The 144,179-nt window shown below is 46.0% G+C and overlaps 1 long non-coding RNA gene across 1 annotated transcript; it reads right to left on the bottom strand.

The window, feature by feature from the left end:
- Nucleotides 1-49,012: 49,012 nt before the first annotated feature.
- Nucleotides 49,013-123,840, bottom strand: LOC144807705 (uncharacterized). Its single transcript, XR_013606388.1, has 6 exons — nt 123,754-123,840; nt 115,837-115,887; nt 88,287-88,337; nt 87,023-87,141; nt 66,365-66,521; nt 49,013-50,115 (listed from the first exon to the last, which is right to left on the bottom strand). It is a non-coding gene; the product is annotated as an uncharacterized LOC144807705 (long non-coding RNA).
- Between the last annotated feature and the right edge of the window lie 20,339 nt (nt 123,841-144,179).

Here is a 144,179-nt window from a genome sequence, read left to right as displayed (position 1 = left end):
GCACTGTCTCTTCTAGAATTACTGGCCCCCCATGTAAGAGCTAAGGAGGACTTTCTTCTCCTTGGAGATTTTAATATACATATGGATAATCCTGAAGATCATGAATCCATACAGTTAACAGCAGACTTGTCTAATCTTGGATTAGAGATAAAAAATAGGGGAGCAACGCATACAGCTGGTCATACCCTTGACTGTATTTTTTCCAATTGCACCAAAATAAGGTGCCTCCCTGCTACAGAAATTTTCTGGACCGATCACTCCTTGATTGAGTTTTACTTGGCAAGACCCAGTAAACAACAATCTAGAATACCACCTCCCCCTATTCTACGACGCCAATGGTATAAAATATCAGCTGAAAATCTGCGCCAACATTGGCAACAACCCCAATTTTCCGAAGGTGATTCTGCTGAAGAAGCACTAGGAAAATATAATGAATCCCTTAAGTCTGCTATTGACTCTCTTGCCCCGCTAAAACTTCATAGACAGTTTCCTCCCACTAAACAAGAAAAGTGGTATACTCTTGACCTCAGGAAGGAAAAACAAAAATGTAGGAGGCTAGAAAAAACTTGGAGGAAATCAAAAAATGAGCAGGAAAGGAAAATGTTTTTAGTGGCCCAGGCAAATTATTATAAAAATATAAAGCTTGCAAGAAAAAATAATCTATCCTTACAGTTGGAAGAGGCAGGTAATTGCCCTAGGGAATTATTTAAAATCTTGCTAAGCTTTGTAAAGCCATCAGCTAGTGAGAGCCCTTATGAAGCCTCACAGACATTGTGTGAGGAGATCTCCAAGTTCTTTGAGGACAAAATAAACCTGATTTATGATAAAATCTTGGCCTCACAAGGTGCAGTAACAGTGTCCCCCCCCCCATGTACATCTCCGGCACTGTCCAAAAACACCTTTCTTGCTATTCCACCAGTTAGTGATTTGGATCTTCCCCTCCTCATTAACCATATGAAAACTGGCTCCCCAAGCGATCACCTTCCTGCTAAAATGGTGGCCCCTCTTATTTCCATCTTGGGGCCTTCCATTCAGTCAGTTATGAACACCTCGCTGACGAAAGGACAAGTTCCGAGAGAATGGAAGATAGCGGTGGTAAACCCTATCAGGAAGAAGGCCGCCTCCCCCTGGACAGATCTGTCCAACCTTCGGCCTATTTCCCTCCTACCCTACATCGGAAAGATGACGGAGAAGCACGTAAACACCCACCTATCGAGCCATCTTGAAGCAGTAGAAGGCCTGGACCCCTCCCAATCTGGGTTCAGGCCAAATCACAGCACCGAATCAGCCCTACTGGAGGTCACCAATAACATCAGGTTGACACTAGATAGTGGGGGCTCTATGATTCTGGTGCTGTTGGATTTGTCTGCTGCTTTCGATACGGTGTCCCATGAAGTGCTTCTCGGTCGTCTGAGGGGTGTAGGGTTGGGAGGGACGGCCCTGTCTTTCCTGCCGATCTCAAGAAGTCAGGCTGGGCTCCCACAAATCCATCTCCAGGGAGCTCACCAGGGGTGTGCCACAGGGCTCATGTCTTAGCCCCACATTATTTAATGTGTATGTGGCCCCCCTGGCCGACTTAGTGAGGCCATATGGGTTTACCCCGATATCCTACGCTGATGACACCCAGCTGATGTTCCCCTTCAAAATCTTCTCACCTGCCCTGCAAAAATCCTTCGCGGAGGGCATGAGGGCTGTGTCATGCTGGATGGCTGAGAATTGCCTGCAATGCAATGTGGGCAAAACAGAGGTGTTACTGTTTGGGGAGGCAGCAACACTCTGGTCTGGGGATTGGTGGCCCACAGAATTGGGCCCTGTTCCGGTCCCAAAGCAGACTGTCAAAAACTTGGGGGTGTTATTCGATCAAGCCTTGACTTTTAAACATCATGTCGACCAAGTTGCTGGCACCTGCTTTAGAGCCATTGGACTTCTGAAAAGGGTGTTTCCTCTTATACCGGATGGTCACAGGAAAACCCTTGTGCAGGCACTGGTGATCAGTAGATTGGACTACTGTAATGGCCTTCTTTTGTCAACCAATGAAGGCCAATTAAAAAAACTACAAGTAGTCCAAAATACGGCGGCGAGGCTTGTTCTCAGCCTTCCATCTAGAACTCCCTCCCGCCCTTTACTAGCTAAACTTCACTGGCTACCAGTGCGGCAACGCACAAGGTTCAAAATTCTGTACACCATTCATAGGTCTTTGATAGGAAAGGGTCCTAAATACTTGACAAAAGCTTTTTTACCTTACGTCCCAGCCCGATCACTTCGATCGAGTAATTTGTACCTTTTACAGGTCCCTAAAATAAAAAAATCCCGTCAGGGAGGCCGTGCTCTGGCATACGCAGGTCCCACCCTTTGGAATTCCCTTCCCCTCCAACTCAAACTCATCACTAACCATCTATCATTTCGTAAAAACCTCAAAACCCATCTTTTCACCACCATTTAATCAGTTTGTGTCTTACCTTTCTGTTTATGATTGGCCCGGGGTTAAGCACGCTCGTTCCATCTTAAGCGCAGAGATATCCCTTCGGGGATCTATTCAGGCGCTATAGAAGCACATAAATAAATAAATAAATAAAGGAGAATCTGATGCAAACACTGCAATAACACAGGCCAGGCACGAGGAGAATCTGATGTAAACAATGCATTAACACAAGCCAGGCACTAGGAGAATCTGATGCAAACAATGCAATAACAGAGGCACTAGGAGAATCTGATGTAAACAATGCAATAACACAGGCCAGGCATGAGGAGAATCTGGCGCAAACAATGCAATAACACAGGCCAGGCATGAGGAGAATCTGATGCAAACAATTCAAAAACACAGGCCAGGCACTAGGAGATTCTGATGCAAACAATGCATTAACACAAGCCAGGCACTAGGAGAATCTGATGCAAACAATGCAATAACGGAGGCACTAGGAGAATCTGATGTAAACAATGCAATAACACAGGCCAGGCACGAGGAGAATCAAGGGCAAACAATGCAATAACACAGGCCAGGCATGAGGAGAATCTGATGCAAACAATGAAATAACATAGGCCAGGCATGAGGAGAATCTGATGCAAACAATGCAATAACACAGGCCAGGCACTAGTAGGATCTTATGCAAACAATGCAATGCAGCAATGCAATACAATAGAGAGAGGAGTTGGCGTAATGGCTAGCGCGGTCGACCTCAACTCTGGGGAACCAGATTCGAGTCTCGGCAAGGACGCACAACATCCTGTGGTTCTGGGCAAATAACGTCATCTCCCAGTGCCTAACAAAAATGAATGTGTCCTCATGTAAAGCAATTGGTGGTCGTGTAAAGCACTCTGATACCTGATACCTTTGTGTTAAGTTTGCGCTATATAAAACTCTGTTAAAAACAAAAATACAATAACATTGGCCAGGCACTCGGAGAATCTGACGCAAACAATGCAATAAAACGGGCCAAGCACTAGAATAAACTGATGCTAACAATGCAATAACACACGCCAGGCACAAGGATTGGCGCAAACAATGCAATAAATCAGGCCAGGCACTAGGAGAATCTTATGCAAACAATACAATAACAAAGGCCAGGCACGAGGAGAATCTGATGCAAACAATGCAATATACCAGGCCAGGCACCAGGGTTGGTGGAAACAATGCAATAACACAGGCCAGACACTAGTATTGATGCAAACAATGCAGAAATACAGCCAGGCACTAGGAAATTGTGATACAAACAATGCAATAACACAGGCCAGGCACTAGGAGAATCTGATGCAAACAATGCAATATCACAGGCCAGGCACTAGGGTTGATGCAAACAATGCAATAACACAGGCCGGGCACTAGGCAAACGTGATGCAAACAATGCAATAACACAGGCCAGGCACTAGGAAAACGTGACGCAAACAATGAAATAACACAGGCCAGGCACTAGGGTTGATGCAAACAATGCAATAACAAATTCCAGGCACTAGGATTGATGCAAACAATGCAATAACAGAGGCAAGGCACTAGGAAAATGTGACGCAAACAATGCAATAACACAGGCCAGGCACTAGGAGAATCTGATGCAAACAATGCAATAATACCGGCCAGGTACTAGAAAAACGTGATGCAAACAATGCAATATTACAGGCGAGGTACTAGAAAAACGTGATGCAAACAATGCAATAACACTGGCCAGGTACAAGGAAAATCTGAGGCAAACAATGCAATAACACAAGCCATGCAAAAGGAGAATCTGATGCAAACACTGCAATAACACAGGCCAGGCACGAGGAGAATCTGATGTAAACAATGCAATAACACAGGCCAGGCACTAGGAGAATCTGATGCAAACAATGCAATAACACAGGCACTAGGAGAATCTGAGGTAAACAATGCAATAACACAGGCCAGGCACAAGGAGAATCATATGCAAACAATGCAATAACACAAGCCATGCAAAAGGAGAATCTGATGCAAACACTGCAATAACAGAGGCCAGGCACAAGGAGAATCTGACGCAAACAATGCAATAACACAGGCCAGGCATGAGGAGAATCTGGCGCAAACAATGCAATAACACAGGCCAGGCATGAGGAGAATCTGATGCAAACAATGCAATAACAGAGGCACTAGGAGAATCTGATGTAAACAATGCATTAACACGAGCCAGGCACTTGGAGAATCTCATGCAAACAATGCAATAACAGAGGCCAGGCACAAGGAGAATCTGACGCAAACAATGCAATAACACAGGCCAGGCATGAGGAGAATCTGGCGCAAACAATGCAATAACACAGGCCAGGCATGAGGAGAATCTGATGCAAACAATGCAATAACAGAGGCACTAGGAGAATCTGATGTAAACAATGCAATAACACAGGCCAGGCATGAGGAGAATCTGATGCAAACAATGCAATAACACAGACCAGTCACTAGTAGGATCTTATGCAAACAATGCAATGCAGCAATGCAATACAATAGAGAGAGGAGTTGGCGTAATGTCTAGCGCGGTCGACCTCAACTCTGGGGAACCAGGTTCGAGTCTCGGCAAGGACGCCCAACATCCTGTGGTTCTGGGCAAATAACGTCATCTCAAAGTGCCTAACAAAAATGAATGTGTCCTCATGTAAAGCAATTGGTGCTCGTGTAAAGCACTCTGAAACCTGATACCTTTGTGTCAAGTTTGCGCTATATAAAACTCTGTTAAAAACAAAAATACAATAACATTGGCCAGGCACTCGGAGAATCTGACGCAAACAATGTAATAAAACGGGCCAAGCACTAGAATAAACTGATGCAAACAATGCAATAACACACGCCAGGCACAAGGATTGGCGCAAACAATGCAATAACACAGGCCAGGCACTAGGAGAATCTTATGCAAACAATACAATAACAAAGGCCAGGCACGAGGAGAATCTGATGCAAACAATGCAATAACACAGGCCAGGCACCAGGGTTGGTGGAAACAATGCAATTACACAGGCCAGACACTAGGATTGATGCAAACAATGCAAAAATACAGCCAGGCACTAGGAAAATGTGATACAAACAATGCAATAACACAGGCAAGGCACTAGGAGAATCTGATGCAACCAATGCAATATCACAGGCCAGGCACTAGGGTTGAAGCAAACAATGCAATAACACAGGCCGGGCACTAGGCAAACGTGATGCAAACAATGCAATAACACAGGCCAGGCACTAGGAAAACGTGACGCAAACAATGAAATAACACAGGCCAGGCACTAGGGTTGATGCAAACAATGCAATAACAAATGTCAGGCACTAGGATTGATGCAAACAATGCAATACCAGAGGCAAGGCACTAGGAAAATGTGACGCAAACAATGCAATAACACAGGCCAGGCACTAGGAGAATCTGATGCAAACAATGCAATAATACCGGCCAGGTACTAGAAAAACGTGATGCAAACAATGCAATATTACAGGCGAGGTACTAGAAAAACGTAATGCAAACAATGCAATAACACTGGTCAGGTACAAGGAGAATCTGAGGCAAACAATGCAATAACACAAGCCATGCAAAAGGAGAATCTGATGCAAACAGTGCAATAACACAGGCCAGGCACGAGGAGAATCTGATGTAAACAATGCAATAACACAGGCCAGGCACTAGGAGAATCTGATGCAAACAATGCAATAACACAGGCACTAGGGGAATCTGATGTAAACAATGCAATAACACAGGCCAGGCACAAGGAGAATCTGAAGCAAACAATGCAATAACACAAGCCATGCAAAAGGAGAATCTGATGCAAACACTGCAATAACACAGGCCAGGCACGAGGAGAATCTGATGTAAACAATGCATTAACACAAGCCAGGCACTAGGAGAATCTGATGCAAACAATGCAATAACGGAGGCACTAGGAGAATCTGATGTAAACAATGCAATAACACAGGCCAGGCACGAGGAGAATCAGGGGCAAACAATGCAATAACACAGGCCAGGCATGAGGAGAATCTGATGCAAACAATGCAATAACACAGGCCAGGCACTAGAAGGATCGTATGCAAACAATGCAATAACACAGGCCAGGCACCAGAAGGATCTTATGCAAATAATGCAATGCAACAATGCAATACAATAGAGAGAGGAGTTGGCGTAATGGCTAGTGCGGTCGACATCAACTCTGAGGAACCAGGTTCGAGTCTCGGCGAGGACGCGCAACATCCTGTGGTTCTGGGCAAATAACGTCATCTCCCAGTGCCTAACAAAAATGAATGTGTCCTCATGTAAAGCAATTGGTGGTCGTGTAAAGCACTCTGATACCTGATACCTTTGTGTCAAGTTTGCGCTATATAAAACTCTGTTAAAAACAAAAAGACAATAACATTGGCCAGGCACTCGGAGAATCTGACGCAAACAATGCAATAAAACGGGCCAAGCACTAGAATAAACTGATGCCAACAATGCAATAACACACGCCAGGCACAAGGATTGGCACAAACAATGCAATAACACAGGCCAGGCACTAGGAGAATCTTATGCAAACAATACAATAACAAAGGCCAGGCACGAGGAGAATCTGATGCAAACAATGCAATAACACAGGCCAGGCACTAAGGAATCTGATGCAAACAATTCAATGACACAGCAGGCACTAGTAAGATCTGATGCAAACAATGCAATAGCAAAGCCAAGGCACGAGGAGAATCTGATGCAAACAATGCAATAACACAGGCCAGGCACTAAGGAATCTGATGCAAACAATTCAATGACACAGCAGGCACTAGGAGAATCCGATGCAAACAATGCAATAACGCAGGCCAGGCACTAGGAGTATCTGATGCAAACAATGCAATAACACAGGCCAGGCACTAGGAGAATCTTATGCAAACAATACAATAACAAAGGCCAGGCACGAGGAGAATCTGATGCAAACAATGCAATAACACAGGCCAGGCACTAGGGTTGATGCAAACAATGCAATAACACAGGCCAGGCACTAGGTGAATTTTATGCAAACAATGAAATAACACAGGCCAAGCACTAGGATTGATGTAAACAATGCAATAACACGGGCCAGGCACTAGAAGAATCTGATGCAAACAATGCAATAACACAGGCCAGGCACTAGGAGAATCTTATGCAAACAATGCAATAACACAGGCTAGGCACTAGGGTTGATGCATACAATGCAATAACACAGGTCAGGTACTTGGGTTGATGCAAACAATGCAATAACACAGGCCAGGCACTATGAGAATCTTATGCAAACAATACAATAACAAAGGCCAGGCACGAGGAGAATCTGATGCAAACAATGCAATAACACAGGCCAGGCACTAGGAGAATCTGATGCAAACAATGCAATAACACAGGCCTGGCACTAGGAGAATGTGATGCAAACAATGCAATAACACAGGTCGGGCACAAGGAGAATCATATGCAAACAATGCAATAACACAGGTCAGGCACTAGGGTTGATGCAAACAATGCAATAACACAGGCCAAGAACTAGGTGAATCTTATGCAAACAATGAAATAACACAGGCCAAGCACTAGGATTGATGTAAACAATGCAATAACACGGGCCAGCCACTAGAAGAATCTGATGCAAAAAAAGCAAAAACACAGGCCAGGCACTAGTCGAATCTTATGCAAACAATGCAATAACACAGGTCAGGCACTAGGGTTGATGCATATACTTGAAATAACACAGACCAGGCAGTAGGATTGATGCAAACAATGCAATAACACAGGTCAGGTACTAGGAAAACGTGACGCAAACAATGCAATAACACAGGCCAGACACTAGGATTGATGCAAACAATGCAATAACACAGGCCAGGCACTAGGATTGATACAAATAATGCAATAACACAGGCCAGGCACTGGGATTGATGCAAACTGTTGGACCCGGCCTCGTGGCGTGGTCCCGCTCCTCCCCGCATGGCGGGCCCGGGACAGCAGTGACCCCTGTCCTCCCCGACGAAGCTACCTCTCCAACCCTCAATGAGAGCCGCCACTCCTGACGACCCTCGGCTCTCCCCCTCAGGAACACGGCGACCCCTGTTCGCCCCACTCTACTGGTCCAGGCCCTACCCGGGCCACCATCTCAGACCCCAACTCCATCTTGGACCCTCCGCGTCCTGACCACGTGGCCTCGGCCCGTCCTCGGCCGCAACCCCAGCGAAGCCCCGACATCGAGGCACCAAGATCCGACCAGGTGGTAAAACGGCCACTTGACGGATCAAGGAGAAGGGGAGTTTCGATGGCCCTCCAGCCGTCCCCGGATGCCTGGTTTCGATCGCCCTCTGGCCTCCCTGGGTGCTGGCTCCACCCCCCTGCTGGGTGTCTGGACACTCTCATCCCGGCCCCTCTGACCCCCAGGCGCGAGGGCCTGGACATCAAAGGACTCCAGACCGATATCTGGGGCAGCTCTGGAATGGGTCGGCAGTTGTATCCTGGAGTCGAGAGCCCTGCTGACGTTGTCGCGGCTGACCCAGAGAAGAACTCACTACCTTGAACCCTGAAACCATCTTCGGAGCCTGCTGGCGCTGCTGCGGCCCAACCTCGCTGAAACCATCTTCGGAGCCTGCTGGCGCTGCCGCGGCCCAACCTCGCTGAAACCATCTTCGGAGCCTGCTGGTGCTGCCGCGGCCCAACCTCGCTGAAACCATCTTCGGAGCCTGCTGGCGCTGCCGCGACCCAACCTCGCTGAAACCATCTTCGAAGCCTGCTGGCACTGCCGCGGCCCAACCTCGCTGAAACCATCTTTGAAGCCTGCTTGCGCTGCCGCGGCCCAACCTCGCTGAAACCATCTTTGAAGCCTGCTGGCGCTGCCGCGGCCCAACCTCGTTGAAACCATCTTCGGAGCCTGCTGGCGCTGCCGCGACCCAATCTCGCTGAAACCATCTTCGAAGCCTGCTGGCTCTGCCGCAGCCCGACCTTGTTGGTCCTAAGACTGTCCCGCTACCCCTTACCCTCAGTTACCGAGACTTTAAGGATCCCTCGATCCATTTGTACATATTGCCGAGAGAACCAATCGTTATTACTGATAAAGATTCTAAGAAGTCATCCTCTTGTAAGGTGTCCCTTTGTAGTGGTGTGATTGCTCTGCTGTTACGATTCTAGGAGAGGAGCCTCACCCAGGAGGCCTCTCGACGGCGCTCGGCCAACTCCATACGGAGAGGTAGGTCTCGGGTGGTCAGTCAGACATCTTCTGCCTCCCCAGGGACCGCCTTTCTAACACAAACAATGCAATAACAAAGGCCAGGCACTAGGAGAATCTGTTGCAAACTATGCAATAACACAGGCCAGGCACGAGGAGAATCTGATGCAAACAATGCAATAACACAGGACAGACACTAAGGAATCAGATGCAAACAATTCAATGACACAGCAGGCACTAGGAGAATCTGATGCAAACAATGCAATAACAAAGGCCAGGCACTAGGAGAATCTGTTGCAAACAATGCAATAACACAGGCCAGGAACTAAGGAATCTGATGCAAACAATTCAATGACACAGCAGGCACTAGGAGAATCTGATGCAAATAATGCAATAACACAGGTCGGGCACAAGGAGAATCTTATGCAAACAATGCAGTAACACAGGTCAGGTACTAGGCTTGATGCAAACAATGCAATAACACAAGCCAGGCACTAGGTGAATCTTATGCAAACAATGCAATAACACAGGCCAAGCACTAGGATTGATGTAAACAATGCAATAACACGGGCCAGGCACTAGAAGAATCTGATGCAAAAAAAGCAAAAACACAGGGCAGGCACTAGGTGAATCGTATGCAAACAATGCAATAACACAGGCAAGGCACTAAGGAATCTGAAACAAACAATTCAATGACAAGGCAGGCACTAGGAGAATCTGATGCAAACATTGGAATAACACAGGCCAGGCACTAGGAGAATCTGATGCAAACAATGCAATAACACAATCCAGGCAGTAGGAGAATCTGATGCAAACAATGCAATAATACAGGCCAGGCACTAGGAGAATCTAATGGAAACGAAGCGATAACACAGGTCGGGCACAAGGAGAATCTTATGCAAACAATGCAATAACACAGGTCAGGCACTAGGGTTGAAGCATACAATGAAATAACACAGGCCAGGCAGTAGGATTGATGCAAACAATGCAATAACACAGGTCCGGTACTTGGGTTGATGCAAACAATGCAATAACACAGGCCAGGCACTAGGAGAATCTGATGCAAACAATGCAATAACACAGGTCAGGCACTAGGAGAATCTTATGCAAACAATGCAATAACACAGGCCAGGCACTAGGGTTGATGCATACAATGCAATAACACAGGTCAGGTACTTGGGTTGATGCAAACAATGCAACAACACAGGCCAGGCACTATGAGAATCTTATGCAAACAATACAATAACAAAGGCCAGGCACGAGGAGAATCGGATGCAAACAATGCAATAACACAGGCCAGGCACTAAGGACTCTGATGCAAACAATTCAATGACACAGCAGGCACTAGGAGAATCTGATGCAAACAATGCAATAACACAGGCCAGGCACTAGGAGAATCTGATGCAAACAATGCAATATCACAGGCCAGGCACTAGGGTTGAAACAATGCTATAACATAGCCGGGCACTAGGCAAACGTGATGCAAACAATGCAATAACACAGGCCAGGCACTAGGAAAACGTGACGCAAACAATGAAAAAACACAGACCAGGCACTAGGGTTGATGCAAAAAATGCAATAACACATGCCAGGCACTAGGATTGATGCAAACAATGCAATAACAGAGGCCAGGCACTTGGAAAATGTGACGCAAACAATGCAATAACACAGGCAAGGCACTAGGAGAATCTTATGCAAACAATACAATAACAAAGGCCAGGCACTTGGATTGATGCAAACAATGCAATAACAGAGGCCAGGCACTAGGATTGATGCAAACAATACAATAACACAGGCCAGGCACTAGGATTGATACAAATAATGCAATAACACAGGCCAGGCACTGGGATTGATGCAAACAATGCAATAACAGAGGCCAGGCACTAGAGGGGCGTGGCCAGGAGGGCAACATGGTGGACGCAACTCACTAGAGCTCCGCCAGTGAGGCTCTAACTTATCCTGCATTTCCCCGGATAGTGTGAAGTGAACTTACCAACACAGGGTGGAGTGGTTGCGGGATCGCCTGGGGACCTCGCCGGTGTATCCAGAGTCGTGAGGCAAGGCCACGGCGCCGAGAATAAGCCGCTGTGAGGGAGTCCCTGGCGGAAGCGGTAAAGGCGTGAAGCCTGGCCGGGTCTCAGAGAGGAGGGGGGCCCTGACCCCGACAACGCGGAAGTAGCGGAGGAAGCCTGATCGTGACTGCGGGCTACGGAGAGTGCCAGGGAGGTGCAGTGGAGGCTCCAGAGTGGGCGGCCGGATAGCCCGCAAAGGCGCCGGCAGGTTGGGACGAGGAGTCCTGAGGCGCCCGTACGAGGGACCGGAAGGTGAGCCGCCATTTGGCAACTTTGCGGCAGGCCAAATCGAGTAGCGGGAGTGAGGACTCTGCCACTGACGGGTCCCGGAGACAGACGCCGGGAAGAGAGAAACCCGCTCCTCTGCTGGTTGTGAGGAGCGGGGACAGTCCAAAGCGAACGGCAGCCGGAGGTCACCGAAGCCCCTGGGGTGAGCTGCGGAGCCCCGGAGGCGGGAGACCTAGAGGAGGTCCAGCCCTGGCGAGAGGAAGTGGCCTGCAGAAGCTGCGAGGCACCTAGAACTGCGGGAACGACAGAGGGGCACGGCAGAGTGGAGGAAGGCAGAGACAGGCGGCACGAGGGTGAGGCTGGCAATAGACTGAGCTACCGAGGTGACATTTTCATTCAGGCGCCATTTTTGAGCGTTCGTGCAGCGAGAAGCCCCAGACCCCCCTAAAACTCAGCGCTAGGCCCTCTGACTCCAAGCGCCGCCAGCCACAGACACTGCGCAATTACTGCAAAAGCGGAGGGGCCCGCCTGAACTGCTGACTCAGGGCCCTTCTGGCGGGACGTTGCTGATTGCGGCCGCAATCGGTCAGAATACAGGGACAAATGCCGAGAGCTTGGAGCCGGACAGTGCACAGCCCCTGATTGCCCCACCACAGCTGCCCACAAGCGGAGGCCTTCTGCGGCTCGCACGCAGTTGCCAGCACATGGCCCTACCTGCTGGGATGTAGACCGCACGCCTGCCACTAGTCTGGCCGTGAAATACCTGAAAGTGGATTGCTGTCAGCACCTGCTTGTCCTGCCTAATTGAGCAAGAATGAAAACCCCACTTGAAGTAGCAGTCAGAGGCCGAGCTATTCGGGAAACGCTTGGGGGAAGGTTTGCTGTCAGCACACACGGACCCTGACAGGAGGGTGCACATACAGGAGTCCGGGAGCAAGGTTGCAGGGTGGACTGCCCTTGGACGCACGGGAGATGACTCCTGCTGATAGATTGGCTGGTAGGAGTGAGGGCCCTATTCCCTGGGGAACGAACCCGTTGCGCAGCAAATTGCTATGGGCAGGCTCAGGGACAAAGCGCAGTTGAGGAAGCAGGAGGCGAGCGGACCCGACACGCTGCAGGAACAGAGGCGGATAGCCATGGACCCCGCAGCTGCTCTAGCGGCCAAAATGGACACGGTTCTGGCGGCGGTGGAGCGTATCGGATCGACCCTAGAGCAAACCAAGTCGTCATTAGAGGGGCGGATTGATAAAGTAACGTCTGACTTCACATTGCTGCATGCAGACCACCGCAAACTGGCGGAGACCGTCACAGAACAGCGTCAGGCGGTTCAGGAACTACAACCTGTGGTGCGCAGTCACTCTGCGGCCCTGCAAGACCTGATTGATAAAGTCCACAAGCTAGAAGACCATGCTGAGGACGCAGAAGGACGCTCTTGGCGCAACAACGTCCGAGTAGTAGGCCTGCCAGAAGGAGAAGAAGGGACAGCACCTGAACGGTAAACTGAGACGTGGCTGAGGACAATCCTGCCGACTGGAGTGCTATCCCCGCAGTTCATGGTGGAAAGGGCGCACAGGGTGCTGGCGCAAGCCCAGAAGCCGGGAGCTAGACCCCGCCCGTTTCTCTTCAAGCTCCTCAACTACAGAGACCGGGACACGGTGCCCCGGGAAACCCAGAAGATCAGGACCTGCAGGTGGGCAACAGTTGTGTAATGCTTTTCCCGGACCACACAGCAGCAACACAAAAGAGGCGGGGCTCCTACATAGCAGTAAAGAAACAGCTCAGGGACCTAGAACTACCCTACTCGCTGCTCTTCCCCTCACGGCTGAGCGTGGTCACAAAAGAGGGCACACGCTTCTTCGAAACCCCATCGGAAGTCTGGGATTGGCTGGAGGAGACCGGGCAGTGGACGGGGACGCGACCGGTGGGTCCGGAGGGCGGCGGATAGCAAGATCCGCGCTCCAGGAAGAAGAGGAGGAAGAGAGGGGCCAGACGAGGGACAGGCCTGGGGCAGACGGCACCCAGCCTGGAGAAGATACGGCAGGAGCGGCAAGAGGCACTGGAGGCGGTCGCATCGCTGGGAGCGGTGGCAGGGCATGGAGGCCCGGAACATAGACAGCAGCGAGGAGCCGGGGCTAGCGGATCTTCCTTGCCATTCACTGTAATGTCAGACGACATTATACCGCTGGTAGTAACACCCCAGACAGCGGACTATATCGTGTGACAGTTGGCGAACCTACGATGGACCACTACATGACTTGTGTTTTGTGCAAAGATCCATTGTATCCTTTGTATGACTGATGTAACACACTGGTAGGCAACATTGCTGGCCTGGAGTCACGCAACCGTGCAGGCATAGTAATAGGACTTGCCAAAATAACGCAGATGCACAGTCACGCTTTCCACTAGGGCACGAGTTCATGCACTAACACGCGGGGTGACATTTGTAGGTGGCTCGCTCCAGCCGGTACGCTCTACTGTCAGCGGCAAGCCAAACACACCTCAACAGAGCTGAGGGCCTTGTCGAGGGAGTACCCTGATAACACCACTGACTGCGCGTTCCCCAAACGCACAAACATTGCGATCACGATACACTAAGCAGTAGCTTGGTTGCCCAGTCTGGACGCATTCCCCGTTGGAAGTATGCCCATAAAGTTACACAGTTAGTTTTAGTTCACATATTTCAGATGCAGCAATTAGTGATTCCCGTCCGAGGGCCCACCCCTAGGCCTCACAAGCTACGCCCCCTGATCCCCCGGGCGGCCACACCACAGCACCACCCATGGCATGCACTAACATCATGACCTGGAACATCCGAGGCATGCACACCCCGTCGCGCCGGTACTCTGTTTTCGCGTATATGCAGCGCCACTAAACGGGGATCGCGCTCCTCCAAGAAACGCACATGTTCCGAGTGGAATTAGAGAGACTCCTCAGGCGCTGGAGGGGACAACTTCATGGCACGACCTACGCAGCGCACGCGCGAGGCACACTGATATGGGTGAGGGCAGGTGTTCCCTTCGCATGCACTGACACTCAGGTAGACCCGGAGGGGCGGTACACTTTCGCGAGGGGGAGGCTTAATGGGCAGGAGATATTGTTGGGTTCTATTTACGCCCCCAATACAGAGCAACCTGCCTTCCTGGCATCTTTAAACCACATCCTTCAGCAGTATGCGGGCCTACCCTGGCTGCTAGGCAGCAATTACAATATGGTGCTGGACACACAGTTAGACCGCTCCTACTCGGCCCTGCGTGCAGTGGCAGCGACCTCAGCGGCGCAAGCCCTTAGAAGACTGGCTAACACACTGGGGCATTCAAGATCTCTGGCGTACACAACACCCCACAGACAAAATATACTCCTATTACTCGCCGGTGCAGGGCCTTCATATTAGGCTAGACAGAATAGTAGGCTCCCAGGCCCTGCTCCCGCTCTTGACCAAGTCGGAATACCTAGGCAGGACGCACTCGGATCATAACCCCCTGTGGTTCCAGATTAGCTGGACGGCGGATAGACCTCCGGTGCCCACTTGGCGACTGTAGCCGGCCGCGCTGGAGGACGCTGAGTTCAGGTCATCGCTGGGTACCGCCATCCTCTCCTACTTTGAGGAGAATGAGGACACAGCGAGCAATCCTATGGTGGAGTGGGACGCCCATAAGGCAACTCTCCGGGGGCATTGCATAGGGACAACGTGGAACATCCGGCGCAGGTATCCACATCCCTGACCCGCATAGAATCCGAGCTACAGCAATATGAGCGAGAGGGGGAGGGAGCGGGTAGGCATGCGCTTAAGTTGGGGGAGCTACGAGGTGAGCATGCGGTCCTAATTGAGAGACTTCGGTGTCACAACTATGCAGCGCACACGGCCAAGGTGCATGCGAAGGCGGACAGAGCAGGTCGCTTGTTAGCCTGGCTGATACAGGCCACGGAGCGCAAGGCACCGATCAGTGCCATTCTCTTAGGAGAAGAAACAGTGGTGTATACGCAGCGCGAAATATACCAGGCGTTCACCGAGCACTATCGGGACCTGTACAAAGCTCGAGGCACTGGCTGGGAACGCGCGTTGGCTGACTTCCTAGCATTGGTTACGCTGCCCACAGTCACTGACGTGCAGAAGGCAGAACTGGGTGCCCCGCTCGCACTAGAGGAAGTGGGCCAACGATCCAGGCGCTGGTGACGGGGAAAACACCGGGGCCGGACGGCCTGCCAGTCGAATACTACAAAGCGAATAGAGACATCCTGGCGCCACAGCTGCTTCAGATGTATAAGGCATCGATAGATGAGGGCCGTCTTCCATCCTCCCTGCGAGAAGCGTTTTTGGTGTCCTTACCTAAACCTGACAGAGACCCAATGTCCCTGAGCTCGTATCGCCCGTTGGCGATGCTCAATACGGACTATAAGATACTAGCCAAGATGCTCGCTGAGGGTCTGGCGCCAATAGTCCCGCTTCTGGTCCACCCCGACCAGAATGGTTTTGTGCCGGCGAGGTCCACATCACTGAACCTCAGGAGGTATTTCCGAGTGGCGGCAGAAGCAGCGACGGTCTGGCCCAGAGCGGGGTGCCTGATACTGGATCTAGAAAGGGCCTTCGATAGCCTTGAGTGGGGCTATCTTCTGGCGCTGTTGGAGGCGTATGAGCTGGAAGGGGAATTCCTAGAGATGGTGGGGCTTCTGTATAGGAAGTCCGTGGTCTGCGTCCGGCTGGGGCCATACATCTCGGAGGAGGTAGAGGTGGGCAGAGGCACCAGGCAGGGGTGCCCTCTGTCGCCGCTGCTCTTTGCGCTCGCCATCGAACCTTTGGCGGCAGCCATGAGGCAACTACTAGCTGACGGAATTCAACTAGGGGATGGTATTCATCAAGTGTCCCTATATGCTGATGATCTATTGGTCTTTGTCAGGGATGTAAATAGTATGCCGGAACAGCTTGCCCCACTGCTAAGCCGCTTTGCCGGTCTCTCGGGGCTCCGAGTTAATGCGGGTAAGTTCTGCCTCTATGCCTTTAATAGTGAGGTCAATGATCCGGAGTATAGCCTACAGGGGACGAGAGTACAGGGGCGAGCGGACACATTTAAATACCTGGGGATCTAGATCTACCGACAGCCGGCTGACCTGATGGACGGGAACCTAGGTAGAGCAGTTGCAGCGCTCAAGTCACAGATAAGCTTCTGGTCCATGCTCCCCCTGACGCCCACCTCGCCTTCTATACTATTTCGCGGATCTGCCTCTGTTCGTGCCTGCATCTTTCTTCTCCAAGCTCAACGGGACCCTGCGCCACTTTATCTGGGGCGCATCTAAGCACCACCTGGCCCTTGGGAAGCTGTTTCTTCCCACAGACAAAAGTGGCCTAGCCGCCCCCTGCTTTGAGCACTACTATCTGGCAGCGCAGCTCCAATGGATTGCCCGCTGGATGGCGGACAGGGGGAAAGAGGACACCGCCACAAGTGAGCCGCCCTACACCATGGAAAGGATCGCCGTGCTGTTTCACCCGCTGGCAGCCAGGGCCCGTCCTGCCCCGCTTCTGCTAGGGGTGGCGTACAAATGCTTACGTAGGGCACTATACCTCACAAGGAAAGTGCTCCCATACGTGCCTGCGGTACCGTTGGAGGGCACGCCGGGGGGTGAGAGTGTTCTCACACGCCACATGCTAGAGCAGTGGCAGGGGGCGGATGTGCAGACGCTAGGCGATCTATACCAGGATCGAGTCCTGATCCCCTTCAAAACGCTGGTCACAAAGGGTGGGCTCCCCCCTGGGGGATTCCTCATGCACAGGTCCCTCACGGCCCGAAGGCGATGAGGTGGGGCGACATCGCGGAGGAGCAGGCGCAGCACTTGACGATGCAGTACCTACATGTCATGGACAGGGCCAGGCATCTCATTAAATGGTTTGCAGTGTCCCTACGAATGCACACGGAGCTGGACTTGACCCCCCTCTGTGGAAAGTGGGAACAAGATATCGGACGACCGCTGGCGGACAAAGAATTGGAAAGGATGCTCAAAAGCCCGGTGTGCATCCCCAGAAACATGCGCCTACCTCACCCCCGCCTCAATAAATAAATATTTCAACAGGGCGGATGCATCTTGCCCCCGATGTGACGAGCTAGATGCAGACCTCCTTCACCTTTTGTGGCGCTGTCCAGGACTTGGCACTTATTGGAGGGAAATCAATGCCCGGCTCGCGCAATGCACTGGTCGCACAATCCCTTGTAATTGGCCTGAATACCTCCTGCACCACTTCAAACGGTCGCCTGCTACTAAGGCGTCGTCCTGATTTCTAGACCTGGGAATGGTCACGGCGGTGAGGCTCCTCACAAAGCGATGGAAGGCAAGAGACCCGCCCAGTGTGCAGGTGTGGACCTTGTCTCTCCTGTCGTGGGCCCAAGCGGAGTGGACCGCCATTAGGAGAGAGGAAACAGTGGGGCTCCGCAGAGAGCCCATGGCGGAAAGCTGGGAGGGCATGCTCAACGCGCTGCAGGCGACAGGGACTGGCACAGCTGAGGGGGCGGAGGGGGACACGGAGGGCGGAATGGATAACAGAGGGGAGGGGTGCGTGGCGAACAACAACAACAATACCGACACTAGCACACAGGCTGGGGCCCGCCACCGGAAGGTTGTGAGGGTGCAATAGACATGGGGATGCATGTACGCAATGAGGGGAGAGTGCGGGGCCGGTAAGACAGAATAAGGGAACAAATACACATTCTTTGGAAGAAGGAGGGGGAGGTGGGCCTCGGGGAGGGGAATGAGGGAACGTTTTGTATTGAACCCTGGCGATAATGCCGTATCTCGTTGTTATTGTTTTCTTGCAAATGTTATGGTTTCAACTGAGTTACATATATATGATTTGTCTCACCAAGCAGAAAAGGGACGCAACGACTCTCACAAGCTATGGACATGTATGAATGCCCGAGACTCCGTCGCCTGACACATAGGTGAAACTACATTAGCGCTTTAATAGCATAATGCATTGTCGGAGCGCTGATAGCAGAAAACTGGTGATAATGTATTTGATGTACATGGTGCACGAACTGAGATGTTGAGAATGAAATAGAAATGATAATAAAAAAGAGTTGACAAAAAAAAAACAGAGGCCAGGCACTAGGAATATGTGACGCAAACAATGCAATAACACAGGCCAGGCACTAGGAGAATCTTATCCAAACAATGCAATAACACAGGCCAGGCACTAGGGTTGATGATTACAATGCAATAACACAGGCCAGGCAGTAGGATTGATGCAAACAATGCAATAACACAGGTCAGGTACTAGGAAAACGTGACACAAACAATGCAATAACACAGGCTAGACACTAGGAGAGTCTGATGCAAACAATGCAACATCACAGGCCAGGCACTAGGGTTGATGCAAACAATGCAATAACACAGGCCGGGCACGAGGAAAACGTGATGCAAACAATGAAACAACACAGGCCAGGCACGAGGGCTTATGCAAACAAAGCAATTACACAGGCCAGTCACTAGGAAAATGTGACACAAGCAATGCAATGACACAGGCCAGGCACTAGGGTTGATGTAAACAATGCAATAAAACATGCCAAGCACTAGGAAAATGTGATGCAAACAATGAAATAACACAGGCCAGGCACTAGGAAAATGTGACGCAAACAATGAAATAACACAGGCCAGGCACTAGGGTTGATGCAAATAATGCAATAACACAATGCAGGCACTAGGGTTGATGCAAACAATGCAATAACGCATGCCAAGCACTAGGAAAATGTGATGCAAACAATGCAATAACACATGCCAGGCACTAGGGTTGATATAAACAATGCAATAACGCATGCCAAGCACTAGGAAAATGTGATGCAAACAATGCAATAACACAGGCCAGGCACTAGGGTTGATGCAAACAATGCAACAATGCAATAACACAGGCCAGGCACGAGGAGAATCTGATGCAAACAATGCAATAACACTGGCCAGGCATTAGGAGAATCTGATGCAAACAATGCAATAACACTGGCCAGGCACTAGGAAAACGTGACGCAAACAATGCAATAACACTGGCCAGGCACTAGGAGTGATGCAGACAATACAATAACACAGGCCAGGCACTAGGATTGAGGCAAACAATGCAATAACACAGGTCAGGCACTAGGGTTGATGCAAACAATGCAATAACACAGGTCAGGTACTAGGAAAACATGACGCAAACAATGCAATAAAACATGCCAGGCCCTTGGATTGAAGGAAATAATGCAATAACACAGGCCAGACACTAGGAGATTCTGATGCAAACAATGCAATATCACAGGTCAGGCACTAGGGTTGATGCAAACAATGCAATAACACAGGCCAGGCACGAGGAGAATCTGATGCAAACAATGCAATAACACAGGCCAGGCACTAGGATTGAGGCAAACAATGCACTAACACAGGTCAGGCACTAGGGTTGATGCAAACAATGCAATAACACAGGCCAGGCACGAGAAGATTCTGATGCAAACAATGCAATAACACAGGCCAGGCACGAGGAGAATCTGATGCAAACAATGCAATAACACAGGCCAGGCACTAGGATTGAGGCAAACAATGCACTAACACAGGCCAGCACTAGGGTTGATGTATACAATGCAATAACACAGGCCAGGCACTAGGATTGATACAAACAATGCAATAACACAGGCCAGGCACTAGGAAAACGTGACACAAACAATGCAATAAAACAGGCCAGACACTAGGAGATTCTGATGCAAACAATGCAATATCACAGGCCAGGCACTAGGATTGGTGCAAACAATGCAATAACACATGCCGGGCACTAGGAAAACGTGACGCAAACAATGAAATAACACAGGCCAGGTACGAGGGTTTATGCAAACAATGCAATTACACAGGCCAGGCACTAGAAAAATGTGACGCAAGCAATGCAATAACACAAGCCAGGCACTAGGGTTGATGCAAACAATGCAATAACACAGGTCAGGCACTAGGGTTGATGCAAACAATGCAATAACACAGGCCAGGCACTAAGGAATCTGATGCAAACAATTCAATGACAAAGGCCAGGCACGAGGAGAATCTGATACAGACAATGCAATAACACAGGTCGGGCACAAGGAGAATCGTATGCAAACAATCCACTAACACAGGTTAGGCACTAGGATTGATGCAAACAATGCAATAACATGGGCCAGGCACTAGGATTGATGTAAACAATGCAATAACACGGGCCAGGCACTAGAAGAATCTGATGCAAACAATGCAATAACACAGGCCAGGCACTAGAAAAACGTGACGCAAACAATGCAATAACACAGGCCAGACACGAGGAGAATCTGAGGCAAATAATGCAATAACACAGGCCAGGTTCTATAGTATATGGACACAATGTAATTACACAGGCCAGGCACTAGGAAAATGTGACGCAAGCAATGTAATAACACAAGCCGGGCACTAGGGTTGATGCAAACAATGCAATAACACATGCCAGGCACTAGGAAAACGTGACACAAACAAAGCAATAACACAGGCCAGGCACTAGGATTGACGCAAACAATGCAACAACACAGGCCAGGCACAAGGAGAATCTTTCACAAACAATGTGATACCATGTGCGAGGCACTAGGAGAATCTATTGCAAACAATGCAATAACACAGTCCAGGCACTAGGAGGATCTGATGCAAACTTTGCAATAACACAGGCCATGCACAAGGAGAATCTGATGGAAACAATGCAATAACAAAGGCCAGGCACTAGGAGAATCTGATGCAAATGTCGAGAATCTGATGCAAACAATGCAGTAACCCAGGTCGGGCACAAGAAGAATCTTATGCAAACAATGCACTAACACAGGTTAGGCACTAGGGTTGATGCAAGAAATGCAATAACATGGGCCAGGCACTAGGATTGATGTAAACAATGCAATAACACGGGCCAGGCACTAGAAGTATCTGATGCAAACAATGCAATAACACAGGCCAGACACTAGGAGAATCTAATGCAAACAATGTAATAACAAAGGCCAGGCACTAGGAGAATCTGATGCATGTGTCGCAATAACACAGGCCAGGCACAAGGAAAATCTGATGCAAACAATGCAATAACACAGGCCAGGCACGAGGAGAATCTGATGCAAACAATGCAATAACACTGGCACCAATGGGGTTTCACCCAGTGGAGTTACTAACAGAAAGTGTTTAGTGTCCACCAGCAGGAAAACTTCTATTCTGTTGGCAAGTTCTCTTGACAGGTGAGCATGTAATAGCTGGTGGGATCCAGGGAACTTTGAGGTCAAGAGGGTGGGAGGACAAAGACTAGTTTCATATGGACTGAAGCCTGGGCAAAATGAGCAATATTTCAAGGAAGTATTTACCATATAGTAAATCATGCAGAGTCAATTTTTTAGGTATGGGATATTACGTACCAAGTGGTGTCAGGGAGATTATAATCTTCCCTACAAGGGTAATCTGCTTTACAAAGAATTTCAATACAAGGAGTGACTCTAAAAAGCAGCGATGGGACATGCAGTGAGAAGAGAGAATGCAAATTGTCACTAACGTTATGGAACAGCACACAACTTTAGAGGCTACGTAGATACAAGGGAGACACCTGAAATGGGCTCTGCACCTCACATAAATCCAGTACACGAAAGCGCCTTATCACACAGACCCAACATCCTTGGTGGGTCCGAGGGGAGAAGGAGGGGCTCAGAACACAAACATTTAAACTCGAGGTGTGGTATTATTTCTAGGGTGTTAGCGTTTCTTGGTGGAGTTCACACATGGATATTAGGTAAAGAAAGATCCCTATTTGGGACGGTGCTGCAAGGTATAGAGAACACTAAACTCTATAAACCTGAGCCTGTGCTCAAAGCTACAAATTAATACACTCCCCAGCACACGTGAAATTCGCATCAAGGTTTGCCTATTATGGTTTGTAGACAGTTCACATGTCAATGTTCAAGCAAGTAAATTAAACTTTGATGAAAACAAAAGGTTGTTCGTTGTTTATTCCATCATATCTCATCTTTAATGTATTCACCACATCCAACACGTGTTTCGTCACATTGGGGGGCTCTCCCGCGACTTCCTCAAGGCTAATGCTTCTCATCCGCGATCTTTGATATGTGGTGATAATTCCGACCCACATAGGGGTTCAAGTTTTTTGCGACGCGCCCACTCTTATATCAAGTAAGTATCTCCCTCGTGTCTATCGGTTGCAGGTATCTCTACACAGTCTCTCCTGGTATCCGGCGCGTCACTCACGTTTCTCTCGTGTGCGATAAGCAACTGGAGTTGCTGTGTTTTTATAAAGGAGATATTTAGATATGCCTTCGTATTAAGAGATGCAGAAATTCATTCTTGATAGAATCAGGACTAGAATCAGGTTTTTCCTAGATGAAGCTGGAATTTCAGCATTTGGGAGCTTGTAGAACAGTTGATTTTCAGCTCCTTTGCAACCCGACCTCGAAAAGGACAGGCCTCACCTCGTCTGCACCCCTCCACCCCAGGACAGGCCTCACCTACTCCGCACTCCTGGAAAGGCCTCACCTCCTCTGAATCCCTGGACAGGGCTCACCTCCTCTGCACTAACCCTGGGCGTAGTGGGGCGTAGTGGGGCTCCGCGGAGCTACGCGGAGAGGGCGAGAAGCTACGCCCACTCCCGCACTCCGCGTAGCCCCACTACGCACCTCCCTCCCGCTCTCCCCTACATACATTATTTAAGGAATTACAGTGATTAAAACAATATTAAAGCACTTACATTGTCCGGGGCTCGTCCGGGGCTCCCTCTTTGAATAGCGTCCTTTCCTGGATACCAATGCGCATGCGCGGGCGGCCGCGCATGCGCATTTCTCCCGAGAAATGCGCATGCGCGGGCTGCCGCGCATGCGCATTTGTTTCCAGGAAAAGGACGCTATTCAAAGAGGGAGCCCCGGACGAGCCCCGGACAAGGTAAGTGCTTTAATATTGTTTTAATCACTGTAATAGCTTAAATAATGTATCTAGGGGAGGGCGGGAGGGAGGCGGGTGGCGGCCGACTCGGCTACGCCCACGGAGTGGGCGTAGTGTTGCCGGCTACGCTGTCTACGCAAAATGCGTAGAAGGCAACACTACGCCTACTCCGTGGGCGTAGCCGAATCGGGCGCCCACCCTTACTCTGCACCCCTAGACAGGCCTCACCTCCTCTGCACCACTGGACAGGCCTCACCACCTCTGCACCCCTGGACAGGCCTCACCTCCTCTGTACCCCTGGACAGGCCTCATCTCCTCTTCCCGCTAAACAGGCCTCTCCTCCTCTGTCCACTGGACATGCCTCACCACCTCTGCCCCACTGGACAGGCCTCGCCTCCTCTATACCTCTGGACAGGCCTCACCTCCTCTACACTCCTGGACAGGCCCCTCTTCCTCTGCACCCCTGGACAGGCCTCACCTCCTCTGCACCCCTGGAAAGCCTCACCTTCTCTGCACCCCTGGACATGCCTCTCCTCCTCTGCACCCACGGACAGGCCTCTCCTCCTCTGCACCCCTGGACAGGCTTCACCTCCTCTGCACCCCTGGACAGGCCTCCCCTCCTCTGCACCCCAGGACAGGCCTCACCTCCTCTGCCCCTCCCCTGGACAGGCCTCTCTTCCTCTGCCCCTCCCCTGGACAGGCCTCTCCTCCTCTGCACCCCTGGACAGGCCTCACCTCCTCTGCCCCTCCCCTGGACAGGCCTCTCCTCCTCTGCACCCCTGGACAGGCCTCGCCTCCTCTGCATCCCTGGACAGGCCTCTCCTCCTCTGCACCCCTGGACAGCCCTTTCCTCCTCTGCACCTCTGGACAGGCCTCATCTCCTCTGCCCCTCCCCTGGACAGGCCTCTCCTCCTCTGCACCCCTGGACAGGCCTCACCTCCTCTGCCCCTCCCCTGGACAGGCCTCTCCTCCTCTGCACCACTGGACAGACCTCTCCTCCTCTGCACCTCTGGACAGGCCCCACCTCCTCTGCACCTCTGCACAGGCCTCACCTCATCTGCACTCCTGGACAGGCCTCTCCTCCTCTGCACCACTGGACAGACCTCTCCTCCTCTGCACCTCTGGATAGGCCTCACCTCTACTGCACCCCTGGACAGGCCTCATCTCCTCTGGACCCCTGGACAGGCCTCTCCTCCTCTGCCCCTCCTCTGGACAGGCCTCACCTCCTCCGCACCCCTGGACAGGCCTCACCTCCTCCGCACCCCTGGACAGACCTCACCTCCTTTGCACCCCTTGGACAGACCTCTCCTCCTCTGCACCTCTGGACAGGTCTCTCCTCCTCTGTCCCTGGACAGGTGTCTCCTCCTCTGCCCCCCTGGACAGGCCTCTCCTCCTCTGCCCCCCCTGGACAGGCCTCACCTCCCTGGACAGGCCTCTCCTCCTCTGCACCCCTGGACAGGCCTCAGCTCCTCTGCACCCCTGGACAGGCCTCCCCTCCTCTGCATCCCTGGACAGGCCTACCCTTCTCTGCACCCCTGGACAGACCTCTCCTGCTCTGCACCTCTGGACAGGCCCCACCTCCTCTGCACCCCTGCACAGGCCTTACCTCATCTGCACCCCTGGACAGGCCTCTCCTCCTCTGCACCACTGGACAGACCTCTCCTCCTCTACACCTCTGGACAGGCCTCACCTCTACTGCACCCCTGGACAGGCCTCACCTCCTCTGCACCCCTGGACAGGCCTCTCCTCCTCTGCCCCTCCTCTGGACAGGCCTCACCTCCTCCGCACCCCTGGACAGACCTCTCCTCCTCCGCACCCCTCGACAGGCCTCACCGCCTCTGCACCCCATGGACAGGCCTCTCCTTCTCTGCACCTCTGGACAGGCCTCTCCTACTCTGCACCCCTGGACAGGCCTCACCTCCTCTGTCCCCCTGGACAGGCCTCTCCTCCTCCGCACCCCTGGACAGGCCTCTCCTCCTCCGCTCCCATGGACAGGCCTCACCCCCCTGGACAGGCCTCCCCTCCTCTGCACCCCTGGACAGGCCTCACCTCCTCTGCACCCCTGGACATGCCTCATCACCTCCACTCCCCACTCAGGCTCCTGACCTCACCATGAATGCCAGGCGGGGGGGGGGGGCATCTGATCCATGGATTAATAGATTGCAGCCAAGTGAGTTGGCAGCTCTCCTACCTGAGCAGAAACCTGTCTGGGCTCTCTCCTCCTCCTGGGGCTGGGGGGGAGCAGATCTGGGGTCTGTGAGGGTCTGAAGATGGAGGTATCTGCCCACCGGACAGGGCTCCTTCCTCCTCTGCAGCAGGCTGGACACACCAGGAGAAGGAGGAAGTGATGTCACCACCGCTGCTAGTGCTGTCTCTGCCACCTCTGACCCGGAAGAGGAAACTCTTCTTTCATCCAATGTGCAGCTCTGTGGGTTTCATCAGCAGGCGAGGAGCGCCCTCTGATGGCTGCTGACGGAACCACCGCCTCCAGGCTCACACAAACAAGCATTGGTGCCTGTAAAGACCTGGGATTCCAGATGTCACAGATGTGAATGTTTTAAGGGTCAGACAGTTCAAGTACAGGGCCTCACACTTTGCTGCTGTAAAAAAGTATTTATAGCTACACTTCAGATGAGCATCTTCCAAACACTAATGTAAAGGACTTAAGAGTATTTACAGAAAGGCGACAACTGGAAGCAGGCGCGCAACACCCATTGGAATGAAAGGGCTTCAGTCCCACCCCCCGTTGTGTGTGGCAGCCCGGGCTCAGACAGCTCCCAGGCACACACGCACCCGAGCACTTCACAGGTCTTTAAAAGACCATGTGCATGTTAAAGAGGCTTTGTTGATGTTTCACCCCTTTTAAGAGCCCCTGCAGTGCCACTCTACCTACTGCTTAATGTTTCAGCCCCCCATGAAATTTTTTCTTAGCCCCCCCCCCGAAATGTGGCTCTAGTTGCGCCTCTGACTGGAAGTGGCAGTCTGTATTTCAAAGAATATATCTGTATTTCAAAGAATATATCTGTATTTCAATGAATATATCAGAATATCAGTCAGTTTTCCCATTAAACTGGGCAGCTTATTTATTCTTTAAAAAAATTTATTTGCAGTTGTTCAAATCCACAACGTCCTAGATAGCAAAGTAAACAGAGGTAAATATCATGGAGTTTTAAACACCAGATCAGTGACAATGCGGCATAGGTCATGTGTCAAAGCGACAATTGAAGGAACAGCGTATTTATAATTTTCCTATGTCTGTGGCTTATTCCTTATATTTACTTCGGTTTTATATCCTCGAACAAGACTGAATTGTAGGTTCTAATTAGGTTTTGAGTTTCTGATTTAAGAGCACAACTGCCTCCTAAAATATTAAGATAGCGCCCTCTTCCAGGCTTTGTTTTTTTGTTTACAGTAACCACCATCCTCTCTCAAGATTCACTGACAAAAATAAAGCAATATATCTTTGAAACAATTAATTCCTATGATAGGGCAACCAAGTATGAACCAGAAATTTCTTACACAGTTTACATTGTATCATAAAAATGAGTGAGTGTTACTGGTCTGAAGAAAAGGGGAGGGGCATTTCTTTACTCTAAAATATTCTACTCCTTCACATAGGCTCCTATATAAAAGTACGTCGTCATCAATACACCGCTGATTAGTGAGCACGTCAACTCTTTGTAGCATTGTCATGCAAGCAACCTTGAGTGCCTCGACAGCGACATTAATTTGGACGTGCATTTATCAGAGCCTTCAAACCTCACTCATCACGAGTGACACTAACACATTTGGAGGTCGTGCTGAGGTTTCACACAAACCTGGCCCATTCTTCCAAAACTATGGGGATTAACTAGAACTTCACACATGACTATTCATCAGAGAGCAGACCCTCTGTCCCACATTTTGGTGCAAAACTTTTCTCATATTTCACCATGAGTACTGCACACAGTGCAGTCGAATGTTACATTGAATGTCTATTTTAGTGATACTTGGTTGTCAATCTTATCACTTTACATGTGTGCTGATCATGTCTATAAATTCAGTAATAACTATGAGTGATTTTGTTTTTTCATTTATCACTCTCTGAGTGATTTTGTTTTTTCATTAAGAAACCTGACCTATAAATTCAGTAATGTCTCTTCCTTTGGTATTGTCAAAGTCAAATGTTAAGTGACACCACTCCCTGTGTCTTTTTTAAATACCTCAATTCTCTATTGATTTTTCATATACAATGAGCATATTACAGGGATGGAAGTTTATCGATCCAGCAGAGTCCAAGATACTGTGTAAACTAGAACTTGTGTGAAGACATTGAAAACAGGAAAAACAATAAATGAAATAACCCCTCTAGATAGAGGTGATGTGGCCCAGAAAATCCCGCAGATGATCCGGGAAGGAGGATGAGGGAGAACACGAGGGGAAGGGACATGGGAACAGGAAAAGAAAATGTCAGGGTGCCAAGCCCCATGGTCGCCCACAAAAAGCCAACTCCCACTATGAAGGCCATAGCCAGCTAACTCTTACAGTGGTGGGTTAAATCCTGGAATGCTGACATTTTGTGAAGCAAGGTCAGACGGGCCATCAATTGCGGTGCCACCTCTAGGTTGGTCATCAAGATATCCCAAACATGACAGGCACCGCGCGGTGCCTGCCATGTTGTAACCCCCAACCCCCCACGCCCTTTTACCCTGGGGGCCCACAACGGGCCACCAAAGCAAGAACCGTATGCCTTTTTGTGGTGGCATTTCCGCCATGGAAAGGCATTACCCTCAGCCCATCCTAATATGGCTGGCGGTGTCTGATAGACACCGCCACCATATTATACCTTTTCAGCCGCGGTCGCAAGGTGACCGCAGCAGTAAAGAGGCGTACGGTCTTCCCGTCTGCCACAGTCCCCCCCGCCATTGTAATATGGCGGGGGGAAATAGGTGGCAGATGGGCAAGGATGGCGGACGGATCGCCACCGCCTGCATGGCGGTGGCAATCCGTCCGCCATCCTAATCGTCCCCTAAGTTAGCGGCCTCTGTCAGGCATTGATACTTGGGATTGTCTCTTTGTTTGTTGCTTTGTTGACCACCTCCCTCTCTCTATCAATTCAATACTTTATTTTGCATAAAAGTGTCTAAAACATTTACAATAATTTAATTAAAAAAACATTAAATATGAAATAGCGCCAGTATAGGGATAAAAATATCTTACAACACTACCAAGCTTGTTTTAGATCAGTTAGTTATCCCAAAACAAATCGACTTAAAAAAATTCATAAAAGGCAATGCATCATAAGTAAACTGAATAATCTATTGTGTTTCTCTCCAGATGGTCAATAACCCTCTATTTCCACCATAACCACTCCATCTATCACTGGACACTCATCAACACCAATAATAGTCGACCAAAATAAAAAACTCCCTCTCTCAAGTATGATTCAATTACAAAAAATAATCAAGCAATGGCGTAGCCAATAGGTCTCGCCGACGGGACCTAATACGTGTTTAGCCATGCAGGAGAATAGGGTTTGGGCGCAGGGGTGGGTTTGCTTAGAATAGCACTAATCTTTGAAGCTACTGTTTGTGGGGTCATGCCGCTGCAACACAAATCAACCACCAACAGAACCAAGCAGATCCAGGCACACGTACAAGCATACACACTCGTGCAAGCAGGCAATGAAGAGGGAGCATGCGGGCACCTGATCTGCCAGCCAGAGTCTGTGCCCAGCTCCTCGTGCTGCCCAAGCAGAGCCCCCCGCACACTGCGCCAGATGCCTTAGGCACGTCTCTTTTATTAACCGGATTGACTAAATCGATATCATGGATAATGAGACAGCAAGCACTGAGGCACTGTTAATTGTTAATTGGCAGCTCGCCTTTTTTATTTTTTTTTTAAATGAATGTCGCCATTGCTAAACTGGCAGCAAGTGCCCATGCCGGGGAGAGGTCGCCATGCCAGGCACACCATGGGAAGTCTTTTACAGCAAAGGTGACAAATCTCCCTTAAGGGAAGAAAGAGAGAGATGGGTCCTGCAGAAGAGGCAGCGATTTCAGACATCCCTTTTCCCAGTCCTTCTCCTCCCCCTCCTTCTCCTCACCGGATCCGTTACCCCAACACTGATGCACCTCGTGTACCGGCTTGGCAGACAAGCATTGGCAAAGCCAATAGGTCACACCTTTTGGCTTTGCCATTGGTTTTTGCTGACTCTGTTCAACCTTTTAATAAACAGTGTTGTGCCGCGGGCGGGCAAGGGCGGGGGAGCACCTCATGGGCCGCCGCAGGTGAAGAGGCGGAAACAAAAAAGAAATGCAGACAACGGGAGGAGGGCGGGAGCATGTTCAACACGGACAAAGGTGGGGGGCGGGAGCAAAGGGTATGCGGACAGCGGGGGACGATAGCCTGGTGAACACGGACAAAGGGTGGGGGGTGGGAGCAAAGTAACAGGAAATTTAACAAGCGCGCCGCTAACGTGAAAGTGACTACACTGTGTTTAATTAGTAACCTAATCCAAAATGAGGAATGCAGCTGCCACCCTGCACGCTGCTACTCGCTCCCGAGATCAAAACAAGGTGGGAGTGAACCTTTGAGAAGAGGTGGGGCATGCACCCGCCTTTGGCCGTTTGCGCGCTTCCATTATTGAAAGACACATGCAAAGGCCAATCCAATGTGTGGGAGGAGTCAGACCCATACAGAGAAGTTTAGAGTGCTCACAAGAAGCCTCCCATAGAGCTAGGCTCGACCTAAAAAAGATATTGTTGAAACAAGAATCCCTAAGAGAGAGCAAAAGTAAGAGACACCGCTTGCCTTCCGCACCGCGTTTTTAAGCTCTTTAAAACACTTTACATTTTCCCTTTCTCATTTTAAAAATACCTTACTCATTTGTACATTGCTTATTTGTACTTACATGTCACGGGGCGATGTTGTCATACAAGTTTGGGGTAGCTTTTAGTTTTTAACTTTACTGGGGGGTATACAATTCAAATTTGCTTGAATACGATTTGGATTTGCTTGAATTTGAATCTGCTTGAATCACTTTTACCTGCATTCAAATGGCGGCGGTGTAACTCCACTGCAAAGCCTTCGCTTCCCCACTCCAGTGTTTGGCAGTGGGCGGGGCAGCTTACTCTTTTCTCTTCTAACGCTTCTTAAGATGTTCACAGTGCAGATGTGCCACTGGTGTACTGAAGGCGAGCCTAAGGCAAGCTCATCTGCTCCCGTCATGATCCCGGAAGTAACCAGATTCTAGCACATCAGAAAACGTCAATGGGAATAGCAATTGCTCCTGCTGCAGATAATGTCTTACCAATGCCCAGTGCTTCAGGGGCAAAGAAATGCATGTGACAAGAGAGATCCCTTAAGAAAGGTCTGCAGGTTAAACCTTTCAGCACAATCTAAAGCACCTGAAAGAGAAAGGAATCTCGACTCTTCATGAAATACACATCAACGACAAGCGAAATAACGACTGAGAAGAGTTCCTCCACCAGACCCCATGCATGGTCAGGGCCGCATATTTTCTATTCACTACAGATTTGTTACTAAAGATGACTGCATCAAAGAGCTGGTACTGGACGTCATTACTGATACAATTGTTTTTCTAGGTTGATACAGTCCCCATGTTTTGTCTGCATCCCACCTTGGTCCAGTTTGATATCGCTGTTTGCCGATTACCTGGTCTTCTGAAGTACTTCCTTTGCCCGTTGTAGCTGCCGCCTAGAGCCTTCTGAGATTTGCGGGCTCAATCCTTACATCAAACCATCCACGCGCTTTCCTCGCAGACCGCGGACTGCCGGGGAACTACATCCCCCAGAAGGCAGTGCGGTCTCGCGGGAAGAGGCGCAAGAGGACCCGTGTCACCACCACATAAATCTGCCAGGGAGACCCCGCGGCGCGGGACGCTGTTTGCCGATTACCTGGTCTTCTCAAGTACTTCCTTTGCCCGTTGTTGCTGCCGCCTAGAGCCTCCTGAGATTTGCGGGCTCAATCCTTACATCAAGCCATCCACGCGCTATCCTCGCAGACTGCGGACTGCCGGGGAACTACATACCCCCTAAGGCAGTGCGGTCTCGCGGGAAGAGCCCGAGAGGACCCGCGTCACCACCACATAAATCTGCCAGGGAGACCCCGCGGGACGCTGTTTGCCGATTACCTGGTCTTCTGAAGTACTTCCTTTGCCCGTTATTGCTGCCGCCTAGAGCCTCTTAAGATTTGCAGGCTCAATCCTTACATCAAGCCATCCACGCGCTTTCCTCGTGTACCACGGACTGCCGGGGAACTACATCCCCCAGAAGGCAGTGCGGTCTCGCGGGAAGAGGCGCGAGAGGACCCGCGTCACCACCACATAAATCTGCCAGGGAGACCCCGCGGCGCGGGACGCTGTTTGCAGATTACCTGGTCTTCTGAAGTACTTCCTTTGCCCGTTATTGCTGCCGCCTAGAGCCTCTTGAGATTTGCGGGCTCAATCCTTACATCAAGCCATCCACGCGCTTTCCTCGCGGACCGCTGACTGCCAGGGAACTACATCCCCCAGAAGGCAGTGCGGTCTCGCGGGAAGAGGCACGAGAGGACCCGCGTCACCACCACATAAATCTGCCAGGGAGACCCCGCGGTGCGGGACGTGAGTGGGCTCGCCCAGGCCAAGGGCGGGCCTGTCTGTGCCCGTCCGGGATCGTTCGAGGCCGGGCAGGGCCACCCCCCCTGATATTGCCATTCCAAGGACAGCTGGACCCTGCAGCAGTGAGTGGGGTGTATTTTTTTAAAGTACCTATTGAATGTCTGGGGTAAAACACACCATGGGCAAAAAAATCCAACCGCCACAGATCGTAATGCTACATCTACAGATACTATGTTGGAAAGGGCAATGGACATAGTCAGTACCGAGATCGAACTGACAGAGAGACGTTTATCCCTGGGTCTCACAAAACCCCAACCTGCAGTACAAGTTGAGAACACTGATATAAGTGACCCTCAAATAATGGTATACAATGAGGCTGACCACTGTCCACACCCATTAATTGGAGATAACTTACTGAACGTGGAAGGTTCTGACCATATAGGTGCAATAGTGGACTCTTTATCTAGGAGCTGCCCAATTGACATTACAGTTTTGGTTAATTCGGACATATCCCCTAAAAGGAAGAGGAAGGCGGCGAAACCAGTTTGCTCCAAACGGAAACAACCTCCACGCTTGAACTCAAAATGCACAAATTGAATACATGGATTAAAGGCCTGAAGGCCATAGTAGACCCAATCCCTAGTAGTGACTCAATTGATTTAGTTTCATTGGATGTTTTAAGTAACTCTGTATACACACAGACGGAGTCCACACAGACTGGTTTTTCTAATTTTACACTTGGGGACACTGCCATAGATATTATTATAGACACACTGTATGAACGTGTTAAAGGGATTGTGGATAAAAGCTTTGCAAAACTATGGAAGCGTCTAGATTCCGGGAGGCAAGATGGCGGACTGAAGCCGCCACAGTGAGGACGCTTCTACGGGACCTCCCGACCTTCGTGTTTAGCCGCGCTGAACTGCACGGTACTTGGAGAATGGAGTAGACATCTGATGAGCCGGAGCTCTAATTTGCGCTAAGACTGCTTTAAAACTGCTTTCAGAGACGCGGCAAACCTGTTAAAGAAGAGAAAATTCCCTAACCTGCTTACCCGCTGTGTTTGCTCGAGAAAGGAGGAGAGGAACGCCGTATGATTACTATGCGGAGCCGGTAGCTGTGGAATCCTTGAGGCAGTAGCTGCAGCTGCAGAGAGAGGCGGAGGAGGCGGAACGAGCGGATTGAGCAAGGGCAACCCGGCAAGTGAGACTACGGGGAATCGGAGCCTCGGCAGAGCAGCGTGGTGCAGAGGGGAAAAAAAACGCCAGGTAGGAGCAAAAAACCAGCAGCCTCCCAGCTAAGAGGTCAAGCGGCAGAGAGGGGTTAAACAAAAGCCCCGCTGTGCCGAGGACTAGGAGTAAGAAGAGACAGAAGAACGGTGCAGTGATGGCCCCTAAAAACGCGCCCAAAAACCCTCCTCGCCTGAATAAATTACAGAAGGAGATTAATGAGGGTAAAGAGACTGTGGTGCCGGCGGCGGTGGTGGTTAAGCATGTAACAACAGTGCCAGCAACAGCAACACCATTAACACCAAAACCTGTTACCAAACCTGCCACTACCCTGAACGCTCTTTCCCCCAGCATGCAAGGTAACCAAATTAGTAAACAAATAATAATCCGTCCATCGGTATTACTGGCCTCAGGGGTCAAAGATACAGCATTAACTGTTGGAAAGTATGTAACTGTTACTGCTAGCAATAAGGGACTAGCTAACTCTCTGGCTTCTTCTACTAGCCCCACGGCCAATAATCAATCAGACGCTGGCACTACTCCCACTAATGACATGCCTACAATGCCAGATGACACCAATGCCGTTTCTGCTAATACATGTCAGTCAGAGGCGGATACGGTACAGCGCCCTGTTGAAGACTGTCAAGGTCTTGAGGGGGCAAACAAGGGGGTACAGACCCCAGGATCTGATACGGGGAGTGTGAGGATGATCACCGATGATGTACTAATGAGGTATCTAATCAACCTGACTCACCGGCCAACTCAGTCATCAATACCGAGATTACTAATCATATAAATACAAACATAACAAGCGTCTCTAATGAAACTACAACCGATTTTTTAGCAGTAGAATCCAACGAGGATGAGTATGAGGACCTAGGGGCTGGAGAGGGTCCCGAGGGTGAAGAGACTGAAGAGACTGAAGATGATGCCGTGATAACGATCAACGGTAAAAACACTGGTCTTTTAAAAAGGAAAGGGAAAGCTAAGATTAAGGTCAAGAAGGGCAGAGGCATGAATTTAAACATTTTGCCATCGACTTTGACATCTGCCAGCGCCAGCACCCGGGAAAAACTTTTGAAGGATCAGAGCCCACTGCGTAAGTGGATACAGGCAAAAGGAGGAGTAAAATCCATAGCCAAACGCCTCTCTGACAATAATAGCATAAATAACTTTAAGAATACACCCGGCAGTAAAAATATATCTCCAGATCCTCTGCAGATAGCTTCTCAGAAGGTAATAGGTAATGGCTCCAGCTCCAGCTCCACTATTATATTGGGTGAAAATGCTGACTCCTCGTCTTCTTTCTACGCTTGCAGTGAAATCACTCAGGTTCCTTTGACTGCATTAGACCCAGCATTGATACCAACCTCACCCCAACAACAACCGCCTCAAACACCTGCAGTTTCCCCCATGGGAACTTCATTGGATTTAATTCTGAAGACGCTATTAGAACATCGCCAAGAAGTTCAGCATAGCTTTTCTCAATTAAGAGAAGACAACTGTAAAATGCAGAGTTGTTTGCAGGAGGTTAGAAGTAATCTGCACAATGTTACTGAGGAGATTGTTGAAATCCAGCAAAGGATTGTTACTGTTGAAGAAACGCTTGCTACTACCGTTATAACTTCAGATTGTCAGGATAGAGATATTTTGACACTCAAGAACAAGGTTGAGGATTTGGAAAATCGCCAAAGGCGCCAGAATCTGCGATTTTTTGGAATACCCGAGGGGTCAGAAGGGGCAGACACCCGGGCATATATGGTCAAGTTTCTACATAAGGCCTTCCCAGATCTATCCGATTGGGATTGGGATTCCCAAATACAAAGAGCTCACAGACTACCTATGTTTACGAAGAAAAAAGATGGCCGATTCCCTAGACCCATACTGATTTATCTGGGAAACTTTTTATTAAGACAGGCAATATCCATCAAAGCCAGGCCCAATACTCCGGTGACGGTGGATGATGTTACATTTTTCACGAAGTCTGATCTCAGCAAAACTACAATGGATAAACGATGGGAGCTGCGAAAGTTGATAGTCCCTTTAAAATCTAAGGGGGCAGTGGTCTATCTTCAGGAGCCTGCCAGGCTTAAAGTTATAAAAGCAGGCCACACCCACATATTTGATGACTTTAAAGAGGCTGAGCAATTTCTTGCTTCATTGGTTAATGATCATTAGCCTCCAAAATTTAAAAGAAAAACACTGATTTCAGACAGATCATAGAGGGTTGGCTCTCTTTTTTTTATTTCTCATTTTCTCTTTTTCTTTTTGGGTGCTTTTCATACCTTATTATTTTTTTCTACTCTTTTCCCTACTCTTCTAATAGGGTAATAGGATACTCACGTATGATTTAATACGGAGGGAGGGAGGTCCTTGGGGAGCTCCCACTGTCTGGCTGCCCATCCAACGGCAGCAGAAGATAGGGGTAGGCTTCCGGGTAGGTACAGGGTGTGGGGAGGGACGCAGGTTGAGACTAGGGGGAGTCTGGGGGAGGGGTGGGGGGGACTTAGGGGAAACTGAAAAAGGTGACACAAGCAGATACAATATGAGGTACAAATTTACCATTTTAGAAGGGTTTTTTTTCCTTGAAGCAGTTGTCTAAGGAAGAACTAAAAACAGCTATCTTCTCTCTTCCCTCTGGGAAGGCTGCAGGGGATGACACTTTGCCGATTGAAATTTATAAAATATGTTGCGAGGAATTACTTCCAATATTCTGCTCAGTTGTTAATCAGATAAGTACAACAGATAGGGCCCGACCTCTTGGAATACTGCTAAAATTATATTTTTTTTAAAAAAGAACAAACCACCTACGGAATGCGGGTCTTACCGCCCTATCTCCTTGATTAATGCTGATGCCAAGGGTTTTTTTTCCTTGAAGCAGTTGTCCAAGATATATCTGAATTAAGACATGAGCCAAGTTAGTTGCCTTGCTTGGAATGTTTCAGGGCTTAATAATAAAAACAAAAGACAACTTGTCTTTGAAGAATTAAAAATGTACAACCCTCATTTTGCATTATTAAATGAAAAACATATACGATACCAGGATAGGAAAATGTTGGAGCAGGGGGGTTATGAGCTTATTATATGCACACCATTGAATGCCTCTATCCGCGGGGTGGCTATACTCAAGAGAAAGCTATTTAAGGTTGAAGTTAATAGGGTTGCATCAGACAAAGCCGGAAGATGGGTAATTGCTCAAATTACGCTGTCTAATCTCAAATATACCCTCTGTGCAGTTTATGGGTCTAACCATGATGATGCAGCAATTTTTGACCGATTAAATATTGAACTACTTGGTTGGGAAGGGGAGTTATTACTTATGGGGGATTTTAATTGTGTTATTAATTATGCAAAAGATACGACTAAGGGCATTTCTTCACAAAGAATGCGTAAGACTAGGGCATCTATTCTAGAACTAGCCCGCATACATAAACTGAAAGGTGTTTGGCGGCACCTTTACCCTATGCTTGCAGGATATACTTACCATTCAATACCACATAAAATGTACTCGCGTATAGATATGGCTTGGGCAACGAATCATATTTTGGAAGGCTGTAAAATGGAGATTTGCCCAAAGGTAACATCTGATCATAACCCTATAGTGGTAATCTTCAAGATCGTATCTAAAAAGACAGAACCTAGGTTATTCTCCTTTCCCAGACATCTGATATCTAATCCTAGGTTTATCTCTCATTTTAAAGAACACATAAAAGAATTTCTAGAGTTTAATATTGATACGGCTAAAGTTACCTCAGTTTGGGACTGTTGTAAAGCTAGCATCAGAGATTTCGCCCAACAGTTTATTATCCAACAGAATGCCAATCGTAAGGACGAGATCCGCTGTATTACATCAAGGATAAGGGGGCTAGAAGAACATATGGCAGAAATTACCAGAAAAGAAGGCACGGGGGCTTCTCATAACCTAAATAAAGCTAAACTAGAACTTAAGCTGATAACATTAAGATGCAAGACCAAGAAATTCTTAAGAGACAAAGTTACGACTAAACTACATAAATATAAATTCTCGCAATACGAGAGCGGCGATAGAATAGGTAAAATCCTCGCTTACAAAATCGCTGACGATAGATTTACTTCTTTAATAAAGAGCATAGAAGGCGCAAATGGTATTAATTATACTAGTCCAGAACAGATATTGCAACAATTTGTAGAATACTATACTAAATTATACACCCCAGAGGGCATCCCCCCTACGGCGATAGTGGAAAATTATATTAGAAACAATTGGCGGCTAGAGAAGGATATAGTAGATATGGAAGAATTGGAAAAAGATTTCACTAAGGAAGAACAAAAACAGCTATCTTCTCTCTTCCCTCTGGGAAGGCTGCAGGGGATGACACTTTGCCGATTTAAATTTATAAAATATGTTGCGAGGAATTACTTCCAATATTCTGCTCAGTTGTTAATCAGATAAGTACAACAGATAGGGCCCCGACCTCTTGGAATACTGCTAAAATTATATTTTTTAAAAAAAGAACAAACCACCTACGGAATGCGGGTCTTACCGCCCTATCTCCTTGATTAATGCTGATGCCAAGGTATTCGCTAAACTAATTGCCACAAGACTTTCCCCCCTCATGCCTAAGTTGGTTAGTGAACATCAGCATGGCTTTGTAGTAGGCAGAGATACAACCCAACACGTAAACACGGCTATTACTCTGTTTGACATAGCAGCCACTAATCCCTCCCCACTCGGAATGATATTACTCGACGCTGAAAAAGCTTTCGACCGAGTGGGGTGGGATTATCTCTGGGTAATTCTTAAAGCAATTGGGTTTAAAACTAAATTTTTAACTAAAATTCAAGCACTTTATGACCGCCCTAATGCTGTAATTGGGTACGATTGTTTACTCACTTCTAAATTTTTAATTTTGAGAGGGACCCGGCAGGGATGCCCGCTTTCACCTTTATTATTTGCTGTCGCCATGGAACCTTTTATTAATGCTAAACAAGAACAGATGTTGATAAAACCATTTACATCTGGGACAAGATCGCTTAAAATTACTGCTTACGCGGATGATTTGGCAGTTTATACTACTGATGTGATGGAAGCTATGGCAGGAATTATCAATGAAGCGGATGCATTTGGTGAAGTTTCTGGATACAAGTTAAATCTAGGCAAGACTCAAATTATAGCCAATTATAAACCACAGATACCAGTAACGGGAATATGCCATGCTGCTACCTATGTAGGTATCAAGATAACATCTAGTATCAAGGATATAATGGCATTGAACTATGATGCTTTACTAAAAGACACTCAGGCTCTCCTTAAAAAATGGCATAAGGTGCCTTTAAACCTTATTGGGCGAATTAATCTTATTAAAATGAATATTTTGCCAAAATTTCTATACTTATTTAGATGCATTCCTTTGAAGATAAATAAAATATTTTTTAGGAAACTTGAAGGCTTATTGGGCAGTTTTATATGGGGCTTTAAAAAGAATCGTAGAGCACTTTCTTCCCTGAAACTACCTTTCATTAAAGGAGGGCTTAACTTTCCGGATTTCAGAATGTACTATTTTGCATCATTTTTGGGACGGTTACAGAGCTTGTTTAATTCTAGTAATCCATATTTCTTTCACCAATTTATGTTAGGATTAGATTCATTACAATTTTTGGCCAGAAATAATGACCCAAATTATTTTAAAAGAGTTAAGTTCAAGACTGCGAAAGATATAATCAGCATATGGAAGATAGTAATGACCCAGAATAAAGCATCATTCTATCATTCTCTTTTAACCCTTTGGAATAATCCAGGATTACCAAGTATTTTTAGTGATTCAGGATGTAAAATATGGGCGAATCGAGGCATAGTAAGATTGGGGGACCTATATGGGTCGTCAGGCTTCTTGGATTTTGATACACTTAGGCTATTATATAAATTACCCGCAAATACTTATTTTAAGTATATACAAATACGCGACTTCCTTATAGGGAAATTAAACCTTAAAGAGATTGCTGATTCAGATTTATGGCTGTGCATGTATAAAGGAGTGGGGAACAAGAAAAATACCATTAGTCAAGGATACAAATGCTTTATTGAAGGCAAGATAGATGATTGTCCCAAATTAGCACAGAAATGGGCTCTACGGTTTACGACCGGTATTAGCTCAAATGACATTTCCTCTTTTTTAAACAAAATTGATACATTAATCCACTCTTCAAGCTTAAAACTCCAAGCATGCAAAACGATATGTCAACTTTACTATACCCCTTTACAAATAAGTAAATGGGTTCCCAACAACGTTTTCAACGATCGTACTAAATGCCCAAAGTGTCATACTCAGGCTACTGATTTAGAACATATGCTGGTTCTATGCCCTGTTCTTACTTCATTCTGGGACGGCATAGAAAATATTCTGAGATCAAAACACCTAATCGAGGTACCATTATCATCAGACATGATCCTTTTAGGCTTGCAACTTAACTGTTCTCCATTTCAAGACTTAATTTTTATTCTATTAGCATGTGCAAGGCTGGTCATAGCTCGAGCATGGATATTGGAACAATCACCTCATGCAAATGAATGGTGGTGCTTGGTTACAGAGATACATCATATGGAAATACTGTTAGCTAGGAAAAGAGGTGCTAAAGCACTGGTTAAAATAGATAGAATTTGGGGCTGCTTGTTTCCTACTTGTGAATTGATTTAATGTGAAATTGAGCCCTGTTTCTTCTTACTATTTTGTAATTTCATTTACTCATTCCATTCTTTCTTTTTCTTTCTTCTTTCACTGCTTCTTGAAATATTTACGCTGATTTTGGAAATTTTTTGTTAAACAAAATAGTTTGTATGTGTTTAAAATGCTTGTGTCACCTTTAAATAAAAATGTTTAAAAAAAAAAAAAAAAAAAAAAAGGAAGCGTCTAGATCGCCTGGAATCCTTAACCCCTAAGGCAAAATCTCCCTGTAGGGAACCTAATCAGCAGCCTGAAAAGGCCGGTCCCCAGGGAAATTTAGCCCAGAGTGGGCAATATGTACCTCAAACTGCAAAGTCGTTATCTGCCCCCTGTGATATTAACAGTAAAACTAATGATTCTGCAGCTTTAAAAACATGCATTGGACCTGCTAATATTCAAAACATGAGTGTCATTTATGCTCATGACGTCACGACAGTCCGCTCGAATACTGTCGATATTAATATCGGCAAACATGTTGAGCCAAACAAGGATGTTTTTTTTTTTTTTATATTTATTTTTATTAATTATAACACAAGAGGAAAATGTACATATCGGGTGTCAGGTAACAAAGAAAATACTGCCGTGGGCGGGCAGACGGGTTAAGGAAGTGCATTACAATCAAATATCAGCGAGATTTCAATATTAGTTAAGAACCGAGGCAAAACGAAACAATACAGATGTCCACAAATAAACCACATCAGTACCCACCCCCCAGGAATGGAGGATATGCGAATTAAGCGGCCGACACCCAGATATGAGATGGAAAGGATAAGGAGAATATGCCACATCTCTCGTGAAGAGGGAAAAGGGAAATAGAAAGGTCATAGAACAAAACAAAGGAAAAATAAAAAATAAAACCTCAACCCCCCACCCTGCACCCCTGCAGATGGCTACGACCTAACCCCACTAGCAGCGTGCCTGTCGCCCCCTAAACTACACCCAAGGAAGGGAAAAGCTGGAGGAGGAGATATATTACAAAACGATACGGGCTCCTGAACTCCCTTCCCCCCCGCCAAAAGCAGACATCCCCTACCGTAATATGCAGCAAATTAGGATCGACCAATAAACAAAGTAATAGGGGAGCCACCGACAGGAAAAAAAGGGGGACCACCCCGCCAGGCCCCCGGCGCCACAGAGGCAGCAAATCCCTGTTCGAGCATGGTAGTAGCGCCAAACCCAGACAGTCAGAATCCCATCCGGCCCTCACGCCCACAGACTAAACCCAGCAGAACTAGAAGAAAGTCATTGCACGAAAGTTAATTCAAATTCAGCCCTGGCCCACACGATCCATTATAACCAAGTCACGATTCGTCATGCGAGCCCTGGCCAGTCGAACCGCCATCCAAGCGAGAACATCCAGAAATAGAATAGTGTCCAAGACGACACGAAAGGAGTGATACCAGGATAAACAGTCACAGAGTCGTAATGTCAAAGCAAGTTCACTGCCCACCAGCGATAAGTCAGCAAAGCGTTTTTGGTCACTCGGAAATAAAAGAGGCGATGCAATAATCTGATATTCACTGGGGAAGTCACACTGAAGTACAGGGATAGTCACATCCAGCTCGGGCAATATCGACACGGGGCAATCCAGACAGCCAGTACTTTCGGGCTCGCTCGCCGCCATCTTAGGGTCGCAAGAAAGTTCCATGTCCGATTCCAACACAGAGTCCTCGATAGCGATCGGTTCTTGCACCGCGGGTGAGGCATCCCGGCTCACTACCATCAAAGGGTCAGTGTCCGGTCTCCGGCAATTGTAATCAACCGGTACCCCCAACTTCTGGACAGTGGCGGTGACACGGTCGTGGAGCTCCCAAATGGCGGCCATTATTGTGCGTAGCGACGGTGTGCTTTCAGCCCGCTCCATCGCCCCTCAATGAGCGACCGGGCGGGTATCCGAACCCCGGAGGTCGACTACTTCAGGGCACCAGGCACAGGCACTACAGATGACAACTGTTAGCAATGCAAAAGTACAATCTCAGCACCGTCGCCGCCAGCGAGGAACCTAGCCCATCAACCCCGGGAGCTCAGCGGGGTCTCCGGGCGGCGGATCCCCAACAAAGACAGTTCTTAAGGCGAGCCGCCGTAGTTGCAGGATAAAACTGCCACCGGACACCATCCAAAACGGAAGGGACAAAAACGCCACTTTGGGAGACCGGAACCACCCAAGTCATGCGGCCGATGTTGTTGCACTCCAACCCAGCAGGGTTAAAACTCGAGGCCCCGGCTTCAGCTCCGGATTAGGCCGAAAATGGCACACGGCGTATCTTCCTCATGTGAGCAGCCAGAAATTTCGGGATTGCACCTTTAGAGTCAGGCGCACTTCAGCTACACGGGAGTCCGGCGGGGAGTCAGGATGAAAGGCAGGATGTATCAGCGGACAACAAGGAGGTTTTCTACCTCCAGCATCTTGCCCGTATGCTTTGGTTCTTGCAGGGGTACCTCCATTAGAGAAAAACAAAATAGAGTCCTGGGAACAACTTCGGAACAAAAGTGTGGATTGGCTGGCTAAATACAAAGGGTACAGGAGGTGGGATATACATGATATTCTAATGGTACGAAGGGTAGGCTGGGTGGGACCAGCAGAAAAAGCTATTAGGGGTGATTGTATTGTCATCAACTTTAGCCGACCAGGTATTGTTAGATCTAAACTAGTTGTTAGAGAGACTAATTACCCCCTACCCACAAACCTAAGTACACTACCCCTCGGCTTCTTTTATAGACCACCACCGACACAGTGCTCATTCATTAGCCCATTTTCCCAATCGGTAAATAGGTTCTCTCCCGTCTTTGACCTAGACACTCTTGATTGACCTTTTTCTAAATCTCAACCGACTGTTTCTGTATTTGCGGCACCCTTTGAGACTCCTAAAATTAATATTGACACTGAGGTGGAAACTTTCTCCAAATGATCATTCTGACTCATTACTACTGGTGCTGAGCAGGAATGTGGCTGGTCTGGCTCCTAAACTAGACATCGAAGAATGGGTTAATATGGTAAATAAATTTGATATCCTTATCCTGGGCAACTAAAGAATTATACCTAGAAGGATATGAGTGCTATAATATTATACCCCCAAACACGGTAGACCCTCTGGCGGTTTATCAATATGGGTCAGTATCGCATCAGGTGGCAGACCGAAATTAATTCCCATTAGAAACGCTAACTTTCAAGTACTGATTTATACACGGGGGGGTTCTATTTGTTTTTATTAATTTTTATAATAAGGACTTCTTAACCACACCTAACGTTAATTTTGTTAATCTTTTTAACTTTATTTCAGACATGGCTAATCTACTGGGAAAGCATAAACCGGTAGGGATATGTTTGGGAGGTGACTTTAATGCGAAGATAGCAGGGGGAAATACTGCGAGTCCCACCCAGCATATCTGAGTTAATCCATGTAAGAGAGGACACGAATTAATAAACCACCTATCAAATAGCAGCCTTTTAAATGTTATGGATATTGTTTCTGTAAATAATGGGGAAAATTCAACACCGACTTATAGAGGTTTTGGTCGATCCTCAACTATAGAGTATGTTTTTATATCTGCGCCATTAGAAGATCATCTGGTTTGGGCAGAGGTTAGGGCATCGACTTTTGGGGATCGCAATCCCATCTTAGTCTCTTTCTGGGCAGGCCCGAGACCCAAAACTAGAAAGGAGCCAGGGGCTGGCAATTTAGACATTTCCACTGATAACCTAAGAGTTAAATGGAAAGCATTGGACTGCACGAAGGTGTTCCAAAAGATGGTATACAACTATCCATCACTCTGTGAGACTTGTCTCACACTGGCTAACCCTAACCCAGAGGCAGTCTCTGCTTTTCTCTTACTATGCGCAGGTATTAAAGAACTAATCACCAGACCCGCAGCTACACCTCTACCCGACCCTAGGTGGTTTGATAACATTTGCTCCAGGGCTAACAGAGAACTCAGAGCTGCCCTATCAGCGTCCCCTAGAGATCCTAACCTCATTAGAGTACTAAGGCACACTTATAAAAGTGCGGTAAAGCACAGGCGAGATGTGGTTTTAAAAGAGCTCAGCCCAGGGGCCCCCGGATAGAAGAGCCCAGCTCAGCCCAGGGGCCCCCAGATAATCAATCAATCAATCAATCAAGCATTTATAAAGCGCACTACTCACCCGGAGAATCCCAGATAGAAGAGCTCAGCCCCAGGGCCCAGGAAAGAAGAGCCCAGCTCAGCCCCAGGGTCCCCGGATAGAAGAGCCAAGCTCAGCCCCAGGGGCCGCCGTATAGAAGAGCCCAGCTCAGCCCCAGGGGCCCGCGGACAGAAGAACCCAGCTCATCCCCAGGGGACCCTGGATAGAAGAGCCCAGCTCAGCCCCAGAGGCCACCGGATAGAAGAGCCCAGCTCAGTCCTAGGGGCCCCAGATAGAAGAGCCCAGCTCAGGCCCAGGGGCCCCAGATAGAAGACCCCAGCTTAGCCCCAGGGGCCCCGGATAGAAGAGCCCAGCTCAGCCCCAGGGCCCCAGGGCCCCCGGATAGAAGAGCCCAGCTCAGCCCCAGGGGCCCCGCATAGAAGAGCCCAGCTCAGCCCCAGGGGCCCCCGGATACAAGAACCCAGCTGAGCCCCAGGGGCCCCCGGATAGAAGAGCCCAGCTCAGCCCGGCTCCTGAAGAGATTCCCTCCAGGATTATTCAGTCCATTTCTACAAACACGGCAGAAGGTGCTGACAATCTCCTACCTGAGCAGAGACCCGTGCAGACATGTCCAGGCTCTTTTCTCCTCCTGGGGTGCCGAGGGGGGGAGCCGGGGCTGATCTGGGGTCTGAGGGGGGGGCGCCGGGGCAGATCTGGGGTATGGGGGAGGTGCAGATCTGGGGTCTGGGGCGACGGGCAGGTCTGGGGTCTGAGGGAGGGGTCTGTGTGGGTCTGTAGATAGCGGTAACTGCCCACCAGACAGGGCTCCTTTCTCCTCTGCAGCAGACTGGACAGACCATGAGAGGCCGGAAGTGATGTCACCACCGCTGCTTGTGCTGTCTCTGCCGCCGCTGACCCGGAAAAGGAAACCCTTCTCCTTTTCATCCAATGTGCAGCTCAGTGAGATTCATCAGCAGACAAGAAGCGCCCTCTGCTGGCCGCTGACGGAACCGCCGCTTCCAGGTACCTGCAGTGAATACATTTCACACAAACAAGCATTTATACCTTTAAAAACCTGGGATTTCGGATGTCACAGACATGAATGTTTTTAAGCACCAGACAGTTCAAATACAGGGCCTCACACTTGGCTGCTGCTGTGGAAAAGTATTTATTGCTTCACTTCAGATGAGCATCTTCCAAACACTGATGTAAAGGACGTAAGAGTATTTACAGAAAGGTGACAACTGGAAGTGACAGTCTGTATTACAAAGAATATATCTGTATTTCAATTAATATTTCTGTATTTCAATTAATTATATGTAGTTCAATGAATATATCTGTATTTCAATGAATATATCTGTATTTTAATGAATATATCTGTATTTCAATGAATGTATCTGTATTTCGAAGAATATGTGAGCATATCGGTCAGTTTTGCAAATAAACTGGGCAGCTTAGTTATTTATTTAACTCATGTAGTTGCAGTTTTTTAAATCCACAGGGTGGTACACAGGAAAGTAAACAGAGGAAAATACTACGGTCTTTTAAACACCAGATCAGTGACATTGGGTCATAGGTCATGTGTCAAAGCTGAAGGGGACAGAGCTGTATCCTCAGCACTTCTTGAGTGGGGTGCAGGGGGGAGTCATCTAGACAGTCACCTTGAGGTTTGTCTTAAGCTTTCTAGAGTGTTCATAGGACTTTGCTCTTTCTGGTCCCTACACTCCAGGAAAGAACGTGCATGTGCGTGATCCAAAGGATCAGAATCAGCTTCCGGCCTGGCCATTGTAATGCCAGCCACGCGCATTGCTCGCATTCTGGTTGTCTGTTTGTACCATACGTTATCTTAACAGCATCCATCTAACATTTTCTAGCTTTACAATTGCACCAAAATACGTTCTTATTAATGTCATTCTTTTTTGAAGGCCCTTGGATTTCTATCCATGGGCTGTGTTTGGATGCGTATCATTGGAAGAGATTTGTAAAGTATCAGATTTTAAATTAGTTATGCCACTGATGGCCATACCAACCACATATTCCTAAACATAATGGGGTGCATTGTAGTGGCGGTTTGTGACTTTTGAAAGTAGTAAGGCGTAGAAGTTGGGGCTGAGTGTTACATCGGAACCAAGCAAAGCAAGCAAGCCTGGTCAACAAAAGGGGATTTGGGGGTTGTCCCCTCTGTGAAAATGTTTAAAAAGAGTGCACTTTAATACAAAATTATTTGACATGCAATTAGACATGGGGTCACAAAATTAAAAAAGTTCTGGCAACTGCCTCCTTAAACTGACCGACTTGCGTGCACAGCTGTACCTTTTATAATGTGTGTATGTAATTGTGATTGTGTGTACATGTAGTGTGTATGAAGCATGATCTGCTGTACTGTACCTGCTATGTGTGTATAAAGCGTGTGCTGTTGTTGCCTGACTGTACATGTCAAATGTAAGTGAGCGAGAGAGCGAGTGAAGCTTTTTCTGATATTGATGTGTGTGTGTGTGTTACTGTCTGTTTGTGAAAGCACATGTATGTGCAGCACTGCTTCTGCCAGAGGGTGCCTGCCAGTCATGTGTGTGTGTGTGTGTGTGTGTGTGTGTGTGTGTGAAGCTTGTGCTACTGTTGCCTGACCAGCTGCTGTTCCGTGTGGGAGAGCAGAATGAAATGGTAAAGCTTCTGCTTGTTAGCATAATAAGCGAATCTCGAGAACAGTGTTTACACTACACCATGGCACTACACAAACACTAAAACTGCTGGCCGCTGACACGGCTTGCTGCTTTACTCACCAAAACACGGGGTGTGCAGCAGCGCCTACTAGTGCCTAGAGAACCTGCTCTCCGGCGCCTCGGTGACGCTGTCGAGTAGTGAACCGCCCTCCTCATATCGGACTCTCGCAGGGCTGACTCTACCTGATTATCTGCTCTGAGGGGTTGGAGGAAGTGGGTTCCCAAAGGCCACAATTAAGAGGCAGCCACATCCCTCCTCTCAGCGAGCCCTATGTCATTGCTGCGCAGTTTGGCTTTTTAAACCGGCTTTCTTGGGGAGAGAGAGGCCCTTCATTACCAGGTCTTAAATCCTTGTGTCAACTGATAAGGGGGAGGCGTGAGGGAGCCAAGCCCAGGAGCTGTGTGCTCTGCCCATCGAGGGCTCTGCTGCTGCCTGGCACCGCGGAACAACTTTGAGGGCAGATCTAAGAACCTACAGCCTACCAAACAAGCATTATAAAATGCAATAGATCTAGCCTTTAATTAACTTAAAGCTACTTGCTTTGCTATACAATACCATTAGCAAAGCAAATGGCTTTAACTTAAGAAAAGGCGAAACCTATTGCATTTTCAATGCTTGTTATCGTATTGCCTCAACGAATGGACTGCCACCAACCGCCTTCGCATTAGTTAAGAACCTTGTAGTTGTAAGTCTAGCTCAGCTAAGATGACAGTAGCCTTCCTGAGTGACCTTTAATTTGGGATTTAGTGACTACCTGCCCTGCCCGGGGTAAGGTCCATTTATCGGTGCAGCTTTTCAATGCAGAGGGCTTTACTTTGGATTTTCTTTTAGCCCTTTTAGTTCCCGAGTATCACAAGTCAGCATCTAAAATGGTGTAACCCAGCTAGAAGCTATGGCCACACCTTGCCCTGCAGAGCCATTGGAAGCCCTTGGGCGGAGGGGGCTTCACCAGGCCTAGTGTGGCGTCTTCTGATTGATTATAGCATACATCTGCATAGCATAGTAATAGGAAACTTCAGAAAAACTTCAATCAAACCACCTGTAGCACATTATACAAAGGGCATTTTCAATGGACACAAAACAGCCAGAGATTCATTTTCTACAAACCGCTGAAGACTGTAATCAGAAGCCTGCAAACAATCACACACAGCACCCGCCTTACCCCGAAACACCAGCACGCCCGCTCTTACGTTTGAACAACTTAGATGGACTGGGTAATTCATCCCAAGCCTTTCCAGCTATTGTGGCCTCAATCGATGCACTCTATGCATACAGAACAGCCTCAATGTACATTGATCGCACAATATATCCATAGCCCAGTGTTCCCCAAAAGCATCAGTTTTACAATGGTGGCAATAAACAACAACTGCACATTGATTTCCAAAGACAGCATCAAATACTGCTCACCCAAATAATCCCTTTGCTTAAACAAGGCCATTATGGATTGCGCCACAAAATAGATATAACACATCGGTTTAAAAATATTTTTCTATCACAAGTTATATTTAAAACAAGCATTTGCAATGCAATAGGTCTCGCATTAGGAAAGTTTGAGCTAGTGGTATTGTAAATGACATTTTTTTTATTTATGTGTTGGTTTTGAAAATAGTGAAATTAATAGCTTTGTCATTTACAATGCCAATAGTTTAAACTTTCGCAAACGTGACACTTATAGCATTTGTAATGCAATATTTGTTGTATTTACATGACTTAGATGTATTAATATTACAAATAACAATGGCTTTTATTTTTTTAAATAATTAATACTTAAATAACAGGTATTGTAATTTATAATGGCGATACCGTAAACTTGTGTAAATAACTTTTGGGAAGATTATGTTCAGTGTATTTTATTGTGATGAAAATCCAAGAACAGAAGTGAAATATTAACATCTTTTTGTGACATTTGTAATAAAGCTTGAAGCATTGAGAGAACATATTAGAACCAGTTGTTATTGAATGGTTGCACAGAGTGATGCTGTGGCGTTCAGTGGTGCTGAGTGATGCTGTTGCCTTCAGTGGTGCTGAGTGATGCTGTGGCCTTCAGTGGTGCTGAGTGATGCTGTGGCGTTCAGTTGGGCTGAGTGATGCTGTGGCATTCAGTGGTGCTGAGTGATGCTGTGGCATTCAGTGGTGCTGAGTGATGCTGTGGCGTTGAGTGGTGCTGAGTGATGCTGTGGCGTTGAGTGATGCTGTGGCATTAAGTGATGCTGTGGCATTGAGTAATGCTGTGGCATTCAGTGATGCTTTGGCGTTGAGGGATGCTGTGCACTGAGTTGTGCTGTGGCGTTGAGTGGGGCTGTTGAGTGGTGCTGTGGCATTGGGTGGTGCTGTGGCATTGAGTGGTGCTGTGGCATTGAGGGGTGCTGTGGCATTCAGTGGTGCTGAGTGATTCTGTGGCGCTGAGTGATGCTGTGGCATTGAGTGATGCTGTGGCGTTGGGTGGTGCTGTGGTGTTGAGTGGTGCTGTGGTGTTGAGTGGTTCTGTGGCGATGAGTGGTGCTGTGGCATTGAGGGGTGCTGTGGCATTCAGTGGTGCTGAGTGATTCTGTGGCGCTGAGTGATGCTGTGGCAGGATGGATCCCACTGATTTCAGAAAAGGTCAAAGGGTGCGTAATATCACATCTGCCACCACCAGCAGTTTGGTGAATGGGGGACAATAATTGTAAGGTCACAGTGAAGCTTTTATTGTGGAAGTGGAAAGTGCACCTGCCCCTGAGAGCCAGCTACGAGACGGGACAGTAGTGTGTGCCAGCAGTAGCACCACCCTCCTTCGCTTGTGAACTGGGAAACTCTTATCACATGTAAAATCAGAGCAGAACCGTGGAACATACACAGGCGCGGGACTGGAAGCTTCCATCCAGGAACAGCGGGTCAGGGGTCAGGCACTGCAGACACACTCTGGGTATCGGTCAGCATCTCACCTGGAAGGACGATGTGTCCTCTTCTGCAACAGAAAGGGGCAGGTAGAGGGAGGGAGAGCAGGGGCGGGAGAAGCGAGAAATGAAATAGGAGCAGAGAAAACAGATAAGGGAAGGCAGTGTGGACAGAGGAGAAACAAATGCACAAATAAAGTGAGGGAAAGGATAGAAAGAGAGTAGAGTGACAAGATAGAGAAACAGGGACGAGGGGAGACGTTTAGAGAAATATGAGGTTGAGAGAGGATGAGAGGGACAAAGGGAGGTAGAAAAAAAATGAAAGGAACAGAAGGGAGGAGGGGCCAATCGAGAATGAAGGTGGGGAAACAGGGCACGAGGAAGTAGGAGAGAGGGAGAGATATAGAGGCGAGAGAGCGAGCAGGCACAGAGAGGGGAAGGGGCAGAGAAAACGTGTGTTACTTAAGTAAATAAAGCTGATTAAATATCATTTCACAGCGCCTAATCACAAACCTTTAACCCGGATTAGCATATGGCAGCAGGTCAGCACTAAAAGAAAAGGGTGAAAAGTAGCCGGCAGAGGAAAGGCAGCGCTGGGAGGGGGGCTGGGTAACCATGCCAGCATCCCGATTCACGAGCAGATGGTCCTGTTTATGACCTGCGGAGCGCGTGAAGTGGATGGTGGCAAATGGACTCAAAGCGGCTGGTCGCTTTGATGTTCTTGGCTTGCTTTGTGGGATGGCGGGAGTTTCAGATCCTCAACAGAGTCAGCAAGTTTCCAAGTACTAAGTGCAAATGTAGTCCTTAGTACCAGGTTATGGTCCTGTCCAGATTTTCATTCTGCTCCTCTAGTGCACGATGAAACATAACCAAACTAGGGCACAAATTAGAAAAGCAAGACTGCGTTATTCAACATGCACAGGGATATGGACTTGAATATTAAGCAGGCCTCCCAGGTGCACTTTAGAAATGGGGCTGGAGAGCTGTGCAGTCTGGCTGCAGTCCAATATCTATCTATCTTATTTAATATCTGTAACCCTGCTGAAATAACCAGTGATAGGAGCAGAAAAGCACCACTGTTAGTCTGGTACTATAGTAGCTCCTGTTGTGATTGGGATTCTGAAACTGGGGGATCAGGCATGTCAAAAATGAAACAACTGTGAAACAAACTATACTTATAAAAGCAGGACAAATGTATTTGTAAAAGAGTCTGCTAGCAACAAATTGATACTTGCGGTGTGAGTTCAGAGTACTTGGGTCACTGTGAAGCGTGTAGTCAAATATATGATGACATGCTAGCGAAAAAGCACCAAAACTCAGGTAAAAAAGACAAAAAAACACACAGGACACATCAATACAATGATCGACCATGGTTTCAAAGAACAAACTCTATATTTTGTTAAGACTTTTGTGAATCTGCCTAATAGGTTGTCATCTTGTCGGGGTGCATTTGTATCCATGTCTACTGTCATAAGGGTGGGGGCTGTAAGCACCCGATCATCGATGGTTCGGCATGTTCCCAGGCTTCCAGGAACCTGAGACAGGCCTTGGGTGTTAAGGCCCGAGATAGGATGGCGCTCAAAGGTCACGAAGAGCATATAAGGCTGCTCTAGCAACTCACGAGTCGGCCCTGAAGATGGAGGCCTGGAGTACACTGAGTAATAGCTCAAAGTTCTGGTGCATTATTAACAGCCCATTTCTATCTGGAAATAATGCTAAATTACTGGAAGCCCATATCACTGAGGACAATTGAGTACATCATTTCGAGGGTATCTTCCAGTCGGATACCCCGCCAACTGAGGGGCAGGAAAGGGTGGAAGGCAAGTCGGAACTTATTTTTACCACCCAAGAGGTAAGAGCTGGTATTCTGGGTCTGTTTAAAAACAAGGCCCCCGTGCCAGATGGGATCCCGCCATATCTCTACATCACCCACGTAGAAACCTGGGTGCCTGTCCTCACAGCTGTTATCAATGCTGCAGTCCAGGTTGCCGCCCAGATTCTTGGGCTTTATCGATTATAGTCCCGGTATTTTAAAAAGGGATATCGGTACAGTACCTATTGTTATAGGTTCATGTCTCTTCTGGACTCTGTGGTGAAGGTGATGGGCCACATGGTACTTGACACACTTGTATCTTGGGTTGATGAAAACAACTTTTTATCCGATATCCGAAAAAGCTTTCGCCCAGGTAGTTCCACCGTGGAACAGTGTTTTAAACCTGTACATGGTTCTCAACAAATACATTGTGGCTCGTTCCAGCCCCATATACCTAGCCTTCATGGACCAGTCCTCAGCATTCGACTGTGTCAATAGGTCCAAGCTGTGGCAGCTGATGTCCTCCATTGGCATAGACAGTAACATCATTTTATTTCTGCTGGATCTTCACCGTGATTCAACCGCGGTTGTCTGCTATTCAAAGGATCTGAAAGTGTCCAGTCAGCTTGACATCAAGAAAGGGGTGTGTCAGGGGTGCATTTTAGCACCCTTTCTTTTTAACCTCTATATTAACTCCTTAGAGAAGACCCTTTTGGCCACAAATGCTGATTGTCCTCAGGTTGGCAAGCGTAGCCTGCCAGTCCTCCTATACGCAGACGATGCAGTCCTTGGGCGAAGGCAGCTAGGGGCCTAAAACTTCTTCTGAATTCTTTTGCCCTTTTTATGAATGACTTGAACCTTTTGTTAAATCATTCAAGTCGTTCATTATGCAGGTGGGACCTCGTAAAGTTAAGCAGTTCACTTTTAAATTCGGACTTTCGTCAATACCGAAGACCAATGTTTTCTCCTATTTGGGAGTTGTGTTTGACGATTCCTTGAGTTGGTGCCCTTTGTTTACTTGGAAGAAAGGTGATCTAGTGAAAGCTTTTTCAGCTGTTTTTAACTTTGCCAGCAGAGTGGGAGGGAAGCCAGTAGGGGCTCTTTTGAATACATATGAAGACAAATATATCTCAAAGGTTAGTTATGGGAGTGAGATATGGGGCCACATTGGGGTAGGGGCAGTGCAAAATGCTGAAAACTCTTTCCTGCGATGGGCCCTTTCTGTCCCACAAAGCACCCCGTTTTATGTTGTGCACGTAGAGTTGGGGATGCCTTTCCTCTCAGATTTACTGGTTTTCCATCCCCTAGCTTTGTGGCTTAATATTTGGGCTAATTAAGAAAATACACTTAGCAAAGACATCCTACGGGAATGCCTTTCACTTGACCATGTCTCAAGCATCCGATGGCTCCAGTATATAAGAGTTGGCCTCTCCAGGGTAGGTAGGAACTATTTGCTAACCCTGAGCGCATATGTAAGAGAGACCTTTCTCTGGTCAAAGAATGTTTTTTAAAGAATGAGCTGCTGTGATAGAAAGGGAAATTAGCTGTGTAAGCCTAGTGTGCATAAGTACATTGGGCCACATGCATCAACCTATTTAGGAAGTGCAAACGGTGCGAATCGGTAAATTCGGCGATTCCTAAATAAGTTTTTGGGATGCATCATACATTTTTGTGAAAATCGCTATTTTTAGTGATTTCCAAAAATGCGATTGCTTTTAAGGAATCGCAAATTTGCGATTCCTTAAAAGCAATGCATGATTGTTTTTCAAATAGCGAATTAGCAATTAGGGGGTGCAAATTACCACGAGGTTGAACCTCGTGGTAATTTGCGAAAAGTTATGAAAATGCTCAAAATTGCATTTTTTAAACTTTCATGTTACAGACACACATGTCCTTAGGACATGTGTGTGTGAAACATGCACTTTAAAATACATTTCAGGAGTGCAGGGGGGGGTCCTTTGGACCCCCCTCTGCACCCTTGCAATGCATCAAACAAATGGGATTCGCCAAAAAAAAGTGCAAAACGGCATTGATTCCTATGGGCCTCTAGGCCCATAGGAATCAATGTGATGCCATTCCTTAATTGCGATTCGCAATTAAGGAATCGCAAATACCGAAAATTAAGAAATCCTAAAAACTTTTAGGATTTCTTGATGCATAGGATTTTGCAATTCCTAAATTGCGATTCCTTAATTTTCGCAATTTAGGAAATGCAAAATCCTACATTGATGCATGTGGCCCATTGTGTTCAAAACTGTACCAACCATCGAACCTTATTTCCTAGGGCTTAAAAGCATCCATGATCTTTTTCTATTCACCCAGTTTCGGCTCAACTTCTTCCATTACCTCTTGGCACACCCTTGCGGCTCTCACAGAGGCCTCGTGCCTCATGCCCTGTGGCTGCAACAGTGAGTCTCCTCAGGACATGATGCACTTTTTTAATGTTTTGTAATTTTAATGCTGTGTTTCATAAAGTTATTTATTATTCCCATTCTCAAAAAAGCGGGGTTTAGGAGGGTGAGACCAGCTCTTAACTTTTTACAACTGCTCTAATGACACTGTTTTGCATACGCTTAACTTTTTACGGGTCACTGTTCAGGTCAAGCTGCGATTAACTTCTGTACTGTAATTCATGAATTTTTATCTTGTGTTTTGATTAACTTGGACATATTATATTTGTCAATCTGTAACTTGGAAGATGTTTTATCATTTTATGTATGACTTTATGGTTTTCTTTTATAAAACCGAATAAAGTTTGTTGCTAATAATCAATAGGGGATTCATAGCATGGTATCCCTCACAATAACTCCAGGAGTCACAGTCCACACAATGGACATGCGTTGTTCCCCCTACTTCCAAGTTTACATGTATCCCCAATCACCTGCCCAAACCTCTCCCTGCTGATGCCAATGTGGTACTCCGTCAAGCCGCAGACCATATCTTTGGCCCCTTTGAAAGTGCCCATACAATAAAAATGATGCAGTTGTAAATACATATCAACTACCATTTGTTGTGTTTGAAACATTTTATTGAATAATAAAACCTAATAAACATAAGCTGATTATTAAAGCAAAACAGAACATCAGTTGCCATACACATAAGAGACGATAGTTGTACATAAAAATCAACATAATGTAACACAGCAAAGTTATGTAGAGCACATTTCCTAATTTCGGGCAATCTTTAAAGTTCAACAATAGAAACGTTCATAAAGAACAGGAAAGGAAACAAAGAAGGTAGGATACAGTGATTTCATTAATGTAATGCTTTTTACATATAGAAAAACAAATACTAATTATTTTCCTTAAACAATAAAGTCCTCACATTAAAATACTAAGAGAAATATATTGAACATTGAACATTTCATATGTAATTAGAATTCAATTAGAATATTTTAACCTCCTCAGCATTAATTGACTCATGATTACAACCTGAATGCTTTCTGGAAAGGAACCGCCTCATGGGGTTCAAAATCACATCTTTTCCAACAATAGGATTACAATGATAAACTTGAATTTCAATTCAATTTATTTATTTAGGCCATTTTGGAGATCAACAATTTGAAATATATACAAAATCCATACACTTTAGTAAAATTGTCTCCTAAACTTGAATTCCATCCACTTTTTGATTAAACACTTCCCATTCCAGCAAGCATCACAAGACCACTTGTTGTTATCTTCCCAATTAGTGATAATGTTTCGGCTGGCAACAACAATAAATATGTTTCGAATTTTACTTCCGAAAGCAAAAACATGCCATTTCTGAATCATGGTGCACAATAAAATGTAGGAACAGAAGGGCATCTTTTGGTGTAGCATTCATTAAGGTTTGACCAGGCTTGAAACTAGAATTCCTGATTTTTGGGACATTTAAATGTCATATTTTTGAAAGAGTTCTAACAGACCAGCAAGAGCTCCGTGAAAAATAGAAGATGACTGAATTGTACTTAGAGAAAATGTGCTGATAAGTAATGTATTGATTTAAAATACAATGGTCAGACAATGCTTGTGTATCTAATCTATTCAGATTTTAACTCCATAGTTTGTTCAATAAATTGACTGAGCATAATACTTGAAGGTCCATCTCTCAGATCAGTTCTATTACAGTTTTAGTTGCGATAACACTAAAAAAGATCAATGATAAATAGATTTTAAAAGCCATGGGTGGAATTGATCCTTGGTGTAAATCTAGATTATTGTCTGCAATGGAAACCAGTACAAACAGATCAAATCTAAAAGCATTGAATATGTTTATTATAGTGGTTTAGAGTAAACCCAGAGACACACATTGTTCCTGAAACTCAGAAAATGCATCTAAAGATCATGATTACATACTATTTTATGTCCAGAGACTGCTTTAGCTGCTTTCCTGTTTAAGTGACAACATTTACAAATATATTTAACAAAACATTAACGCTGGATGTCAGAAATTCTGTCTTTAAGTATTGTGTAAGAGTTATGTGTGATGGTTTTTATTTGATCTGAAGCAACACTAACACTAAATAGGTACATGCACCAGTTATAATTCAACTAACAATATTTGAAAACTTAATTTGGAGGGAATTGAGACAAATTGCCTCATGTTTTATTGTTAAAAAAATCTACTGGTTCAGTAGTTCACAGAGTTTGCAAATGCTAAACCCCTTTATGAAATGTACTAAGCCCATTTAACAATTCAGAATTTGGAAGGGGAATGTTAATGGTTTCCCTTCTGAATATTTAATACATTGTTAAGGTATGTATTGAGCTTTGAAACCATATGTGGACTGAAAAACAGTAACAGGAGGTAGTAGCCCAAGGGGACATTTGTGAATCTGAAAGTAAAATAGGGTGCATTAAAAAATGCCTTTATTTAAAAGCTATCACAGACAAAGTAGTGTGCTGACTCTACAAGCAACCACTTTTTACCAAATGGATTATTAGTACATGAGCCTCAGTATTTCCTATATTGCTGAGATTTAGTCTCTAATATTTTTGTAATGTCATGTAAATATTTGTTCCTGTTAGTTCCCATTTCAATATTGTAATGAAATGTCCCTATTCTTTTTGTCAAACATATTGAAATATCTTTCTCACAATTTTTGGAGCATTCTAAAAAGTGTTTTCACTCTCTAACTTGAAGCTTCCTAAGAAAAATACTGGCACCATTTCCTGGTTGCTCCTATATCATTTAGCTTTCTCACTAAAACAAGCACAATATTGATTTGTGAGAGGTGGTTATTGTAGTCCTACGCACTGGGGTTAGTTTAGAAAAGACCAAAATAGAACTTCCTTAATCTTTAGAAATAATACTTGGAAAAGTTTATGTTCAATAATTTCAGATACTTTACTGATAAAGATATCGGATAAAGATCCCCTAATTTCTTATACCTTGTGGTATCAAAAATCTGCTAGAATGAACAGACTTCTCTTCTAGATAAATCCAGGTTTGAGAAGTTATTAAATGCGATTATCAACTTTCTGTTATTGTAACACATTTTGTCAGTGCACAGAGTATTTTCCCTACATAGATCACAACATTTCATGCAATGGTCTGTGCTTAAACGTACAATGAAGGGGTAAAAATGCATTTCTACCACAATCAAGAAACCCTTGGGTCTCTGACGATTACTGTTTCAAATGAAGACCTAGCTAAAATGAAATATCCCTTTAAAAGGACAATTTCCCTCACCCACCATATTTGGCATGCTTCTTTATTGGGAATCTCCTTGCACAGTGATACAACCCCCTCACTGAGAGGGAGGAGTTCAGGCATGTTTTGTTGTAAAGAAAGGTATACTAAATACCACAATAATGAGCTCAGGGTAGTGGAGGCAGCAGAGTGAAAGTTAAAACTTGCTATAGGGTTTCCATTATTTGTACGCCCCTGGGCCAGGATTAAAAACAGGACACTGTGGGAGAAATATATATGCACTGTTAGAGTCAATAAAAGGTCAACATGTTTCAGTCTATTAACCCTCCGAAGAGGTGTTTGCGGTATTCTTCAGGACTTAATCAAAAGTTGTGCCGTTCAATGTACTCAATCAATAACAAGCATTGTCATAGCCAATAGGTCTCGCCTTTGGGACCTTAAGTGTTTAGCCATGCAGATTCAGTAACAATGTGAAATAATTACTATTGTAAAAAAAAGACTATAAACTAACTAAGCTAGACGTGACTTTATAACTGGTTAATCGAACGTTTCAGGAGGTTTAGTATATTTAAAGAACTCCTTTTTTCTATGATGTGTCATATAAAATTGATGCTCTAAATTTTGGTAAGAGTACACAACGTCAAGAAATTCAATACTGCTTTTATATCAATTTACCTTTGAAAGCTTGAAGTGAAAGACAATTCTAAGTGGCATTTGCTTATGAGTTGGTGCTAACGACTATTTCCGGATGACAATGTAATTAGCATTTTTTGTATAAGATGTTTTAAAAGCATGAGTAGGGAATGTGGCTATTTTGGCCAAAGGCTGCCCTTTCTATATGCATGCTAGTTTTAATTTGTAAACAGAATCACAATTTGTTATGTGGTACACTGTAATGTTAGATGAATCTGTTTTACCCTTCTGATAAGCAACGGATGACGATGAACCGTTTTTTCGTCCCTGGTTTTAAATGGATTCAGGTTGGAACAGACGAGGTGTTGGTTGACTTTACCTCAGAAAATGGTTGTTTCCCGCATGCTGCTTTCATGCGACTTAAATCCCTTCAGTGGAAGAGGCGGCTGCATACCTGCATATATGGCCAGATAGGTACTTGGCTGTTTTGGTTCTCCAGTGGGGCTAGAATAGAAGCTGTTAAGGGCAGGGGCTTAGCTTCCCATTGGTGCAGCAGGTGCAGTGGCACCAGGTCCCAGATGCCTTAAAGGCCCACTGAACCCTGATAACTGCTGTTTGTCACAGTTCAAACAGAGGCCTGAGGGGCCCACAGAACAATGGTTATTGCTCTGTTCCACACTCCAAATAAAGGGCAGGGGTCACATTTCCTTTCTTGCCTTGGGGGCCAGGGCACACTGGCTAGGCCACTGGTTAAGGATGCAGTGTGGAAGAGGTGGCGAGACAGGTGGATTATCTAAACAGCTGGACGATGACTTCATGCATGGGTTTTAAAGTATTCATTACAATTAAAGACTGAAGCACGAATAGATATCATAATATAGGAAGGCCTATGTACAAATGCAGCTCGATTAGCGGCTGCCTTTAACTTCTCACTTATCACCTCTCCTAATTTACAGTTTTATATTAGATGCAGACATAAATCGTGACCTATGAATATGTTTATCTATCTTTAGGTTCAAATGACCCATCTTTTCCATATGCAAGTATCAGACAGGTCGGGAACGCCTAATGGCTTTGACCTTGATAAAGCCCCATTAATCACTGGTCTTGAAATGCAAATGGCAGCATTAGGCACGCAGAGGTGTATTCTAAGTAATCTCATTATGTTCAGCGTACGGGAGAGTATTTAGGGCATAAAGCACTTTGACAAAAACATTTGTGCCACCATAGAAATGTAATCTTCCTTGTCCTACCCTACTATACAAGTAGTACCACCTTCTTTGTATACCTGAATGAAATAGGCACACAAAATAGTACCGTATTTAAAGGCCCAGTTCAGAATTACATGGAAGGTGCACTGTCCCAGACTACACAACGGTGCAGTTTTCAGTGGGTGCTATCATTCCACACAGGGGGGAGCACACCAGATTATGCTGGAAAAAACATGTGGTGCCCCAACGTAGGCGCAGTTGTAAACCACCAGTCTGCTTACATAGTAAAGCGTCTAGCCGCTATTAAGTTAGGTGGCACGTTTCCCCTGCAGGTGGTTGGGGTCTGTCACCATCCTGTCAGGTGGGGGGTATACAATCAGTGTACCTCCTGACTGCTTGTTTGCCTTTTCGCCCGTGTCAATAATACAGTGCAATCCTTGGAGGAGTAGTCAACTTGTATTCATGAAAGACACTTGTGTTTCTCGGATGTGTAATCCCCAGATGATGCCTGAACTGTTCCCCAATGGGCTATTTGTACATCGTATTGAATTGTATGGACTTATGAGCACTATTAATAATAAAAAAGAAAGATTTAGTGAGTGTTTATTGCCCTCTATGTCACTCTACTTCTAAGCACCTAATACAGCTTGTACAGTGCTTACTGTCATCTGCTCACTTACATTATGCTTATTATGCTTAATATAAATAGGGCACAATTTAGGCGTTTGTGTCTGCCTACAACGTGGACCTGATACAAATAGCAGTACCTACAAGGTGGATGTTACAATTCAACAAGAGTTTAGGATACGCCAGCACATATGACTTTGCATCAACATTACGGGGCATCAGTCTTGATGGCAAGCCAACTTAAAACTTATCAGTATTGTATACATTATTATCAGAGACTATACTTGCCTCTTGGATACAACTTTATAACAGAATTTTATTAATTTGTGTACAGTTGTGTGTATACAATAAAACAACCTCCCCACCATAATTGATCTGTCTATTCATCTTTTTGGGATCTGGAGTAGCATGCTACTTGCCGAAAAGCACTTCAACACTTCATCAGGGGTAGCAAGCGTTATATAAATGCAAAACCTTCCCTCTTCTATCTCCCCACAATCTTTTTTAACCCAACTAACAGACCAACATGTCCAGCTCTCATATACATTTTATATTTCCCTATACTAATTCACCACGAATCATTTTTGGATCCTATTCATCTTTTTGGGATCTGGAGTAACATGCTACTCGCCGAAAAGCACTTCAACACTTCATCAGGGGTAGCAAGCGTTATATAAATGCAAAACCTTCCCTCTTCTATCTCCCCACAATCTTTTTTAACCCAACTAACAGACCAACATGTCCAGGGAGGTCTGGAAGATAAGCCTGAAGCTCACTCATCCTGCAAGCAGAGGTGATGGCAAGCAAAAAAGCAGTCTTCAAAGGAGGCGAAGAGGACAATTATGTAGGCGCTCAAAGGGAGCACACATAAGATAAGTGAGGTCAACTCCCACTAGGGCATTACGAAAGGAGAAGGAGGAAAGAGATGAGTAATGCACTTCAGAAATCTGTTAACAATAGGATTGATGGCCATGCTCAAGAACTCGGGGTACCAGACTTGGGACTGATCGCGTTTGATCTTCTTCAGCAATCTTGGCAGAAGTGGTACAGGAGGCCGCAACTCCACTCGCAATGAAAAACGTCGCCGAGCGACAGCCGCTTTGGAAACTCTAACACGCAGAACTGCTGACATTGAGCATTCTCTTCGGTGGCGAATAGATCTTACCAAGGCTCTCCCCACTACTGAAAGAGACCTAGCACGACCTTCGAGTGAAGATGCCATTTGTGATCCATCATGCACTGGCGGCTGAGTTTGTCCGTCCTGGTGTTCAGTGAATCTGTTAAGTGTTGAACCACCAGAGATATGCCCTGATGTTCCAGCCATGTCCAAAGGCGAAGAGCCTCTTGACATATGGTCCACGACCCCACCCTGCCCTGTTTGTTGCAGTACCACATGGCGGTGGTGTTGTCCGTGAACACCTGCACCACTCTTCCTTTAACAGAAAGAAGGAATGCCTTCAGTGCAAGATGAATCGCCCGGAGCTCCAGAAGGTTGATGTGGTGCCTGGACTTCGCCGGAGACCAGAGGTCTTTGATCTCCACCATTCCCATATGGCCGCCCCAACCCAGGAGTGACGCATCTATCAGTACTGTGAACTCAGATCGGGGGAGGATAGAGCCAAAACTGTGCTGTGTCCAGAACCGCTCCAATGAAAAGGAGCTTATCGGTTAGAATCAGGTGCGACTTCAGCACGTTAACTGAGAACCCCAGCAAATGCAGGCAGTCCGTCGTAGTCTGGAGGTGGGAGCCTTCAACAGCCAGTCGTCAAGATAGGGGAAGACTGGAACCCCCTGATCTGCGCAGATGAGCTGCGACCACCGCCATCACTTTCGTGAACACCCGAGGGAGGGGGGGCTGGTAAGGTCAAAAGGGAGCGTGGTAAACTGAAAATGCATGTGGCCTACCGTGAACCGTAGGTAATGCCGGTGGGCAGGCAAGACGGGGATGTGAAAGTAAGTGTCCTTCAAGTCCAACGCTACCATCAAATCTCCAGGGTCGAAGGCAGACAAGATCTGAGCCAAGGTTAACAACTTGAACTTCTCCTTTCGGAGAAAGCGGTTGATGTCCCTGAGGACTAAGCTAGGATTCAGGCCTTTGTCCTTCTTGGGTACCAAGAAGTAGGGGGAGTAGCAACCCGACCTACTTCTGGCACAAGGACGCGTTTGACAAAGAGATCCATAACTTCCTGGAAGAGAAGGGCCAAATGATCCTCCGACATGGGATGAAATCACCACAAACTGCATGACCCTTACGCACTCCGCTGCTTGCGGAACTCCGCGTAGACCGCCAGAGTTTTTTTGTCACTTTGCGGAGTTCCTCACTGAGGAACTCCGTATAGGCTTAATCTTATCATGAAAAAATAGATATCAGTCATATGTTAAGAAACAAGGGTGAGTAGAAACCTTTTGGGTGGAGTAAAATTTAAGACATTATTATTGTGATTTTTTGGGCAATTAGTTGATTTTTGCAGGCACTAACACTTCTTTGTGTAAAGTAAAGACCTTGAGAGTTTTGTAACTTTCAGATACTCAAATTGTGGATTCTGTTGCAATGAAAAATATTTCCAGGCCTGAAATTTCTTTGGAGGTTGCATGCGGGCAGCCTAAGATATCCTGCAAGAGTTTCTTTATGAATTCTATTGCAACTACAAGATGTGCTCTCTCATGTAAAGTCAGGTTGTGAGAAGCTTTTCTGCAACTCAAGCTACGCCTTACTTTTCACCTGGTGTGGATGCATTTCACATGTGTAGTGAGATCTCCTTTCTCAGTAAAATGTTTCTGGCTTTCCCCTCCTGTATATGGCTTTAGTCCAGTGTGAATTCCCTCATGTGAAATGACATTGTATTCGAGACTAAACCTTATCTGACATTCAGAACACACATAAGGCATTTTTCCCCCGTGTGAGTTCGCTCATGACAAGTGAGAAGTAATTTGTAACCAAAACTTTGCTTGCATTTCGAGCACTCCTAAGGTTTTACCCCAGAGTGGGATCTCTCATGAAGCATAACTCTGTCTTTCAGATTCAAGCGTTTATGGCATAAGGATTTTCTCCAGTGTGGAGTTTCTCATGGTGAAATAGTGTTTTTCTCTGCAGCTTTTCTGGCATTCAGAGCACTCATAAGGTTTTTCATCAGTATGGAGTCGCTTATAGTTAGTGAGGCTGTGCCTATCAAATAGGAATTTCTGGCATTCACAGAAATTGGTAATGTTTTTCCCCAGTGTGCGTCTGCTCATGTAGAGTGAGATTGAGTTTAAAATTGATGCTTTTCTGGCATTCGGAGAACTGAATTATTTTGATGGTGTGTTTTCTTATGGCGCTTGTAACCATCTCTACCTCTGAATCTTTTCTGACATTTAGAGCACTGATAATTTTATTCACCAGTGTGGATTCTCACATGTTCAGTGAGATGAGATTTTTGGCTGAAACATTTTTGGCATTCGAAGCACTGATAAGGTTTTTCCCCAGTGTGGATTCTTATATGCTGAGTGAGACTGCTTTTTTGAATGAAACATATCTGGCATTCAGAGCACTGATAAGGTTTTTCCCCAGTGTGGATTCTTATATGCTCAGTGAGATTGATTTTTTGACTGAAACATTTGTGGCATTCAGAACACTGATAAGGTTTTTCCCCAGTGTGGGTTCTTATATGCAGCGTGAGATATCTTTTTTCACTGAAACATTTGTCACATTCAGTGCACCGATAACGTTTTACCCAAGTGTGGGTCCTTGTATGTTTAGTGAGTCTCATTTTGTCACTGAAACATCTCTGGCATTCAGAGCACTGATAAGGTTTTTCCCCAGTGTGGAATCTCACATGTGCAGTTAGAAGTGATTTAAGTTTGAAATCTTTAGGGCATTCAGAGCACTGATAAGGTTTTTCCCGAGTGTGGGTTCTTATATGCAGCGTGAGATGTCTTTTTTCACTGAATAATTTCTGGCATTCAGAGCACTGATAAGGTTTTTCCCCAGTGTGGGTTTTTATATGCAGCGTGAGATGTCTTTTTTCATTGAAACATTTCTGGCATTCAGAGCACTGATAAGGTTTTTCCCCAGTGTGGGTTTTTATATGCAGCGTGAGATGTCTTTTTTCACTGAAACATTTCTGGCATTCAGAGCACTGATAAGGTTTTTCCCCAGTGTGGGTTCTTATGTGCCGAGTGAGACAGCTTTTTTGACTGAAACATTTTTGGCATTCAGTGCACTGATAACGGTTTTCCCCAGTGTGGATTCTTATGTGCCGTGTGAGACAGCTTTTTTGACTGAAACATTTTTGGCATTCAGTGCACTGATAACGGTTTTCCCCAGTGTGGATTCTTATGTGCCGTGTGAGACTACTTTTTCTACTGAAACATTCCTGGCATTCAGAGCACTGATAAGGATGTTCCACAGAATGGGTTATTGCATGTCGAGAAAGACTTTGTTGGTTACAAAACCTTTCCTGGCATTCAGAACACTGATAAGGTTTTTCCCCAGTGTGGAATCTCACATGTGCAGTTAGAAGTGATTTAAGTTTGAAATGTTTTGGGCATTCAGAGCACTGATAAGGGTTTTCCCCAGTGTGGATTCTTGTATGTTCACTGAGTCTGCGTTTGCAACTGAAACATTTCTGGCATTCCGTGCACTGATATGGTTTCTCTCCAGTGTGGGTTATTATATGCCGAGTGAGACTGTTTTTGTCAATGAAACATTTCTGGCATTCTGTGCACTGATGAGGTTTTTCCCCAGTGTGGGTTCTTGTATGCCGAGTCAGAGTGCTTTGATCACTGAAACATTTCTGGCATTCAGAGCACTGATAATGTTTTTCCTTAGCCTTAGAGTGGTATCTTGTATGCTGAGTGAGACTGCTCTTGTTTTTGAAACATTTCTGGCAATCCGGGCACTGATAAGGTTTGTCCACAGAGTGGGTTATTGCATGTCGAGATAGGCTCGATTTGTTACAAAACCTGTTCTGGCATTCAGAGCCCTGATAAGGGTTTTCCCCAGAGTGGATTCTCATATGTTCAGTGAAATAAGATTTACGGTTGAAACTTTTTTGGCATTCAGCGCACTGGTAACGTTTTTCCACAGAGTGGGTTAATGCATGTCGATATAGACTCGCTTTGATACTAAACCTTTTCTGGCATTCAGAGCACTGATAAGGTTTTTCCCCAGTGTGGATTCTCATATGCTCAGTGAGATAAGATTTACGCCTGAAACTTTTTTGGCATACTTTGCACGGAGAGTGTTTTCCCCCACTGTGGATTCTCATATGCTCATTGAGATAAGATTTACGCCTGAAACTTTTTTGGCATACTTTGCACTGAGAGTGGTTTTCCCCTGTGTGCATTCTGTCAAATTCTGTGAGATAAGATTTATGGCTGTATCTTTTTGGGCACAGGTAACTTTTTTCCCCAACTTCGGTTATTTTGCCTCGATTTTAGAGTCAGGCTTGTTTAGATAATGTTCAGCACTTATCTCTAAAAGAAATTGTGTGTAATCTTCTCAACACTTGAATTGAGCAAAAAATGTCGGGAAGCAGTCCTGTAACACCTGTTGAAATTTTTCTAGCAGATAGTAGTATTTAGGTAATAGCCTCTCCGGCAGCAACTTCATTTGTGACTGAAGTTTTTCTCAAATCTATTTGTATAGGGTCTTAGCAATGCAGTAATAAGGTGTTAGTCTGATATTTAATGATTAAACTGATAAGTACCTTTTTGCACTGATGTAATGGCAGTAACTGAGGGTGTTAGAACGTGCACAGTACTATTGTGGATCATTAGTCGCAGAACATCTATGTTTGGTGTAAGGTTAAGGTTTGTAGTTCTAAAGATGAGGATTTATTTACATTAGCTATAGCGCAATGGTGATCCTTTAATCCATTTTTATATTTAAAAGTTCTACATATCACTCCTGCACAACAGATTATGTTGAGGCGATTTACATAGAATTGCAGAACAGTACACAATCAAAAGGAAACAATCTGAAATGGTCATGAACACAATAAAGTGGTGAATTTTTAAGGTTTTCGTAAGAGTGAGCAGAGTGGGTCAAGGTGTTATATCCCGAGGCAGATAGTCTCAAACTTGCGTAACTGTTTAAAAACGGTTGTTGAACAAAGGTGATTTTCTAATCTTTTGGTTGTTAACGTGTCAGCTTCGAAGTCTTCTTTTAGCGTCTTTTCTTTGATGGTATCCAGAAGAAACCTTTAGTTGTAACTTTCTTTTATGCAGTGTGTGCTTCCTCTCTAGAATTACATGGTGCTTTAGATGAACGTTATTCTGTCATGCTGAGGCAATTTGTCTTTCTGATAATATTTCAGATCAGGATGCTGAAGTGGTCTTTCTACATTATTTCTGATGCTGTGTGCACAGATATGGCTTTGCTCTGGGTTAATGAAATGCAAAATTAGAGACTTCACTTACAGGTATAGTACTTTCCTCGCCACACTTAGATTTTTGGAAATTGTTTAAACGTAGAATGCTGGATGTCCTTAAGTTTTTCAAAATAATCCTTCTTATGGCACTGACATTCAGTTGCTTAGTGCTAAATCTTGCTTTCTTCGTCCGTAATTTCAATCACCTATAGTATTAAAATAAATAGTTAATACATGTACATTTCCAAAAATATAATTTACAAGCCAAATCAATGGAGAATTTTGAAAATTCTGAGCTGTTTTTCAGACAGAGCAGAGTGTAGAATGGTAGCATGAGAGTACTTGGATGTAGGAGTGAGGTTTTGTAGAATTTCCAACATTTTATTAAGCTCACAAAGGATACATGTACCCTATGGATTTGCAACATAGAATCCCAAAGGCAGATATGAAAGTCATATGGACTGGCACCAAACAGATATTAAAAACATATACACTATTAATTAATTTGTAATGCAGATTTCTGGGAAGGGAATGACTCTTCCACGGGCAACAGGCGTTTTCCCCTGCCCTGAGTTACCACCTACTTGTATCTGGTTTCCTGACTTTTGAGTTTTGGCCTCTGCCTCAAGCAAATCTATTGGGCGTTGTGAGGACTATGCCTAGACCTATCCCTCAACTATGGTCCAGAGTGTGAATCAAGGGCAATGAAATTAAGGCGTACTTTCATGTGTTCATTTTATTCCACCTGATCATTAGTTGTTAGGTTTTTCTGCACCTGGATTTACCGGGTGCAGAAAACCAGGACACAATCTTTTTCCAGACAGAAAAATCAGACTGAAAAGACGCATAAGACTCTGGGTGCAGCAGAAGCAGCCAATGCTTATGCTGTTTTTTTCACTAACTGGGGGAAACACACGATTCTTCCCTCTGTTGGTGTTCACAGTTGTTGTCGGCCTGTGATACGGTGTTGAGTGCAGAGCGTATCGATTAGAGCCGAGGGGCTGAGCCGAGGAGGAGTTGACGAGCAAGCGGAGCGGAGCCTGGGACGACTGCCAGGGTTTGTTTTGTGACCGGTTCCTGCTTCACCCGCGTCCTGTTATAAGGGCGCTTTAAGTTCTACGGATCTGCGATGGAGGCAGGAACGGCCTCTGCCGGCACAGCGGTGCTAAGGCGCTGCTGGTGCTGCTCGTGCAGCGGCTGCTGCAGGGCACCCAGGAGCACAGAGGAGCCTTGGCCTGCCACCTGATTTATGTCAAAAATGTGTTTATTAATTTTTTTTCTGCTGTCTACAGGCAAAAATTACATCATCACTTGGTCCCACGCAGGGGATCAGAAAGCCTCAACAGAATTATAACAGGTGGACAAAGTGCATTGATCAATATAAATCAGCTCCTCCTCTTATTAGATAAGCCAAATGAAAGATACAGCTTCTAAGTGCCCAGGAGCTGAGAGATAGAGATAAAGAAGATCATGCAACTTTGCTAAGCCAGCAGATAGGTCTAAAGAAAATTCAACGTCCTTCTGTAACGGTAATTTCTCCAGGTTGCTCCACCGAGGTGTTGTATGCGGAATAGACAAAAGGCGTGGAAAAACTCATCGTAACATGGGATAAGTAATTATGAATCTAACAAGGAACAAAGAAAAAAAAAAACAACAAAAAACACTCCCCACCTCACCCGTGGTGGTGGCGTGTTCATACTAATGAGAGGTTGGTCGACACTGGGATTGTGATCAAAACTGGAAGAGATGGCGGGCTCTGATGGTGGAGGGACACACCGCAGACGGACGGCTCTGGGAGAGGAATGAGACAAGGGGGCCCCATTTAAATTCAAAATTCTTTTCATCATCCCTGAAAATATCAGCCATACGTTCTAGGCTAAGCAGTCTCCAAAGACGAGAGTGCCATAGGAAAATAGCTGGAGCCTCCCTTCTCTTCCAGGCGGCTGTCAGGGTGACCTTAGCTGCCCTACAAGCACCACTCTTAAAGTATGGGACTCAATTTCGGGCGACATCGGGGATGGACTTCTTTTCCATCCCCATTTACTCCAAACCATTTCAATCCAGCTTTCCCCCGGCCCAACATGAGGGACCCTTTGATGCCTGGAGAAGGGGAGGCTGCTTAGCTCTAATACATTGGTTCCACAATTTTGATCCCCTTACTTTTGATCAATGTCAAAGGGACTTTGTATTGAAGAACACAGAAAGATATCAGTATATCCAGTAAATGCACTGGGCCCTCACACCTCAGATACGGGAGGCTGCTACTCGACCTCTCACAACATTTGAGGCCTTTCTCACCAAGACTGCTAACATGAAAGGGGTGATCTCATTTATCTATAGCTTCCTCCTTAAAACAGTGCTTTCCACACGCCCCCGGTATATGTCTATGTGGGAAGACTTAATTCACCGTCCTATTTCCGATGAGGAATGGACGCATCTATGGTCCGACATCGCACGCTTCAATCATTCCTCAGAACTCAGGGAACTGCCGCCTGATTTTACGTATACACCAAGCATTGAGCAGAGCAGAGATGAGAAGAGGAGTGGAGGGAAGTGCCTACATCTGCCGTCTGTAGGTGGACTGGCTCTGGATCCCGCTACTGCTCCTGAATGATTGCCAGAATTCTCCCTTGTACTATTGACAGCGATGAATAGCAGCGAACAAGCAATGAACAGTGAGTGGTGAGTGACAAGTGACAAGAGATGTGTGGCATGTGGCGAGTAGTTAAGGTTGATCGGTCCGTAAGTCGCTGAGCCATTTCAGTCTGTAATAAGTCTGTAATACAAAATCTGAGAAATTATGCAAAGGGGAAAGTGACAATAGACTTTGATCCTGTTGAAGCACCCCTCGACCCCTGAATTACTCTGCATGCCTAGACTACAGCCCTACCCGGAGATCGGATATTAATCAATCGATTAATTAATTAGTTAATTAAATAGGTAACCAGCAGCACCAGCGGGTTCTGTACGGAGGTGTGCTTTGGGGGTGTTTTCCCTTGGAGGTGTTTGGAGGTGTTTTTGTCCAATCAAAGCACCGTTTGGTCTTGTCACTGGCCTGTTTGATTCTCTGAAAGAAGCAAGACTTCTTCACCTTAGAGGATGTATTATGAGGTCAGGAAAGGAGCGGCCACCTTTCCCTCCTATCAAAAGGAAAAGAAAAATACAACAAACACTAATATTAGATATGTTTAAAATAAAACAGACAGGTGACGTATAGTCCTTTAAATCATCTAAGGTCCATACATTTGGGAAACTGGGAAAGTCGCCGTCAAAGTTTGATTTTATGAAAGATCCAACCGGTGCTATGCTAAAATTGCTAACTAACCCATGTGATCTTCAAACTCCGGTTAAACCACTGAGTAGAAAAAATATTATATCCCCTAAGCAAGGAGTAAGTGAACCAGGCCACCCTGAGTCTGAAACTGAAGTCGAACCAATGTCAAATTCAACTAAGGACCGAGTCAACCATTGGGGTCAAATAACGGACCTAGAGATGTTAACTATTCCACTTACTGGTCGTTCACAACAAGAGGACGCAAAATGCACAAATTTAACAATGGGAGATACTCAGCACTTACTACCAACTAGGCATCCAATGCCAATAGAAGTGCAAGTGAAAATCAGAACAGCTCACAGGATAGGGGAACCATCTAATTTAGGACAAATAAATCAACGAGAGCAAGAAGCTCCAAATGAACTAAATGGTGGGGTGAAAATCATAAGGGAAGCCAATACCCCACTGAAATCGGATCTTACTCTGTCTAAGATAAATTCAGTTAAAAAACAGGACCAGCCAAAATGTAATCAAAATAAGGGATCTCAAATTAATAAGGACGAATACAACAGCAACCCAGAAACTCTGCAGCGTTGGAGTACTCCGTATCAAAAAGACGTTTTGAATAGTAGTCCACAATTCATAAATTCTTGTGACGAGGGAGATGATTTTCAAGGACCACAAAAAGAGGAGTATAAGGACCTATCATTCATAAATGGGCAACACCATAGCCCAGGTACTCAGGTACCAGGAAGTGGGAACGCAGGAGCAATTTGGGATTTATTCTTCAAAACCTCGCAATTAACTCTGAAAGCTTTAACATATCAGTCCAACAAAAAGGAGGTCCAAATTGATCTCTTGAGCGCTACGGCATCCTCTGTTGCCGGAACTGAGCAGAAGATAACAACACAAAATAATCTAATAGTAAGGGCACAATCTCAGCCAATATCTACATATGCAGAGTGTAGTTGTACCCCACTAATTAACAAACTGGCTACCATTCCGGATATTTTAAAAACAATAATTGACGATGTAAAAGGGAATGTTCCTAATGTGGGAATTCAATCCATCAAGACCGACTGCCCTCTAAAGATACAATAAAATGTAAAGACAATACTGTTGTTGTTAAAGAAAAAATAGATGATAAAACAAAAGATCAAGAAGTGATAAACCTATGCTCGACACAATCAACAATGACAGACGCAGCTCCGGAGGTTCATCTATCAAAAAGTCAGAGGATAAAACAATGGAAAGAAAGAAATAAAGCTTCTAAAAGTATTAAAAAAATACAAATGTATCAGATATAGTGAGATTGAACACTGGAAACAACCATGACCAAATATCATATTGTGAAGGTGAGGGTAAACAAATGTCTCCAACAAAACCCTTTTACCCTCTATTTAATAAGCTATCGGAGGTACAAGCAGTTATGAAATATAAATGTCTAAACAAGCAAGCTGATAGTATAAAAATGATAGAGTATGGGAAAATTCAGTCCTTAGAAATGCTGCAAGTGGAGGAATGTAATAAACAGGTGGACAATAAGCCATCACAATTGGAAACAAATAGAGCAAAGAGTGAGAGTATCAGAGGGGATGAAACGAAGAGAGATTTGTTAAAAACCTGGAAGGATATTAAATTACCACAAGATCTGGGAACCGAACCGAAGCAGTTACATAAACATCGACAATCATGCTCTCAAACTGTTAATAATCATAATGGAAGGTTAATTGAGCATGCTCAAGGTAAAAATAGCCTGCAACAAATTAAATAAAATAACTCAGATCAAAAAGAAGGAGTGGTGCAGGTAATTTCTACGCTGGAATATTAATCTAGGGGTAATAATGATATCATGACTCGTGGGAACATATTAAAATGCAGTACCCTCATTAAAGAAAATTAAATGTACCGACATAGAATCAATTGAATTCCACACGTCAAGAATAATAATTGCAAATCAACATTAGTAACTTGGACATCATCTACTGCCGCCAGCCTTATTATGCAAGAACATAATCTCTTTCAAGACTGGGGAATAAAAATAACAACTCCCCTGCAACTTTCCTATCCTAGCCCTTTTGTTTTAACAAAATTACAAAATCATAACCAATGAGAACCGATAATAATAAGAAATACTCAATATTAAAAAACTCACAGGTATGACCAACGGGCATCTTTTAAAATTATTAGAGGTAAAAAAAAGTTTACCTATTATTTGACACTTTCAAATTAGGTTGGTTAACAGCAGCTCTCCATAATGTCAGGCAGGATTGACATCTACAATCTGAAGTTTTTTTAAGGGGGCCAACAATTATGAATAAAAGGGTCAGATTATGTTCGTGGAATATAAATGGGGTTCAAGCAAAGATTCAGAATAACCAACTCGCTACTCTGTGCTATTTTCAAATCATTTGTTTACAAGACACTTGGGCTTTAGTTCTTTTTAGATTGGAAGGGTATAGGGTTATTACTCATTAGCTTAGACAACAAGTAACTATGGCAGACAGTGTGGGGGTTTGGCTATTTTTATATCAACTGAGCTAAAAATGGAAAGTGAAATGGACGTCCCAAGTCAAAATGATTATCTTATTGTCAAAATACGATACAAGGAACAAAATATAATTAAATCTCTTGTAGTAATCAACATATATAATTACGAAGAACAATGGCGACCGATTTGATCATTATGATATTGCAGCAACTGGACAATGGCACCCAACCTGAGATTATTATTACCGGTGATTATAACATGAATATGCTATGGTCTTACGATAGAGATGTTGAAATACAATGGCAAAATTGCTTATGGTCAATTCCAAGTTTTAATATGACCAATATTGTTAGGACTCTGATTAGATTTGTCATAGGCACCTCGTTGGTGAGTTCATGAAGCCCTCACCCACCAACCTGGTTGGTGGCATGCTTCATCATCGGGCCCACCCAGTGACACCTAATGTGCCCCGGGTGTGCTGCGACGCCTGATTACAGCGGAGCTGGTATTTTACTGAGAGTGTAGTGTGAGGTGTAAAATGAAGTGTGAGTTAAAACGGCTTGGCGAGGGTCCCAGTACTCGAGGGTAAATAACATTTTAATAACTGGGCCCCCGTCAGCGGTTAAAATAAGGCTTGGGGATGATTAAGGGAGGCGAGTTACTACCTCCTACATCCATCAGTTGGTCGACATGTTTCAGCCAGTGCCTTAAACTAAATCTGGCTTTCCTCAGGACCTTTTTAAAATAGAGTGTAGTGCAGGTTCAAAAGGAGTGTAATCCAGGCTATGTGTTACACTCACTAAGGTGTTTCTCTAAGTGTGAGAGGGGGGATTCCCTTCTCATATATGCCTGTACCGACAACATTGAAGACATAGACAAAACATGTAAGAAGAGGAGAGTCAAATAGGCGTCTTCGCCACATAGTCATATACATAGAATGCCGAATCTACAGTGCTCAGTGGGTAGACTACAGTCGGAAAAAGTGTAATGGCACTGGTGGTGCCATTATTGTGATTATCGCAAATAATTGGGGGTGGTGTCGCTAAAACACGGGTATCACACATATGCATGAGATAAAAGTGTGATGGGGCGTAAGTAAACACTCTTACGCTTAGATTTTGCAGCCAATGCTTCCCGGAGTGAAGCGGTAAGGGGTTGACCCTGTAGGGAAATAATGTTGGCCACTGGGAGTTAGAGACGTCTAAGGAGGGAAAAACGCTTACCCAGAGATTGTTGCTTGGAGGTTGTCATACTCGCAGCTTTTCTGGTCAGAGCCTGCCTTGTACCTGTTGCACCGTCCTTGTGCTCCGGTAGAAAGAGCTGGAGTTTCTTGTTCGTTTTTATATGCTTGCTAATTGGATTAACTATCTGCACCTGTAGCTGGGAGTAAGAGTAGACAGACTACCCCGGGTGTGTTCCTAGCGGTCTGCTCATGGACGCTGGCAAGACACTAGCACATGCGCGGTGCTGCTTGTGTCTATTGCGCATGAGCGGGGGTGAGACACTAGTTGGTGGAAAGACACTAGTCTCTAGCACATGCGCGGTGCTGCTTGTGTCTATTGCGCATGAGCGGGGGTGAGACACTAGTTATTAGTGCAGGTGCGCGGTAGAGTATGTGTTGTGTTGAAGTATGCAATCTGCCACTATCAATAGTGCGGGCATGGAATTTCAAGGAGGTGCATTAGGTCGGGCATAGTGTAATAAATCATAACAGGTTGCTGTAGGAGCAGGAGGCTATGGCTGGGTATGGCAACTAGTCACAACCCGATATAAGTTGGGCACGATTAGGGGTGGTAGCCTCAGTTGAGTGGGAGTTCATAGGTCAACTGGGTTGAATGGGTACTAGTAAAGACCTCTGTATAGAGGTTTACGTCAGCATGTGACTGAGTTCCAAGGGATCGCATCGTTCAGGCCATTGATGTGTGAGGAAAGGCGATAGATCCAACGCTGTTCTTTGCTCATCAGTCTTCTTTCATTGTCTAATGCCTGCTCAGGGATTTGTTCGATGACTGTCCATGTGAGGTCATTTGGGGTATGGCCATGGGTGATGAAGTGGTTGGTTAATTTACTGATGTTTTTCTTACACCTAATGGTGCTTCTGTGCTCAGTGACCCTAGTGGGTATTTTGCGGGTGGTCATGCCGATATAGCGGAGACCATAGGAGCAGGTGAGACGGTAAATCACATTACGTGAATTACAGTTGGTGTGGCTGCGTTGTGTCCACACCTTGTTAGGTTCTAGGGTTAGAGTTTTGGTGTGGGTGGTTAAGTGACACACACTGCAATCATTGCAGGGGTAGTGTCCAGTTACTTTTGGTAGGCCCCATGCATTCAGAATGGTGTTCGGTTCTTGTGTGTTATGTGTTTTGGGACGGGTGTTAAGTAGTTGGTCCTTCAAGTTATTGCTTCTCTTGTAAGCAAAACGCGGTATGTCCCACTGCCTCTGGCCAGAATTCAAGATCTTCCAGTTCTTCTTAATGAGTTTGGCTACCTCATTGGAGGCTGTGTTGTACGTAGTGACGCAGGTGATAGGTTGTTCCTGCTCCTCTTTAGCTGTGGTTTCAAGGAGGGCCTCTCTATTCTGGTTCCTGGCCCTCTTCCTGGTTTTGGAGATGATGGCTGGTGGGTAGCCCCGGGCCTCCAGTTTCTTGGATAGTTCAGCGGACTGTTTTTTATAGTCTGCTATATCACTGCAATTCCTGCGTATACGTAAGAATTGCCCGAAGGGAAGGTTCTCCCTTAGCGGGCGTGGGCGGAAGCTTGTGAAGTGGAGTAAAGAGTTTCTGGCCGTGGGTTTATAGTAGGTTGTCGTGGTGAGTCTGCCATCTTTGACTGTTATATTTAGGTCCAGGAAAGCAAGTTGGTGTGCACTGATAGTGCTGGTGAACCTTACAGGTCTCTAACTCCCAGTGGCCAACATTATTTCCCTACAGGGTCAACCCCTTACCGCTTCACTCCTGGAGGCATTGGCTGCAAAATCTAAGCGTAAGAGTGTTTACTTATGCCCCATCACACTTTGTATCTCATGCATATATATTTTAGCGACACCACCCCCAATTATTTGCGATAATCACAATAATGGTACCACCAGTGCCATTACACTTTTGATGATTCATTACACTATGCCCGACCTAATGCACCTCCTTGAAATTCCATGCCCGCACTATTGATAGTGGCAGATTGCATACTTCAACACAACACATACTCTACCGCGCACCTGCACTAATAACTAGTGTCTCACCCCCGCTCATGCGCAATAGACACAAGCAGCACCGCGCATGTGCTAGAGACTAGTGCCTTTCCACCAACTATTGAACAGTAAAGCAAAAGAATTTTAAGATTGGGTAGTGGCAGGGGAAAAAACATTTATTCTGTACCCCTTCAGTCCCAAGATCTAAAAACAGTGCAGTAGTAGTGTAACAAAATAACTACTAGGAAGTATCTTAGGTCGACATGTTTCTGCAGACTACCGGAGCCAGGTGGTCTCCCGCTGCTTCTTCAGGACAATTGAATGCTACTGCTAAAAAAAGAGGAATTAATATCACCTTAAACGTGATCTGTTACCATCTTCCTGACTTATTAGCAGGAAGGAATAGCCCCACCTCACCTGGCTGCAGCTCAGGTACCTGGAGAACCGCTCTCTCCGTCGGTACCCCGGACGTCCCTCTGGGCTGTCTGTTGGGGAGACAGACTGAAGGAGCAGCGGGAGACCACCTGCTTTACTGTTCACTGATTCACTCCCACTTATTTCTTTTGCACTGCTACTCAGTCATCCACAGACACGCTTTCCTCTTGACACGTTCGATATAGATTAGGCTTATAACATCTGCCAATCTATTGTGGATATTCGACCTTCTAAACGTGACGGTCCCCAAATGATGAAGGGCGGTCTCCTGAGTTGACTGATGGGAACTCGCACATTTGGATGATGTTCCACAGGCAAGATCTCACTTACTACCTTTCTATGTATTAAGGTTTACACACAGATACATACTTAAGTTATATATATAATTTGTTTGACTTACTGCTATTTGTTGTTGGTGTAGTTAAGTAATTAGGGGTCATAGCAGTTTAGGTCGGTAAACTTTCCCCTAGCACCCTCCACCCTCAGTGTTTTGTTGAATCAGTTTCTCTCCCATTACACCATCAACTGAAGCAGCACGCATTAAGAGCACTAATGGAAAATAGCTGGCACTCACGCGCTGACTACCCAGCATTGTCTCTATGATGTCGGTGATAAAGCCAATGAGTTGCTTGCATGGTTATAGAGACAAGACAAAGGACGGAACTGGATCCTTGAGGACACTGACAACAAGGGGACGGAAATACTGGGAGAGACTTCCTGAAAGACCTGACCCTGCCAATGCTAACGAATGAGGACCGAGACGCACTAGACCAAGACCTGACAGTAGACTAAATAAATAAGACAATAGGAACCTTGCAAACAGGGCAAGCGATGGGGCCTGATGAGCTACCCTTAGAATTATATAAAAGCATGACCGATAAAACCAGGGAGTGCCTCCAGAGGAGGTTTCAGACTGCCTGAAAATAAGGGTGTCTCCCAGAGGACCAAAGAACGTCTGAGGTGGCGGTCATCCCAAAAATGTGGGACTTATAGACCTACCTCCCTGTTTAATTTTGAGACTAAGGTCCTTGCGAACGCCCTGGCGATCTGCCTGCGGACAGTAATTGCAACAGTGGGTCATCCTGATCAATCGGGCTTTATGCCACACCAGGGAACACGCTTAAATCTCCGACAACTTAATGGAGCTCTTGTATGTGGCCCCTCTAGCGCGCATGCGCGTCAATAATACAGTCTCCGGAGTCTTTGCCCTCCAACAGGGATGTTCCTTGTCTCCTATGTTCTTCTCACGTGCATGGGTTCGGCAGGACCTCTCATATGGGGTATTCATGTTTATCAGGAGTGGGATGAGAGAATCTTCCTCTACGCTGACGTTTTGCTATATGAAACGTAACAAGTCTTCTCGAGTGAACGAATCCTACAAATTATTCACATATTTGGAGATCATTCAGGATATAAGATCAATTGGAAGAAGTCCTTAATATTCCTGCTGGAGGCAGGGACCCTGCGGCTGCACTCTAGGTGCACAGCTCGGGTGGCACTACATGGCTTTAAATATTTGGGCGTAATCTGTCTTTCCTACTACCTCTTCTCTTTCTGACACTTTTCTGTCTACTCATCACTGCTCACTTCTTATGGGCCTCTTGCCCGTGTTCTTAGTGTGGTTGTTTTTAAAGGGTCCTGCGACTTCCCACAACAGACCAATATTGCTATACATAATGTGTCACGCGTCCGGCGCAGCAAGGGTTGTAAGCGACATGCTGTGTTCAAGCTACTTTGCTACTGATTCTCCATACTCTTGGAGACTCTCTTACAGTACGCTGCCGACCCTAAATAGGGTTGTGGGCTTTACGCTGTGTACATCAGGACCTGTTTTCTATTCTTTACCTACAAAATAAAAATAGATTTCAAACAAAATATTTGGGCGTGTTCATTACAAGAGAGCCACAGGCAGGAACATGCTTTCGAAATTAGACCGGTGTCACAGGGATACCCCAAACTGGCAGGCACTCCCGCTATCCTTACTGCGCCGGGTGGCCCTATTTAAAGTGATGACCCTCCAGGGTCTCCTGTACATCGTGCAAAAAACGTCCTTTAAGATCCCACCGGACATTTTCTTTCAAAGGGTAGACTGAGAACTTCGGCTCCTGTTGTGGGATAGTGGCACTTCACAGTAAGTTGCAGAGGGGAGTTTATTAAGGTGGACCGGCGGTCCAGAGCATTGTCAAATATTACTGGTCCACGCAGCTGGTGGCAGTCAACAACTGGGTTTTTGTGGACCGTGAGGATCCTGCTAACCAGGTAGATAGATTGGCCATGGACAAGAGAGGTTACCCCACCCCGGTGCTGTATTGAAGAAAGTATGAGTGCACCCTACCTACCCACCCTACCTACCCATATCCAAACATTGGTAAGGGTGTGAAGAGAGGCTACCAAGTGTTTAGGCTGAGAAGGTAAGCGGACTGAAATTACTCCACTGTATGATGGTGATATCTTAATTGCAGCAGGAGTATTGCAGGGCTTCACAAAATGGGGATTGATGAGCTTAGAACGGCCAGGCGATGTGTGGAGGGGAAAGGCGCTTGAGTCCTTCACGATCCTACAATAAAAGTATAAATTAGGTGACTAAAAATGGTTCTGAAATTCGCAGGTGGATCACGCTCTGCAAGGTCACATCTGGGAAGGGGAGCTGTTGCCTGATGCATCCCCACTGGAGGACCAGCTGCTAACTAATCTCATCTAACTAATCTAATCCCCTGACCGAAAAAGCAATCTCAACCATCTATAGGAAGTTGATACAGTTCTCTGGATCCCTTGGGGACGCGGAGGGATGTGTGGGAGAGGGATCTAGGCACGCTTGGAGAAGGCGATTGGGTTGAGGCCATTCAGGGTGCCAGGGAGGTGGCAATTAGAACTCGTTTTGGTCTAATTTAACTACAGATCCTACATAGGACCTACTACTCCAGAGCTTTGTTGCACCGAATAGGGCGGGCGGCCACCTCTCTGTGTAGAGGGAATGTGAGGGTGGGGGGGGCTTTTTTTAATGTGGTGTGGAGTTGTCCGGTAATTCAATGCTACTGGGTAGAGATCATGAGAATAATGTCCCAGGTCATGGGACTAGCGATCCCCGTGGGGGCAAATGGCGCCTCCTGAATATCACAAGTGAGGTGACATGGCATAGTATTCGCAGAATATGACTGGCCCTGGCTTCGGCGGTTGGCAAGCGTAATATTGCAGCGGTTGGGGAGCCAGCTCCCCCCCCCCCCCCCCCCAGGGTGGAGGATTGGGAAGCAGATCTTGATTGGTGTCAACGGGTGGACACAGGGTGTATCTCAGTAGGGGCTGCCCTTGTAAATGGGAAAAGATATGGGAGGGATGGCAGAGCTACCGGGCCATGTGACGCGCCATGAAGTAGTGAAAGTTAAATATGCGAGCTAGTTTTATGTAGTCGTATTTAGCCAGGGAGTGTCAGGACAAGCCAAGCTATGTTACTCACTCCATATTTGCAGACTTTGTGTTTTTGGTCTAATCACTCTCACTAATGTGCACTGTATTTTTGTTTTCAACACCATCGATTGAGCACTAGTTCAATAAAAAGAGCTTTTAAAAGTAACTGTGTCTTGGCAAGATAAGCAGCGTGCTGGTCATTTATTAAATCGAGTCTGTTGATCTATTGCTGAGCTCGGAGTTCAAGCAGTCGACATTACAAAGCTGAGAATATTGTGACTGCTCGCCCTCGCTAACTTGAGAGTCAAGTACAAAAAAGGGTTTACTTGGTCAGTTTGCGCAGCATTACTAGGACAGGTCACATAACATCAAAGGAAAGTGACCTCAACCCAGTAGCCGCTACCTATCCCGTCGCCCTGGAACTAGACTGAACAGAGAGGCGGCACTGAAACTGCCTTGCTTTGTCAAGCTGAAGCGTTTGGTCCTTGTATGTTTTCTAGACCGCAATCCAGTATGACATAATTTAACATAACCAGTAACTTGCTCAGCTGGCATTGCAGAGATAAATCAATGCGACATATATAGCAGGTTTTTTAAAAAAAGGCTGAGTTAAGGTAAGGAACACCGCAGCGTCTTGTCATTTACTTATTCACATACAAGAAATCACATAGCGGCAGCATTCTAATTAACTCTCTTTTCTCCACTCCTCTATTTGTCAATTATCAAGACTATGTGTTTGATTTAAAGTCCAAAGGGTCACCCGATTTGTTAGAGATCTCTGCTGGCCCTGTTGCGCTCTCTGTTCCTTCAGAAGAGCAGCAGCCATGGTGGCTCCTCTGGAGGCACTGCAGGGGTGGTGAGCGGCTGCCATGTTTCAGGCGGCCATTCACCAACTTGTGTGTTTTTCAAAAACAAGCTTCCAAAGCAGTAGTTTGTTTTTAAAAACCAATAACTAATCACCCTCGCACCCTAGGAACTTTCTCCCTAATTAATTTTCCCCCAGGAAGTGGGGTTCATTTAAAAAAAAGATTCTCATCACGACTGCCAGGTATTCCCTGGTGGTCCTGAATAAGAGAAAAATACATCAGACTGCTTGATCTAAAAAGGAATGGCCGTCCGATGTATTTAAACCAACGGCACCCAAGCAAGGCTCGACACATGACACTCCACCTGACTTGCTTTAGGTCAGGCAGACCATCCGTTTGTTGGACAGGATACTCAAACATGCTTGTGAAGGAGTACCCTGCTCACCAAACTCTAAATCAAGACCGCTATATTTTCTGTGTTATGCATATATCTCTAGGTCCGCTTCAATATGTCCATCAGTCTTTCTATGATGTACCTGTTGTACGAGTTACTTACCTTCGGTAACAATGTATCTGGTAGAGACGATTCTAGCCGCAGATTCCTTAACGTAGAATTATCCTCAGGCGTGAAACTGGATCTGGAAAACTTTTTGCCACAGCATCCCTGTGCGCTGGGGGGACAGCATCACGCGACTCCGACCAGGCGTCGTCCGCGTACGTGACGTCAGCAAAGTCACATAAGTCCCACCCCGGCGCGCCTACGTCAGTTTTGTTCGGAGAACTTTTCCGCACCACAACGTGGAGCCAGCAGAGAAACTGTGGGAGCATGGGACCAGTGTGTGAAACAGCAGAAAAATGGAAAAGAAGGAATTGTGACGAAGAACACAATAAGGAGCAGTGCCAACACTGCAGTACCCAAAAGCAGGGAAAGAAGAAAGAACAGAGCACAGCCCTGAGCAGCCACTCTGCCAGTATGAAAACAGTACCCCCTTAAGACAAGGAAAATATGCAAAATATCATGACAACATGCAGCAGGACTACACCCCCGACCAAGACCCATGAAGGGGAGCAAGTTCCAAGAAAAAAGGGAACGAAAGACGTCCAAGGCAACCCCAGCACAGAGTGCCACAACCCCCCCAAGGGAGCCAGGACAGGGCACGGCCAAATGACACAAACCCAGAGGATAGCAGAGGGGCCAGGACCCTCAGGAACAAGAGGGATGAAAGGACGCCAGCCTCAATCCTGGAGCAACCAGAGCAGAGGGGCACAGGAGTACCTATAGACCCAGTCTTTAAATTGCCAAGGAAGAGGAAGGAACAAAGCAAGACAACGTCTTGGCGAGAGAGCGAAAGACTGCACTCACTCATCATAGCCATCCACCGGGAGGCGAGTGCAGAAGGGCAAGCCAAAGGGTCCTCGCAGAACGGGGAGGAAGGGCGGGCCGTGAAGGAATCTACGGCTAGAATCGTCTCTACCAGATACATCGTTAGCGAAGGGAAGTAACTCGTACATCTGATAGAGACTACTAGCCACAGATTCCTTAACGTTGAATAGATACCCTAGCCATACCCTAGGGAAAAAAGGGTCTGCGGAAGGACCCCACCAGCCTGGACAAGACAGGGGACTAATCCAATGGACAGGGCGAAGAGCCCCGTCTTCCCAGCCCCCCACAAGCAGAACACCACCGAACCCAAGAGTGGAAGAAGAAGAAGAAAAAAGAAGAAGAAGAAAGCCTGTTCACTCTCAACAGAGGAACCACGGGCAAGGCCAGGGAGGCCGAAGCACCCCACGCCCCTACAAGGCAACAGAGCTTCCATCCAATGCCAGGGCAAGGAAGAGGAAGAAGAAAAGCCTAGAGGGCCCAAGTAAACGATGAAAAAGAAGGCAAGCCCACCATAGACGGAAGGCAACAGATCAGACAGAGCGGTGCCAGCACTAATGAGCCGCCAGAAGCAGGAAGAACAGCCCGGGGGCCCCAGGAAGACCGGGAAGGCTATGCCTGACAAAGGGAGAAACACAGAACCAACCCAGCCTCCAGGAAAGGAGCATGAAGGCAAGGAAATGCCCGGACACACTACTACGAGGGGTCCACGCACACGACCTAAAGAAGCATCAGCAACATACATAAACGCCATGGAGAGCATAGGCCCGAAGGCGAGCATAACTCCCTAGTAGAGCGCAAGCTATATAACAGCTACTACTACCCCACATAGGGTACGTTAAGTCCCAAGACATGGGATCCCTCTTTGGAAGAAACTTCCGCAGCAGAGGAAAAAACAAAAGAGCCACGGGGAAAAAAAACAGCAGAAGGCTTGCCAAGCAGCCCAAGAGAAAAACAGAAGGCCTAATCTCAGGGCCAAGTCTGTGCAGATAACTCAAGCAAAAACAAACACAGTCAACAAAGGGCCTTCCAGCAGCCAACAAAGCCACAGTCTCAGCAAGGAGGACTCGAGTGGCCATAAAACCCACTTCACAGCCAGGGCAACCTGCCCAAAAGAAGGTCCAAGAACCAGATCAACTCAGCAGTCACTGAGGGGGAGAAGGAGAAGGAGAAGGAGGAGGAGGAGGAGGATGGAGCCCTGCCAAGAACCTCTGGATGGCGGAGTCTGCCGGGCATGGAATAACAGAGTGCCACCGAATGGAAGATCAACCAGCCGCTCCCGAACATTTACAGGGAACACACTGTCACCAAGCCAAGCATGCCGACGGAGGGCGACCGAGGTAGCCATGGCATGGCCCAGCACCTCAGAGATGTCCAGAGCGGAGCGGAGAATAAACGCTGCTAGCTCTCGGCCATCCAACGCATGATGCCGTAAGTCGACCTAAACAGTGAAGCGGCGAATCCCATGGACTCAGCCGAGTCCCAAAAAGAAGAGGTGGCCCTAGCCAACACACATAAGGTGTTAAGGGCCCGCAAAGCATCGCTGGTCGAGACGAACATATTGTGTCCCCAAGAGTCCAGCCAGCGGGCCTCCCGCGATGGCAGAGATAACAGTGGCGGTAAGGAGGGAAAAGAAGCCCGCAAAAGTGTACTGGAGGCAGAGGGGTGGAGGGAAAGACATGCCAGGTCACGTGGCGCTGGAAGGTGCCGGTGCAGGAGGTGTTGGAGCACCGGATCGCCTGTGGCGGGACGCCCCCAGGTCTCCATCAGGGAACAAAGGAGCGAACCCTCAAAGGGTAGCAATAGTTCCCTCCCACCAGAGCCCTGGTGGAGAACCTCCAAAAGATGGTCTACCGGGAAATGAGCAACCGGGTCACCCATGCGCAGAAAACCCAGAGCCGTGGACACTGCGTGAGCGAAGGCCGCACCCGCCTCCATAGGGCCCCACAGTGGAGAAAGCAGGTCCTCTGTGGGCGACGGCTGTAAACTAAGGCGGCCGTCATCAAAGCCAAGCAGGACGGGCAAAGGCCAGACCTGGAAGTTAGAAGAGGAACCGAAGAGTGGGGGACCTGTTGCACCTCCGGGAAACACCGCGGCCTCAGGAATGGCGGGGAGCCAAAGAGGTTTGACCTAAACTTCTCGAGGGACCAAACCACAGCAAAGGCGTCCATCTAAATGGCACTTCAACGTTGTTACCTGGGGATTAGCCTTCTACTGATGAAAGCCAGTGGCTGATCTTGACCGTGGTCATGTTTTTGGGATAGCACTGCTCCTGTACCATGTTCAGAGGCATCGGTCTGCACAATTAATTGCTTGACATAATCCAGGGAAGCCAAGGAAGGCCCTCACTTGAGTCTGGGTAGTTGGAGCCACCCAGTCCAGAATGGTCTAGATCTTGGGTTGCAAAGGTTGAACCTGGCCTCCACTAACAAAGTGACCCAAGTAGGCAACCTTTCCCTGCCTTATCTGGCACTTGAATGCCTTGATAACGAGGCCTGCACTTCTCAGAGCCCCCGGTGCTTTCCTAAGGTCAATCAGGTGATCCTGTCAGGTGGAGCTACAGACAGCAATATTGTGTAGAAATGCTGCACTCAAGGATTCCAATACAGCAAGGGCTTAGTTCACCAACCTTTGAAAAGTGGCAGAAGCATTTTTCAAACCAAAGGGCATTACAGTGAACTGATAATACCAATCTGTGGTTGGAAATGCAGATATTTATTTTGCTCCTGGAGTCGTCAGACCTATCAGCCAGTACTCTGATGTGAGATCAAACTAGCTGTCGAAGAAATGGTGCATGCCACACAACTAAGTATTGAGCTGACACCCAAATGCTTTTTATTAGGCCTGTTTAGATGTCAGAAGGGCGCAAGATAACCTATACATTTGGTCAGTCGCCTATGGTAATGGTATGACGTAGAATTGCAATCACATGGCTACCCCAGCATGCCCCATCGATTGTGCTCTGGCATGGAGATGGGCCTCTTCTTCTACGGCGGACGCTTCTATCTCGTCTTGGTCAGATTCTTCCCCGAAGATCTCCATAGTGTGTTGAATGCTTTGATGCTGTCTCCCTCATCATCGAGCCTGATGATCGTGAAGAGTCCTCTTGGACCGAAACGACTTACAAGCGTCGCAGTCTTCTTCTTGTGCTCCGGAGAGATGCACAAGTTACAAACTTGATGTACGTCGATGCGAGGGTACTTGGCGCGGCACCCAGGACAGAAATAGAATGGAGTCCGTTCCATTTGCAGATGGCAGCAAGGCCCGACGGTTGCCCACGAGGTTTTCTATCAAAAATGGAGAGTTTGCCAATTGATTTGAAACACGGAGAACAGAGAAACGTGTACTGAAACAATACAGTTGAGGGTAGAGTGGACTGCGCACTGAGGGGAACCCGAAGAGCGGTTTCGGAGTGCAGTAATACACATCCAAACCCGTTTGGTCTAAAAAACAATCTAACAATGCAGTCGATGCCCATGCGCACTATCACCGAAAGGTGGAGTCACCTTACCTCGTGACTGGAAAGGCTTCTTCAAAGGAAAATAACTTGCAAACATCCGGACCCAACACAAGATGGCAGGAGTACGTAAAGCATGTGCATATACAGCACACAAGCCTCGAAAAGAGGATTAATGGCCCCAAATCCCTGCCGTGGTATCTTGTCATGTTGTGGCTGAGTGTGCCATGTGATGTGGCAGGCTATAGTGCTTGGTGTGATTTGGTCATTTTTGCCATGGTGGAGTGCTAAACAATTAGGCAAATTTAGATTTTCTTTGTTTTTGGGATCGTGTGAAATAGTGCGGTACCTACCGTATGATGTAAGTAAATAAATTATATTGCTATTATACGGTAAGGATGTGGGGGTGAGTGTTATTAGGGCCAAAGCCTTGCTGATTATATGCAGAATAACAGGTCTGGGAGGTCACTCCTGACTAGAGCAGGTTAGCAGCTGCACAGGCCTTGGGCACTGATCCTATTGAGGATAATATGTGACGGGCCACTGGTGACTGGAGCTGGCTAGCAACAACGCTAGCCTCTGGTATTCCTTACAAGCAGGGTAACAATACATGTCAATATTGACTGGAACTGGTTGGCAGTAGAGTTGACCTCCGGTTTTGAATATTTGCAGGATTTAAGGTACAGGGGTCACTACTGACTGGAGTTACTTAGCAGGATAATAGGTCTCAGGGGGCCAATACTGACTGAAGCTGGTTAGTATGATCACTAGTCCTACTAATGACTCAAGTTGGCTAGAATGATAACCTGCAAAGTTACATGATTCTATTAGGGCCCAGAACCCTTTTATTTAGTGATGTCCATCTGCACACTTTCCTGCATCTTGTAGTAAATTGAACATTGACAAACAGAAGTGTTATTTCCAGAAACAGTGAATTCTGCAGCTTGTCTGTGTATCTTTTATCTGCACCTCACAGACTCCTCACATTCCTCTCGAGAGAAGATCCTGCCTCCTACTCATTAGTGTTGTTTCAGTAACTGTTTCTATCACGTGTTCAGGTTTCATTGACTTGTATTAGGAGAAAAGTGTATAAAAATACATTGTGTAGCATTAGCATTATATACTCCAACTTGCTTTAGGGTAGATGCTCTCGTCCATTGCAAAGACAATTGTGACTTGTTAGTTTGCTTGGCCTTTTGCTATTTTTGCATTAAATGTATGATAGATTTGTTGGCCTCCCTGTGTGTTGTGTTTTATTTTACATATCACAAGAGATGACGAGGAAAATGACAGTCCAGTATACACATTCTTCATATAAATCAACTCACAGTATACTGTTCTGGAGGTTCAGTCCCACAGACATTATCTCTAACTGAACGCACTCTAGGAAACATGTGCTTTTCAAACCAGTTGCCTTCTGATGCGGCGTCCTCGCTATTGGATAAGTCAGTATGTCCTGACCCTTAGGAGGATTACCGTATCTAGTGCACTCTGTTAGACAGCGCTCACCTGTGGTGGTAAGATGGTAATAGGCACCTTATCACCTATGCACAGTACAGGGCTTTGAGTTACAGAGCTCCTCACGCTGTGGAGAAGATTAGGTCACATTTACCCATTTTCCCATATTTGGGCCTGATGAAATGCCAACAGATTGCTCCATGGCTACACAGGGCATGAACAAAGTTGACCTGAAGTATAGACCCCAGCTTACCAGCAGGTCCATAGGTGATCGACACTTTCACACAGTGATAGGGGCCATTAGTTATTCAATTTCTCTGCCACTGTTTTTAATCTCAACATGGACCAGGATTAACTATATTGTGGCAACTGGTCGATAGTTGATCTTATATTCAGACTTTCACCAATCTCACATCTAATGACACAACATCCTCTGTCCTACTATGCGCATCCGGCGTACTTATTAAAAGATGTCCAACAAAGTGCCCTCTTGTGGTGCCCGCCAGGCATTGTAGCGCCGGCCTGGTGAGGAGTATAGCCCAATGATGAAGCAGGTCACCTTCAGGTGTGTGAACGCAACATGTCTTAAAAGCACATGCGTCCTAGGGTGTCTGCGTTCAGTTACAGATAATGACTCTGGGACTGAACCTCCGGAACAGTATACTGTGATATGATTGTGTTTTATTTTAACAAATGTACATAGCAGATATTGGCCCTTCCTTGATTCACAAAAATTATCGGATACCTGCTTCGGAGCGCACTTCTTACAGACGAGTATGGGGTTATCATGTTGCTGCTACAAGCTCCTTACCTGTGTGAGTTATCAGGAACGATGCAGGGGGCAGACCCAAACCAGCCACATGTGGAGATCAATGACAAATACTGAAGAATTAACAGAGCTTCCAAGCTGGTGACCATTACTTAATTGACCTAGAAAATAAAAGACATGTTTTTAGTATTCTGGTGACTCATGACCATAAAAAACAAAAGTTATAAATTCAATATTGTGTCAAATACTTATAAAATGAAACTGGATATGCTGAATCGGATGTTGCGCCTGGTCATGTGTGACACCCTCCACCACTATTGCTTATGGGACTTGTAGTTTTGTTTTTCTCTTTAAAAGGATGGGCTCTAAAGTCCCAGTGTTCTAAGCGATGTTGGTCAAAATCAGAGGCCTGACGGAGGATGAAGCATGACACTGCTCTGCTTAGCAGTGAGATGACTGACAGTTCCCCAGCCCTTTCATTCTTTGACAGAGAGAGGCTCGTCGGCCGTTCATATCTTTTTGCAACGACAAAGAAACTTTTATTGCAGCTTCTGTCAACTGAAGAGATAAAACGCCTAGGCATGTTTCATTAACTACATGAACAATCAAAAACATGAGTTTCTGGAAAACTATCAAGCACCCAATCGGAATCAGCCGCCCTTCACACCCAGGAAATCCTACTTGTTGGCAGGGTGTTGCCTGCCACTATATTACAGGTTACTTCCAACATAATCTTATTTATACATACATACTCCAGGGTGCTGCCAGCTATCGGGTGTACACACAGCAGTCTGGAGCCACTCAGTAAGGAGGTAAGCTCTTCATTTCATCTTAAGCCCATAGGTTACATTCACAGCCAGATGGGTCCGGAGAACTTTATCTGCACTTTAACTGCGCTGAGTAGATAGACGTAGCACATCATAGTCTGTGTTGTGTGCTGGGTGATGCCTGGTATCTTATTATCGTTGGCGGATGGATGAAGCTCTGATAAGAGCTACTACAAGGAGAACAGAGAAACAGGACCACAGATCGCCACAGAGTGACAACTGCCCAGAAGCTGAAGAAAGAACTCTGGAACAGCAAACCTCCTCTACCCTGGAGATTCTCCTGGGTAAGCAAATGATGGTAATGAAATGCAAACTGCAGCATTACGATCACACACTACAGCATCATTCCCTTTAAACCAAAGGTAGCAGTCTACAAGAAAAAACTAAACAAAAAGCAACAAAACTAGAAAATGCATTTCCAAATGCTGCAAAAGAGAAACAGTTAATACAATTGGAAAAATATTAAACTTTGTTGGTACCTTAGTAATGTGCTTACTTCTTGGCTTCACTCCATCTGCAGCAATAACGCTCTGAAAGGAGAAATTACTGCTGTGAGTCTCAGAGTCTTCAGTGTTACTGGTCTCAGTCACGAATACTGTGATGTCGGAAGATAACTTTCTCTTATTTGGCTTCATAGATCCACCAGTCATGCCATCGCTTTTAGCAGACACGCTACTGTCAGCAGCATCACAACTTCAGGCAGACCAGCAATGCAGATCTCACCACTCAAATTGAGTGAATATTAATAAGTACGGTCTCGGCTTACCAAGCAGAACCAAAGAATCGGGTCTCATAACCATACCCAGAGTCACAGCTGGCTCTGCCGCCACTTGAGCACACCCAAACACCTCAGCACTTAAGCACCAGTCCCAGGGGAGCCCATCCGAGATGTCCTTGTGAACTTGCACCACTCCTGGGTCAGCACAAGCAGCATCATGGACAGCGTCTAACACCGCTGCCACAAACATTCATCAACATCCAAATCCTCGTCACCCAAACTACCCAAAAGTGGCTTTCTAGATAAGCAGCCAGCCCTGTAGTGTCTGTCTCTGTGTACTAATTTGATGTCAAAGTTGTAATTTTAAAAACAGCCTTAGCAACCTTACAGGGGCCTTACTGACACCATTAAGGTTTCAAAGCAAAGGACTGTGGTCTGTGAACTTTAAAAGATGCATGCCCCCAGACCTCTTCTGGACAATAAGAACTGGTGAAACCATTCAGAGGAATTTGTATCATAAATCATGTAAGAGGGCAGTAAGCTCACTCCGTACCCTCAGAAAAACAGAGCGCACTCTATGAATGAGAGGTACTGCCTGAGCTTTAAGTTTGATACAATGCTCTAACCATTCACTGCACCCACTCGGGAAACATAAGGAGAATGTAGTAAAGTATTCTTAATGTCATTGGCATTCGATACCGGCATGTCACTCAACACCGCTGCATTATCAGGCACCGGCCTCATAGCGAAACCAACTTAGTCTGATTCTGCCATTCCATCCCTTACCTTCCATTGATAGATACACACATTTTTGAGGGAATCTTTTTACCCAATTATTCCAGCGGACTAACAAAGTAATCCAGTATATATCGATATCCTGCTCACCTAAGGCTTTAGGATTTATATTGGAGCTGGTCAGCTATTTCTCACATCTCTACTTTTCTCGAAGGCTACATCACACAAAATCTTGATGGGTAGTCCTGAATCCGCCATTCCATTTAACAGCACCGCACCAGCATGAACCATACACAAGGGACACATTACCTGTCGCAGGAAGGTGGAACGAACTATGGAATCAATTGCTAAAGCTAAGTTATTCCCTCTGGGGACATTCTTCCTCATTAACATCAATTGTGCCGACTTTCACAGTAGTGCATACACTCATACTGCTTGAAAATGCCCCAACACTGCCACACTGTCCTTGATCCGGGCATTTCCCATTACTTCCCACGTGTGCCTTAAACCCACACCTGTAACAACTGCCATAATGAGCTTTCAGAACCCCATTCCCATTTCTCTGGAGTTCACAGAACAACCCAGAGCAGTCCCAAGAATGCGACTCACTGGTGATGCGCCCTCCTCAAGTTCAGTGACTTAGATGAAAGCGTGGAGCGCTCTATGCTTTTAGGAATATTCACTTCTCGGGGAGAGTTGGGTTCCTTCAGCTCAGTAATCTCTCCTGCAACTTCTTAGAGAATCAGTTAAACACAAACTCATCTCTGCTACATACATCCACTCTGTTTTCAGATTTGCTTGGGGCTGTCAAAATGCAAAGAGCTGCAATATATTCCTCACACTTTCCTGACTACCTTGTTTTAAAAAGTTGTGACGTTCAAGCGTGATGCTTGGTTCATTTCCAAACTGAATTATTTAGAGGTTCTGTTCCCGCACGATACTCGTCCCATATTCCAAGTGCTTCAACCCTGGTAGGATATCAACTGCTTATTTTCAGATCATTTCTAAAAACTCTCTGCTACTTTCTGCAAGAAATGGAATTATTATTTGTGGTGAAAGAGGAAAAAACACAACCCCTGTCAGAGTGAATTTTCAACGCCATTAAAAGTAATCTGGAGTCAACCCCCTGGTACCTAAGGCACGGAACAGGCAGGCTTAACTTAGGGTACTATGTAAAATATGTATGCAGAAACCAAAACAGTAAAAGTCAAAATGCAAAAAAATAAAAAAGCGAAATAGAAAAATAAAGTGAAATGTAATGAACAAAATAACACTAAAATGACAAAACCCAATAAGCGGAATCTGAGATATGAACTGTAACGCTTTAAGTAGAGATAGTGCCAAGAATCACAAGGTGCCAATGATACTCCATTGTTGAGGAAGACCTAGGCGTAAACTGATGGTGACCGCAATGGAAGTCAGGTCGGATACATCAACCAGGTTTGTGCTGGTCAAAGACTTTACCTTTTGACTTTAGTCTTCTTCCATAATAGGAGTGCACTTCTATAGCCTCCCAGGACCTCAGGGGAAGCATTTAGAGCCTCATATGGGCTCAGTCCAGGACCAACAGCCAGGACCAGTCCAGTCCATGCCACTGGTCAGCTGGACAGTTGCAGCAAAGGCCTTTTTAGTGTTCTGTATCCTTGTAGGTTGAACAGGAGGTCAGCCGTATGACCCTACAAGTCTATTTCTTAGTCCAGAGTAAAATACGGAGCAGATCCAGTCCTTCGGGGCTTTTTTCCGATCACAGACAGGAGGTCCTGTCCTCGTCTGCTCTTCCTCAGGTCTAGGAGTGTTCTGAGGTGGGTGCCTGCAGATGCCTCATTTATGCCGGCACAGGCTATTACGTGGGAATGACTCCTAGGCATGCCCAAACCAATGGAGTAAAGGTTACCTGGCAATCAAACCCACTTTAAGCATTTCTAAGATGACAAACTTCTTCAACGACGCTAAACTTGGTCTTTGAGAGATGAGGGTGTCCATGGGGCATATACTATGGCAGTGCTAGTGCCCTTCCACATCCAGCAAGGTAGGTGTCATGCTTCAAAACATGAGCCTGCTCCTCGTTGGGCCGGCGCTGCAAAGCCCAACGGGCACCCTTACAGGGGCTCTTTATCGAAGATCTTTTGTTCCTTGCCGTATGGGTGTAGTGGGTGTGAGGGGCCTTAGTCAAGTGTAGATGTGTGTGGTGTGGTTTAAAATAGGTTAGGGGTTCCTCTTGAAGACTTTATTCTATACTAAGGGAGCAGTAGTGTGTTTTGTTATCTATGCGACAAAATACCTATTCTACTCCCAGATGGTTGACATGTTTCTCGCCTTAGAAATGTCAATAATTGATCAGTGGTGATTCTTCAGGACCGTGAGTCAAACAAATTGTGAAAAACAACCTATCTACATACAAGTGTGGTAAGGGTGCAATGCTACCTACCACTGGTATTCGCCTAGGGAATGGCCTCCTAGGGAACAGAGATCACCTGTAATAAAAACAAACAGTGAAAAGGCACAGCAGTCCTGAGTTTTTATACTACAGGTCATGAGACGTTTTGCACATTATATTCATTAGAAAGTTGAAAAGCACTGTTTATCAGAGGGGTAACCCATTGATCAGCGACCACCTGATATTCACAAGGCTGATGCGCCAGTGTGTGCAAGACTCACCGAAATTAGTGTGAAGTCTGGTCTCATCTGATGCAACGGATAAAAGACACCCAAACAGTGGTGTCACTATGAAAAGAGGAAAATCGAAATTCATTGAGTCAACGAGATAGGCAGGCACGAATGTGTAAAGTCTGCAACGGTTGAAGCACACATGCGCTAGGAGGAGGCACTGTCTCGCACACGAAGGTTCAAAAAGTGTCATGAAATGTTGGTTTATAAACAAGGGGGACTGTTGTGTTTTCAACCTCGTGGCACCCCACTCGTATCGTATCCCAAACAAAGAACCGTGGGGAGTGAGCAGTGTCAATGTTTCCTGTGGCTAAATATGTGTGCAGTCTCGAGGCAGTCAAAAAACAACTCCCTGCTGCCCGTACGGACTTGTGTGAACAGTAGGGCGGGGACCAAAGTATCAGCGGATACACTGGGGAAGAACAAAACAAGACACACCCCGTTACCATACTCGTAAACCGTTTGTAGCTTTTGCGGGCAAACAAGGAGTCACTATTTCCATGCTGTACGAGCGCTACAAAAAAGAAGACGACACAAACACCTACAGTGGTGCTTACCTGTTCCCAATGCAGAAACAGTCTCTCGACCTACTCATACCGCTGCTCATCAGGAAGGGGAAGTCTACTCCGGACGCGGAGTATAAGTACTTTTCATGCATGTTGGAATGACTGTGGTGGAGGAGTGGCCTCGTTACTCAACAGCGAAGAAGGCTGAGAGGCATGCGTTAAATGCTTAAAACAAAGCGGCCATCTTGGAGTGTAGTACATAACCCAGCTAAGAGGTAGTTGGCCCTAGAAAACTACGTACGCTGAGTGTGTATCGCCCTGTGGGTTGTCTAAGTGTATATACAATTCAATGTAATATAAGGGTATATAATAAGTCCTAGTTAAGGTGAAATCAGTGATAAATATGTTGGCACAGTAATGGTAAAGCGTATGCCAGCAACCCTTATATTAGACTGTGCCGGGGTGAACAGCCACCTAGGTCCATGCGAAGTTGAAAGAGAGTACGTGGGTCGATGTGAAGTTAAAAAGCACCCGGTAGAATGTCTTGGACATTTAATTAGTTATTCTTTTAAGTGGTGTTAGGGTAGAGGTTCCTATGGGCCAAAACAGTACAACAGGTAGGCACAATGTGTCCGTCAGAGTACCCTATATTTGGCTATAAGAGGCTATAAGAGGGTAGAGCTATAAGAGGGTAGAGCGAAGAAAGTGTTTAAGGCCAGCTTGATATTACTGTTGTGTTGGGTGACAGAAACGTATGTTACTTCGTAGTTGTTCCAGGAGGAATAAGTGCTAGGGTGATGGAGGCGTTTGTAATCATGCTAGTTGTCTCATTGTCCCTAGTAGGCCAGATAAAAAACAATTAGAGATAATGAAGGAGATATGTTCTGCAGGTGCTTCAGGTGTTCGGCGAAACCCAGGGGATATCATCGTTGACTGCATCTAGGGCATGACCGCTGGACTTAGAAAAAGCCCAATAACTGTTCCCTCTTTTTAACCCTTTCGATGCTCATGACGAGCTCAGCTCGTCATGAGGCACAGTTGAGCTGTGCTGATGACGAGCTGAGCTCGTCATGAACAATGAGGATTCATAAAATGTCAGCACAGGAGGGGAAAATGCACAGCAGCCATGGTGTTAATAGCATGACAAATATGAATTGCCATTCAATACTATCGAATGCCATTTGGGCATCCAATGAAAGGAGTACCTCCTCCTCATCTTGTGTATTTTTGGTCCAGTATGGCCTTCGAAGGTTGAGCCGTGTGTCCCTATGACGCATAAACCCTGACTGATCCAGATGGACCACTGTGCTAGTATCTTCACCAGCACCTATGCCTATGTGTTTAGCAAGGATATCAACCTATACGACCCACACTCGACCAGCGATTTACCTTTTTGGGGGATCACCACTATCGTGGCTGTGCGTTGGTCCAGGGGGAGTTCCCCTTTTTCTCTTAACTCACATTTAAAAGATGGGGAGCAACCTTACTTGCTAGACTCTTGTACAGTTCAAGTTTTTCAGCTTCTCTATTTTGTTCTTTTCTATGACTGCCTATTTGTGCCTGGGTGTATCCTCTGATCACTGTCTTGTAAGCCTCTCACAAATTGGAGGCCGATTCCACCGAGTCCTCGTTGTCTTGAAAGTATTGTGTAGTATGCATCTGTACCTTTTGCATGAACTGCTTGTTTCCGACGTGCCATGGCAGTGTAGTGTTTCTCGTTGGTCTCTTTAATTGCACTGTGACTGTGGGAGTGGTCGGATATAGCAAGCGCTTTGTGAGTGATCTCCCAAAATTGTCCCACCTGTGATTTGAATGTGAAGATGTACTCTAGTCTGGAGTGGCTTTTATGTGCCGCGCAGGTATGTGTGTACTGTTGACTCGATGGATTATGAGCCTGCCACAGGTCAATCATGCCCATCGCTGCTATCAATCCCTGTAGTGGTTCTCTTCCGAGTGTCCCCATTGCCTCGGTCAGTCTATCTAACTGCGGGTCCATGACTGCATTCATGGCATCCCCAAGAATGGGCATGCCTACGGGCAACTCAAGTATGGTGTTTCCCAGCCGTGCAAGGGTATCACTATGCAGCCTCGAAGGAATGTTTACTGAGCAAAGGTTCAGAGTTTTCCCTTCCCAAGAGCTGGTGATTGCTACATACTGTCCTAGCTTGTTGAGCCAACACCTACTCACTATCAGTGAAACGGATGCCTTAATTAGAATCCCCGCTCCACTTGAGCCTGAGGTATACCCTGCGTGCATGTGCAACTTGTACCCATATCTATCCATTGCATTTCAGTGATTGCCTCTTAGGTGGGTCTCCTGGAGCAGCACCATGCCAGGACCATGGCTACGAAGGCAGTGGAGCAGCAGCGTTCACTTCACCTTACTACCCAAACCATTGATATTCCACGTCAAAATTGTAAGTGCCATCATGGAGAGTTGGTCATGTTATGGTGGGTGAGAACTCTCAACCCCTCGCGCCCCCAGCTGGTTAAGTGCATCTCCTCAACACCTGTGTCCACCTCCATGGAATTGTTTCATGTGTCCGACAGCTCTCATCCATGTGCCCTCCTGTATTACTGTGTTTCTTAGTTTCGAGCATAAAAATAACAACTACTGTAACAATCACACCCACTTGATGGGTTTCTATCCCTCTAACTTGCACCCCCCACCCTGCTTCCCTGCTTGAACTACCCTCTTCCCCAACCTGCAGGGAGCTTTTCGCCCTATAGAACATGCTTAATGCTAAGGTAGGCTGGAGTCTCTCATCTGACCCATTCTCGCCTGCGTTTCCAGCCCATTGTAACTATTAAGTTTTGTTTAATTGCATAGTGCCTTGGTTAAAATATCTCTTCCCATTGTCATCTATATTTCGTTGTCCCCCCTCCCCACTCTAGGGCCCCCCCCAACAACAGCAAGGCCACTGGAGTGAAGTCCATTCCTTGCTGCTCCCTGTTCAGAGCCTTTGCACAGGTGACGCATCCTATAGCCAGTCTTGTTTCCCACATAGTCACTCAACGCCATTCTCCACCAGACCGGTTCTCGCCTCTCTTTTGGCTTCCCACGAGCCTGGGGGTCTCTGCTGATTTAAGAGGTTTTTTTATAGCACTGTCTGGACCCAGGAGTATCAGAGCACTTTACAAGGTGTTTCAATACAGGTACAGTGTGTATAAGCACAGACAATGGATTAATAAAAGAGTAAGTCCACATAGGATACATGACAACTAGATGAAAAAGTAAAAACAATTTCTAGACGCTATGAGAAATACAATATAGCGGTCACAGCTTGGTGGGAAGCTTCACCTAAGTCTACAAAAACATGCAAGAAAAAACTGAGGGTCATAAGGAGGGGAGGTAAGGTGATCAGATTGAAGGAAAGGGGGTTGGGTAGGCGGGTGGTCACTAGCCATATGCGGAGCAGCTAGGTGTGGTGATGCAGAGGGGCGAGGCTACTAGGGAGAGATTAGAAGCCCCAGTATTTATTAAAGAGAAGAAGTTTGAGTTCTTTTTTGAAGCTGGGGTAGAACTGGTTACAACGGATGTCTTTTGGGAGGGCATTCCAAATAAGTGGGGCATTGCCTGAAAAGGAGCGTGACTGAGTGGAATTCTTTTTCTGAAGGGGGGGATAAGTAGGAGGGTGTTGGAGCTTTTCAGTGATCGCGTGCAGCCTGCTTTGGTCAGTTTGTTGGAGAGGTATGTCGGTGTGTTTTGGTGGAGGATTTTGTGCGTAATGCAGGCGGTTTTATATGTGGATCTACCTTCAATGGGGAGCCATTTGAGGCCGGGAGAGATGTGGTCAAATCGTTTGCAGTCCGTGATAAGCCTAGCCGCGAGGTTGAGCACTGATTTAAGAGGTGCCAGGTGGGTTTTAGGAATTCCGGTGAGGATGGCATTGCCGTAATCAATGTACGATAGAGTAAGAGATTGGACTGCCAGTTTAAAGTCATCAATTGGGATGAAGGGCTTAATTTTCTTAAGGTTACGGAGGGTAAAAAGGGCTCCTTTGGCAGAGTTGTTGATGTGTACGTTGAGAGTTAGGCGGTTGTCAAGGGAGATGCCTAAGGATTTGACTGAGGTGGCTAGGGACAAGGAGCAGTTAAGGGCGTTAAGGTCTGTGATCCACTTTTGAATGGAGAGCTGGTTGTTTTTTGGGGAGAAAAGAATAATTTCAGGTTTTTATTGGGTTAAGTTTGAGATAGTTCGAGTGGAACCAGGCTTGAATTTTGATGAGGGTGTTGTTGAGGTGGAGGTTGTCAGCATGGGTTTTTATCTTATGGTAGAGTTGTGTATCGTCAGCGTAGAGGTGATAGTTAATCCCAGCTTGTTTGAGAATGAGGGTGAGGGATTCCATGAAGAGGTTAAAGAGAGAGGGAGATAGTATGGATCCTTGCGGAACTCCTATAGAGATGGGGGAGGGGTTCGAAAGGCAATTGTGGATTTTAATTTGCTGAGCAGATGGGAGTGGTCAGATGCACTGCAGCTCCGCGGCAGTCCCAACACCGCCAGGCCCCGCTTCAGGCGACACAGGACACGGAGGCACATTGGTCCGCCCAGCAGCAGGTCCAGGATCGGGGGCGGGCCGATGGAATGCAGGCCCAGGGCGATCCCGCGAAGGAGGAGGCAGATCGGGTTCAGTGAGCCAAGGCCCCGGGGGTCAGCGCCCACCACGGGAAAAGGAACCGATGGGGGAGGCAAGGAGGGGCTCCCCGCCGGGACAGCCAAGCAACGGCAGCACCACGGCCCGCACGAAGGGCCGAGACCAGGAGCGAACTAGGCTTCACTAGGCCGCAGCATCACACCACCCGGTCGCTCAGCAGATGGCCCCCAAACCCTGCAGGCACTAACCCCAGGCAGCGGCACAACTCACCAGAGGGGAACGGAATGACGATCTCCGCAGCGGAGCCCAGCACAGCCAGCAGGCTCACCACCAGCAGCAGCGGCAGGTCCAGCAGCTTGGAGCTCGCCACCGGTACAGGGGCTCCGGGCCCACCACGAGGCCAACAGCGTCGACCAGCGGACCAACAGAGAGGCGGAAACATGCCAGGAAGGTGCAGGACAGCCCACGGGGCGGAGATCAAAAGAGCAGCGCTGGCGAGGTAAGATGCCAGGAGGAAAATGACGGATTGTGTTGCTTGGCCGGCAGAGGCCACTTAGAGTGCGGCCATCTTGCAGCCGGCCAAGCCACGCCCCCACAGTGTATGATTTATAAGAAATGCTTTTGCTCTTTGGCTTTCCTTTCGAATTTACACTATGGGCTCGATTCCGATCCGGTAAAAAAATCCCCCGTACGATTCGTATTCGTAGCCGTTTCCGTACGACTCGTAAACACACCGTACGACCCGGCGAGTACGATCCGGACCGGGTGATCAGGACGCTATTCGTACGGTCCACGTCAGGTAAGTGCGATTCGTACGGAAAAGCGCTGAATCACATACACACCGTACGCCGCGTACCCCCCATGATCGCCGGGGTACGCGCCGTACCCCTGCGATCATGTGGGGTACGCGGCGTACACCCAGCGTACATGGGGTGCGCACCGTACACCCACCGTACATGGGGTACGGTGCGTACCCCATGTACGCTGGGTGTACACCGCGTACCCCACATGATCGCAGGGGTACGGCGCGTACCCCGGCGATCATGGGGTGTACGCGGCGTCCCCGGGGGGGGCGTACTGTACTTGTTTCGGCGCGAACTATGCGTTTACGGCTGTTTCCAGCTCCCGTAAAAAAAAGGGTTGTACGTTGCGTACCCGACACGAATCGTACTTGCTGGGTCGTAAAAACCAGCCGCGAACTGTAGCGATGTCACGTACAGAGGGTTCCGAGTGCGACTCGTACGGATATTTTAGTCGTACGGAGTCCTGTACGACTCGTACGGTCTTTGGCTCCTGGTACGGATCGTACTTCGTCGTACGTACGGGGACGTGTACGGGTACGATTCGTACGGGGAAAATTGCTCCGTACGACGATTCGGAGCGCATTTTACCGGATCGGAATCGAGCCCTATGTGTAGTTATTGAATATTATGGTACACAGTCAAAATATCGAGTAGGAAATGTCGACCTACCATAATATCGAGTCTGAAATATCGAAGGTGCATAATATCGAAGGCAAGAATATCGTAGGACAGAATATCGACCCAAGGTAAGTAATATCGAAATACTTAATATCGATGTAAGTAATATCGAAGTAAGTAATATCGATAGCATATATATCGATGTTACTAATTTCGATGACACTAATATCGATATTTGTATTATTGTATAGTTTTTTATTATGTATGTGTTATATGTTTAATTTAAGTATTTAAAATAATTACTATTATGTGTATACATTTTATATAATAATAAATAAATTTATAAGTAAATTTTATGAGCGGGTTGTGGGTTTATAGGGGAATAGGGTGGGAAGTAATTTAATTATGGTAAATTGATTAGTAATTAGTAGGATTTATTAATAAATTATCATTAATTGGTAATTATGTGAAAATAATAGGAAAATAATTTTAATTAATTTATTAATTGATATATATGTTCTGTAGCGGGTTGTGGGTTTATAGGGGAATAGGGTGGGAAGTAATTTAATTATGGTAAGTTGATTAATAATTAGTAGGATTTATTAATAAATTATCATTAATTGGTAATTATGTGAAAATAATAGGAAAATAATTTTAATTAATTTATTAATTGATATATATGTTCTGTAGCGGGTTGTGGGTTTATAGGGGAATAGGGTGGGAAGTAATTTAATTATGGTAAGTTGATTAATAATTAGTAGGATTAATTAATAAATTATAATTAATTGCTAATTAATATTGATTAATTGGGAAAAAATTAATTGATTAATTGATATATTTTTTCTGTAGCGGGATGTGGGTTTATAGGGGAATAGGGTGGGAAGTAATTTAATAATAATTAATTAATTAATATATGTTTTTAAAAAATTATATTTAATTTATTGGGAAATAATTAATATTAATTAGTTAATTAATTATTATAATTTTGTACATATTTAAAATTATTAATTAATTGGTAATTAAATAATATTAATTAGTTACATTAATTAGAGTAATTTTTTATATATAATTTTTAGTTACTGTTAATTAATTAATTGGGGGGAAATAATATTAATTATTAAATTATATTAATTACAGGTAATGTGCTAATATATTTACTTTATTTGTTATTGTTCATTAATAATTAATTGCTAATTCAATAATATTAATTAAGTTTGGGTAAAGGAGTATTTTTAGGGTTCAGGGTCAGTTTTGGGTTTTTGGGTAAAGGGGTATTTTTAGTGTTCAGGGTCAGTTTTGAGTTTTTGGGTAAAGGGTTTTTTTAGGGTTCAGGGTCAGTTTTTAGTTCTTGGGTAGGGTATTTTTTGGGTTCAGGGTCAGTTTTCAGTTCTTGGGTAAAGGGGTATTTTTTGGGTTCAGGGTCAGTTTTCAGTTCTTGGGTAAAGGGGTATTTTTAGGGTTCAGGGTCAGTTTTCAGTTTTTGGGTAAAGGGGTATTTTGAGGGTTTAGGGTCAGTTTTCAGTTTTTGGGTAAAGGGTTATTTTTAGGGTTCAGGGTCAGTTTTCAGTTTTTGGGTAAAGGGGTATTTTTAGGGTTCAGGGTCAGTTTTCAGTTCTTGGGTAAAGGGGTATTTTTTGGGTTCAGGGTCAGTTTTCAGTTCTTGGGTAAAGGGGTATTTTTTGGGTTCAGGGTCAGTTTTCAGTTTTTGGGTAAAGGGGTATTTTTAGGGTTCAGGGTCAGTTTTCAGTTCTTGGGTAAAGGGGTATTTTTTGGGTTCAGGGTCAGTTTTTAGTTTTTGGGTAAAGGTGTATTTTTTGGGTTCAGGGTCAGTTTTCAGTTTATGGGTAAAGGGGTATTTTTAGGGTTCAGGGTCAGTTTCAGTTCTTGGGTAAAGGGGTGTTTTTTGAGTTCAGGGTCAGTTTTCCCTACTGTTGCACTCTCTGGAGTAGGAATAGAAATTTTTACCCTTACACTATCCAACGTTTAATTTAATTAATTGTTAAAATATCAAATGTTTATTTTATTTTTTATATTACTTACATTTTATTTATGTTACCCTTTTATGTTTGTATATGTGTTAGTAAATTAGAATATATTTCATTAATTTATAAATTCGTAAAATAATTATTAATATTTATTGTTCAGTGCATATATATTACATATTTACAGTATATATTTAATTAATGTATTCTTAATATATATGTATTATTTATTACTTTTAGACATTATTAGATACTTTTAAATATGTTTATTTTATTTATTAGTCTTATAGACTTAATATTCCATTTATATATTAAAAAAAAACGATATTTTTAACATCGATATTTTTTACATCGATATTTTTTTTCGATATTTTTGTACTTACCATGTTGTAGATAGGATGTCGATATTTTTGCCCTTGATATTGTTGACTCGATATTCTTGTAGGTCGATATTTTTGTAGTCGAAATTCTGTCAGTGATTCGAATATTATGTACTGTGCATACATTGAGTATGTTGTCGTTTCACCCTTTTGCCTCGGTGGCACGGAAAAAATGGGTGGAACTGATGTCATCACACCCACTAGCCTCTCTTATGGCTCAGGTGACGAGTCGCGTGCGGAGGTGTGGTATTGTGACGTCCTTATTGGCGTGCAGAGCTAGGAAAAAATGTTTCTGTGGAATGCTGGCGCAGGGGATATTCATAAGGTGAGGAATCCACAGGCAGACACTGTATCCACCAGAAAAAGCGTTACCGAAGGTAAATTACTCCCAACAAGAGCTTTCAAACATGTTTTTTTTAATGTGAAACATGAAAAATGCAAAAACAAGATTTATCCAAAAAATAGGAAGGTGAAAGAGCGCCATGCACTTTGTGCCTGCCTGCAGTGGGAACCAGCGCTCGCCATTGCGGGAAGGGAGGGGGCCATCTGTTTTCACTCAGCCGTGTGTTTATATTTGCATCGCGCTTTCACTTTCACTTTAAATGAAAGCACCATGCAAAAATAAACATGGGGCTGAGTAAAAACAGACGGCCCCATAAAGATAAGAAATTGCTTTGCGACAGCAGCAAAGCAGACAAGCCTGTCCGGATGGACCGGACGAAAAGGTGAACGGACAGCGGCTACAAAACCCCATTTCCAATGGCAGGCCACCGTTTAGCATAAATGGTGATGCAAGCCAATGAAAGTGAGGGGCGGCGCTTTGAGTCCCCTTCTCAAATCCCCTCTCTTACTATAACTCTAAAGGGCAAGCAGCGCATGTGAAGCAACGCTAGGTGACACCTAAAATAGGATTGAGTTCAAATCTTCATGCATTGCATTCAAGGCACTGCTTAACTCCAGTCCAGAATACCTTAGTCGACGCTTCCAGTGGTACGTCACTAAAAAATCACTGCCCATATCTTATACATCAAATCTCATTATAACTAAGGGTAGAAGGGCTCCTTGGGGATTGTGCAGCTGTTTTTTGTGCAGATCTTCTTTCCGGGCAGGACTTCTGTCAGCTGTGCCTTGTGCAGATCTTTCTTCCAGGCAGGGGCTTTTGTCAGCTTTGCCATGTGCAGACTTAAGTCAGCTGTGCCTTGTGAAGATCTTCCTTCAAGGCAGGACCTCTATCAGCTGCGCCTTGTGCAGATCTTCCTTCCGGGCAGGACTTTTGTCAGCAGTTTCTTGTGCTGATCTTCCTTCCAGGCAGGATTTCTGTCAAGTGCACCATGTGCAGATCTTTCTTCCAGACAAGGGCTTCTTTCCTCAATGATCAGTTCAAAAGTTGGGAGAGGTAGAACTGGTCTCGGTCATCTTCTTTATTGCAGCTCTACTGGTCAAGCCACAGAGCTCGAGGTCTGAGATGAAGGAGAGTCTGGATTTTCTGATCTCCGTAGAGCATTGGGACAGTCATACCGCATCCAGCATATACAAGACTCCAAGAGTCAACGCTACAAGTGCTGCTCCAAAGTTTAATTCAACCACTGTATCTGAACATCCCCTGGCAAATGCCAATTGAAGAATAAACATCCAGCCAGCACCAGCAGAGTGCAGAAAGCTTTTCAGACACTTCGTGGTACTTGGACTTTCTTTATCTGTCGTAACTGAAGATGTTAAACCTTGGTAACATCTATTCCCTTTGGACAAGGTCCTCCATTTTGTCATCAGAATGTAACTCATCCTGCTCAGACACAACCCCTCAAGTCCGTATTGCTTGAAGCTGGGTGGTTCTCACACAAAAGAAGGCCCTCCAAAAATTGCTGACATTTTCTTACACCCCCTGGACAGCCATGGCAACACCACACCAACTACACCCCCTCAGGGATCACCAGTCCATCTACCAGCAGCAAGACTCAGATCTTTCAACCTTCTCTGTTACCGTCTTTGGAACGGCTCATCTCTGAGATTCGTGGAAGCTACACACTCAGTGAGCTCAGAGTTCCCTTGTAAAACCATCTCATGAGAGTGGAAGAAAAGAACAATAAGTGACATGCACTGCACAGAAGTGTAAATAAATCTACCATTATCATTCCATGTACCATTGTTCTACTGCTGTTGTTTAGATATGGATGTTTTGCCGTCTATCACAGCAGCTTCTTCGTTACTCAACAGTTTGTTTTCCATCATACCTACTTACCTATGTACTGTTTCTGACCTTATAACATCTCTGTCTGACATGTTGTGCTGTCTGTTGCAACAAAAATTGGAAATAGATTGCTACTGCAGGATGAGTGCAGCGTCCTTGTAGTCAGATGCACTTGATTGAAATATAAAAGGTACCATGTTTGTTAAAAAAGCTGCAACTATTAGAATAATAACACACCAAAAGCAGCGCATACAATGCAATAACACGGACCACGTACTAGAAAAACGTGAGTCAAACAATGCAATAATACAGGTCAGGCCTAGGAACACGTGACACAAACAATGCAATACCACAGACCAGACATCGGGAGAATCTGACGCAAATAATGCAATAACACAGGCCAGGCACCAGGAGAATCTGATGCAAACAAAGCAATAACACAGGCCAGGCACTAGGAGAATCTGATGCAAACAATGCAATAACATAGGCCAGGCACTAGAAGAAACTGATGCAAACAATGTATTAACACAGGCCAGGCACGAGGAGAATCTGATGCAAACAATACAATAACATGGGCCAGGCACTAGGAGAATCTGACGCAAACAATGCAAAAACATACGCCAGGCACTAGGACAATCTGATGAAACAATACAATACTACAGACCAGGCACTAGGAAAATCTAATGCAATCAATGCAATAACACATGCCAGGCACAAGCAGAATGTGATGCAAACAATGCAATAACACATGCCAGGCACAAGGAGAATGAGATGCAAACAATGCAATAACACATGCCAGGCACTAGGAAAATCTAATGCAATCAATGCAATAACACATGCCAGGCACAAGGAGAATGTGATGCAAACAATGCAATAACACAGGCCAGGCACAAGGAGAATCTGATGCAAACAATGCAATAACACAGGCCAGGCACGAGTAGAATCTGATGCAAACAATGCAATAACACATGCCAGGCACGAGTAGAATCTGATGCAAACAATGCAATAACACAGGCCAGGCACAAGGAGAATCTGATGCAAACAATGCAATAACACAGGCCAGGCACAAGGAGAATCTGATGCAAACAATGCAATATCACAGGCCAGGCACTAGGTGAATATGATGCAAACAATGCAATAACACAGACCAGGCACCAATGGGTTTGCACCCAGTGGAGTTACTAACAGAAAGTGTTCAGTGTCTAACAGCAGGAAAAGTTCTATTCTGTCTGTAAGTTCTCTTGAGAGGTAGCATGTAATAGGTGGCGGGATTCAGGGTACTGTGTGGACAAGAGGGTGGGAGGGCAAAGACTAGTTTCATATGGCCTGAAGTATGAGCAAAATGAGTAATATTTCAAGGAAGTATTACCATATAGTAAATCATGCAGTCAGTTTATTTTTTTTTAATAATATGGACGGACAGAAAATCGACCTACAAAAATATGGGGAACAAAATTTCGAAGTCAAGAATATCGATATCCTATCTACATTAAGCACAAAAATATCGAAACAAAAAAATATCGTTGTTAAAAATATTAGTTTTTTTAAAGTTAAAAAAGAATGTAAAATAACTATATATATATATAAGAAACATAGTTAAATATTTTTTAATATTTTAAAATAACTAGTATATATAATGTTAACATAAATTAAATATATAATACATATATACACATACAAGTTCAAGTTCAAGTTAAGCATTTGTATAGCGCACTACTCACCCAGAGGGTCTCAAGGCGCTTGGGGGGTGGGGGGGGGGGGGTTAAGTTACTTATCAAAGATCCAAGTTTTTAGTTGTTTTCTGAAGGAGAGGTGGGTGGGGAGAGAATTCCAGGTTTTGGCCGCTAAGTAGGAGAAGGATCTTCCTCCCATGGTAGATCTGTGGATGCATGGAACTGCGGCGAGGGCTTGTTTGGACGATTGTAGTTGGCGGGAGGGGGTGTAAAAGGACAGGCGCGTGTTGAGGCATTCGGGTCCTAGGTCGTAGAGGGCTTTGTGTGCGTGAGTGAGGCGACGGAACATTATTCTCTTGTTGATGGGGAGCCAGTGGGGGTCTTTCAGGTGCCCGGATATGTGAGCTTGGCGGGGGATGTCTAGTATGAGTCTGGCTGAGGCGTTTTGGATGCGTTGGAGTTTTTTCTGTAGTTTGGCTGTGGTTCCGGCGTAGAGGGTGTTTCCGTAGTCCAGTCGGCTTGTGACTAGAGCATGGGTGACTGTCTTTCTTGTTTCGGTGGGAATCCAACTGAAGATTTTTTTGAGCATGCGTAGAGTGTTGAAGCATGATGATGAGACGGCGTTGACTTGTCTGGTCATCGAGAGGGAGGAGTCTAGGATGAAGCCCAGATTGCGTGCATGGTCCGTGGGGATGGGTGCGGTTCCCAAAGCCGGTGGCCACCATGAGTCGTCCCAGGCAAAGGGGGATGAGCCTAAGATGAGGACTTCTGTTTTGTCTGAGTTCAGTTTTAAACGGCTGTTCTTCATCCACTCAGCTACTTCTTTCATCCCTTCGTGTAGGTTGGTTTTGGCGGTGTTTGGGTCTTTGGTGAGGGAGAGGATCAGCTGAGTGTCGTCAGAGTAGGAGATGATGTTGAGGTTGAGTTGGCGCGCTATGGATGCGAGGGGACTCATGTAAATGTTGAAGAGGGTGGGACTGAGTGATGATCCTTGTGGTACCCGGCAGATGACTGGGGTGGCTTCCGATCTAAAAGGAGGGAGGCGGACTCTCTGGGTTCTTCCGGCGAGGAACGAGATGATCCAATCTAATGCTTTTCCTTGTATTCCGACATCGCTTAGGCGTTGTATAAGGGTGCTATGACAGACTGTGTTGAAGGCTGCGGAGAGGTCTAGTAGGATGAGGGCAACTGTTTCCCCATGGTCCAGTAGTGTTCGAATGTCGTCGGTTGCTGCGATGAGGGCGGTCTCGGTGCTGTGTTTGGCTCGGAAGCCGGATTGTGAGGGGTCGAGGGATTTGTTGGATTCTAGGAAGGCGGCGAGTTGATTGTTGACGGCTTTCTCAATGACTTTGGCAGGGAAAGGGAGGAGCGAGATGGGGCGGTAGTTTTTAAGTTCAGTGGGGTCAGCTGTGGGTTTCTTCAGAAGGGCGCTGAGTTCGGCATGTTTCCAGCTTTCCGGGAAGGTAGCGGAGTTGAGGGAGCAGTTGATGACGTCTCGGAGATGGGGTGCGATAATGGAGTCTGCTTTGTTGAAGATGTGGTGGGGACATGGGTCTGTTGGCGATCCTGAATGGATAGAGTTTATCAGGCGGATGGTGTCTTCAGTGGTGATTGGGTTCCAGGCGCAAAGGTTGTTAAAGGGGTGTTTTGGTTCTGAGGTGGGTGGAGTGGACTGGACTCCGGATTGGTTTTCGAAGCTGTTATGTATATCGGCGATTTTGTTGTGAAAAAAAGAAGCTAGGGAGTCGCAAAGGTCTTGAGAGGGAGTGATGTCGTTGGTGCCTGCGGTGGGGTTGGTAAATTCTTTGACAATGTTGAATAGTTCCTTGCTGTTGTGGGCATTGTTGTCAAGTCGATCCTTGAATGCTGATTTCTTGGTAGATCGGATCAGTTGGTGGTGTTTGCGGGTGGCGTTCTTGAGGATGGTCAGGTTGTCAGATGTTGGGTTTTTTCTCCATGCTTTTTCGAGGTTACGACAGTGCTTCTTGGATTTCTTAAGGTCATCATTGAACCAGGGTGCTTTATTGTTGCCTTGCTTGATTTTATGGTTTTCCAAGGGAGCTAATTCGTCAGCGCTGTGGGTGATCCATTGTGTGAGGTTGCTGGCTGCTTGGTTTGGGTCCATTGATTTGGCAGGAGGGATTTGGTGAAGTGATGTGAAGAGCTGTTCGATGGTAATTTTGTTCCAGTATCTTCGGGGAATTGGTTGTGGGTGGTTGTGGGTCGTGGTCTTTTTGTAGTTGAAGTGAATGCAGCTGTGGTCCGTCCAATGAAGGGCTGTGGTGTGATTGAAGATGTGTTTGCTGGAGGTGATGATTGGGTCGAGCGTGTGCCCAGCATAGTGGGTGGGGGTGTAAACAAGTTGTTTGAGTCCGAGATTGGCGAGGTTGTCCAGAAGGGTGGTGGTGTTGCTGTCGTTGTTCTTTTCCAGGTGGAAGTTGAGGTCTCCCAGTAGAATGTAGTCCTCGGAGGGGAGGGCGTGAGGGCTGATGAAGTCAGTGATGTCTTCGCTGAATTGTGTGCGGGGTCCTGGTGGCCTGTAGATGAGGGTGCCTCTGAGTGTGGTCTTGGGGTCGGTGTGGATCTGGAAGTGTAGGTGTTCCGCGGAAGAGAGGTTATCGTCAGAGCTGGTCGTGATGCGGATGGTGTTCTTATGGACGATGGCGATGCCTCCTCCTTTTTGGTTGGTGCGGTCTTTTCGGATGATCTTGTAGCCGTCCGGGATGGCTACGGCGATGTCGGGTGCTGATGAGGCGTTCATCCAGGTTTCTGTAAGGAATGCGACATCTGGCGATGTGGTGTCAAGTAGGTTCCAAAGTTCAGTGGCGTGACTATGGACCGAGTGGGTGTTGAGCAGGATGCAATTTAGGTAGTTAGTGTCGGAGTTCTGTTTGGGGTTTGTGGATTTAGTGTGGGTCCTGATGCAGTCGAACTTGCAGGAGTGGCAGGTATTGCAACAGTAGAGAAAATATTGGATAGCGTAGGGGTTAAAACTACTGTTCCCACTGCAGTGAAATGTAAATGTAAATGTAGAGTATTTATATAGTGTAATTCTACCCGGAGGCCTCGTAGCGCTGTATTCATACCGCTGTGGAACCCATCCTGGCTTTCCTGTGAAATGTCCACTCCTGGGCACCCCCAAGGTGAAGCCAGGTATCCACAGCGCTGCTGGGGCCGTTGTGGAGATTAAGCAAGCTATTGCCCAGAGTCACAGAGTGTGACCCATGATTAGACTAGGCCCGAGGTGAGAATTATCAGGTCCGAGGAAATTGTGTTTAAGAGCCGCTGAGGCGGGAATGGAACCCTGGTCCCGGGCCAGACCTCTGCATCAGGGTCTGTCGCTCTAACCATTGATATTTACAACAAGGGGTGGTGAAGGACAGAGTCTCTGAATTAAGCAGAAAGCTCTCACCCAGTCAAAAGATCAGGGCTAGATCCAACACCGTTTTTTAGCTCACTGCACCATCCCAGTTTCAGAACCTGGCTGTATGCAAATTAGTCTGTTCCTGTTCCAGTGCATGATGGGAACAGGGCAAACCAAACTACAAAAGCCAATTCTTACACTGGGAAGGAAACAAGCTCCCGGGGACCGGTTTCTGGCATTACAGCCGTCTTCGGCCCGGTTTGCTTGAATCCTGATGGTGCAATGAGCAAGGGTCTCACATCTGAGAATACCCTTCCACGCTTAGGGTGGACAAAAATATTTACAACAAGGGGTGGTGAAGGACAGAGTCTCTGAATTAAGCAGAAAGCTCTCACCCAGTGAAAAGATCAGGGCTAGATCCAACACCGTTTTTTAGCTCACTGCACCATCCCAGTTTCAGAACCTGGCTGTATGCAAATTAGTCTGTTCCTGTTCCAGTGCATGATGGGAACAGGGCAAACCAAACTACAAAAGCCAATTCTTACACTGGGAAGGAAACAAGCTCCCGGGGACCGGTTTCTGGCATTACAGCCGTCTTCGGCCCGGTTTGCTTGAATCCTGATGGTGCAATGAGCAAGGGTCTCACATCTGAGAATACCCTTCCACGCTTAGGGTGGACAAAAATATTTACAACAAGGGGTGGTGAAGGACAGAGTCTCTGAATTAAGCAGAAAGCTCTCACCCAGTCAAAAGATCAGGGCTAGATCCAACACCGTTTTTTAGCTCACTGCACCATCCCAGTTTCAGAACCTGGCTGTATGCAAATTAGTCTGTTCCTGTTCCAGTGCATGATGGGAACAGGGCAAACCAAACTACAAAAGCCAATTCTTACACTGGGAAGGAAACAAGCTCCCGGGGACCGGTTTCTGGCATTACAGCCGTCTTCGGCCCGGTTTGCTTGAATCCTGATGGTGCAATGAGCAAGGGTCTCACATCTGAGAATACCCTTCCACGCTTAGGGTGGACAAAAATATTTACAACAAGGGGTGGTGAAGGACAGAGTCTCTGAATTAAGCAGAAAGCTCTCACCCAGTCAAAAGATCAGGGCTAGATCCAACACCGTTTTTTAGCTCACTGCACCATCCCAGTTTCAGAACCTGGCTGTATGCAAATTAGTCTGTTCCTGTTCCAGTGCATGATGGGAACAGGGCAAACCAAACTACAAAAGCCAATTCTTACACTGGGAAGGAACAAGCTCCCGGGGACCGGTTTCTGGCATTACAGCCGTCTTCGGCCCGGTTTGCTTGAATCCTGATGGTGCAATGAGCAAGGGTCTCACATCTGAGAATACCCTTCCACGCTTAGGGTGGACAAAAATATTTACAACAAGGGGTGGTGAAGGACAGAGTCTCTGAATTAAGCAGAAAGCTCTCACCCAGTCAAAAGATCAGGGCTAGATCCAACCCCGTTTTTTAGCTCACTGCACCATCCCAGTTTCAGAACCTGGCTATATGCAAATTAGTCTGTTCCTGTTCCAGTGCATGATGGGAACAGGGCAAACCAAACTACAAAAGCCAATTCTTACACTGGGAAGGAAACAAGCTCCCGGGGACCGGTTTCTGGCATTACAGCCGTCTTCGGCCCGGTTTGCTTGAATCCTGATGGTGCAATGAGCAAGGGTCTCACATCTGAGAATACCCTTCCACGCTTAGGGTGGACAAAAATATTTACAACAAGGGGTGGTGAAGGACAGAGTCTCTGAATTAAGCAGAAAGCTCTCACCCAGTCAAAAGATCAGGGCTAGATCCAACACCGTTTTTTAGCTCACTGCACCATCCCAGTTTCAGAACCTGGCTGTATGCAAATTAGTCTGTTCCTGTTCCAGTGCATGATGGGAACAGGGCAAACCAAACTACAAAAGCCAATTCTTACACTGGGAAGGTAACAAGCTCCCGGGGACCGGTTTCTGGCATTACAGCCGTCTTCGGCCCGGTTTGCTTGAATCCTGATGGTGCAATGAGCAAGGGTCTCACATCTGAGAATACCCTTCCACGCTTAGGGTGGACAAAAATATTTACAACAAGGGGTGGTGAAGGACAGAGTCTCTGAATTAAGCAGAAAGCTCTCACCCAGTCAAAAGATCAGGGCTAGATCCAACACCGTTTTTTAGCTCACTGCACCATCCCAGTTTCAGAACCTGGCTGTATGCAAATTAGTCTGTTCCTGTTCCAGTGCATGATGGGAACAGGGCAAACCAAACTACAAAAGCCAATTCTTACACTGGGAAGGAAACAAGCTCCCGGGGACCGGTTTCTGGCATTACAGCCGTCTTCGGCCCGGTTTGCTTGAATCCTGATGGTGCAATGAGCAAGGGTCTCACATCTGAGAATACCCTTCCACGCTTAGGGTGGACAAAAATATTTACAACAAGGGGTGGTGAAGGACAGAGTCTCTGAATTAAGCAGAAAGCTCTCACCCAGTCAAAAGATCAGGGCTAGATCCAACACCGTTTTTTAGCTCACTGCACCATCCCAGTTTCAGAACCTGGCTGTATGCAAATTAGTCTGTTCCTGTTCCAGTGCATGATGGGAACAGGGCAAACCAAACTACAAAAGCCAATTCTTACACTGGGAAGGAAACAAGCTCCCGGGGACCGGTTTCTGGCATTACAGCCGTCTTCGGCCCGGTTTGCTTGAATCCTGATGGTGCAATGAGCAAGGGTCTCACATCTGAGAATACCCTTCCACGCTTAGGGTGGACAAAAATATTTACAACAAGGGGTGGTGAAGGACAGAGTCTCTGAATTAAGCAGAAAGCTCTCACCCAGTCAAAAGATCAGGGCTAGATCCAACACCGTTTTTTAGCTCACTGCACCATCCCAGTTTCAGAACCTGGCTGTATGCAAATTAGTCTGTTCCTGTTCCAGTGCATGATGGGAACAGGGCAAACCAAACTACAAAAGCCAATTCTTACACTGGGAAGGAAACAAGCTCCCGGGGACCGGTTTCTGGCATTACAGCCGTCTTCGGCCCGGTTTGCTTGAATCCTGATGGTGCAATGAGCAAGGGTCTCACATCTGAGAATACCCTTCCACGCTTAAGGTGGACAAAAATATTTACAACAAGGGGTGGTGAAGGACAGAGTCTCTGAATTAAGCAGAAAGCTCTCACCCAGTCAAAAGATCAGGGCTAGATCCAACACCGTTTTTTAGCTCACTGCACCATCCCAGTTTCAGAACCTGGCTGTATGCAAATTAGTCTGTTCCTGTTCCAGTGCATGATGGGAACAGGGCAAACCAAACTACAAAAGCCAATTCTTACACTGGGAAGGAAACAAGCTCCCGGGGACCGGTTTCTGGCATTACAGCCGTCTTCGGCCCGGTTTATTTATTTATATGCTTCTATAGCGCCTGAATAGACCCCCGAAGGGGTATCTCCGCGCTTTGCCATACAAAGGAGACCAGCTACTCTGCCCATAGACATTTATAGTGAGTGGTGGGAGGGGAGTGAATTAGATGCTGGAAAAAAGGTACGTTTTCAGGGTTTGCTTGAATCCTGATGGTGCAATGAGCAAGGGTCTCACATCTGAGAATACCCTTCCACGCTTAGGGTGGACAAAAATATTTACAACAAGGGGTGGTGAAGGACAGAGTCTCTGAATTAAGCAGAAACCTCTCACCCAGTCAAAAGATCAGGGCTAGATCCAACACCGTTTTTTAGCTCACTGCACCATCCCAGTTTCAGAACCTGGCTGTATGAGTGGTCTGTTTAACTCAGACACTCTGTTCATCACCACCCCCTTTTCTAAATCGTTTTTGGCCACTATAGGTGTGGCAGGGTATACTCAGACATGAGTCCCTTTCTCACTGCTCCATCAGGATTCAAGCAAGCCGGGCCGAAGAAGGCTGAAATGCCAGAAACCGGTCCCCGGTAGCTTGTCTCCTTTCTGGCGAAGAATTGGCTTGGTAGTTTAGTCTGCCCTGTTCCCATGATGCACTGGGCCAGGGACAGACTGATTTGCATATAGCCAGGTTCTGAGCTGGGATGGGGCAGTGAGATAAATAACGGTGATGGATCAAGCCCTGATCTTTGGACTGGGTAAGAGTGGTCTGTTTAACTCAGACACTCTGTTCATCACCACCCCCTTTTCTAAATCGTTTTTGGCCACTATAGGTGTGGCAGGGTATACTCAGACATGAGTCCCTTTCTCACTGCTCCATCAGGATTCAAGCAAGCCGGGCCGAAGAAGGCTGAAATGCCAGAAACCGGTCCCCGGTAGCTTGTCTCCTTTCTGGCGAAGAATTGGCTTGGTAGTTTAGTCTGCCCTGTTCCCATGATGCACTGGGCCAGGGACAGACTGATTTGCATATAGCCAGGTTCTGAGCTGGGATGGGGCAGTGAGATAAATAACGGTGATGGATCATCCCCTGATCTTTGGACTGGGTAAGAGTGGTCTGTTTAACTCAGACACTCTGTTCATCACCACCCCCTTTTCTAAATCGTTTTTGGCCACTATAGGTGTGGCAGGGTATACTCAGACATGAGTCCCTTTCTCACTGCTCCATCAGGATTCAAGCAAGCCGGGCCGAAGAAGGCTGAAATGCCAGAAACCGGTCCCCGGTAGCTTGTCTCCTTTCTGGCGAAGAATTGGCTTGGTAGTTTAGTCTGCCCTGTTCCCATGATGCACTGGGCCAGGGACAGACTGATTTGCATATAGCCAGGTTCTGAGCTGGGATGGGGCAGTGAGATAAATAACGGTGATGGATCAAGCCCTGATCTTTGGACTGGGTAAGAGTGGTCTGTTTAACTCAGACACTCTGTTCATCACCACCCCCTTTTCTAAATCGTTTTTGGCCACTATAGGTGTGGCAGGGTATACTCAGACATGAGTCCCTTTCTCACTGCTCCATCAGGATTCAAGCAAGCCGGGCCGAAGAAGGCTGAAATGCCAGAAACCGGTCCCCGGTAGCTTGTCTCCTTTCTGGCGAAGAATTGGCTTGGTAGTTTAGTCTGCCATGTTCCCATGATGCACTGGGCCAGGGACAGACTGATTTGCATATAGCCAGGTTCTGAGCTGGGATGGGGCAGTGAGATAAATAACGGTGATGGATCAAGCCCTGATCTTTGGACTGGGTAAGAGTGGTCTGTTTAACTCAGACACTCTGTTCATCACCACCCCCTTTTCTAAATCGCTCTAACCATTGAGGCACGCTTCTTCCAGTGAGTGGAACAGTAGGAAAAATATTGGATAGCGTAACTGTAAAAATTACTATTCCCCCTCCAATGAGTGCAACAGTAGGGTAAGTGTTGGAGGGCGTAGGGGTTAAAACTACTATTCCCACTCCAGTGACTGCAACAGTAGGGTAAATATTGGATAGCGTAACTATAAAAATTACTATTCCCACTCCAATGAGTGCAACAGTAGGGAAAGTGTAGGATAGCGCAGAGGTTAAAATGACTATTCCCACTCCAGTGAGTGCAACAGTAGGGAAATTGTTGGATAGCGTAGGCGTTAAAGTTACTATTCCCACTCCAGTAAGTGCAACATTAGGGTAAATATTGGATAGCGTAATTGTAAAAATTACAATTCCCACTCCAGTGAGTGCAACAGTAGGGAAATTGTTGGATAGCGTAGGCGTTAAAATTACTATTCCCACTCCAGTGAGTGCAACAGTAGGGTAAATATTGGATAGCATAATTGTAAAAATGACAATTCCCACTCCAGTGAGTGCAACAGTAGGGAAAGTGTTGGATAGCGTAGGGGTTAAAATTACTATTCCCACTCCAGTAAGAGAAAAAGTAGGAATAGTGTTGGATGGCATATGTGTTAAAATTACTATTCCCACTCCAGTGAGTGCAACAGTAGGGAAAGTTTTGGATGGCATATGTGTTAAAATTACTATTCTCACTCCAGCAAATGCAACAGTAAGGAAAGTGTTGGATAGCGTAGGGGTTAAGATGACTATTCCCACTACAGTAAGTGAAATAGTAGGGAAAGTATTGGATAGCGTATGTTTTAAAATTACTATTCCCACTCCAGCAAGTGCAACAGTAGGGAAAGTGTTGGATAGCATAGGGGTTAAAATTACTATTCCTACTCCAGTGAGTGCAGCAGTAGGGAAAGTGTTGCATAGCGTAGGGGTCAAAATTACTATTCTCACTCCTTAGAGTGCAACAGTAGGGAAAGTGTTCGGATAGCATAGGGGTTAAAATTACTATTCCCACTCCAGTGAGTGCAACAGTAGGGAAAGTGTTGGATAGCGTAGGGGTTAAAATACTATTCCCACTCCAGAGAGTGCAATAGTAGGGAAAATGTTGGATAGCGTAGAAATAATATATTACTATTCCCACTCCCATAAATGCAACAGTAGAGAAAGTGTGGGATAGCATAGGGGTAAAAATTACTACACCCACTCCAGTGTAACAGTAGGGAAAGTGGTGGATAGCATAGGTGTTCATTTTAGGCACTTATAATTTAAATATTTTAATAGAAATAACATTTGAAAAAGTTCATTAAAAGAATTATTAATAAATATCAATACAAATAAAGAAATGTTTATGTAATTAACAATAAATTAAATCTCACCCTATTCCCCTATAAATACACTACACACTACACATAAAAAGAACATTATTTTAATTATAAATTAATTAAAAATAATGAAAAATTAGTAATTAATTAATAATAATTTCACATTAATTATTTAAAAATAATAATGACTTATTTATAATATATTACTTCCAAATATATTCCCCTATAAACTAACAACACACTACACATAAAAAATAACACAATTATTTTGTATCAATTGATAAAAAAATATTACCAATTAATAATTATTTAACAATAATTAATTAATAAATAATAATTAATTAAAATAAATAATTAATTATAATACATTAGTTCCCACCCTATTCCCCTATAAACACACAACACGCTACACATACAAAATTAACAAAATAATATAATTAACGATTAATCAATTAATAAAAATGAATTACCAATTATTAATTAATACACAATAATGCAATTATCAATAACCATAAATAAAACTAATAGCACATTATGTATTATTAATATACGTATTAATTAATAAAGTCATAAAAGCTAATGGCCAATTATTAATTACCAATACATTAATAATAAATACAAATTAAATAAAAATATTAATTATATAATTAAAGTACTTCCCACCCTATTACCCTATAAAGCCATAAACCGCAACAGACCTAAAACACAATTTCTCATTAAAATTAATTTATATTTAATAAAAATGTCTATTTAATATAATTTAATTACTTCCCACCCTATTCCCCTATAAACCCACAACCCGCTCTAATACTAAAATACAAATGATTATTAAAATTAATTTATATTTAATAAAAATTATTATTTTATTTAATATAATTACATTTCTTCTCACCATCTTCCCCTATAAACCCACAACCCGCTCTAATACTAAAACACAAAATGTTATTAAAATTAATTTATATTTAATGAAAATGATTTTTTAATTTAATATAATTAATATAATTAAATTACTTCTCACCCTATTCCCCTGTAAACCCACAACCCGCTCTAATACTAAAATGCAAAATCTGCCTAAAAATATTTTAATATTTTCTAAACATTTCATACATATATTTAAAAATAAATAAAATACATTACAAAAATATTAAACATACATATAAAATACATACTTAAATACATAACACTAATATAAATCTTGATATTATTTACAACTATATTTTTGCTAACAATATTACTTACATCAATATTAAATAAAACAAAATTACTTACCTTAAGGTCGATATTCTGGTCACCGATATTCTTGCTGTCGATATTCTGTACCTACGATATAAAAAACTTGATATTAAGGTAGGTTGATATTACAACATCGATATATTGACTGTGCACCACTTTTTTTGGGCCAGGTGTGGGATATTACATACCAAGTGGTGTCAGAGAGATTATAACCTTCTCTACAAGGGTCATCTGCTTTACAATGAATTTCAATACGAGGAGAGAATCTAAAAAGCAGCGGCAGGCATGGAGTGAGAGGAGATAATGCAGATTGTCACTAACGTTATGGAACAGCACACAACTTTAGAGGCTATGTAGATACAAGGGAGACACCTGAAATGGGCTCTCCACCTCACATGAATCCAGTACAGGAAAGCGCCTTTACACACAGACCAAGCTTCCTTATTTATTATTATTGATTTTTTTGGGGAGATTTGTAAAGCGCACAAATACCCTGGGGTGTCTCGGTGCTACGGACTGCAGTAGGATGGAGATCTTATTGATTGAAGAGTCAGGTTTTTATCAGCCTTCTAAAAGTAAGCAAAGACTGACAGGATCTGACCTCCAGCGGGATAGTATTCCAGAGTTTACCCGTGGAGACCACAAATCTTCTGTCGCCCCAAGAAGCTGTTTTAGGGTGTGGCACATTTAGCTGAAGAGTATGTGAATCTTTGGGGGATATATTAGAAATTTGGATCTGTTTTGTGAGATGCTTTAAAGGCAATGCAAATTGTCTTGAACTTTATCCGATTCTTTACTGACACCAGTTATAATTCTTGACAATGTGGGAAATGGACTTGAATTTAGGGGTTCCTGATAAAATTCTAGCAGCTGCATTCTGAACTGTTTGAAGTTTTTGAATGACCTTCTTTTGCACATTCGCAAACAGTCCATTGCAGTAATCTATGGGAGACATAACTAAGGTGCTGACTAGAGCGTTCAGAGGAAGAAATGGCAGAAGTTTTTTAATCATGCGTAATGTGTGAAACGATGCTGAGGCTACCGAATTAGCATGTGGAAGAAAAGTCAGTCTATCATCAAATGTAACACCCAGATTCCTAACCTTGGTTACTGGAGTTGGTAGGTGCCCATGGAGGGGGGCCACCAGGTTTGAGACCAGCAGAGGAGTAGTTTACCGAAGAGCATGACCTCTGTTTTTTCAGAGTTTAATTTGAGGCAGTTGCTGGCCATCCAGCTACAGATGGTGAGAATGCCTTCCTAAAAGTTAGCTGCAACCCTTTCTCCGTTGTTGTTCATAGCCAGCACCAGTTGAGTATCGTCGGCGTAGGAAGTAAGGCCCATCCCATGAGCCTTGATGACTTTGGCTAGGTCCGACACATAGATATTAAAAAGAGTCGGACTCAGGGATGAGCCTTGAGGGACCCCACATGGTAGGGCCAATTGGGCAGAGTGGAAATTGCCTAAGTTTACCGACTGAGTGCGATTGGTGAGAAAGGATTGCAGCAGTTCTCTGGCCTTGTGTTGGATGCCCATACAAGTGACACGATCGATCAAGATAGTATGATCGACCATGTCAAAGGCCGCTGAGAGGTCCAGCAGGATGAGTATTGCTGTTCCTCCCTGGTCCAGGATAATTCTAATGTCTTCCGACGCCTTAATTAAAGCGGTCTCTGTTCCATGGCCTTTGCGGAACCCAAATTGAGTGTCATCTAAGAGATGATGGTCTTCTATATACTTGGAAAGTTGAATATTCATGAGTTGCTCTACACCTTTAGCTGTGAAAGGTAGGCTAGTTACAGGCCTATAGTTTTTGGTAACAACTGGGTCCAGGTTGGGTTTTTTAATAGAGGTTTTAAGATTGTCTTCTTCCAGGTGGTGGATAGGTTCCAGAGGAGAACATTACATAAAAATTTTTGGATAAAACAGCAGCCACCTGCTCAGCAACTGGTGTGAGTGCGTCCTGTGGTCAAGGGTCATTTGCTGACCCTGACTTTATAGAGGACATTGTATTAAGAATTTATTTCTTCTGCTGTTATGTTTTCAAATTGCTTCAAACAATGTTCTGGGGTACTGTTGATCAGAGGTTGATCGGCCAACTTGGTGTGAGATGCAAATTCCGAATAGATGTTGTTAACTTTATTATAGAAATAATCTGCTAAGGAGTTACATAGTGACTGGGAGGGTGTTGTAGCAGCGGTAGGTCTGTGACCTGATAGCTTAGAGACTACTTGATAGAGCTTTTTATTGGAGTGTTTTGCCTATTCTATTTGGGTTACATAGTATTCACTTTTTTCCTGTGCAATAATGCGTTTATATTTGGCAAGCTCATCTTTGTAGAGGAATTTTTCTTCGCTGGTGTAGGATTTCAGCCATTGCCTTTCCCGATTTCTGCATACTTTCTTTTGTTCCCTTAGGGTTTCAGTGAACCATGGGGCTGACGGGGAGGTTCGATTTTTGGAGAGGGTTTTGCTCGGTGCCAGCAGATTGAAGGCCTTCTGCAGCCAGTTGGTGTAATTGGCCACGGCAGTATTAGAGTCTGGCGAGGCATCTGGTCGAGGGGAGGACAACTGGGTATTGAGGAGATGATTGTCTACCTTTTTTCAAGCTTTAACTACATCTGGCCTATTTATGCTGGCGTTTAGGAAAGGCTTACTGTGGGTTGAAATGTCAAATATGATTGCGTGATGGTCGGTCCACACTAGAGGGAGTATATTTTTTACACGGATATTTTGGTTATTTGTGAAAAGGCCATCCAGCGTGTGACCCGCTGTGTGGGTGACTTTATGAACTCGCTGTGACAGCCCTGCTGCTTCTAGGTCTGCAAGTAGTGACGAGGTGTCCTTATCTAGGTGGTTTTCTAAATGAAAGTTGAAGTCGCCTAGAATAGAGAAGGTATCTTCGGCTACTGTGGATTCTAGGAGGTTACCTAGGCCGGACAGAAACTCTGTTCTCGATCCTGGGGGGCGGTATAGTAGTATCCCCTTAAATGTTTGGGATGGAGTGAGCAGGATCCTGAAGTATAGTGCTTCGCAAATGGAAGAGGGGATAGGATCTATTTTAGTAGTTAGCTGGCTGCGAAAAATTATTGCCAGCCTGCCTCCTTTATTGTGCAGTCTATCTTGGTTTTAAGGCAGAATAGCCCTCGGGCGTAGCCACTACGAGGTCTGGTCCAGATGCAGGGTCTGTCCAAGTCTCTGTTATAAAAAGGACATCGAGTTTATGATCAGTGAGTAGCTCTGCTATCTCATCCTTATGTTTGCCTAAGGAGCGGGCATTGATGGTGGGAAGGCACTTATAAATATGCTCAATACATCTAGAAAAATGATGTAAAAATAACCCTTGACACAAACCTTAAGGAGGTGGGCAATTCACAGGCATGTGCGCACAACACCACTAGACATAACATCTAATCCCGGCTTTACCACTTTACCTAAATATGCTGAAAATAGACACCAAATGTTACTTCTCGACAGTGCCACTATACAGGTCATTATCCAGGGATTGTAGTCCCTCTGCCTCTCCATCATAATCTCCAACACCCCAAGTGTGGTTTACTGCACTACGAAACTGGACAACCAGGAGACTCTGTGTTTATTCCTGACCTACAATGTGTGAAATAGTGAGCTTCAGGAATCACTAACTAAATGTATGCCTTTCCCCCATTTATGTCCAAGATCAGGGGTATATACAACCATTCTAAAGTTGTAAGTAAAACTGTGCTTTTTAAAATGGACCCAGACTGTGGTGATGCGTCTTTAACTAATGATTCCTTCCAGCGGCTCCTGGAATGTTGTTGTTGATGCGTTGCCAGGTTGTTACCGGCAGTTACATTCCTGGTGCAGTTGGGTGAGTGGTGAATAAATCTTACTCTTAGCCTACCGATGACACGAGAGTTTGATTACCACATAGACATTGCCTCTGGGTGGTACACATTGCTTTTGGGATGAACAAGATGATATCTTAAATGTGTTTATTGAATGGTTGAATGCCAGATCAGTAGATGTACAATTCTGTGTGTCCAGTAGCCAGTCATCTATCACATTTTTGGATGTAGCAGTCTTTGGCCACAATGGCAGATTATGAACTACCATCAACGAGCCTTCTCTGGCGCTGCACAAAATATTTGGAACTCTCTCCCACCGGAAATTCATAGAATCTCCTCCAAGGATGCTTTCAAGTTGGAAGCAAAAAGATTCCTCATGAATAAGTTCTTACCTTATCACGACGGACCCTAATCGCTCTGTAAATACTACAGCATTGGTTGATAATTCTGTTTGTTACAATTGTATTTGCCCCGCTTACATCATTATGTATCATCACTCCCTTGATGTCATTTTATCTTTGATGAGCCCACTCTACGTTAACCCTGAATTAGATAGGATCTGTTATGTTTGCTCTATGTGATTTTATGCTTATTAGTTTCACCATTTTAGTCTTGTTGTGATCTGTTTCCTTCCTCTCCCTCTAACTGTAAAGCGCTCTGATATCCTTCGGGATCAAGTTTGCGCTATATAAAACTTTATAACTAAAGAAATAAAGTGTTTACCAAATCAAGGGTTAGGAACAATGCCCTACATTATACAAGTCATCATCCACACAGTTTACATGACAATTTGCCTTCGGGCCAATTTCTCCGAATAAGACGGAATTGCTCAGGTAAAAGTGATTATTTCATGAATGCAGAAATTCTTGTGCACAAATTAAAGGAACGCGGATACCCAAACAAGTTGCTGAAAATACGATGAAACATGCTTGGTGGACTCCAAGAGAGACCCTTCTGGAAAATAGACCAGCAAATGACAAGTTAGAACGCATGGTATGCATCTCCACATTTTGTTCAAAGACTACCTGTAGGAAAGTGGGTTTCTGTTATAGTAACCCCCCAATTTTTGACAGACCACTGATTCAATTTGACTTGATGTGCCCTGGTACCCTGTCATTCACCTCCTCTGCATCCCTGGACAGGCCTCACCTCCTCTGTACCCCTGGACAGGCCTCTCCGCCTCTGAACCCTTGGACAGGCCTTTCCTCCTCTGCACCCCTGGACATGCCTCACCTCCTCTGCACCCGTAGAAAGCCTCACCTCCTCTGGACCCCTGGACAGGCCTCACCTCCTCTGAACCCCTGAACAGGCATCTCCTCCTCTGCACCACTGGACAGGCCTCACCTCCTCTGCACCCCTGGACAGGCCTTTCCTCCTCTGCTCCTCTGGACAGGCCTCTCCTCCTCTGCCCCTCCTCTGGACAGGCCTCTCATTCTCTGCCCCCCTGGACAGGCCTCTCCTCCTCTGCTTCTTCAGACAGGCCTCACCTCCTCTGCCCCCTGGACAAGCCTCTCTTCCTCTGTATCCCTGGGCAGGCCTCACCTCCTCTGCACCCCTGGACAGGCCTCTCCTCCTCTGCCCCTCCTCTGGACAGGCCTCACTTCTTCTGCAACCCTGGAAAGCCTCACCTTCTCTGCACCCCTGGACAGGCCTCACCTCCTCTGCACCCCTGGACAGGCCTCTCCTCCTCTGCACCGCTGGACAGGCCTCTCCTCCCCTGCACTCCTGGGCAGGCCTTTCCTCCTCTGCCCCTCCTCTGGACAGGCCTCTCCTCCTCTGCCCCTCCTCTGGACAGGCCTCTCCTCCTCTGCACTCCTGGACAGGCCTCTCCTCCTATTCCCCTCCTCTGGACAGGCCTCTCCTCCTCTGCCCCTCCTCTGGACAGGCCTCACCTCCTCTGCACCCGTGGACAGGCCTCTTCTCCTCTGCCCCTGGACAGGCCTCTCCTCCTCTGCACCCCTGGACAGGCCTCCTCTCCTCTGCACCCCTAGACAGGCCTCTCCTCCTCTGCAACCCTGGACAGGCCTCTCCTCCTCTGCACTCCTGGACAGGCCTCTCCTCCTCTGCCCCTCCTCTAGACAGGCCTCTCCTCCTATGCCCCTCCTCTGGACATGCCTCTCCTCCTCTGCACTCCTGGACAGGCCTCTCCTCCTCTGCCCCTCCTCTGGACAGGCCTCACCTCCTCTGCACCCCTGGACAGGCCTCTCCTCCTCTGCACCCCTGGGCAGGCCTCTCCTCCTCTGCACCCCTGGGAAGGCCTCTCCTCCTCAGCCCCTGGACAGGCCTCTCCTCCTCTGCACCCATGGACAGGCCTCACCTCCTCTGCACCCCTGGACAGGCCTCTCCTCCTCTGCACACCTGGACAGGCCTCTCCTCCTATGCCCCTCCTCTGGACATGCCTCTCCTCCTCTGCACTCCTGGACAGGCCTCTCCTCCTCTGCCCCTCCTCTGGACAGGCCTCTCCTCCTCTGCCCCTCCTCTGGACAGGCCTCACCTCCTCTGCCCCTCCTCTGGACAGGCCTCACCTCCTCTGCACCCCTGGACAGGCCTCTCCTCCTCTGCACCCCTAGACAGGCCTCACCTCCTCTGCACCCTTGGACAGAGCTCACCTCCTCTGCACCCCCAGGCCTCACCTCTTCTCCCCCCCCTGACAGGCCTCTCCTCCTCTGCCCCCCTGGACAGGCCTCACCTCCTCTGCACCCCTGGACAGGCCTCACCTCCTCTGCCCCTGGACAGGCCTCCCCTCCTCTGCACCCCTGGACAGGCCTCACCTCCTCTGCCCCTGGACAGGCCTCTCCTCCTCTGCCCATGGACAGGCCTCTCCTCCTCTGCACCCCTGGACAGGCCTAACCTCCTCTGCCCCTGGACAGGCCTCTCCTCCTCTGCCCCTGGACAGGCCTCTCCTCCTCTGCCCCTGGACAGGCCTCTCCTCCTCTGCACCCCTGGACAGGCCTCTCCTCCTATGCCCCTCCTCTGGACATGCCTCTCCTCCTCTGCACCCATGGACAGGCCTCACCTCCTCTGCACCCCTGGACAGGCCTCTCCTCCTCTGCACACCTGGACAGGCCTCTCCTCCTATGCCCCTCCTCTGGACATGCCTCTCCTCCTCTGCACTCCTGGACAGGCCTCTCCTCCTCTGCCCCTCCTCTGGACAGGCCTCTCCTCCTCTGCCCCTCCTCTGGACAGGCCTCACCTCCTCTGCCCCTCCTCTGGACAGGCCTCACCTCCTCTGCACCCCTGGACAGGCCTCTCCTCCTCTGCACCCCTAGACAGGCCTCACCTCCTCTGCACCCTTGGACAGAGCTCACCTCCTCTGCACCCCCAGGCCTCACCTCTTCTCCCCCCCCTGACAGGCCTCTCCTCCTCTGCCCCCCTGGACAGGCCTCACCTCCTCTGCACCCCTGGACAGGCCTCACCTCCTCTGCCCCTGGACAGGCCTCCCCTCCTCTGCACCCCTGGACAGGCCTCACCTCCTCTGCCCCTGGACAGGCCTCTCCTCCTCTGCCCATGGACAGGCCTCTCCTCCTCTGCACCCCTGGACAGGCCTCACCTCCTCTGCCCCTGGACAGGCCTCTCCTCCTCTGCCCCTGGACAGGCCTCTCCTCCTCTGCCCCTGGACAGGCCTCTCCTCCTCTGCACCCCTGGACAGGCCTCACTGCCTCTGCTCCTCTGGACAGGCCTCTCCTCCTCTGCACCCCTGGACAGGCCTCACTGCCTCTGCTCCTCTGGACAGGCCTCACCTCCTCTGCACGCTTGGACAGGCCTCACCTCCTCTGCCCCCCTGGACAGGCCTCTCCTCCTCTGCCCCTGGACAGGCCTCTCCTCCTCTGCCCCCCTGGACAGGCCTCTCCTCCTCTGCCCCTGGACAGGCCTCTCCTCCTCTGCACCCCTGGACAGGCCTCACCTCTTCTGCCTCTCCCTTGGACAGGCCTCGCCTCCTCTGCACCCCTGGACAGACCTCTATTCCTCTGCACCCCTGGACAGGCCTCTCCTCCTCTGCACCCTTGGGCAGGCCTCATCTCCTCCGCTCCCCACTCAGGCTCATCACCATGAATGCCAGGAAGGGGGGGGGGGGGCATCTGATCCATGGATTAATAAATTGCAGCCAAGTGAGTTGGCAGGTCTCCTACCTGAGCAGAAACCTGTCCAGGCCCTCTCCTCCTCCTGGGGGGCTGATGGGGGTCCGTAGATGGAGGTATCTGCCCACCAGACAGGGCTCCTTCCTTCTCTGCTGCAGGCTGAACACACCAGGAGAGGCCGGAAGTGGTGTCAGCACCGCTGCTTGTGCTGTCTCTGCCACCGCTGACCCGGAAAAGGAAACCCTTCTCCCTTTCAGCCGATGTACAGTTCAGTGTTTCATCAGCAGACGAGGAGCGCCCTCTGGTGGCTGCTGATGGAACCACCGCCTCCAGTCTTTAAAAGTGAATTGGAAATGACATCCTGAATTTCATTAAATACATGAAAATGTAAGAAAACTGCCGTAATTAAACTACTCAACGTTTTTCTGTTTTTCTATTTTTCCTGTTTCTGTGGGTAATTCTTTATATTTGATAGGACTGTGTATATTCAAACAACTTTCCAACGATTTGCCCCAAATTAAGTTTTGCATTTCTCTGCATTTTTTACCCACTCACTCCCATGTGGAAACAGAGACCATTATGAAAGGACTGACTTCATGTTCAGCTTTTCTGCACAATACAAAGCCCCTGAAAGAGAAAAGAAAAGGGACTCTATAAGAAAAGGGGCTCTTCATTCAAAGTGAATCACTCCATTTGCTTGCTTGTTTGTATTTTCACTTGAGTTTCACAGTTCATTATTACATATTATTTGGGATGTCTGATATTTCTAGGATGGAAATATAGGGTGGGGGTGTAAAGGGGATGGATTTTAGTTTAGATTCTTCAGGGTTTCATTTTGTTCGGGTTACCAGGCACATGCTCCTGCGAGTTGAACAGGATCACTTTGATTCTAATGACTAACAAATTGTTGTCAGACTGTGAGATGGGATATAGTATAAAGTCATGGACTGATAAGAGTTTGAATACTAAAATTAAGAGGGGACGTTATGTTGTTTGTTGAACATCACACCCATGATATCCTGTTACTTCAAGAGACTCATTTACTAGGTACAACGTGTGTGTTCCTTGGTAGTACACATACACCTGTGTCAATCATGCAGGATTTACTCAGTGGTTCACAGGGTTTGCCATTCTTCATTCGCCTCTGTAGGTCCTTCCCATTTTCAGTAGAGACAGTTCATGTAGATGACATAGGTAAATATGTCATTCTCTCCTGCGGGCTTTTCGATCATTCACCAGTCCAACTAGCCCTCTGACATCGACAGTGGGAGTTGAAAAGTATGTGGTGTTTGAATGCCTGGTGGTTATTAGATGATACTCTTGTCAAACTTCTTCTTAGCAGTTACAGTTTGGGAAGTATTCAAGGTAGTGCCTAGAGGATATACCATGTGATACCAAAGGGGATGATGGCCGGAGCCTTTGAGCCAATCAAACACTCACCCCCAGCCAACAGATCTGGGTTTAATCCATCACCATTTTTTAGCCCACTCCACCCCCCCAGTTCAGACATGGCCATATGCAAATCAGTCTGACCCTGTGCCTCAAGGGAACAGTCCAGCCCGAACTGCGAAGCCATGTCTTCCCTGGACCGGAAACAAACATCCTGGGACCGGTTTCGGATTCATAATCCTCATCAGTCAGGCTATCTTGAATCCAGCAGTAGAGGGAGCAAGTGACCCACGTCTGGGCATACCCTGCCAACTCCAAGCGAACAAAGAGATACCTGGTATCGCTTTGTCCGCCCCAGCCAGAGCATAGCAGTTTCCCTGCCCGCACTGGTCCGGACACGGAAACCTGTGTTTGCTCTCGCTTTGTGGGAGCAATTTTAAAGCTCCTGCAAAGCGAGAATAAACACTACGTCTGCTCCCAGCAGGCAGGAGCATTAGAAAATGCACCTAGCTGCTGTGAGCAAACTTTACAATTGTTTCCCTGCCAGCTGTGAAGTGGGCAGAGAAACATAAAAAAATTGCTCTTGCATGCTGGGAGCAGCATTTTTAGCTTCTCCCTGCGAGCGGGAGCAATGCTGGTACATGCCGGAGGCGTGGAGCATCAGAGGCAGTGCCCTAATGTAACTATAACTCACACCCTGGCCATGCACTGCTAATTACCCCACATATTACATCACTCATGATAACTTCTATACCATCATTGATGATATCATTTGCAGTAAAATTATTGATATGAAAACTGCATGGTGGGCGTGCAAGTTATAGTTACCCGAGGGCACGTGTTATAGTTTCTTGAGATAACTCTAACCATTACTGCTGAATTTCTATGGTTTTGTGTATAAATTGTGATCCGAACTATACCGTCCCTGTAACCTTTTTTTTTTAGCTAATTTCTCAGGTTTTTTTAAATTCTATTTCCTAACTAGAACGTCCCTGTACATTTTGTTTTTTTTCAGTGGATAAATATATAAATATATATATATATATATATAATATTTATAGTTAAGCACCTATAGAACTATGGAATTACTAGCCCCTAGACAATCTCATAAAATTCTCTTTTACAGGTAACTTGGCAGAGGTGTAAGAAGATCTTACTCAGTAATCACAGTGAAGAAGCTCCGTAGACAGCCTTTGCTAGGACTTTATCACAGTAAGGTGTTCAGAAAATAGCCTCTCATACTATGAGAAAAAGTATAAAACGATGAGTTAGTCCGAGACCTAAGAGGAGCAACATTCTGGATTATGACCTTTGCAGGAGCGTTTCAACAAAAATCAAATAACCATTACTTTATAACTGATGACCCTTTACCCTTACTTGATGCTCTTAGGTTTATGAGAAGCTCTTTGTACTGAGCTCCTCCACTCCACAATAGTTCCCATAAATAATTTTGCCGTCAAGCATTGATTCTGTCCTAAACCAGTTAGAATGTGGTTGAATGAGTCTCTGTAAATAAGAAACTCATCACATATATTTATACAATTCATCTGACCGTGACTCATTTACACAGCCAGCAGTGACCAAGATCCAGCTCAATTCTAAACACCTCTGTTGTATACAATCCATCTAACCGTGAATCAGTTACATAATCAGCGCTGGGTGAGTTAAGATCCAGCTTGATGATAAACACCTCTGTTATATACAATTCATCGAAGCGTGACTTGTTTACACAAGTATTGGTGAGTCAAGAACCAGCTCGATGATAAACACCTCTGTTATATACAATTCATCTAACCGTGACTCATTTACAGAGCCAGCGGTGACTAAGATCCAGCTTGATGATAAACACCTCTGTTATATACAATTCATCTAGCCATGACTCATTTACATACCCAGCGGTGAGCCAAGATCCAGCTCTATGATAAACACCTCTGTTATATACAATTCATCTTACCCTGACTCATTTACATAGCCAGCGGTGAGTCAAGAACCAGCTCGATGATAAACACCTCTGCTATATACAATTCATCTAACCGTGACTCATTTACACAGCCAGTGGTGAGCCAAGATCAAGCTCAATTCTAAACACCTCTGTTGTATACAATCCATCTAACCGTGAATCAGTTACATAATCAGCGCTGGGTGAGTTAAGATCCAGCTTGATGATAAACACCTCTGTTATATACAATTCATCGAAGCGTGACTTGTTTACACAACTATTGGTGAGTCAAGAACCAGCTCGATGATAAACACCTCTGTTATATACAATTAATCTAACCCTGACTCATTTACAGAGCCAGCGGTGACTAATATCCAGCTTGATGATAAACACCTCTGTTATATACATTTCAACTAACCGTGACTTATATACATACCCAGCGGTGAGTCAAGAACCAGCTCGATGATAAACACCTCTGTTATATACAATTCATCTAGCCATGACTCATTTACAGAGCCAGCGGTGACCAAGATCCAGCTTGATGATAAACACCTCTGTTATATACAATTCATCTAACCATGACTCATTTACACAGGCAGCGGTGAGTCAAGAACCAGCTCGATGATAAACACCTCTGTTATATACAATTCATCTTACCGTGACTCATTTACACAGCCAGCGGTGAGTCAAGAACCAGCTCGATGATAAACACCTCTGTTATATACAATTCATCTTACCGTGACTCATTTACATAGCCAGCGGTGAGTCAAGAACCAGCTCGATGATAAACACCTCTGTTATATACAATTCATCTGACCGTGACTCATTTACAGAGCCAGCGGTGAGTCAAGAACCAGCTCGATGATAAACACCTTTGTTATATACATTTCAACTAACCGTGACGTATATACATACCCAGCGGTGACCAAGATCCAGCTCGATGATAAACATCTCTGTTATATACAATTTAAGCATGGGCGGAAAATCCGTTACGCTCGCGGATTTTGCGGATTTTTGGGAAATTCGCAATCCGCGAGATTTGCGAATTTCCCGCAAAATCCGCAAATTCGCACGCAGCGGATTTTTTTTGCGGCTCGCGTCGTTGGTGATACAATTTTTGCGGCGCGCGGCGTTTATCATCGTTTGCCGAGTTGTTTTTCTCGATATTTTGCGAGTGCTGCGCCATTTTGGATCTTGCTGTGTGATCCCGCGGGAATTTGGCGAGCGCGATTACGTCATCGCGGCTTGCCAACTTGCACAGCGAGACTTTGTCAACGCGAGTACGGCGAGATCACGTCTCGCGGTACTTCGCAATTGCGAGATTTGAGATGCGGCGAGCAGCAACAATCTCGCAGAAGCGAAAATATCAAATATGCAATTCTGCACAAGAAATCCACCAGCAAGCAGCATAAACCTTCTTGAAATGATGATTTTTATCTGAATAACTCCTTAGGTTGACATTTGCCTGCACTTTTTTAGCGAAGAGTCCATTTTGGGGAGGGGGGGGGGTGGGAGGAAGGAAGTGCCCCACAGTCTTCAACTTCCTGTTCCTGTCCAGCAGGCTCCTCCCAGTGCTTTGTCCATCTCCTGGTCACTTTTCATTTGGATCTGGAGCTGGAAGGATTACTTTTTGTGGATGCTGCTGGATATTTGGATTTGAGGCCTTTTGGACTTTCTTTGGATCACTGTTGGATTAGAAATTTTACAAGTAAGTTTGTTTGGGGCATTACAGTTGCTGCAACTAAAATTTTGGAATTTTCGATTTTTGAGCTGTTTTGGGGCCTTTTGCCCAGGGGTACTCAGTGGTGGGTGGACTGAGTCTTTCTGTGGGTTGTCTTGAACTTAAACATGATGGAGGGCATGGATGGATTGGGATTGTGCTGATTTTTCAGTGATTTTCGTTTTTTGGGCCTGTACTTGTGGCCTTTTCACCAGGGGTATTTGAGTCTAGCATGGGCCTAGTCTTTCTGTGGGCTGTCTTGAACTTAAACATCATGGAGGGCATGGATGGATTGGGATTGTGCTGATTTTTCAGTGATTTTCGTTTTTTGGGCCTGTACTTGTGGCCTTTTCACCAGGGCAGGGTATTTGAGTCTAGCATGGGCCTAGTCTTTCTGTGGGCTGTCTTGAACTTAAACATCATGGAGGCCATGGATGGAATGGGATTGTGCTGATTTTGCAGTGTTTTTCGATTTTTGGGGGTGTTCATGGGGACAGGCCATGTGGCTGGTGGCCATTTTGAGTGCTGCTACAGGCACTGGCCATGTGCTGGGAGAGGCAAGTGCCCATTTTGAATGCAGGCTTTGTTGTTAGGCCTGCAACCATTTTGCCTACTTTTTAACCTTTATGCCCAGGCCAGGGTAGTGAGTCTTGCATGGGCCTAGTCTTTCTGTGGGCTGTCTTGAACTTAAACATCATGGAGGGCATGGATGGATTGGGATTGTGCTGATTTTTCAGTGATTTTCGGTTTTTGGGCCTGTACTTGTGGCCTTTTAACCAGGGGTATTTGAGTCTAGCATGGGCCTAGTCTTTCTGTGGGCTGTCTTGAACTTAAACATCATGGAGGGCATGGATGGATTGGGATTGTGCTGATTTTTCAGTGATTTTCGGTTTTTGGGCCTGTACTTGTGGCCTTTTAACCAGGGGTATTGAGTCTAGCATGGGCCTAGTCTTTCTGTGGGCTGTCTTGAACTTAAACATCATGGAGGGCATGGATGGATTGGGATTGTGCTGATTTTTCAGTGATTTTCGTTTTTTGGGGCTGTACTTGTGGCCTTTTCACCGGGGCAGGGTATTTGAGTCTAGCATGGGCCTAGTCTTTCTGTGGGCTGTCTTGAACTTAAACATCATGGAGGGCATGGATGGAATGGGATTGTGCTGATTTTGCAGTGTTTTTCGATTTTTTGTGGTGTATAACTGAACTGATGTTCCTCTGTCTTCCATTGTTTTTAGGTGCACAAGACTCAAGAGAACCACCAGTGCCAGGAAGAAGTCCTTCAGCGGTGTGTGTGTGCAGCATAACGTCACGCGACGTCACGTCTGGCCTCAGACAACTCTACAATTCGTGCAACTGCGGCCTGCTGTCTGACCTGCTCTGAAGAAGATGGCCCCAAAAAAATTTCTCCGTAGCTCCTCTAGCAAGAAAGTTGCTAGTAAGGAGCAGAAGAAGCAAGTTACCAAGGAGGCTGGTGTGCCACCCGCCACGTTTTTTGGGAGCAAAAAAAAAAGTACGCCTGCAGCAGCAGGATCTGCTGGGGACCAAGCTGGGAGCAGCACCCCCGCTCCATTGGGCTCAGTGCCTCCACCACCACGCCAACTTAAGTCAAAGCCCTTGAGTGCTTCAGAGGCAGTCAGTGTACTTCTCCAATCACCATCGACCAGTGATGTTGGCTCATCGCAAGAAAGTAGCAGCAATGTCCCTGAATCAACACAGGTTGTTGTAACTCATCTGACAAGTGTTGAACAACCACAGCCGCAACAACAACACCATGTGCAAGTACACGCCCAAGTACATGTGGAAGGAGAGGCAGCAAAAGGAGATGCGCAAGCAAAGGTGCATGGAGGTTCACAAGTGCCCACAATAGTTGTTCCTCCCGAAGTAGGGGCACATCAGGAAATCGACAATGAAGCCGAGGTATTGGAAGCCACTCCTCCTGATGATCATTCATTGTCTTCCACATCCCTAGCAAGGAAAAGATCAAGGGGGGTGTCTACATCTTCTTCAAGCCCACCTCCTTCTGATGCAAGTGATCCGTCTTGGGAACCACAACTGCGGTCTGACAGTGAGGCACACCATGATCTGACAAAGGTACCTAAGCGTAAAAGGAAGGTCGTCGAAAAACTCATAGCTATGGATTGTGATGAGGCTCAACAAGAAGTGACAGATACTGCTGGTGATGAAGCCTCTCACGATGACGACGAGCCAGTCATCACAAAGGTCACTGCAGCCCCACCGGGCATGCAGCAAAGAGACATTTTGACCCTATCCCGAGAAGCTGCTGAGCGTGATGATGATCTCGACGAGGAGGCAATGGAAATGGAATCATTAGATTTGGAGTTAAGTAGTACACCAAAACCTACCGCTTCCATATTTCTTCCTCGCAAGAAGGTACCCACCTCGACCTCAATTCGTGGTGGTGAAAGTGCAAAACGTACTGAAGTTCGGCAATCCACATCCTCCACTTCATCTGGCATTAGCAGCAGGACCACCACCACCAGTATCGCCGCCTCCTCCGGCCCCCAAAGACATTTCAAGTCTCCAGTTTGGGACTTCTTTAGTGTTTGCCCAAAAATGGAAAACGTAGCCATTTGTAGCATTTGTAAGCTTCGAGTTGGTCGTGGTAAGCTTGGTTCTAACTATGGTACCGGAGGCCAGAGAGGTCATCTTAAGAGAGCGCACCCTGTCCAATGGTTTCCGCACCGAGAGGCGTTTAAGCAAGCCAGAATTGCACGTAATGAAAACGTTGATTTTTCATCTGATGATGACGAGGAGGAAGAAGACGATTCAAACACTTCACTTACACCCAGTACCCCTGTCAGCAGCACACCCCATGTGAGGCACACTAAGAGTGTGGGAGAGAGTGAGACATCAATGCGGAAAAGTTCATCAGCGAGGGTAACTGGGTCGAAGATATCATCATCATCCCGTAAATCCTTGGTCCAGGGCAACATTAAAAAGATGTTGTTTACAGAAGCGCAATATGAATGCAACCACCCACTGACGCGTCTGTATAACACTAAGCTGGCTAAAATGCTAGCTCTGGACCTTCTCCCTTTTTCTTTTGTAGAAGGGGTTGGTTTTCTAGAATTAGTGGCAGCGCTCTGCCCTAAATGGAAGGTTCCTAGCCGGTTCTATTTTGCCCGAGTTGCGGTTCCAGCACTACATGAAGATGTTCTGAAGGTGATTGGGGCAGCTTTGCAGAAGAGTGCTGTTCACACTATACATCTGACAACAGACATGTGGACCAGTGGCGCAGGCGCTGTTTACATGTGCATCACTGCACACTGGGTCTCTTTTTCAGGGGCTAAAGCAAAGCTAAACGCAGGTGTTGACGCGGACATTGTTTTTAAAGCTGCTCGGAAACATGCAACACTAGCCATGTTTGGTTTGGAGAAACGTCACACAGCAGAAAACATTTTGGATGTCTTTAACACAAAGGTCCTTAACTGCCTGTCCCCACTAAAACGCCAGGTTGGTTATGTTTCCACGGACAATGGCGCCAATATAGTTAAGGCCATGAGGGACGGTGACTATTTCAGAGTGCCGTGTTTGGCGCACTGTATAAACCTGGTTGTCCAAAAATTCTTGGGTAATAAAGGCAGTGCAGCGTACAGTGTATTGGACACCTGCCGAAAAATGTGCAAGCATTTCAGCCATTCTTTTAAGGCCCGGAAGCAGCTGAGGAGCCTGCTATATCAACGTCAAATGCCAGTGAAAGCACTCATCCAGGAGGTGGTAACACGTTGGAACTCAACCTTCTACATGCTTGAGCGTCTGTATGAGCAGTATAAGGAACTCGATCAATATTTCCTTACAGAGGGTACAGAGGAGCTGAGGATGGGTGCGGCGCAATGGAACATAGTTCAAAGCCTGACACGCATGCTTCGTCCTTTTGAGTTCTTCACGCGTGCAGTCAGCAAGGAGGACTCTAATTTGGGAAAAGCTATCCCATTGTTGTACATGCTGGAGGACCAACTGAAGGAGGTGTGTTCTGTGTTTGAAAAAGATGACAAAAACCAAGACTCTTTACTTCTGGCTGAGAAATTATTAGAGCTCCTACAAGGTGATGAACGTCTTAAAAAGATCCACTCAGAAGAGCATTACATTTGTGCTACTATTCTGGATCCAAGCTACAAAAAGGCGCTGGCAGGCCAAGCATTCTTTCCTTTTGATGATGAACATGTTCCAAAGTACAAACGTTGGCTCGCCTTGTCAGCCAAGAGGTTTGAAAGAGAACGGCTGAAAATTGAAGGAAATGGCAGTACATCAGCAGGCCATCCCCAGTCAAAACAATCCACTTCTGCACCTGTGGCTGTGGCACAAGTGACCTCTCAGCCGTTAAAGACACCGGCAACCAGATCATCTGCACGAGACACAACAGAAACATTGGAGGCTGAAGAGGATTGGCTAGCTCTGCGTGGGTTTGGTTCTCAAAAGGTCAGAGGCACAGCAAGAGCTAAGCAAAGTGGAGGAACCTTGGATGAGGACCTTGAGTCGATGGTGAAGGACTATCTGAATGACTCAACAGAGGTCCATGTTAATTACGAACCATTGGCGTATTGGCATGGGAAAAAAGAATTGTGGCCACAGCTCACCAACCTGGCTTTAAACTACTTGTCTTGCCCACTCGCAAGCGTGTCTTCTGAACGGGTTTTCAGTGCTGCTGGTGGCATTGTAACTCCCAAACGGAGCCGCCTCTCGCCCAAAAATGTGGAGAGGTTAACAATGATCAAGATGAATCAGCACCTCATACCACCAGATTTCAGAGTACGAGAAAGCGTGCCGGATGAAGAGGAGGTGGCCAGCAACATAGATGAGGGAATTTCTACTCTGTCAGGTGACACTGAGCTCACCCTGCCTGAATTCGCAGAGTATGATGACAAAGCCTTATTCTTATTCCTGGACCGTGATACCGAGCCCTGAAAATGAGACAACGAATCAATAACTTTCTTTTTCGTCCTTATTCACTTTTATTCCTGTGTGTCTGTCTTTCTTTGTTGTGCACAGTTAATATATTTCAAACTTTAATCAGATAATCACAAAATCAAGCCCATCAGCAGAACTGTCTTCACTGGTTTGCTAATTGATTTGAAGTTGCCGCAGTCTGCATTCCTCAGGTTCACAAGTTCAGAAGAACATGCTCCTCTATCCTCCTCCTCCAGACTCCTATTTCCATCAAACCAGAGGGCTGGTTTACGCCCAATGAAGAAAGACTCAGCACTTGTGGGGGTGTTGTTGTACCTCTTTGCAGGTGAGTTGACGGCTCTGGGACCATTGTTGGGAAGCTCTAATACCGGATAAAAGTGGTTTGGACCAAATCCCAGGCGGAAATGTTTTTGTGTTTTTGATGACATGCTTGCCTTTGAGGTGCTCTTAGGGGGCGTTCCGTCTGTTTGTGGGTGAGTTTCGTGGCCTGGGAGCACTGCTGGGACACTCTAATCTTGATTGCATTTGCTTTTCAGGAAATCCGTCGTGGCAACCCCGACTTATGGCCTAGCTACGCAGCGCGTTTGGACCGAAGGCCAAGAAATATTGCAAGTATGAGATTTTGCTTTTGGCCTGTTTTGGGGTGTTATGCTTCTTGGCGGGTGGGTTGGCGGGTCTTGGGGCATTCCTGGGAAGGTCTAATACCGGGTAGAAGTGGTTGGGACAAAATCCAGGCCAATTTTTTTTTGGCTATTTCTGACATTTTGCTCAATGTAGCGTTTTCGGGGGCCTGTTTGTGGGGATTCCTGGTGTTTGTGGGTGAGTTTCGGGGTCTGGGAGCACTGCTGGGACACTCTAATCTTGATTGCATTTGCTTTTCAGGAAATCCGTTGTGGCAACCCCGACTTATGGCCTAGCTACGCAGCGCGTTTGGACCGAAGGCCGAGAAATATTGCAAGTATGAGATTTTGCTTTTGGCCTGTTTGGGGGTGTTATGCTTCTTGGCGGGTGGGTTGGCGGGTCTTGGGGCATTCCTGGGAAGGTCTAATACCGGGTAGAAGTGGTTGGGACAAAATCCAGGCCGATTTTTTTTTGGCTATTTCTGACATTTTGCTCAATGTAGCGTTTTCGGGGGCCTGTTTGTGGGGCTTCCTGGTGTTTGTGGGTGGGTTTCGGGGTCTGGGCGCACTGCTGGCTATATATACTTTACTTTGCAAGAGGTTTGAAGCAAATCCATGGTGGCAGAGGGGAGTTAGGGCCTAGCTGCAGAGCGCGCGCGGAGTGATTTGGGAAATTTGTGAAAAATTGACAAAGTCCCCATTTTTGTACTTTTGCTCTTTGGCTGTTTGGGGGTCTTCTACTCGTTTTCTCCTGGGTTGACGGCTCTGGGGCCATTGCTGGGAAGCTCTAATACCGGATAAAAGTGGTTTGGACCAAATCCCAGGCGGAATTTTTTTTGTGTTTTTGATGACTTGCTTGCCTTTGAGGTGCTCTTAGGGGGGGTTCCGTCTGTTTGTGGGTGAGTTTCGTGGTCTGGGAGCACTGCTGGGACACTCTAATCTTGATTGCATTTGCTTTTCAGGAAATCCGTCGTGGCAACCCCGACTTATGGCCTAGCTACGCAGCGCGTTTGGACCGAAGGCCAAGAAACATTGCAAGTATGAGATTTTGCTTTTGGCCTGTTTTGGGGTGTTATGCTTCTTGGCGGGTGGGTTGGCGGGTCTTGGGGCATTCCTGGGAAGGTCTAATACCGGGTAGAAGTGGTTGGGACAAAATCCTCGCGGAAAAGCCTTTTGGCACTTTTTGTAACTTAGGGTTCGTTAGGGTTAGCCCTAGCAGCAGGATTGCATGTGTTTTGGGGTGTTCTAGATTTTTGCAACTGAGTTCTGGGGTCTTAGAGCACTCGTGAGAATGTGTAATTTTGGTTGCAAGTCATTTGAAGAAAATCCATGGTGGGAAAGGGGGGATTTGGCATAGTTAAAGAAAGCCTTTGCCACTATTCTTAACTTAGGGTTCGTTAGGGTTAGCAGTATTTCTATTGCATGTGTTTGAGTGGGGGGGATTTCGGGTCTTGGAGCGATGCTGTCTATGGATACTTTTGCTTGGTTGCTTGCAAGTGGTTTGAATGCAATCCACGGTGGGTAAGGGGTAATTAGGAAGGGGGTACTTCGGCCTACTTTTACTTTCAAAGTAAGTTTTGTCACCAGTTTTCTGCTAGGCCTCGTTTTTTGAGATTTGATTGGGGGTCTTCTACATTTTTGCGACTGGCTTTAGTAAGGGTCTGGGTGGGAGCACTGCTAGGAAGATCTAATTTTGTTCTAAAACACAGTTTACAGTACACCTAGCTTGAGGGGAAAGATCCGCTACATTAATTTGCCCCTACTTATTTATCCTTCAAAAGGTGACTCAGACAGAGTACGCACTTTCAAAAATATTGTATTGTCTACTAGGAAAATCAAATTGTGACTTTTTGCACTCCACAGCCTACATACCTTATATTTATTTATCAGTGGTGTTGTAATATTATATCACTTCCTGTTTTTCGTTGAATAATTACAGGCCGGGTTTCAGTCTCTGCAATGGGGAAAAAAGGATGGAGTCAGGCTTCACATTAGCGAGCCACAATTCAGCATCAGGCAGGCAGTGGACAGGGTGTCTTCTGGTGACCAACATCGATGGACGAAGCGTCGGCTGCAAAGGAGGAGTGCCGCTAATAAGAGGATTTTTTTTCTGCAGGCAACTTACTTACCACTTCCAACAGGACAACTACAACAACATAGATACAGTATCCCTTGCCTTTTTCTCTGACTGTGACTGCATTTCTTGGATCTTTCTCTGCTTCTAAATTGATCCCTTAACACATCACTTAGTCCACTCCACTATCACATCTGCACCACACATAGTCATTTGTAAGTGCTCCTACGTAATTCGCAAGTCGCAGCACGCCCCAGCCCATAGAGGACTGGGATGGCCCCAATGATGAAGCATGTCACCAAGGGGCAACCCTGGTGAGTGAGGGGACACCTAGAAAAAAAGCAATTTCTCCTTTTCTATCTACTATACCTTCCAGACCAACCCCATTGAGTGTTGTTGTGAATGGATTTATAGTGACCAGCAAGGCTCTCAGGTATCTGGCTACAGAGACCTTATGTTGAATATAGTTATCAATAATTCCACACATGCCCTGTACTGTCGCATTCTTTCTTCCACAGTTGTCGAAAGTACTACTTACTTTTCACTGACATGCATGCAGTAGTGCATGCACTTTCAAAGATTGATGGATAGGTTTGTACCCAAAGAATTGTTTAGGTTCAATTGTTTGTCTATGCTGTGCTTTTTTTACAGGGTGTCTTCTGGTGACCAACATCGATGGACGAAGCGTCGGCTGCAATGGAGGAGTGCCGCTAATAAGAGGATTTTTTTCTGCAGGCAACTTACTTACCACTTCCAACAGGACAACTACAACAACATAGATACAGTATCCCTTGCCTTTTTCTCTCACTGTGACTGCATTTCTTGGATCTCTCTCTGCTTCTAAATTGATCCCTTAACACATCACTTAGTCCACTCCACTATCACATCTGCACCACTCATAGTCATTTGTAAGTGCTCCTACGTAATTCGCAAGTCGCAGCACGCCCCAGCCCGTAGAGGACTGGGATGGCCCCAATGATGAAGCATGTCACCAAGGGGCAAGCCTGGTGAGTGAGAGGACACCTAGAAAAAAAGCAATTTCTCCTTTTCTATCTACTATACCTTCCAGACCAACCCCATTGAGTGTTGTTGTGAATGGATTTATAGTGACCAGCAAGGCTCTCAGGTATCTGGCTACAGAGACCTTATGTTGAATATAGTTATCAATAATTCCACACACGCCCTGTACTGTCGCATTCTTTCTTCCACAGTTGTCGAAAGTACTACTTACTTTTTACTGACATGCATGCAGTAGTGCATGCACTTTCAAAGATTGATGGATAGGTTTGTACCCAAAGAATTGTTTATGTTCAATTGTTTGTCTATGCTGTGCTATTTTTTCTTGTCTCCCAAAACCTTTCCCAAAAACCCCCGTACCCATCCATTTTTCAAACCCTAACCCTCTTCCCCCGGGCTGTGTGGTTTTGATTGATGTGTGACTAAATTACAGCAATAAATCCACACACTTGCTGGGGAGGATAAGGTGATAGCAACAGGCTGGTGAAGAAATCCGAGGATATATTCTTACTCTGCTTGACAAAGACCCATGGCTAATGTCAAAGAACTTCAACCGAATTAGTTATACTTTAACATTTGTTAGGCTACAATGTGGCACTGTTCTAGTGTACTTCTGTCACCTGCTATATTCTGTATTGTACCTTTGAATTGCTCAGGAGGACAAACCGGATTTCATTTTCTTTTTTTTCATAGGCAAGCAACTGCCACTGTGTCACACCACAAGTACCACCGCTATGAGGAAATTTTATCCGCCCAGGATTGCCAACCTTATTTGCTGTTTCCCGTGGAGCCAGCCCTGGGCCTAGCCCTACTTGCAAACAGAAATTACACGTAAGATAGGCGTTTGGTTGGAGGTAGTATAATGGAGTATTAGGAGAGACGAGAGATTTGATTGACGGTAGTACTACTAAAGTCCTAGGACTATTCAGGAAAACAAACTTACTGTTATGTTAAACCCCCACCCACCAGACTCAAAAGCAGTAAAAAACAGGTATGGTCAGATAAAGTTTCAAAAAGTATATTTTTATAGCCCTAACAAAAGAATCTCCCGCAAGACCCTCCCTAACCCCAACGATTGTCCTTCAAAAGTCCCCAAAAATCCCAACTCCCAATTCCCACCCCCCAAAAGTCTCTAAAAAAGGGGCAAGGGACACTATGGCAGGGTGCTGTTAGAATTAACAGCCAGAGCATCATGCTCCTTGCGGAGGGTGGCAAGTTCGAAGCGGAGGCCCTCCACCACGTTCTTATAGTTATGGACCTCCTGCTCCAGGTAGGACAGTCTGAGGGATAAGCGGCGCCGGTGTGCCTTGCAAATCCTGTGAGGGGCAGCTGCTTTCTTTGCTGCTGGGCGGTGGCGTTTGGCTTTGGTAGCCCGGCTCCGTACCGCTGGAGCACTGCGCTGGCTGGCAGCCCGCACGGAGGAGGATGCAGCTGTCCCAGTGGACGTTGTTGTTGTACCACACTGCGTCTCCTCCTCCTCCAGGGCCACCAGCCGCCGATATTCAGCAACAGTGGCATCCAGCCTCCGTTGCCGGGCCATTCGAGCCAGCTCCTTCCTCCTTGATGGTGTCTTGGATTTGGAAGGAGCAACTACATGAAAAAAGAAAGACATAGTCTGTAACCAATGCTCCTTAAGATTAACACAAAATGATTGAGCAGAAAGTTGTCACAGTACAAGTAGCAAATTGAAAGCACAGTACATAACTATTGAGGACAGTATCTATGTAACCTCCGATTTCTTCATCCTTGCTCTAACATTAGTGGGAGTTTAAGGAACAAATTCTACGAGCACTATGGACTTCTATTACAGTCGACTATGACAGTACACCACTCTTATTCTTCTTCTTCTCTCTTGTTTAGGAAAATTGGTACGTTATCTTATGCAAGCCGGCATAATGCCAGCGCAGTGAACTTGCACCCGAGAAAAACAGACGCACACCATGGTGAGTGAGACAGACTTGCGTTACTGTACCGGTCCAGTACATGCAGGTGGTGAAGCTCTTACTTTTCTATTACGGGTGGCACTGAGAATACTCTGTTAAAATGGCTACTGCTTAATTAATTTAGCTTTCACCCTACAGTGCAAATGAGTATTAGAAAAGGAAAATGAAGAAGCTAAATTATCTGATTATCTATCACTTCACATGGGATGTATTTGATGACATATGGGATGACTTTAGGTGCTTTGCTTATTATTGAGTGAACAGTGATACCCCCACACATGAATGACGTACTACTACTAAACTAAAGTTATTAAGGGAGGTAGGGAGTGTCCACCGTAATAACCGGATATATGCTGTGCTTGCAGTTGCAATACAAACTACTGCTACTATTCATGGTACTCTTTGGACAACGTTACAACTTCTTTTCCTTGCCTTTCCTACACTGGAACGGACGTGCGGGTGCGGTGTTACATGCTCTTCAAAGTAACACTTAGTTCATCCAGTGACCGTCTACTCTCTCTAGATACACATATGCTATCTAAGAGTCAGATAGTACCATGAATGATCCAGGCATCCATCCATTCAAAGTATATTGCACACATACAGTTTCTGTCTCACCCACCCAGGCTGTTCTCCTTCCACCCATCCTTGCTTCATCATTCACCCAGCCATGCACCATACCATTTTCTTACCTTCCCAGCCACCTCGGGGACCAAGCAAACACATATCATTCTTCTTTGCCAGTCATCATTACATTTCTCGTGCTTCCACACTTACTTACACCCTTCTTTCGCTTTTCGTTCATCCCATCCATCAAGTTCACCTCAGATCTGATTGGGATTCTTCTCGCCAAAAACTTCACAGCTAAGTCGAAGTACATTTAGAGGAGGCTACTACCTGCTTTTTTTATAATACACCCGTGCAGAAAGCACACTCTGCAGTCTTCAATCTCAATGACTAAGGAATGTATAGCTTACCTCTGCCCGCCACCACCGTGTGAACCCTCACAGGCATGTCCTTGTCCGGCACTTGCACCGCCTCCTCCCCAGAGTTGTCCTCCTCGTCCAATGCCACCACCACCTGCGCGCTGGCCCCGTCTCCAGATGTTCCACCTACAAAGTACATTTAATAATGTTAGAATACACCACTCACTACTATATAATATTTGGTCTAGGAGGAAGAAAGAAATGTGAAAAAAGTGTACAATTTAATAATTTTTTGACTGTGTACTCTAGAGTAAAAATGTCCCATTTTCCAGGGAAGGCTGTTGTCTTGCTGCACTTTTTGGCACAACTGATGAATGTTTGCTTTTTACTTTTTAACACGCACCACTTTTTCTCCTAACAGACAGAACCTTGACTTCTAAGAACATGAGCAGGATCAAGTTCAAACCAGGTGAGAGCTCGGCTCGACCACAAGAAATGTGTCCAATTAATCGTCAGCACTAAGCACTTTTCCATTTTCAGTTACACGTTCACTTTTATGACAAACTTGAATTTAATAAATGTGTTTACTTTTAATAAAGCTTTTAAACTTAAATAGACTCTGCGGTTTTTGGTCCTCCAGACTAGAGTGGATGAGCTAAAGGTTTTCGAATTTTTGCAAGCATGAGTCCGTGCCTCTGCCATCGGTGACTTTGGGAGCTAAATGACTCTGCCACACTATCTAGTCAGTAAGGAGATTGGGGGTTCAACTACAAAGTCTGTTATCACTGAGGTATGTGGAAAGTCTAACAGTTACAGCACCTATTATAATTGATAAGCTAAGCGATGCATTATTTAGTGTCCATAGTTCTGTTTGTGCAGATTTGTCCCTGCAACAGTAGTAGAATGGATTGTCCTCCTATCCAAACCAAAAGTAAAGTAGTATCTTATTCTTTCTTGGTGGTGGTCATTCACCTTTTTATTGTTGGCAATGGTCAAAGCATAAACATTTAGAATACTTGAAAAGACATTATGGACAATCCCAGAGGACTGACTAGAATGGGAGTCCAATGGAAATGCCAAATGTGCAATCTTAGTTAGCTACACAGACAGACTAATAAGAATAATCTAGTAATACCACACAGAGTCATAGTCGAGGCAGGATAAGAATTTAGATCCTGTCTACAAGAAGATCAAAGACGATTTAGAAAAAATCGAATGAGGAACGCTAGGAAAAAATAAGTACTCTATATTAAAATTAAAACTTACTGGGGCCAGCAAAGGAGCCCTCGACTTCCCGGTCCTGGCCTGCATCGACAACAGCACCCTCCTCCTCCTCCTCCTGTGTCCTCCTCTTGCCCCTGGGGAAGCTGATGTACAACATGAAAGAAAGAAAAACAGAAAAATGGATGATATTTCTCAACCAAATCAAACATTTCAAAAGAACTAACAAAGCAACAAAATATTTTTGCGAAATAGCAAATAGGGAACGACTCCACGGGATATATTATTGACCAATCTCATGTGGTCGACTACGTCATTACTTTAGTATTGCTTGATTTGCGGACCGTCGAATTGGAAACTACCCTATGTAACTCACTAAACAAAGTACTAAAAAGGTTTGCCTAGGATTGGCAGGCAGCAGTCCGCAGCACGCAAAGTGACAGCCAAAGTCCATCGTGATTGAAGATCAGCGACAACACTAAAGTTTCCTACTACATTCACCAGTCATTAAAATACTCAAACTATTAATCCACCACCACTATTTCTTCTTATCGCCATGTGTACAAAGGAAGGACTGGACTTGAGTCTGTAGGGGCTGATTTAGAAGGCCCTTGCGGCTCTTTTGCTCCATTGTTGCGTGACTTTTGTGACGCAGCGACAGCACAAAAGAGGCGCAATGGTGCGGCGTATATTAACAACGTGACGCATCTGGGAGATGCATCACGTTGTAAAGCCCTGCGCCAATAGGGGGCGTTCCGGCGCAAGGGAGGGCGTTCCTGCGCAGGAACGCATCCTAAAAGTGGCTGAGGGAAATCTACAAGATTTCAATCAGTCACTTTGAGGACAATGATGCGTGACTCAAACCCTGCGCCTGCTTGAAGCAGACGTACGGCTTGACGCAGCATTGGGGAGATAGGGCACCCCAGAGCATTGATGGAGCTGCACCATCGTTGCGACGCAACTCCAGCAATGCGCCGCCTTTACGGCACAGATGCGTAACGCTTTGGTGACGTTTTGGGCCCATGGCGCGCCGCATTGTAAATACGGCGCACCATGGGTGATGGTGGCGTGACGCACAATTACTGGCGCATCCCTGCAACTTTGCAGGGATGCGCCGGTAATTAAAAATCTGAACCTTAGTGTGTAGCATTACGCAGTTCTTTCAACTACACTCATACATAATTTCACAGGCCAATGAAATGAACACAAAATCTAAAACAAATAAGCATAGTAGCAACACTACTGAGAAGAAGGAGAGCAGTGTACCTGAAATGCACAGAAGATTTTGAAATAAAATTTACCTACAATGTAATGAGCAGCATTATTGCTCTTGGTAAAAAACAAAAATTTGCAATATAATAACACAGCAGGAGAAAACATAGTAGTAAAGACATAGCTACTACTACTACTCACCAAGCCCGGGGATCTCAAGGCCAAGGAGGTCGAGCAGATCTCGCTCACGGGTCAGGACATCCGTCCAGCGGTGGGTGGCCTGGTGGTAGGTGCGCCAGACCCGAGAGTGGTGGTAAATGGCCTGGCACACCTTCTCCCACCGCTTCCGGCGCTCCCGGGCCCCGTACCCGGCACTGATCTTGCCGCCTCCCATGATGGTCCTGGGGAGGCAGCGCTGAACATAAAAAATGAGTTGGGCCACCTCCTCCGGGGTAAAGATCTCCCGTGGCATCACTAGCTCCCCCCTCAAACGCCCGCACGGGAGCCGGACACGGGGTGCGGGACCCTTCCCCTTCTCGGGATGCTTCCCGGCTCCCTTCACCATGGTCTGGGCGGAAAGGAATAAAGAAAATAGAATAGGGAAGAGAAGAAAAGAAAAGAGTTTACAAAAGTAGTTTAAAATTAACCAAAAGTAGCAGTAAACACAAAAATATAGGGCTAGAAAAATAGAGGGATAGATAATAAGTAAAATAGATTAAAAAAAACTTCAAACTTCCGCAAGGCCGCTAAAACTCATTTATTTTCTGAGCTTTGTTAAATCCTTCACTCCCCAATTTCTTAATAATTATTTCTGTTCCCCAGTTGTGTTGTGTTCGCCACCTTGTCGGTGCTCCGGGACGCTCCTTCGCTGGAGCAGCCGTGCGCAATACAAATAGCACTAACATACCATAACATAACATAACAAACAAGCAAAGGATGGCAGAGATTGACAGAGGATACAAAGACCATGCCCAGAACCATAGCAATGAATGAGAAACAAGATGGCTGCACCCGTTCACGACCGCGCGGGTAAGTTCGCGCGAGATTTTCCTTGCGAACACGCGCGAGACTGTACTGGCAAGCCGCGGACTTTGCGAGATTACACTTCGCGCCCGGAAACGGAAATACGTCAGGCAAACAAGATGGCTGCGCCCTTGAACGACCGCGAGGGTAACTTTGCGTCTTGCGCTACGAGCGGCTCGCAAAAACGCACAAAACCTTACCAACTAACACGCCGCAAAAAAAACAAATTGCATATTCGCATGAATTTGCGGCTTCCGAATCCGATCTCGCGCGTGTTCGCGCCCCGCAAACCCCGCGAAATTGCAGAAAAACGAGTTTTTCAAAACTGAAAGCACTCGGCAGGGGCAAGAGTTCAAACTCATCATTAGTAACAATTCCCGGTAGTGCTTCCTGACTGGGGCCCCTCCAGAATTCAGTTGCTAGTTGCAACAATTGTATGACCCTGCTCTGACCCTCACAGCAGGCTC

The sequence above is a fragment of the Lissotriton helveticus genome, chromosome 1_2, assembly GCF_964261635.1.
Source record: "Lissotriton helveticus chromosome 1_2, aLisHel1.1, whole genome shotgun sequence".
NCBI classification, from domain to species: Eukaryota; Metazoa; Chordata; class Amphibia; order Caudata; family Salamandridae; genus Lissotriton; species Lissotriton helveticus.
The sequence above is the reverse complement of the archived record's forward strand: the minus strand, read 5'-3'. Positions and strand labels throughout refer to the sequence as shown.